This window comes from Erithacus rubecula (assembly GCF_903797595.1).
Source record: "Erithacus rubecula genome assembly, chromosome: 21".
Lineage (NCBI taxonomy): Eukaryota > Metazoa > Chordata > Aves > Passeriformes > Muscicapidae > Erithacus > Erithacus rubecula.
This window is the reverse complement of record NC_136673.1, coordinates 6,206,017-6,350,195: the sequence shown is the minus strand read 5'-3', so window position 1 is coordinate 6,350,195 and position 144,179 is coordinate 6,206,017. Positions and strand designations below refer to the sequence as shown.

Genomic DNA, 144,179 nt, shown 5'->3' with positions numbered 1-144,179 from the left:
TTCACATTCCAAGTAATTTTGCTTTTACAAGAAAAAAAAATCACCCCGAGCTCTTGAGAAACACCTGCCACAATAACAAGAAAAGGGAAAAAAACCCACCAACACCCAAACGAGTTGTGATTCTCACATCCCTGCTAGGATGTTCCAAATATAACCACCAAACACAGTTCTTAAGCCTGTATTTATTACTACACAAATCTAGTTTAAAAACAGCTCTACAGGGGTTTGTGCTCAGCTGTAGCACAAGAGCAGAGTGAAAAGGACAATTGTGCCAGCAGAACTGTAGGGCTGCACTGACCTCCAGTGGAATTGGCAGAAATATTCCTGTGGCAGAGGCTTTTTCACAGCCCTCTGAAGCCAAAACTTGCCTTGTTTCGAGCTTTATAGAGGCACCAAATTCATATAAGGATCAGGGAATTTATTACAGATTACTGTATACTTAGGATTAATATATTAAAATACTGTAAGGGGATTTGTTTGGAATAACGTTTCCAGTCTAAGTCTAGCCTCATCAAATTTAAACTTAAATATGCAGGTATTAAATAGAGCTTTCCAAAATCAATCAGCCTGAGGGGTTTTTTAATTGATTGAGGAGGAATTTTAACTCCCCTTTTCCATTGCAGGAAATTGTTAAAGACGGTTCATTTCAGTTTTCCCATCCGAAAACCCTTTTTCCTTTTGATTTGGTCACCTAATCACAGAACTCTAATTACAGCAGCTCTGTGACATTTCCTCTCAGCAGTTAGGGGGAGTTTTCCAAGGTCAGACAAAGGTGGTGGAACAGCAGAGTGGCACTTCTCAATCTGGGGATGATTGATCACCCCATCAGCTATTAGAGAGACACGGTGTGCTTTCATGTCCTGATCAAAGGAGAGCATCCTGTGCCCGGGATATTCTCCAGAGAATTCATTGAACAGTCCAAGGTCAGCTGAAGGAAAATGTGGCATCTTTTCCTCTGGCAATCTCCAGCCCTGCTGCTCCACCTGGGCTGCTTGAGGAGCTGCACATCCTCAGAATGGAAAGGCTGACACTGACACAAGCAGCTCAGAGAAACAACAGCTCGCTGCAAAACACAACCTGTGCTGAAAACAGTCCCTGGAACAGCCAGAGGGCCCTTCCAAGTTGTTCACGAATTTTCTCTGAAGAGCAATTAGAGAGCTATTGTTCAAAGTGTGCTCAACAAGGAGGCAATGAAGACCTCAAAGAGAAGAGGCAGAGGCTCTTGGCTTGATAGAGGCACTCCAGAAACAGGCAGGGGGGAGCCAGGCAGGCAAGGGGACCTGGAGAGAGCAGGAAAGCAGAGAAACTGAGACCGTGCTCTGGGGATATTTTTGGGGGGGAGGATTAAAATATTTCCACCAGAAACGCAGTGAAACAAAATGTTTTGGCTTTGCATTATTTTTTATTTATTTATTTATTCGTTATTTATTATTTATATTTATTATTTATTGTTTACTTAACCAGTTCCCAATCTTCTTTCTAACCACCCTTCAAACACAGGCCAAATTTTAAATTCCAATTGCAGTCAGACATATAGAAGGGTTGGATTTCCTAAAGAGCCTCCCAGGTCCTTCGTGGTGTTTGCTCTGCACCCACCTCCATCCCCCCTGTGGGACAAGAAGCAGCAGGTCCAAGAGGAAGAAAGGTGAGTGTCCCTCAGCACCTCACACCCCTCCATGCCAGCAAGGCTCTGTTTTTACTCAGAATGCCTCACTTAGCACTGGCTCCCCCTGAACAGAAGCATTTTTTTAAAATCCCACTCATTTTGCATGCCCTGCTTAAGCCATAACAGGTCTGCAGCAAACACTTTGTGTTCCTTTCTCCATTATCTGAGCTCTTGGTTCCTGCTCTGCCACTGATACTCCAACCCTTGGGATGTTCCCAGGCATCCCCACCCAGGGAAATCTCCTTGCTGGAGTGCCAGAGCAGGGGTGTGTTTGCTTGGGTTATATTTCAGAAGTGTATTTTCTGATATTTTACAGCAGAAGGAGCAGATGCAAACATGCCTCAGGAAAACTGGTGGCACAGAAAATTCCAGCCCAAGGTTGGGCAAAATTATAACCAAGTGCCAGCAGTGTTTTTCTAATGAGAGGTGTCAGGTGATTTCAATAACTACAAGTGCCATTCCTCTGTATAATTGACTGTGAATAAGAATTAAGATATATGCCAAATTATTTAAATGCCTAGTGACTTTGCTTTTATGAAATACTCTGATCCACCTCCAGCAGAGCCTTCAAGGGATTTTTTTATCCCCCTCACAAGCAATAAAATATTTCAGCTGAGATTTCTCTACATTAGTGCTATCACAGAGCAGGAGAGTAACACCCAGCAGGAGGAGGGACACTGTGCATGTAACACCCTGTGTGCTCACTGGGATTTTTTGTTCAGCAGGCAGGATTTGTTGTTGCTGTAGAATGAGTCCAGCTGTGACTGATGAAATGCTGCCCACATGGCCAGAGCAGCCTGAAACACCTTCTCTCCTTCTGGGTACAGACCCAGCTGCACTGGAAGGTCCCATGGCTCCCTGAAGTCCCACTGAACCCTGTGAGAGGGAGATGCTCCTCAGTAAAAAATATGAAAAAATATCAGATAGTGAAGCAAAGAAATAGGACCTTGAAAAAAATAAAGATTATAAAAACCAAAAGGTGAAGAAAAATAACTAATTTGCCTTCTAAGGATGGTTCTCTGTGCAGTTCTAGGGATGTAGGTGCTGCCTCTCCCACCTGGGGCACATGAACTCACCAGAGATCCCCTCTCAGGTATCACCCACATCCCACTCCCTTCTCAGAAGGGAAAACATTCCTGCTCTTAATCCACTGCACTCTCCTTGCACCCTTATTGTAATGCAGCTAGTGCAGGGGGTTTATATAATCTATCATATCTTAATTAAAAGGTCAGCAGCTTTCCCTTGGACTTTGTTCATTTTGGTTTAGTAGCACCCAACTAAAGCAATTGGACATTACTGAAAAAACATGTCTTGGTGGCACTGAACCAAGACTCCTGACAAATAAGTTGGCAGAGAACTTCACAAGTGTGACCATTCATCACACTCTGCAATAGTTATTTGTTTCAAAATGTCAGAATTTTCCACAGATCAGAGGTTCCCTTTCTGTCTCCATTGCAAAGTCCCTCAGCTGAGACCCCCCTACCCTGAGCCTTGTAGGAATGCACAGATCAGCAGGACATGTCAAGTGCTACTGAAAGCATAAACAAAGTAATGGAAATTATCCTTAGAAAGCAGAAAAGTATGGATGTAATGTTATAAAATTGTTTGCTGAGTGTTGAACAACGAGGTGAGCCCTCCAGCCCAAGTATAAAACTCCTCAATTATACAAACGCCACAATTATATAAATTCCCACTTGTGCACTGCACACAAGTACAGTGCTGTGATTCCTCCTACCACATGGCATTACTCCTTAGTTTGTTATGGAAAACTATTTTTGGGGTGTAGATTTGGTCCATCAATTAGTAGTTGTAAAAACATGGGAGAAGAGTAAATTAGAAAAAATATTTTCTCCCTTGAGAAAGTGACGTGATTTTTTTTTTTTTAATTACATATTTCATCATGGGATTTATTATTTTAAAACCCTAATTGTTTGTTTCCAAGGCCACACTTATCAATGCCACACTGGGGAGTAGAAATGTTCTCCACCAGTTCATGGTCCTCAAATCTTTTTTGGGCTCTTTTAAGGAGTCTGTTGTTGAGGTTTCTGTGTCAATGTGGAGCTGAGGGATGCTGTTCCTACAGCTGGTGATGTGGTCAGACTGGACTATCAGGACAATCCTTTGCCACCCTATGGAGCAGTTCTGGGAGCTGGCAGAAGTGTCCACAGCTGCAATCTAGGCAACAAATTTCACTTGCAGTCACATCAGAAGTGGAATTCTAAGGGTTAGATCACCCCATCAGAGAGCTAAAACAATATCCTGCCATGTGTTCCCCACCAAGAGCAATCAGCACAGTCTGAGTTTTGTGGCTGGTTCTAACAAACTGCAGAGCCAGGCAGGAACTTAAGATAACAAATGAACTGGAGCAAATCTCAGCAACAGCTCCTGAACAACTCGTGGACGGGGAGGGAAGGAAATTAATCAGATAAATTATTTGCTCAGCTCGGGTAGAAAATGTCAAACACTTCAAAACTAAGCTTTTGGCAGCAGGATTGCTGCTCCTGGATCTATTTAAGATTTCTGCCTTCTGCATTTGCCAGCAGGGCTGGGGAGTGAGTGTGGTTCAGGGGCAGATGTGCCATGCTGGACAAGTAGGCACAGCCCCTGTGAGGGTGCAAACCCCTGGAAAGCAAAATGAGGGAAAACACTTCCCAGAGCTCAGAGCTCAGCCTGAGCTCAGTATTTCTGTCTGAACTGATTTTTCTCCAAAAGGCTTTGACTGCTGATTTTCTAAGGGGTGTTTCAATGAGATTTATCTGCTTTATGGAAATATTAACTCTGTATTTGGAAATTCTGCACAAAATTAATTTATCTGGCTGGAAGTTGGAGTATTTTTATTCTGGAGGATTGGTGCAGAGCTGAGGGAAGGGAATTGCTCTGCTGGTTTCTGCTCCCTCTCCCTGTGATCACAGGGTTCCCCAGCCAAACCTTGGCTTCTCCCCTGGCACCTGACAGACCCTGGCTGTGCCCCCACCCCTGTGGGACTGGGTGTCCATTCAGCAGCTTTTTCTGTTGGTGATTTCTATTTTCCTCCAGAGCCAAACCACACTTGCTATAAATCAAGGCAACAATTCTTTCACCTGGAATGATCTGATTTCAGCCAAAAAAAACCCCAGAAAACACAAAATTCCACAACAAGAAAAAAACCCTTACTGTATTGACATGGATGCTACTAAAAAAAAAAAAAATAGAAAAGGAGGAACAACATTTATTAGGATTTTATAGCTGCACTCCTTGCCTCATTTGAAACCTAATTTCCAGGTGTAAAATGTTCCCTCTTGCAGAGGATCAGAGTGAGGTTCTGCAGCAGTCAAATCTCATCCTCCCTTGTGTCCAGGGTGTGCAAAGCACAGGGCTCTTTATCCAGGGCCTTGCAATCAAAAATGTTAAAGAAATATGCAACAAATTGTAAGTTTGGCAGGACCCTGGTGTGTCTCCCCAGCTTGTGTCACTGGAAGTTTCAGCTTTCAACTGAACCATTCAGTTTAGAACACTGGTCTGAAGGAGACATATGAGCCTATAAGGCTTTTATCCCCAAAGTAAAACCAGTATTTGCTGACAATTTCTCCCAAGCCAGCAGCTGTGTAGGGGAGTGAGGAAACACTTTATCTTACTTCAGCAAACTGCACACTGTCAGGTTCCAGAGCAACCTGGATCTTTTCTCAGAGCTGCTCTGCACGGTGTTTCAGGGCTGTTAGAGCTGAGCTTTGCTGGACCAGAGCTTGATCCCCACCCACAGCAGGCCCCAGACTGGCCCAGCTGGGAAGGATGGATGCTGCACACCCCAGGTGAGAACACCAGGTTAGCAGTGCCAGGTCTGCACATCCCACAGCCCCAGAGGTGCTGGGAGCTGTCTCTGGCCCGGGTGGAAGTGTTCAGTGCTTATTGTGCTCCTAACAAAGTCTGTTATCAGCAGCTTTGGAGTTTGTTGCCATCTCAGACTAATCACAGTAATGAAGGCATTGAGCAGAGCCCTTCTCAGGTGGCATTTACCATTGTTTGCTGCAGATAACATAAAGCTTTCTGATTACAGTCGGCTTTTATCACTTCGGAGCAAATCTACTCCACTGAAATGTGCTAATAAAACCCACGGAAGCAACAAACTGGAAAGAAGTGTTACAGCAATAAAGGAACACGAGGGAAAATGTACAGCTTTTGCCACTGTTATCATTTTCAATTTATTAAGATCTAACCATTTTTGTAATATGGTGCTATTGCTGGGGGTTAATTTAATCTTCTCTAATACCAGGCTCCAGTCAGTTTTCAGTGTCAATTTAGATGTAATGCATATTTCTGCATTGCAATCAGAGAAACCCTCTCCGTGGCCCCATGACCATATGGTTTCAGCAATCCAAGAGGAAATGTCCAGCACTTTACACATTCATTTATGAGATTAGCTCCAGCCTTTAAACACACAAATCCCAGACAGGATCTTGGGGCTGTGGCTCTGAGGACAGAGTGACTGCCACAGGGAAGCACTGAGAGCCATCCTCCTGTGCTGCCCTTGGAAAATCACCCCCAGTTCTGCTGCCTCTCACTGCAGGGCCCAGAGTCAGGGCAGAGAGATGCTGGGTTAAATCCTGAGGTCTTCATTCAGCCTTTGCTGAAGGTAGCAGTTGGTTTGCACGTGTAAAACCCAGCAAAGATTTTATGTTGTCACTGGCTAAAGAGAGCAGCCAGGACAGCAACCTACATAAAGTATAGAGAGGGAAAAGCTGAATCCAAATATTTGTCCCAGTGCAGAAGACAGACAATCTATATCCTCCACATCTGCACACAGGATATGTGGAGACTTTGCATCTGTAACAATCCAAAACAAATAGTACCAAACTTTGTGTCAGAGACATCCAAAACAAATAGTACCAAACTTTGTGTCAGAGACATTGACCTGGCCAAGATTTCAATCTTTGCCTTCAAGCTCCCTCTTGCAAATGAAGTACTCCAAACCTGTCCCATACCCACCTCCCTGGTACCTGGCTCCTTCTGCCCTGCTCTCCCATCATCTGAGATTTTGTTTTTTCTGAAACATCCAGCCTGCTCCTTCTCTTTTATGTGCTCCTGTGCAGTTAGAGCATTCATCTGCAGCAGGAGTGCAAAACCAAGTTACTTGAACACACTTCCCTTCTTTGGAGCCTTGTGAGTTTCTGGATTGCACTGGACATTGTTCAGCCTCTGTGATCAGAGACTGCACATTACTGCACCCATTTCCATCTGCATGTCCATCTTGGAGGACACATTTCCTGATTCATGGGAGCCTCCTGGCTGTTCTCCCAGCCTTCCCTTTGATCCCTCTGTGGGCATGCTTTTAAGAAGGGAGAGGAAATGGGGATTCAAGAGGAGACAACAGATCTCACATCTCTGGTGTGCTCAGCCTGACATACCTTGCTCCCTCTGTCCTAACAGAGCAGATGGAGACTTTGAATCTTCAAAAGATCCAGTGATTTAGCAAGGTCACTCAATAGTGAAAGGGCAGAGATTGAATCCAAGCCTAAAACACTCACGTTCCTCTCCTGTGCCTCTGGTCTCTAATGAGAGCCCCAAGTGGAGCTGGGGATGTCAGAGGCACAAAATGGAAAGGCAGAGGTGTCTGCATCATTCTGTCAAACCCCTGCACAGAGATCACTCACAGTTCAGGCACCTCTAAGAGAGGCCATGCAAGATCCAGCAGGCAATTAATGAGCTCTCCAAGGCAGTGGGTAAATTAGGTGCCAGCAGAGACTCCCAGCTTCCTGCAGGGCTTGGGGTGAGTGAGAGGGGTGGGTGCAGAACTGGAACACAGCAGGGAGGGACAGAAGGTGTGCCACTCCCTGCTCAGCCCCAGAGCTCCTGGCACCAGCATCTCCACAGTGCTGTGCAATCCCAGCAAAGCTGCAGGATGCTGTTTGTGGGGCTGCTGTGATAACAGGGGGTGCTGCCCTGAGTTACAGTGAATAAAGAGAGGAAAACACGGGTTAGCTCTGAATCTCAGTGACTGGGGCTGGGGGGGAGCAGGGAGTGGCAGAGATGCTCTACCTGCCAGGTGTGTCTTGTTCAGGGCAGGCTGAAGGGCATTGCTTCCTGCTGAATCGAGATTTCCTCTTGAACTCACTCCAGCATCTCTCCTGCACTTGCCTCAAGGCAGATCTCAGGGTCGTTCTTAACACAACATCTTCATCCTCCCTGTCAGTGCTCAGGGCTGCAGGTGAGACTGGGAGGGGTGGGCAGAGCTGCCCAGGGGGCTGAAAATGATGGAGGGAGCCCCAGCACAGAGACCTGCAGGCAGACAGCCAGAGATGGAGCTTATAAACTCAGGTTTGCTCTCCAGAGCCCAGGTGGGCACAGAGAGCAGAGCAGGCAGGGCATGTGTGTCCCCTCCCTTCAATTCCCCAGCTCAGCCTTGTGAGCAGCTAATGAGATTAATGCAAATGGGTACAGTGAGTTCTACAACATATAGATGCCCTTCACACAATGACGGACACCTTCTGCTACCGTTTATTTTTCCAGCAATCATCAGTAGCACTAATAATAATTAAATCTCAGAGGCTGTAATGAATAATACATAGCAGCATTCTGGTGGCAAAACAAAAAACACCTTTAAAGATTTTCTCCTAAGCTAACATCAGTGCTTGTTTCTTGCAGTGATTTACTTTTTGTGATGTATTAAGCACCTTTAAATCTGCAGTATTGAAACATAGATAGTACTGAGTGACAAAATAAACCCCAGAAACAAAGAAAGGCAGGTGCCACTAAGCTGAGCATTTTTATTTGTGTGTAAGTGGCAGAGATGAGCAGTCACAGAGGAAGCTGGAGCCAAGAATGTAAGGGGCTGAGGAGACACTGAGCACAGCCAGGTTTCAATCCTGCTGTGTGACCTTGGGCACATCGATTAGGGAAGAAATCCATCTCTTCCCCAAGTCAGGCATTGAGTTGGGGCTATCAGTGAGGCTTTCCAAGCCAAGGAGAGGGCAGGGCTGGGGAGATCTGTGCCTCCCAGGAGGGGTTCAGGGGCTTTGGGTGGCCACAGTGACTTGGGCTGCTGTTACCTGTGCAGGTATCTCAAGGCATCAGGCAGGTCCCAGCCACAGCCCTGCCACTCAAAGCCATTTGTCAAGAGAGCATCACCCACTTAAAAAAGAGCAAATCCATGTTCCCTCCAAGGGCTGTGTTTGCAGAGCTGCAGGGGGAAAATGACCCTGTCAAATGTCTCTGTTTGCTCCAGGGTGTGACAACCTGGTCACTCAGAGAGCTCCAAAGAGCCATCCCTTACAAAATGGGCTTGTAATGCAGTGGTCACTCAAGGAGTACCTGAAGAGAGACAGAGATGGTTCCAAAGAGCCCTGACAGCTCAGACACGACTTCACTGCCTGTTCAAACCCCAGATCCGAGTTCTTTCTGGGCTTAGGCAGCCAGGATGCTTTGTGGAAGGTCAACCAAAAGAAAACCTCCATGTGAACCTGGTCTGGAGAGCAGAGAAGGGGCTGATTTTCCTCCCTGATACCAGATCAGACAGTAGAACCGCCAACTAAAGGAGCAACTGGTTTAATCAGTTTAATCAGATATCACAGGGATAAGCACAAGATAAACAGCCCCACACCACAGCTACAAGCATGGCATGAATAACACAATACCCCAGCAAGGAGCTCAACAGCAACAAGCCAAGAGCAGAGCAGAGAGCTCAGTATGAATAATCCAATGCCATGGTGATTATCTTAGCACGGGCACGGCGATACCACAGCAATTAGCCCGGCGTAAATAACCCCAAATCCCAGCAACCAGCATGGCATGAAAAACTGCATCCAGCACCAACAGCAACAGAGCAAAGGCACAAAGGAGGCAAGGGAACAGCATGGATGTGAGTTTATTGCTGCAAGGTTTATACAGCAGTACCTGCTTTGGAGCACTCTCTGTGTACAGCACAGGGAGCACCTGCAGCCCCACAAAATCAGGGTGATGGGCTGGTTCTGGAGGGAGCAAATCCAGAGCAGGAAATCAGGGGTGTTTGGGGTGTTTTATAGCAGGTGGGGTGAACCAGGCCTGAGGCATTCTCCAAAACACTCTCTTCTGTGCTTCTCTGATTCTGCTCCCAACATCAGTGCAGTGGCAGGACAAGGCTTCAGACTGAGAGTGGGTTTAGATTAGATATTTAGATTAGATATTTAGATTAGATATTTAGATTAGATATTTGGAAATATTTTTTCCCTGTGGCAAGGCTCTGGCACAGGGTGCCCAGAGCAGCTGTGGCTGCCCCTGGATCCCTGGCAGTGCCCAAGGCCAGGCTGGATGGGGTTTAGAGTAACCTGGACAGTGGAATGTGTTCCTGCCATGGCAGGGATGGGATGAAGAAAATCTTTAACGTCCCTCCCAACCTGAACCATTCTGGGATTCCATGAGGAGCAGCCCCATGGGCAGCAGCTCCTGCAGGGGTGCAGGTGATGGGGCTGGAGCTCAGGAATTCCTCCTGGGGGTCCCTCTGGCCATAAATCTTCCTGGCAAATCCTCCTGCAGGGATGGATCTGGCAGTGTTACCACCCTGACTCCACTTAACACGGGGATGCTGAATTTATATGTGAGTCACAAATACATCTTTTTATGCACTCTTAAAAACCAGAAGCATAATTACCAAGGTCAATATATAATGTTTATTTCCTTTATAATAGACATTATAATTTCACTTTAGGGAAAAGCAACTGTATGCATAAAAATAATGACAAATATTAAAGTCACCAAAATAATGGAACCAGATCACTCTACTAATCCTAAATTTAAATGCATTAACGATCTCTGTAACATTAAAGGTCTGATAAGCCAAATTAGGTTTCTTGTAAGCATAATTAATCTTCTTTTTCAATGAAGATATTACAAGGGAGTTAATTTGAATCCCAAAGGCATTTCTAAAATTGAATTATATAGATAAAGCAAATATTTGACCTTTTACTGATAATTGCTATAAAAAATCAACATGCAAATGAAGCTTATGAAAACCTCTCCTGAAAATGGTATTATTGGGGTAATAATATTCTCTATAAGCAAAATGCCAATCATTTAATTCCTTAAAAGAGAGGTAACCCCTACCTTAACCTATAGTTTGGAAGTATTAAATTACAATAGTGAGGTCTGTGTTTATTAACAAATAATTGAATGGCATCAAACATAAATGATTATGTCAAATGCAGGGATTATCTGGTTTTATTCATTGGTCATTAAATTTAAAAGACTGCTGGGGTTGGCTCACCTTCTCTTCTGAAATGACTTTTTAGTGTCATTAACTGATGGTGATATTTATTGATTTAAATTGCCCTCTGACTGGAAGGGACTTTTTCATGGCACTGAATCAGGATATTTCTGAAGAAAATTTCAGCGTGGAAACAGCACTCACTCCTCCATCACAAACTGCAAAACTCTCACACATCTGGAGGCTCACTGGATGAGTTTAGGGCTCAGTCTTTTCTGAACCCTCTGGCTGGGGGGATTTGCAGGACTGAACCTCAGGTCATCACACAAGTAACAAGGGCACCCAGAAAAGCCTTTTCTGTCAAGGTTTTGGATAAAACTGACCAGGACATCCTTTCCTTTGTCTGCACAACACCAGCAGCCAGGGGTTGGTCTGTGCTTGTGGTCACAGCTCCCTGCATGGGCTCTACAGTCCAACAGGGTAAATCTGGCTGAAGTTAAAACTCAGTGTCACCAGAAATCCAGCAAGTTTACTGTTACCCAAGCTTTTGGCACATGGATAGGCCAAGAGGTAAAGGAAAATCCTTCTCATGCTTTGAACTGCTCCATCCAGCCCAAATTTGAGGCCCAATATGGCACTAGAACTGAACTAAAGCTCATTTTGTAACCATTCTGCTGCTGTTCTCCTACTCATTCAAGGATTTTGATCTCCAGAGGGTCAACCAAGAATCTGAATGCCCATCTCCAAACTTCTGGAGCTGCTCAAATTCAGAACTGAGTTGTCCAGCACAGCTTTGGTCTCAGTACAAGGTGTAGAACTCCCTGCTGACACAGCCAGCACCCAGCAGGGTCCCTTGGGCTGGCTCTCTGCCATGCTGGGAAGCATTTCAGAGCCTGGCAGCCAACAGGATCTTTGGAAATATCTGCCCAGAAATGCACAATAACCTGATTTTGTCCTGGTTTGGTTTTGATCTCAATAGCACTGACAGAAGATGTTCTCCAGTAGCAATTTGATTCTGCCCAAGGTCAGCAGGATCCTGCAGAGGAGCATCACTCCTGTATTGAGAGACTTCCCAGACAACATTAACCAGTCTATTCTATCTCAAGCCCCTGGTCTTTAGATATAATTGCTTTATTAAATGTCACAAATGTTCATTTGACTTAGATGGTGTCTGTCTCTCTCTCTCTCCAAAAGGGAGAATCTTAATTTAGGCACTGAAAATGGCCCATTTGCTGTGGAATTCAAAGCAAATACCCCATCTCTGACTCTAAACTCAGTCTCTTCTGTTGGAATGTTTGCAGTAAGGGACATTTAAATGGCCTGAAACAAAGTCATTTTCTTTGTCATTATTACACTGAAGTTTTCTATCTCTCTGATTAGATTAGAATTGAATCTGGTTGAAAGAAATTGAATTTGTACATTTCCCTAATCATACCATCTTCAAACACTGAACTTTCTAGTAGCAATTAGTCTGCCCTGCTCGGAAGGAGCCTTCAGAGATGTCCCTATTGATGGGAACAGGGAATGAAAAGCTGTTGATGAAAGTGATGATCGATTGATAAACTGCCACCTGCATAAACACTCTCGTGCTCTTTTCAGGTGATTGCATTTCTGGCATCTCCAGAGCTTCTCCAAAGCTGGGGGCTACTGAAAAATTGTTCTGTTGTGTGTTTGTGGAAAATTCACACCCTTCATGCTGGTGATCATGGTCACTTGTGGAATTGCTGACAGGGTATCCCTGACTTGCACTTGGGTGAGTTTTGGTGTTTTCATCTGGCAGTAGGAAGCTGGTTTATTGTGCTGGGGTTTGTAAATCCCCTCTGAGAGAAGCTGGGTGTTCCTGTGCCCAGTGTGCCCATAGAAACTCCATCCAGGGCTCTCTTGGGCACTCCTATCTAAGCACTGAAACACATTTGTCATTACACTTCATTTTCTGGCCATAGAACCCTCCTTCCATCTGTTCCTGTTCACAAACTAAAAAAAAAACCAACTATTTTGTACCCCTGTGTGTGCCAATTGGCTGTCTTTTCTCAGTAGGAACCATTCCTAATTTCAGATTAGACAGCCCAGCTGAAGGTGGCAAAGGGCAGCTCGGTGACATCTCCTCCAAAAGGGGCATGGTAAAAATGTGTGTGCACATGTGGGTGTGTCAGCAGCCACAGGATCAAAATAAAGGTCAGAAAATGGTGCAAGGGCTGAGTGGCAGCTCTCAGCCTTCACCCCTGGCACTGTGTGTGCCCCCTGTCTGGTGAGAGCCTGGAGGGACAGGGGAGGGCTGTGCAGAGCACAGGGAAAAGCACAGGACTGCCACAGACCAGGGGTTATCAATGAGAAGTCAATCACGAGCATTCCAGGCACAGGAGATGGTTCCTGACAGCCACCCAGAGCTGGAGGCTGGCTGGAGTGATGTTAAATTCAGCTGGTGCTGACACAGATGCATTTACCCCTCTGTGAGCAGAGGATCCCCTCGCTGGGGCTGGGCTTGTCTTCAAGCCAGGAGTGGAGATGTGAAGACAGTTTTAGTGACTGCTCAGATGGAATGGGGTTTTATATTGAGAAGGGTTGTTTCAAGGAAACATCTATCAAAAGGGAAAACAAAATTTCAGCAAGCAGAGGCACTGTTAGATCAGCACCCGAGAGATGAAGTGCAGGATTGCTGTTTGTGGAAGACTGGAAATAAAATAGGAGAGCTCCAACTTTGAAACATTTGGCTTCATTACTCTTCATTACTCCTCAAACAATCAGAGCTGCCTCAAGTCATCTTCACACAGGGTTTTTTTTCCCCTCTGTTTTGAACATTATTCCACAGGGACACACTCTGAACTAGCTCACATTCATGCTGCCTTTTAAACTGACATATTGTAGGAAAGCTTCTGCAGCCCCCAGAAACCAGACACGGCCCTGTCTGGATGTTTGTCAGTGTGTAGTAACAGCAGTAGCATTTAAAAAAAAATAAATAGCTGCTCCAAATAAAATGAGCAGCTGGTGTTCATCTGTAATCAACAGAGAGAGGCAGAGGTGTTCCAAGGGGGTGACTCACCAGGAGATGTGTCTGAGATAAGGCTGCTCAATGGACTTGTCCTCATCTCAGGGGCTGTAGAGGGGCATGGATGAGTAACATAGTGGTGGATGGCAGTAGTCAGATAAAATTAATCCATTCAAAGTGGCTAATCCCTTCCAGATGGCTTGGGGGGATGAATAGAATTCCACAAAATTGGAGTCTGAGCAAGGAATCAGTGAGCAGCCTTTAGCTTAGAGCTCCTGGAGGCACAGGGACTTTCGGAGCAGAGGGAGGTGGCCTCTGCAGAGCTCAGGGGACAGGACACATCTCTGTCCCCCCAGCACAGGCTGGCACAGCTCAGGTCTCAGCAAACACAGGCAGGGCCAGGAAATCCAGTGGCAAAGCTGCTGGTGCCATTTGTTGTTGCATTTGGGCTACAGCAGAGCATCCAAAGGATGTGGCAAAAATCTTTTGGTGTAAGGGAGATGCAAAGAGAGCTTTTATTTAAAAAACCACTACACTTGTATAGGGTAGCTCATGGTAGCAAGCACAGACATGATCTAATTGGTGCAAGGGAGGTGACACCCCTACAAGAGAGGTGACACCCTACAGGAGAGGTGACAGCCCTGGTCACATCTCTCACCCACCCTGCAGGTGCATAATCATTGCTATGATTCTTTTCTCTTATATTTTTCTTGAGCAGCATCAGAAATCCAAGGCTGCCTCCCTGGTTCCCAGCAGTATCCAAGGACAATTTGTAGCTCCTGGCCCTCATCTCATGGATTCTGCAGTTTCTGCTCTGCCTGGTGCAGGACCCAAGGTTTTGCAGGCACCCAGGGGAAATTCTGCTCTGCTTTCTTCGTGGTGGCCTTTTCCATGTGATCCCTCTTGGAGGGAAGTGGAGGGTGGCTGTCCCTCATCACAGGCACAGAGGCAGGTCCCAAATGATGTCCCACTCAAGACAACATTAGTGACACTCATTTTTAGCATCAGACAGTGCCTTTGCAGAGGCTCCAGCTCAGAAGCTAATGAATGGTTGCTCAAGGAAGCTATTTTTGCCAGCTGTTGGCAGTAGTTATTTTGCTTTTAATTGTGTATTCACATGCCTGAGTCTGATAACAGAGGCTGCTGTGGAAAAATGCAGTTTCATGAATAATAAATGGTCCCTTGGAAAAAAACCTCCACTCTGTTTCAGATACCAGGAACCTCCTGATCCACTGTTGTCAGCTCTGCAAAGTCTGGTATTCACCAACACATTCAGCATCCTCCTGAATAATGATAATTCATCTGTGTTCACTTCACTAAACTATCATATTTTATGGAAGGAGTTAATTAAATGGTGATTTGCACTTCCGCTGAACATTAAACATTTAATGCAGATGCTCCAGTCATTGCCTGAGCTTTAAAGTGGGAAATGCCTTCAAAACTTCATATTTCCTTAAGAGGTTTAATGATGCTAGATCAGGCTATTTGCATACATACATATCCAGGCATATTTTATACCAGCATTTATTGCAAACAAACCCAGCTTTCTTCTTGCCATGTTCTCAAGAATGCAGGGCGGGACACACAGATTGCAACTGAAGGGTCCTCTCTGCATGATTTGCCCCTGCCACCATCAAATTAATGGGCTCATTAATGAGAGATTTTCTAGGAAGGTATTAGAAAGAAACAGTTATCTACAGCGGGTTGTCTCTCCTATAATTTAGAATAAATTAATTGGTAATAAATTAAGAATGCTAAAAATTAATTCTTGTACAGCAGGAGGGGGGCTTATATGCATTGCCTTCAGCTGAAGTGTCACAGTAAATCCTCTGTAAGTAAATCATTATTGGGATGGGGGAGGAAAGGAAATTAATATTAATGTGCATTGGAGGGGATGACACAGAGGTGAAATGTAAGGCAGCCTTGGGTGTGCAAGGAGGGTTTTGGCTTCCTGAAATATGAACCCTTGCAGGAGGCAGGGACAGAAAACCAGGACCTGCTGGGTGTGCTGCACCCTCTGCTCTGGGGGTCCTGGTGGATCTCCCTGCTCTGCCCCAGGATGTCACACCTGGCCTGGCATCACTGCTCCACCCTGGGATGGTGGGCAGGTGGTGCAGGAATGAGCCCCCACTTTAACAAAACTTGGTCTTTTTTTCCTTATTACCCTCAAAATGAAACGAAATTGGAATTGTTTCTTGTTTGGGATGCAATGCGTGAAAGTGAAACTTTTTTATTTTAAGTCACGTATTTTCAACTGAGGCATTTCAACGCATCTTCAAAAGCAAAGGAGATTTATTCCCTCTACTTCCAGCAGCAATTTGAGAAGGAAAAGGCAAACTTTCTCTTTAGGTTTTTCCATTAATGGCACTGCATCTCCCAAATGCCAAATTGCTTGGGTCTTTCCCTCCCCCCAAATTCACACAACTTCAGTTTGAAATATAAGAAGCTCTGATTTTTCATTCTACCCCAGGGTATTCAGATCTAAACTTCTTTCAGCCCTTACACAGTCATCTCCCTCAAAAAAAAAAGAAAAAAAAGCCATTTTTGCTGCCTATTCCAAATGCTCTTAGAGTATTTAGAGTACCAGTTATGCTTTAATGTACATTAGTTTTAGATATCCTTGCCCTTTTCCAACTAAGCCTGTGCCTGGAATTTTTTTAGGCTATGAAAAATTATTCACAGATATGTCAAGCATTAAGTTAGTAAATTAATATAGGTTTGAATTCAATTTGTTTTAGCAAACTACTGTTATAAAGAGCCCAGTGTAGCGTGAATTATTATCCAGATTTATGCTCAGCATCTGACAAAATGATAAGCTACTTTTTCAAGTATCCACTAATTCTAAATAAAGGCAGAACCATGCCATTCCCACATGGCAGATCCCAGCTCCAGCTTCCCATTTCATCACATTTCTAACTTGGTGCAGCTTGGTAGGTCCCAGTTCCAGGTGCTTCAGCAGGGGACAGAGCTCTGAGACAGTGATAAGGCTCTGACACTTCATCCCACCCGAGGAGCAGGCAGCTGGCACAGGCAGAACAAGGTACCTGAACAGTGATGGCTGAGCCCCATGTCCTCCCCCAAATTATGGAAAAGCTGTTTTGCTCTCCTGCTAATCATGGCAGCTTAGGGGGTAGAAGATGATCCTCATGGCTGGCAGCTTCCATCCCTGGTTGGGAACACAAGGAGCATAGCAGAGGATTCCCAACACAGGGAATTCCATGCACAGGAGCAGCTCTGATCCCCAGGAAGGAGCAGGCAGCTGCACCACACAACCCCCTGTCCTAGGTTACAATGTGCAGATGTGCCCAAAAGTGTGTATTCTGTCCCCATCTGCTGAAACCAGGTGGGGCAGTGATCCTTATCTCTCTGGAGATATCATCTGCTAATGGGCCATCTTTAAACCAGCTGGGGCAATCATCTTTATCTTCCCACAGCCCATCCTCCCTCCAGGAGATATCTCCTGCTAATGGGCCATTGTTTAAGACTGGGTGTGGGAGTGATTCTTATCACTGTGGGAGATACCTCCTGTTAATGGGCCATTGTTTAAGACTGGGTGTGGCAGTGCCCCTGATCTACTGGCACACATTCTCTGCTAATGGGCCATCTTTAAACCAGCTGGGCAATCATCTTTATCTTCCCACAGCCCATCTTCCCTCCAGGAGATATCTCCTGTTCATGGCCATTGAGTCCCAGTGCATGACTGATAAAATTCCATTATCCCACTGGAAGATGCTCCAGCCAGGGGAAGAGCCAAGCCTTTCCTACTCAGATAAAAACTGAGATTTGGAGCACCAAGGCAGTCCTTACCCACTGGTTTCCAGAGGACAAGAGCTACCAGACCTTTCTACAGGATCACTGTTCAATAAAACCACTTCTTCTAGACTGCTACCACCACCCTAACTACCAGGGTGTCAGGTTGTATTCTGACTCTGTCAGTGGTTTTTCTTTGTTCTATTGCATGTGTTTTATTTTCTTCTTTTTTTCCTATTAAATTGTATTTCTGCCTTGGAGTCTCTCACTGGCTTTGCTCTCAAAACCATCACACCCACACACCATTCCCACCAGAAATTGCTGCTCTGGTGGGCCCAACCTCTAATTAAACACTGCCCAGGCTGAGCTCCTGCCTCCCCCTGGACAGGAGCCACCAGCAATGCAAGATTTACAAGGAGCAGATGAAATCGAGCCCTACAATAGTTCATTATAATTAACAAAGCTGGAATTGCACTGGGCTTTGAGCTCTATATCAATGCTAAATATCTCATTACCAGTGTAAAATATTTATGTCTCATGGTCTTTATCAGAAATGCAGGCTCACAGCTAGTGTGTCCTGGGCCAGAAGATGGATTCCAAGGAGACAATGAACAGTTTGGAATAAAAGGCTGGCAGCCCCACAGGATAAAATTCCTTACTGCACATGACCCCAGTGATGGAGGGAGAGTTGGATGCAGAGCAAATGCACAGCCTGGGGCTGCAGAATTATGGTCTGTATCAAATGCTCTCCCTTTTCCCCTGTGTGTCTCCTCAGGGCCAGAACAATCCTGGCTATCATGGCTTGTGCTTCAACCTCATCAAGGGCTGGCAGGTGCTCCTGGGTGCTGGGATCTGCTGCTGCTCACTTGCCCATGGATCTGGAGAGTTCCCTGCAGCCCACCCTGCTCCACCTCCAGAGGGATTTGGGGATTTCCAGAGCTTGAGAGTGGAAGATAAGTCTTATGGACTTTTTCATGGGGTCTGCATTGTCCAGGAGCTTTGGTGAGTTCTCCTGGAGTCTCCTCTTCCCACTGGGGAGAATGCAGTTCTGCCAGCACAGCCTTCCTCTGGTCCCCCCTGCTCCCCTGGGTGCTCATCCCCAGCCAGGGCAAGGCTCCAGAGCCACCACAGACACATGGAAATGAGACAGAAAAGTGATTTTTTTGTTATTCCTGTTAATCTTTCCACTGGAGAACAAGAGTCAAGTCCTGGGTTAAAGCTGCAGCTCATTTTTCTGGCTCAGCAGTGCTTCACTGAGGACTTGAACAATTTGAAGGCGTGAATCCTGCTCTGGACCTTGGAAGAGCTACATCCCTGCCTGCCATGGGCTGGTTCTCTGTGCCTCAGTGACACCTGCAGGCTTGATTCCTTCCTCTTCTGCAAAGGGAGCAAAGGAATGTCCTGGTCCTGGTCCTGTTGGAGTGGGGCAGACAGACACAGCTCCCTCCACTGGGACCTCTGTGCTCCACTCTACAGGAATAAACAATTTTCCTCTCTAGTGCCTCTTGCTCCAGGTCTGTAAAGCTCCCAGGCTCAGCACAGAGCTCAGGCAGGAGCACAGGACAGGCAGAGCAGCAGCTGCCCCACCCTGCAGAGCATCAGAGCTGGGTTATTGCCACACTGCAGGTCACCCTGCACCTTCCCCAGGATGCTGCTGGGAGAGGGCAAGAGGATACAGGGCTGTCAGCACTTTCCATCCTGGAGTTCTGGTGTGATGGATCCACCCTGGCTGGAGCAGGGCAGGGGGATGGATTGCTTTGCTCACACCAGGTCTCACAAGGGAGAATGGTTCCACTTGGCCACATTCAGTTTCCCAAAGCTGCCAACATACTCCAAAAAATGGGGCAATTTTTAAAATTCCAATTAGGGGGTGAACAGGTTTTGACAGAGGGAAGCTGAGAGCACAGAGGCACATTTTGTACACTTAGGACATTTATTTGGGAGATTAGCACCTCATAGTAAACAGGTATTAACTAAAATCTGTCTGAATTATGCTTCTAATTACAATTTCATTTGTGGTGGTGTGGTATTTATTACAATAAACTTCCTGTGTATTTATTGTATTATGTATTGGAGTGAGGCTCAGGCTGCTGAATGTATGTGCTGAATGTGAGGGTTTATAAACACTGCAGTGATTACAAAGCCCTTTATGAAGGGTGAGTCCTTTTATTCAAACTTTGGAACCTTTCTCTGGCATTAAATGCAAGAAATATTCCAGGTGTCTGCCTTCATCCTGATCTTTAGAAGTTTTACTCCATCATCTTTTCTTATTATCCTTCTCTCTCATTTTTAGCTGTTGCCCAAAATGACAATTCTATTTTTTTGTCTCAATAATCTCTTTCCATTGGAGGTACAATAAGTATTTTGATTTCCCTGTGATTTTGCTGGATGACCTAAAGATATTTTTCTTCATTGCTATTTTTTGAGGTGGGCATTCCCCTCTATTTTCTCAGGTGCATCAATGCACAGCTCTGGGCTTGGTTTCTGCTTTTTCCAGTGATGGTAACCTCCAAAGTGACCTAAGGAGCAGCTGTGTGCTCTAAGGATCCCATTCCAGATTTCATACTGCAACACAATGAGTCTTTACACAAACACCCCAGAGCCAGGACAGCAATAAATTGTAGTCAGACCATTGTGCATTTGGTGCTTCTCATAAATGCATCAAGTTTGTCTCCAGAAAGCCATAATGAAGGGAAGCAGATTGAAGCCAGGAAGTGTCTCGTTAGCATGTGATGGAAATGTTAATCAGAGTCTTTAAGGAGGATGTAATTAATCCCCCACACGGTGCTGTGTGAGGTTCCTGGGGGCAATCAGGCAGCAAAGGGAAGAGCAGTTGCAGGGGGAGGTGGGGAAAAGGTTTTTAGCACCTTAAAATGGTTTTAGCACCATTAAATGGTTGTTGGGGTTGGCCTGGAGCAAGGACCTGACTGAAACCTGGTTCATGGAGCAAGTAAGCTGTGACACCATTTCTCTCTGCATCCAGGGACACTCAGGTAGCAAAGCTGCCCAGCAGGTGCTGATAAAACAGGAACTCAGCTGGGCATCTCCTAAAGGGGCTCTGCTGAGAGCTGCTCCTCCTCCTCCCTGCTGTGCCTACCTCTGCATGTTGGTTTGTGTGTGTTCTGCCCCACTCTCTGGGTCAGAGTCTCTGCTGCAGTTTGAGGAGCACAAGCCAAACCCCTGGTGCTGCACAAATAACAGTGGTGATTTTCTGTGGCACTGACTCCATGCTGAGCTCCCTTGGCTTCCACCCCAGAAATCCCCAGCTCCCTGTGCCACAGGCAGGGTGTTGCCTCTGCAGGGAGCTTCAGCTGGAAGTTGTCGTGTTTTCCTCCAAATGAGCTCAGTTTGTTTCCATTTCTAATGCAATCAAACTCCAGCTTCTGTGCTGAAAACACACTGTGCTCCCCACATCCCTCTGCATGGAGCCTCTTGTATTTTTCCAGTGCAAAGGTCTTTCCATCTGAATGGAAACTAAAGTTTGACTTTATTTCCTTGGACTTGAGAACTTTAGTTAGCTGGGCTGAATCCAAATTTCCTCCCTGTTACTGTGCTCTCCACACTGTGCCTGAGGCCTCGGTGCTATAACACAAAAATCACTCCTGGTCCCTGGGGATGTGCACTGATGATGATCCTCCAACATCTGGGACTTTCCCACCCCAACAGCTTTGCAAGCACAGAGAGACTTTATTTTACTGGCTAATTCTGCAGAAAATAATAAAACATGCAAACCAGGGAGACTGTAAACCAACCCCATTAAAGCTCATTATTGTCAATTTGTGCCTGGTACCTGCGGCTGTCGGAGGCTCTTGCCTGTGGTTAACCAGCAATTGTTGTTGTTTATGTGTTTATGAGCTTGAGCCCAGCATATGCTTAATGGCTCTTCTGCTCATCTCTGCCACTCTGGCTTTCCCCTCTGTTTTTGGAAGGCAGTGTGGCCACAGCAGTCACAAAGTGTCTCTGCCCAGCAAGGGCTGCTGACCTTCTGGCAAGAGGTGCCTTTGGTGGCAGGCTGTGAACTTTTGTCCTCCTCCCCAGCACTGCTTTTGGCTGGGGAACTGCAAGGAGCAATCAAATGGAAAAGAGAAGAGCTCTGACACCAAACCCTGGCTCAGAGGGGATCAAGGTCAGACCCATCAGAGGGGCTGATAGATCCAAACATGGGCTGGGCAACAGGAGGAAATATCCCAGCTGCAAGGTCACAGTTCTTCCCATGGGAGGAGACAAATTTGAGGGGTTTTCTAATATTTCAGCACCTGAAATTATCTGATTGATTTTGGTGTAGGGTTCAGTGTAGGAACCCGTCCTTCAGGGATGGTTTGGGAGGACTGCAGATCCCACATCCTTCAGAGTATTTCCTGAAACCCCTGCTCAGCTCTCAGCTGAGGTGTCTGAGCCCCATGCCTGGGGAGTTTATTTATTAAAGTCTCTGAGGAAAATGGCATTTTTATACCAGGAGCCCAGGAGGGAAGGACCTGAGCACACACCAGGCAGGTCTGGGCACTCAGGGTGTGATTTTGGACAGCTCTGGCATTGGGAATCCCAGCACAGGGGAACTCTCTGACCTTTAGTGAAGGATCAGTGGCCCTTCCCTGCTGTGCCCAGCCAAAACTGGGAGATCCCAAACCTCTGCTCCTCTGTGGTCAGTGCAATATCTGCTCTCTTCTTAACCAAAACCCATATTTCAAACTGAATTAGTGAGAAATACAAACTATTCAGTGCCTGCCTTTCTCTTATGGGGCTGGAGGAGTGTTACCTTTCCTGAGCTGGTGGAATAGATATATTCCATAACTCTTCAGGGAATTAATATTCATGTTATTAAGTTTAACATATTGCTCTCAGTTCCACATCTTTTTGGTTTAACAAGCAGTTGCAGACTCAAAATTATGAGCTTGGTTGCAAATGCTGCACTTCTCTTTGGGGTCTGGGGATGTGAGTTTTACCAATTAAAGTGGAAATATGTTTGAACTGTGTAGTGAAAAAATCAACAGCCAAATTTGCAGTGTGTAGGATTAAAAATGCTGTGGTGGGACCTCACCAGAGACCAGGGTAACCCTCAGCTCAAGAGGCTCTCTGGGAGAAATGTTTTTGCCCCTTTTGTATAATATTTGTCCTTGGGGAGGCTTGTGGTGGGGTCAGAGCATCATTCCTGGGCTGGGCTGCAGGCAGAACCCTTTCTCTGGGGTCAGTGCAATGGGACTCCAGTGGGTCTCTGCAGAGCATCAGCTACAAGTGGAAAAAAAATCCAAAATTTCCAGCATCTCTGGCCAATATCTGAACCAATCCTATTTTGGGGAGGTTGCTTGATTTTTTAAAATTTATTCTCTTCCTCTTCAGCTCTTTTCCAAGCAAGAATGTCTTAGGACAGATGTTCTGTATCTCTGGGAACCCCAAATTCCAGCTCCTCCCCCTATTACAGGATAGCTGAAGATTTCTGTCCAAGAGACTCCCAAAAATCTCCCTCCCTCCTTCCTGACCTTCCAACCCAACAGAAGCCTTCATCCCTCCCATCTGCATCTGCAGTGCAATCTGTGGCACCTGGGAATTCTCTTTACACCACAGAAGTGATGATTAGAAAAATCTCTCCCCACTGATCCTGGAACACATCCCTTCCTGCCAGTCCAACTCCTCCTTTGGAGGGTCATGTTGCCCAGTAAGATGGAAAAATATTCCTCCATCGTCTTCCTTCTCTGAGGTTATTTTCCAAGGTGTTTTTACCTTTTTCCAAGGTGTTTTTACCTTTTGCATCCTTTTGTCCCTGTGTATTTTTAGGAGTGCATTGCCAAGTAAAGCTAATAGGGAAACCAGGTTACTTGTTAGAATGGGCAGCAATAATCAATAATAGATGTTTTGGGTGAAGTTTAAAGGTTTTTAGTGAGCAATTTATGAGGAACCAGGTTCTGGAACACATTTGTTGGGATTTTTTTACTGTAATCCCAAACAGTGCCTGGCTTTTTTCAGATCTCTAGAAAGTTCTCAGATTTGAAAGAACACTTGAGAAGCTGTTTATTCTTTCAATTAAAAAAAAAATCAAGCTTTTTTCTGAAGCTCCCTGTATTCTCTGTAGTAATGGTGGTTTTTGTGTGGTGCTGAATTTCACAGCTAAAGCCCACATTGCCTTTCTAAAATGTTTTCCCATCTGTGGCTCTTGTGGCTCCCTCAGTGTCCAGGTGTCAGAGCTGCTGGGAGCTCTTCTCTGTCACTTCTGCTGACCTTGAAGGACTTTGATGCTGAAGCTGAACCCCTTCCATCTCCCCACCCATCTGTGTGCACTCCCATAAATAAAGAAATAATAAGCCTCCACACCATTAAATTCAGACAACTGATGCATTTCAAATGCAGAAAACAGAAGCAATGGAAAGTCTTGCTAATTTTTACACTAATTTACACCAGAGGGAATAAGAAGTCTCTTAAATCAGATGCTAATTTTGTTTACTTAACTTCCTAGTCAGCACAATGACCTTTCATCCACGAGCAGGAACAAATTAGTGCATAAGTTCTTTGTGGGAGACAGGAGAACTTGCCTCAACCTGATACTGAATAATACCCAATTAAATGTACTTCTAAACAGCTCTGCCTTCCCTCCTAGAAGGAAACTTCAGATAAAAGAACAAAATGATATGCCTTTTATTTGCCACTTTACAAAATCCCTCCACGTAATGCAAACAACCCTAACCCTAGTGTGCCTGATACAGGATTTGCAACGCTCTGGGTTTTTGGTAAGAGGATAAGAAGCTTATTACTGTTTATCAGGGGAGGATAAAAGATTCCCTGTTCCCCTTGCTAGGAGGGGAATGGATTTTTGTGTTTATCAACAATCGGGGAAATGTGGGTGGGAGGGAGGTATTTGGGTAACAAAGCTGTAAACACACAAAAAAAAACTCACAAAAAAAACTTTCTGGTAGATGAAAAGAATGGAAGTTCTTCCTGTTTGTCAATGGGATAAGAGACAGTGGGCACATTGGTGAGATAATGAGCTTACATTGCAGTGGAACTGCTTTCTGGTGTCAGTGCAGAGATGCAGAGCCCTCCTGGGGATTAGGAGGCAGCTGAGCATCCCCCTGGGGCTGGAGAAGGGAGCAGGGGGGCTGGAGGTGGCCATGGTGGGGAGGGACCAAACACCTGCAGTGGCTCGTGCTGGGGACAGGTGAGGGGCAGAGTCCAGGTTTGGGCACCTGGGTGAGGTGTGGGGCTGGCCAGGGGATGGTGCCTGGGATTCTGGGGCATGCAGGCTTGAAAGGTACCTGAGAGAGAGAGAGGCATCCCCAGCAGCACCTCTGCTGCATCCTCTGTGCAAACCTCCAGATCTGCTCTCCAGAAAAACCAAACTGTGCTCAGCCTGGGAGATGGTGAAGAGAAGCAGAGCCCCAGACCCACACTGTGCATTCCCAGGGATTCCTGTGCTCTCCTCTCCCTGAGGCAGCATCTCATGTCCCCAGCCCTGCTCTCACTGTCAGGTTGATGTAAATTTAATATCCTTGGGTTATAATGGCAGAAAGCAAACAGTGCCAGGCATTTGTCACAGCCAGTGTTGGATTCACTGGGCTGTGGGAGCAGCACCCTCAGGGCTTGTTAGGGAGAGAACTGAGTGAGCTGGGAGGAGGAAGAGGAGGAGAGCAGCCCCTTCCTCAGTGCATCCTGTGCTGAGCTGCCACAGAGGCTGGGTGGGCAAGAGGAGAGGTTAAAAGTTGAATCTATCAAAACTCTCAATCTGTGGCACAGACTGTGTTTAGAGCACGTTGTCTGACAGGTGGAGGTGTGTTTTATTCACACAAATAATGGGTGCAAAGGGCTCTGCTGCAGCTGGAGGGCACAGGGGTCAGCGTCACAATGCCCTGAGTGTCTCTGGCACCTTGCACAGCAGAGCCCAATTCCTCTCTCTGTTCTCCTGAAGCCTCCCTGGAGCCACAGCTGCTGTTCCACCCCCCCCTCCCTGCTGGAGCATCTCCGTGGGTGCCCTGGGGCTGTGCATGGAGCAGCAATGGGGTTCCTGAGATGCCAAGGTGTGACTGGAGCAGCTCTGACTTGCCCTGCACAGGGACTTCACTGTGAGCAGCTGCACCAGGGCAGCTCTGGCCTGTTAAACCTTAATTCAAGCCTTGTCAGGGGCATAATGGGAGCTTTTTTTACCTGTTAGTGCCACTGGAAAGGAGAAGAAATTATCCAGCACACAGACCTTGCTCCAGACATGTAGTGCTGTGCAGATGGGAGCGTCCCACCTGTCCCCAAAACTTTCTCATTTTCATGCTTTGTATCAATTTTACATCCTCACCAGTCTGTGCCAGAGTGCTGCCTCCAGATAAAACATCCCAGGCAATGTCAGAGACAGTATGTGGGAGAAAAGAGATCTTCTCCTGACTTTCCTTATTTAATCAGTAGTTTGGGGTTTATTTGGTTTATTTGGATTTTTGGGTTTTTTTGGTTTTTGTTTTTTTTTTTTTTTTTTTCTTTGAGCGATGACTTTCAAGGTAGCAATGGCTCTTTCTGAAAGAAAATAATAGACAGACTGCTATAATTTTTTCTAAGTCAGTTTTCACATGCTTGTTAGTTTTTGGCAGCTTCACAGTCTGTCACTTAAATTAATTTTTCAGAGGTAGCAACTAATTGTCTTTGTTTTCTGGGGCCCCTGGGGCTCAGAGCTGAGAGCTCTGCAACCCAGAGCAACTCCCCTCAACAAACTGTGCTCAGGCTGACTTGTGACTTAGGCCAAAAGAAAACTGCAGACACTTATCTTCTGCAGTTTATGTGAAATAAAACCAGGCTTGAAAGAGCTGTGGTGAGGGGGAGTGAGCATGCCCTTGGAGAAAATGCAGGGTCTGGTTTTGCTGTGTGCAGCTGTGAGGCTCCAGGTGCCCTGTCTGCCCCTCTGGGAGCTGCTCCCCTCTCAGGGAGGCTGGTTTGGAGCTGATCCTGCTCTGTTCCTGCCTCCTGGGCCATGCATGGAGAGCTCAGGAGCTGCTGTCAACCCCTGGGTCACCAGCATTCCTCCTGGGATAAACCTTCCCAGGCCAAGGAACAGCCCAGAGCAAAGGAATAAACCCACATGCATGGCTCTGTCCCTGCCTGGCTCAGCTGGGCTGGGGCTGCAGATGGGAAGCCAGCAGGATGCTCCTCACAGCAGAGACCAGCTCCTTCCAGACAAGGATTTGGTTTGGGCTTCCCTCCAGTTGGTACAGGCTGCACATTCCTGCATTGCTGATCCTCCCCCTGGCAAACCCTCCAGCAATCAGGGTCAGCTCCAGGCTTATCCCAGCAATCAGGTTCAGCTCCAGGCTTATCCCAGGTATCAGGGTCAGCTCCAGGCTTATCCCAGCAATCAGGCTTAGCTCCAGGCTTATCCCAGTTATCAGGGTCAGCTCCAGGCTTATCCCAGAAATCAGGGTCAGCTCCAGGCTTATCCCAGCAATCAGGGTCAGCTCCAGGCTCATCCCAGCAATCAGGGTCAGCTCCAGGCTTATCCCAGTTATCAGGGTCATTTCCAGGCTTATCCCAGCTCTGAGGGTCAGCTCCAGGCTTATCCCAGTTATCAGGGTCAGCTCCAGGCTCATCCCAGTTATCAGGGTCCAGTTCCAGGCTCATCCCAGGTATCAGGGTCCAGCTCCAGGCTTATCCCAGTTATCAGGGTCCAGTTCCAGGCTCATCCCAGGTATCAGGGTCAGCTCCAGGCTTATCCCAGGTATCAGGGTCCAGCTCCAGGCTTATCCCAGGTATCAGGGTCATTTCCAGGCTTATCCCAGTTATCAGGGTCATTTCCAGGCTTATCCCAGTTATCAGGGTCATTTCCAGGCTTATCCCAGGTATCAGGGTCCAGCTCCAGGCTCATCCCAGGTATCAGGGTCAGCTCCAGGCAGGTCTGTGTTGGGGCTCTCAGGTGGGGATGCTCAGCAGGAACACCCACAGGAGCTGATTCCCTTGTGGGTGCTGCCCTGGGGGTGGGGGGTTGTTGGGTTTTTAGGATTCTGGAAGAGGTTCCTTGGATTAAGGGGAAAAGGGGGACACACATCTGCTCTGAGATCAGCCCCTGCTGTTGCATGACAGAGTTTTCAAGGGAAATTCCCCAAATCTTTGGGGTTTTGTCCCCACACCAGGGCTGGTGGGTCTGCCAGGGTGGGGAAGGTGGGGAAGCTGCTGCCTGGAGTGAGACAGGGAGTGGGGACACATCCCATCATCTTTAATGGCAAACAGGAGCAATATTTAGTGCTTGGTTTGCTTTCCCCACCCAGCAGCCCTGGTTCAGCTGAGCCCTTGTTCCTGCAGCAGGAGCAGCTGTGGGTCAAACCTCCCTCCCAAAATAAACCCCATGGTCCCCCTGCCCTCCAGCACCAGGGGACTTCCCACAGCCCCTTTCCAGATGAATCTTTCCCTCTGGAGCTGAACTCCAGCACAGGAATGATTTGCTCTTACAGCCTGTTAATGAATTTCTGAAATAAGGAATTAATTACCGTCTGTCTAAATTAGAGTTGTCCTATCCTTTGAGATCCATCTTTTTGATTCTAATTAATTTTAAAAATTACTTTTAGAGTCTTCAGTAGAGATTCTAATTTATTTTACTCTAATATTATTTCTCTGATAAGCAAGTTAATTTTTAGATCAGAATCCGCCTAATCTCGAATTTGTCACACAAACTCTGCTCTCTAAGATACTGTTTACAGCTTTTTGGAGATGACAGATCTTGATGCACAAATCATTCTTTCTTCTTTTTTTCCTTTTTAACCACCTGAATGTGTGTGTTCAAAGGAGATTAATTGAAACCCTTCACTGTGCTGTGCTTAGGAAAGATCCTTAATATTTTAGAACCAAAACCAAATATTAGTTATAAAGCTTCTCTAATTGCCCTTTTTCATGGAGGAAAATGCATGTCTAATTTGCTTTTTTTAAAAGAACATTTGCTTTATGGGTATTTGCCTGAGTTTGACAGTTATTTAACTGGCTGTTTTTATTAACTCGTGTTCTCAGCACCAAGTGCAGTGGCAGCTGGGGAAAATTCAAATATCAATTTTATGTTCTTATCAAAGCTGCCATCCCACAGGCTGCAATAAACCCTGCAGCAAACTTCATTCTGGCTTTGTCCTCACAGAGATTTGTCCTTGTGCTGTGCTGGTGGCAGAGCTGACACAGACCCCACGGGGGATCCCTGAGGGTCAGAGATCAGGGATGGGCACAGGGAGAAAGGAAAGTCTGGATGTGCCCCATGGATGGATGAGGGCACCCAGCACCCCTGGGCACAGAAAGGAACCCCTGGAGCAAAGTGCTGAGGGATGCAGCAGTTCCTCCCTCACCAGCAGCACTTTTCTTTATTTTGGGGTTTTTTTTTCCTCTTTCCTATGCTGCTTCTTTTCCTCATTCCTGTGTTTGTGTTTTCTCTTTCCACCACAGTGTGTTCTCTCTATTCTGATGAAAGTTTAAAAACCTAGTAGCAAGGGACAGAGAAACTGAAGTCTTACAAAAACCCTGCAAGCAAAGCCCCAGAGAGTCCTGGAAGTTTTCCTGGAGGCCCCAAGGGAACTTGGATTGTCCCACTGTGTCTCATTTGTGGAGAAGGTCCCTGTGCTGAGTGTCCTGAGTTGGTCTCTGGGGTCCCCACACCCTTCCCTGGGGTCACTACTGGGAATTTTTTGGTCCTGGCCCAAACTGAGGGTCACCAGTGGACAGAGTCCCTTGGCTCTGTATCTGCTCCAGGTGTCCTGTGAGAACCCAACTCCCCACATTTGTATTCAAGCTGTGAAAGAACCTCCCCAGTCATTTTGGACAATTTCATATTATAGTTTGTTTGGGTTTTTAAGCTCCTTCTATTTGTATTTTTTAATTCCCACCTGTGTGGGGGCTATGGATCTTGGATACTAAGAATCCCAGATGCTTAGCAGATGGTTAGCTTGAAAAAATAATCAAAGAGGCAGCAAAATTGTGTTCATGAGCTCCTATTTATTTCAATCTGGTGTTTTGCCTCACAACAAGACTAATAAGCAATTACTCTTGCATCTCAAATGCTTATGCAGTGTAAATGCATCTGTCAACCAGATTCAACATCATCAATAAAGCTGCCAAAGCTGTTCATAATTCAATGATATATGCTTTGAGCATCTTTTTTGAATGTAATTTAAAGATTGCAGTCCTATGATTCTGACATTATTTCCTGTGTGTCTAAAATCCCTCCAGCTGGAAGGATCCATGCCTACATCCCATAATCACCTCTGCCTGTGTGGACACTGCAGGAGCCATTGGCTCCTGTGAGGGTTTCACTTTTTGGCAGGGCTCCCACAAGGGACTGAGGGAGCCTTCCTGGGATGTGGAGTATTCCTCTCCTTTCTCTCCTGGTGAAATTCACCCTGTGCAGAATTCCCTGGCTGTGCCACAGGGCTGAGGTGCTGTGCAGAAGGGGATTTGTTTGCTCTGCAGGGCCTGGGGAATATTCATTTTCAGTGGATCTTTTGCAGGCAAATGTTTTTTGGAAACAGGCTGATGTGATGTCTCTACCTGCATGGACACACATCTGAATGGCTTTTCTGGATTTCATCCCAGTTTGACAAAAGTGTCCTAAATAGGTTTTCATTAAATATGTTTTCATTAAATATGTTTTCATTAAATATATTTTCTTTAAATATATTTTCTTTAAATATATTCTCATTAAATATCTTTTCATTAATCACAGAGTAGTTTGGGGTGGAAGGACCTTAAAGCTCATCCCATTCCAGCCCCAGCCATGGCAGGGACACCTTCCCCCACCCCAGGCTGCTCCCAGCCCTGTCCAGCCTGGCCTGGGACCCTGCAGGATCCAGGGGCAGCTGCTCTGGAAAATCAGTGTATATGAACAGCTCACCTGCACTTGGGCAAGCTGCTCCCTCTAAAGCATTAGCTTTAAAATAATTTAAAATTCCAGCACAGAAGCTGCCAGTGTGGCTGGGGCTTAGGGTGGGGCAGGGTTTGCTGGAAAGTTCCTGGGCTGCTCCTGCAATTCTTCAGCAGGTAGGGATGGACCTGGCTCTGCTTTCCTCCTGTGCCTGCCCACTGAATCCCTGGGAATGGGATCCTGTGGCTGCCCAGCTCTGTCCCAGGGGTGCTGCTCTCCACTCTGAGCTCTCCAAGCGTGCTCTGTGCTCTCCAGCCTGGAGAGGAGCTGCTCATCAGCTGCAGGAAGGGGATGCTCACTGGAATTTGGCTCCCTCTTATCTCTGCTGCCAAATCCATGCAGACTCTCCTGGCCATGGGCTCATACAGCTGCTACAAGGAGGGATTAGCTGTTCCTTCCATCAGGATCACTTTTTGTGTGCCCAAGCCCTGAGTTCCCTGCACACACACAGAATGCTAATGGGCTCTGCCTCTGTTTTCCAGCCACCCACTGGGGTGAGTTTCTCTTGCTCTTGGTTTGCTTTGTGCCTTATGTCAGAGTTAATGGAATACAGATTTCTGAGCAAAGAGAGATCCTAGTCATTTTTTAAACTTTTTTTTTTTCCCCCTAAGTCTCTGCATGAATGAGAATCTGAGTCTATCAATGCAGGAAGCAACCCTGCACAGTTTAATTTCTCTGCTCTCTCAACTGTGTCAACTCCTGAAGGGACAAAGTAAAAAAAGAAAAAGGAAAAAAGAGTTAAAACAACACACCAGGAGTGGTAGTTCAAGGTTACAAAAAGGAAGAGTTTTAAAACTGGATCTTTGGAAAGGATAAATCTGCATTGCCAGCCCTGTGCAGCTTCCCCTTTCCTAGAGATTATGGAGTGAACAAATGTTAATCTTTTCCCACATCAACAGAAAACCATCCTGGCTGAGGTTTCAGCTATAGTGAACATATTTTGTCCTAATGTCAATTCATTCCTCATCCCTCAAGAACAAGCCAGATTTTCTCTGGCTGGGTGGGTTTTATTCTGGGTTTTGGGTTCCTCTTGCCCACATTCCCCAAATATTAAGTGCCCAGTGAGGAAAGCTGTCAGCTGGATCGTGTGCCCCCAGCACTGGGCTGGGTTTGGGGGGTGTTTTGGGGTGATTCCCTGTTTTGAAAGCAGTTCCCATCACTGCTGGAGATGAGTCCTCCTCCTTCTACCTGTCCTTGTGTTCAAATTTGTCCTTTGGAGCCTTCAGTTCAAATAGACTGAAAATCCAAATCTGCCAGAGCACCCTCTGCCTTATTCTGTGAAAACTTTTCAAAACACCAGCCCCAAACTCTGAGTCTTGATGTTTGCCATGGGGCTCAGGAGAAATTGCAGGATCACTTTGGATGCCATATTCTACAGATTGCATAATTTTACTTCATTTCATGCTTTCCCAGCTAAGAAAAAAATTTTTAAAACCATGAAACAAATGGAAAGGTGAGGATGGTTTCCCTATCCCAGCCAGCCCTGCTCAGCTGAGCTCTGACTGTTAAACTCAGCCTGAATTTGCAGCCTAAAAGTACAAGTACATTAGAGGGGAATCTCGGGTGTCAGGTGTTTGGGAAGTCTGTGCCTCTCAGGTACCCATGGGGAAAGAGAGAGGGAAAAGTGGCAGGGAAATTGGGATAAAAGGAGGCTGTGTCCTCCAAAAATCTGGGAGATCCCAGGGCAATGCCCCATGGCCTCTCCCTTTATTGGAATAAAGCAAAAAGGACTCCTCTGTCTCCTTTTTGGACATACACCTGTGGTGTTGGTGGATTAATTTCCCTGACAGTGGCACATCCCTGGCACCAGCAGGGGCACTGGGAGAGGAGGATTTGGGGCTCAGCCCAGCCCAGGGATGCTGTGGGGTGGCAAACCCAGCCCTGTGCTTTCCCAAACCCTTCTGTCTCCCCATGGAGCTCCTGGCTCTGGCAAAGTGCCATAATTCTTTATGCTGAGCCAAGAGGAGACTGTAAAGGGTGAGATGTGGCCTGCAGGCAGTTAAAATTTAAATTTTTCCACTTTTCTGAGCGCTAATACCATGATCACACTGTCTAAATAATGTCCATGCTCTGGCTGCTGTATTACCTGTCCTAAGCATGATTTACTGCTGTAATAAATTAGCCCCTAAGCCAAAGAATCAAAAATAATTGCCTTTATATCTTGGTCCCCGTTTTACCCTGTTCTTTTTCCCTTCCACCTGTCGTCTCTCTCCCTCTTACTCATTCTCTAACATTTTTTTTTCCCTTCTCAATTCCTTCTCAGGGGCCAATTTCTGATTCCTTTCCACTGCTGGTGCTCTTGGGATTAGCAGAAGTTTCCCCTGCAGATGTGTCCAGCCCTGGAGCAGCCTGTCCTGTGCTGGCTGTGCCCTGCCCAGGGCAGGTGACACAGGTGCCTCAGCAGAGGCTGATAAGGACATCACTGTCACAGCTGGATTTTAAATGGACTTTTAAATGAGCCACACTTGTGATTGCTCTGAAATACTCGATGGTTTCCAAGCATGAAATGCTGCAGGGCAGAGTGCTGGGGGGAGGGTGATGGGCTGGGAACCTTCTGCATCTTCTTTTTTTGTGTTTCTGCTTTGTCTTTAGGGTTTGACACACACCTGGCAGCCTGTACCCTCACTTGTCACCTGCTGTTGTCCCCAAATCATCTGCTGCCAGCCCAGGAATGCATCCAGCCCTGCCAGGGAGGGTAAAGGGGCAGTGGAGCTGTGTGGATTAGCAAGGACACATCTGCCAAAAATGATGGAAGCTTTGGTGAGTGGTGGCCTTTGGGGTTTGACCCAAAATGTTTGGCCTGTGTTCCAAAAGCTGGAGCAGCACAAGGCACATGGACAGGAGTGGCTGATGCAGGTTGTGTTGGTCTCCAGAGCAGGGGGTGTCCCTGTGTGTGTGTCTGTGAGGACAGCAGGGCCACAGAGCAGAGGTTCCCCACTGCTGCAGGGGGTGGTGATGCTGCCTTTGGGCTCACACACAACCCCAGAATGATTTGGGGTGGGAGGGATCATCCCATCCCACACCTTCCCCTCTCCCAGCCCCATCCAGCCTGGCCCTGCACTGCAGCACCATCACTGCTGATGGTCCCAGCAGAGCAACCTGACTGCCCTGAGCCAGAGCAGCTTGAAAAAGAGGAGGCTGTTCTCTCATTTTCCTTTAAATAAATGGGCATTTTCTGTTTTCTGGGTTTGGTTTTGGGTTTTTTTGGTGGGTTTTTTTGGTTTGTTGAGGGGTTTTTTTTTTGTTTCTTTTTGTTTTTTTGAGCTGTTAATGTTCATTTTGCGTGCGGGCACGATGCTGTTCCTGTTTCAGAATGCACACAGTGGAGTGCAAAAATCAAGATTGCATCTCATGCATAATGCATGGCCCAGCAACCCGCTCAACAAATTACCCAAGTAGATTCCTCCGACAGGGCTGGGGGGAAGGAGGGGAAAAATATATTTGTAACAAGTATCTTTCTAAAGAAATGACAAGATAAACACATAAAAAATAGGCATGCAGAGATTTTTTCTCCAGGGGGTCAATTCAGAAATTAAAGATAAGGATGATGTGGCTGCAGAGTGTGGAGCAGCAGGTTGGGGATGGGGCAGGGGCAGCTGCAGCTCCTGGAGAACAGGGGGGAGCCCAAAGCTGCCTGTGGAGGTATCTGAGGGCTTGATTTGGTGTTGGGAGCTTATTAGAGGAGAGACTTCCCGTGGAGAGAGGTAGGAAAAGGGATTATTTGGTTTATTTATCACTTTGACTGTGCTGGGTTTGCAGGGATGTGTTGCAGCTCTGTGCTGCTGTGTGACACTGGACTTTGTGCCACTTCCTGGAAACAGGTGCCATAAAAACACAGATTTGATGTGTGGGAGGTCACTTTAGGTGTGGAGGAGGAGGACAGTAAAGAATGGGTCAGCAAAGCCTTTCCTGTTTCTCTGGTGTCACCTTGGCTGCCCCCACTCTGCCCAGCAGGACAGGGATGAGTCTCTGCTCCCTGCAGGAGCTTCCTGCAGACAGGTGCCAAAGGAAGGGAGCAATTCCTGCCCTGCTAAGCCTGGATCACTCCCTGCAGGACAGGGAGCATCCCCTTTCCTCAGAGCCAGCACTGGGTGGAACCTGGGAGCTGAGCTGTGGCTCCAGGGACAAACTGTGGTGCAGGAAAATGGGATTTTAGGAGCAGACAGGGGGTGAGGGCTCCTTGGTCTCAGGCATGGAGGGGCTGAGGATGGGCACCCTTGGAGTCTGCTTCTCCTGAGGCCAAACCTGTTGAGAAGGAAGAAATCCAGAGGAGGGAATTCACCTGCAGGGATGCAGAGGCAGCCCCAAAACTTCAGCAAGCACTGAACTCACTCAGAATTTCACCCTGACAATAATGCCCACGGCTCCTGGAGCACTGTGATCTGTGCAGAGCACAGCTTGAGACACGGCTTGGTTGGGGAAATTTTTTCCCAGTTTCAGCAATAACTCAGGCTCCAAATCTCATCTCATTCATGTCAGTCACCCTAATGGGAAGGGAAGGGAAGGGAAGGGAAGGGAAGGGAAGGGAAGGGAAGGGAAGGGAAGGGAAGGGAAGGGAAGGGAAGGGAAGGGAAGGGAAGGGAAGGGAAGGGAAGGGAAGGGAAGGGAAGGGAAGGGAAGGGAAGGGAAGGGAAGGGAAGGGAAGGGAAGGGAAGGGAAGGGAAGGGAAGGGAAGGGAAGGGAAGGGAAGGGAAGGGAAGGGAAGGGAAGGGAAGGGAAGGGAAGGGTGAACACTGGGCTGGGGAGGCAAGGACAGGCTCAGGAAGGGAAGGGGGGTAAGGCAGCCATGTACAGAGCAGGTTTGTGCTACTCAAGCAGGTTTTCCCCAGTTGTTACAGCTGTGAGGATGCCCTGCTACCATTCTCAGTGTGCCACGGCTGTGCTGGGCTGTTCCCAACACCCAGAGGGCAAAATCCCTGTGCCAGCAGCAGGGCCCAGCACTGGAGGTGCAAACCCCCCTGCACCCAGCTGAGAGTGGCTCTCAGGGTTTAACACCAGCTTGGGCTGGGGTGCTTTGATTTCACCCACAGAACAGACCTGACTCCCTCCATGCCCAGTCCAGCCCTGCCTGTGCTGGGAAGGCTCTGGGCTCCAAGCAGCCACTTCCACAAGGGACCAGGGTCAGGTTGGGGCTCTTTGCACCTCAGGATTTTGGTACCAATAGAGCTTGTAAGTGTTGCCACTTCCTTTTTTATATTTTTCTTCCCACATTGTCATTTCTGTGGAATTTGGGAGTGATGACAGGATTTGCTTTTTGTTTAGTTCAGGAGTGTTGAAAATAAACCCAGAATGTCAAGAGGGCATGTTTGCTTCTGCTTGGCTCTTTGGGCCAGGCTGGAATGAGAAAAACCAACCCAAATTTCTCTATGATTCCATATGGAAGTGGGGAGCGCTCTGCCCTCTCCCAAATCTCCCTATGATCCCACAGCAGCCTGCAAAGCCTCCCAAAAACAGAGCAGACAGCTTTGGTGGAGATTAAAATACCACAAGATCTGCTGTGGTTTTGTTTTTAAAAACACCTGAATGCATTTGCATTGATTTATTTTCAATACAAGCAGCTTTGGGTATTATTCCTGTTTGTTCCTTTGGCAGAGGGTGGTCAGAGGTGGCACAGGCTGTGCTCTGCCCCCAGGACAATAAATATTGCATTTTCTCAGTGCTCCTGCACATCCTGCAGGGAGCCTAAAGAGCTGGGAAAACCCTTCCCTTTGGTTTTTTTAACATTTTTTCTCCCTTTTTTTTTTCTTTTTCCATTATCTCAACTGGACTTAGCATCCTCTCTGAGAAGAACTCAGCCTGCTCACTGCCTGTGAGCTGGGGAATGAGCAGGAGGTTCAAGGTCACAGGTAATGACAGCAGAATCCCCTCTCCCACCAGTGCTCCTCCCTGAACCTCTCTCTCAGCAATGTTCCCCTTCACCTTGCCCACAGAATGAGAGCACAGGCAGCAACTCACTAAGCAAATGAGCCCCTCCTATAATTCCATTTGCTTATGCTGCTTATTTTTTTCCTGCATAATTATTTTTAAAAGAAAATTTGATTTTGTTTAATGGGAACAAAGTTTAACACTTGGTAAGCTTTGTCTTCCACAGCCACCATCTGGTGAGCTTTTTTCCTGGATTTTTTTTTTTTCCTAATTATTTTTAAACCAGCCCAGTAAATTGTGTGTGGTTAAGAGGCACTTCTCATTAAGATGAAATACTTTGATCTTGTAAGATCACCTGTTTTAAAAAGGTAATGATATCCTTTTTTTTTTTTTTTTAACAATTTCAGTGGTGAGACCTGCCCAGGTGTGAACTGGGTGCAGCAATTAGAACCTGCCAGAAGAAAAAAAGGGGTCAGGAGGAGATCTCTGAGAGGGCACAACAGGGAGCATTAAGAAACAAGTGGGAAATCATCTCAGCAAAGGGAAACGTTTAACCTGGTTATTTATTTATTTTGAAGTGCAGATGGTGTGGGGGGAATAAAAGGCTGCAAGACCAGAGTCATGGGAATGCTATATATATCTGTACAGCTGTTTCCTTCAGGTGTGAGAACTCAGAGACACAGGATGATTAATTTTGAAAGTTGAAATGTATAGCAGATTCTGATTACATCTGAGTGTCTATAATTTAGCTACTTAGTAAAATTAACTTGACGTTTTTAGTGAGCTGTGAGGACAATAACGTGTGAAGAGACTGAGGAAGGAGTTTGCACACTCTTCCCTTACCTCCCCCCGATTTCCCCAGCTCGTGCAGTTTATTTTTAACTTTTCCCGTTTTTCCCGAATCCAGAGGAATGAGTCTGGCTCCCCCTGCAGGCTGAGCCTCTCCCGGGATGTGACACCGGGAATTTATCCCAGGAAAACTCAGGGACACCTCCCAGACACCGGGAATTTATCCCAGGAAAACTCAGGGACACCTCCCAGACACTGGGAATTCATCCCAGGAAAACTCAAGAGACATTTCCTAGACACCAAGAATTAATTCCAGAAATATTCAGGGACACCTCCCAGACACCAAGAATTAATTCCAGAAATATTCAGGGACACCTCCCAGACCCAGGGAATTCCAGGAAAACTCAGAGACAGTGCTCTGCAAGGCACAAAGCATCTCCCAGACACCAGGAATTCAATCCAGGAAAACTCAGGGATACCTCCCAGACACTGGGAATTCCTGGAAAACTCAGGGTCAGGGCTCTGCAGAACACCTCCCAGCACACAGCATCTCCAGGAAGGGCTGTGGGACCCCCTTAAACCCATTTTTGTGTTTCAGAGAAGGAAATGCAGCAGCAGGAGCCAGCAGGGACCATGGGCAGAGGCACCTAGAGGTGCAGGGATTTAGGGTGGCTTCCTCCAAAAAAACCCACCTGCACAGCGGCTGTGGGGAAGGAAGGAATGGGACAGACCAGCCCCAGGGATGAGGAGCAGATAATTTGGGATATTTCCCATGAGGAAGGGCTGGGAGCTGCTCAGCCTGGAGAAAAGAAGGTTCTGGGGTGATTTTCTTTTTAGAACCAGAGGGGAGCAAACAGAAAAGATGGAAAGAGATTATTTCCTGCATTAGGATCTCCCAGTCCCAGTGCTTGGATGCCAAGGGCAAATTTCCTTGTACATGGGGATATCATCAGCTTGAGGAGGAAAAAACATGTTTTGTGTGAGATCAGATCAATCAAGGAATGCTTGCACCACAAACTCTGCCTTTGTAACCAAGAATCACTTCAAATTATGGTCTTGTTAAAGTTAAACTGAACTGTTTTCCCAGTTCACTTTGTGTCACTCAGGAAATAAATGATCTGATGTGGCTGCTTTGGTCAGTAAAGCCTGAAGTTCTGAGGTTTCAAACAAAATAACACAAACACATTTGGGATGATTTTTCATTTTAATTGTCTGATTCCAAGTAACATTTTCAGACACAGCATCAATCTAAGTACCTAACACAAAGCCCAGCATCAGGCAGCTTCCAGAAAAACCTTCCAGAGATGGTTAAAATGCTTTAAAATATTTAACATTTTTCACATTGCTAAAATACAATGACAACTGGCAGAGTATTTTTTTTAACCTACTTTTTTTTAGCAGGAGAGAAACGATGGAAGGTGGATCACATTCTTGATTCTTTCAGACCTGTTTGACTACAACAACAAATAGTTTTATAACATGACAAGTACAAATATAAAATTTCAAATGTGCCAACTTTAAAAAAAAATCTGGATTTTTCCTCAGTACCTGCAGTACCTTGCTTCTGTAATAAATATTAAAAACCATCTTTACATTACAGAAAATGTTAAATAAGTTATTTACCAAAAGGTGTCTTTTTTTCTCTTTTTTTTTTTTTTTTTTTTGGTCAAAGGCTGATTCCATTAAAAGAGCTGAACAAACATTTTTTACATCAATAAATATTAAGGCAGCACAAAGCAAACAACACTTACAAAACCAGTCTCTGTTAGCAGAACTTTCTCCTTCAGAGAATCAGAGAATCCTTTTTTTGCTGGTGTAGGAAGGTGATTTTTGATTCTCAGCTGGTGGAACCTAGTTAGAAAAACTATAATTATTATTATGATTATATTTTACTTTAATTATTATTTTATTTATTATTAGCATTAGTCAGTACTTCAATGCCCACAATTTGTCCCTACCCCATCCTGCTGCTCAAGGATGTGCAAAGAGGATGTTCATCAGATCTTCAAATTAAAGTGATAAGACTTCAGTAAGCAGAGAGATTGTTTTATGTCATCACTTTCTAGCTCAGCAAGGGCTGAGAACAGCAGAGCAGCTGCAGAGGGAAATGTTGATGCTGATGGGGATGAGGGAGAAGGGAGGCAGGGAAAAGGCTGGAAGAAAATTTAAATGGTACAATTCTTCAGAGTGGAGGGGTGTGAGGACAAGAATGGGATTTCAGAGTCAAGGAATGCATTGCATCCCTCTGGGAGTGAAGTCTGAACCTTGTGGGAGAAATGAAATGTGAGCAGTGATTACTGAAACACCCCCAGTGTCTGAGCACCCTGCAGCAGCACAGAGCTGCTTCCAAAGCTGCCCCTGCTGGGTCTGGGTTAAAACCAGAAGCACCAGTGACTGACACAGCTGCAGCTTTTACCCAGGGTGGCTGTGTGAACTTGAGCTATCAGCCTGTGCTCTCCTGGAAATGAACTGCTGGAGGATGATGACAGACATGAATATTAATCTGGGGAAAGCATCAGGAAGGAGAGGGTTTAGGTGTTTATGTGGTCAGTCATAAAACTCTTAATTCAGCCATCAAACACAGCAGGCTATTTATCACACTAAACTGCTGTCACCCAGGCTTGATTAGGTAGCAAACCTAAAGAAAATCAGTCTAATTCTGCAAAATACTCCTGACACAGCACTGTGTATTTCTGACTAGCACAGACCAAGGAATTCAATACAAGCAAAAATCTTACTTACTTCCAGGTTTCCTCTAGCCTTCTTCAAGACATCATGTGTTAAAACCACTGGAAAGGAAGAGGAGATTAAAAAGAATACTGCAAATCTTTCTAAATGACCAAATATGAAACTGGCAGAGCAGGAGGATTCCCTCAGGACTGCAGGTCCAGAGCAGTGCCACCCCTGGAATGTCATTTCCTGCTGCTGGCTTGTGTTCCACCATCTGCTTTTCAAACCTAAACATCCTGGAAGTGTTTTTGGCTTTTCTGCCACGTGAAAAGGGTGAAGCTCAGCACTGCAGGTACCACCCCAGATCTGCACAGCCCCTGCCAGCCTCATCCCTCCACCCAAGGCATACAGGAAGATTTTCTGCTCATTTTAAGGGAGATGGTGCATGATCTAACTCCAGTTTGATCCTCTAGGTATCCTGCTGGAGCTGGGGAGGGAAATTAGGAAGGGGAGAGGAGGACAGAAAGCAAAAGGAGTCATTTCAAGGACAAAGCAACCTCTCTGTGCCATGGGGAAATAAAAAACCAGTGGCCTGCTCTGAAGGGTTCCAGGTTTTCTCCATTCATCCAGCCCTGTCTGTCTCTGTGGGCCAGCAGGAGAGCTGTGAATGGAGGAGGGGCTGTTTCCAAACACAAGTTGTATTTAGAAATGTCAGATTAAATATGTGAGTCTCTAATCTGTGTCAGCTCTGTAACTGCTGAAATGCACCACTCACAAGCACCAATTTGATATCCCAGACTCAAAAATAAACAATTTAGCCATAATAAAGATTTTTCATTACAACAATAAGAAGCCAACAACTCCAAGGGTAGAGCTGTCACGAGATAATTACACCCCTGGCAGATTACTGCAATTTGGCACTGCATTGTTCCATGCTCAGAGGTTCAGATGAGGTTTAGAAGCAATGAGCTCTCTCACCAGAGAGAGCACAGAGAAGACTCTGAGCCACAAGAATGTTCCAGTCTCTGCCTCTAAATATATTTAGGAATGTTCAGCTACATAACAGAGGGAACCTGAATATCCTCACTGGAGCAGGCAGGTAGCAGGATGTGTGCAGAATGAGGGCAGGCAAGGTCACCTGCTGCAGTGCTTTGCCTTCCTTGCTAGCAAAAGAACAAGGCAAGAAATCTCAAAACTGAGTGGAAGCAACCTGGTAAAATCCAGCAGCTTCAGGTGGTCCCCCAGTTTTGCTGCAGGCTTGGCCAGGAATTTGTGTACAGATGCAAATTAGAAACATTTCTGAAATTGCTCTTTTAGACAAAGGCAACTCGACATCCATAATTCCCATAATCAATGAAACTTGGAGGAAATCACATCCAGGTCTATTTGTGTGGCAGAGTGCTGTCTGCTCAGAGCTCTGCTGGTAAACTCATTTCACCTGGCAAAGTAGATTTTTCTAAATCAAAACTATGAAATTCAGCTGATGATGAGAATTTGGCAGCTGTGCCACTGCTGGCACAGCTGCTCTCTCCAAGCAGGGATTTGCATTACACAGATTTCACAAAATGCAGGTTTCAGTTTCTCAGCACCTCATTCAGAGGCTGAATGCCCTGGAAAAAAATGAGCAGATTTAGGGCAACAGGCACTGTTTGCTTTAGGGAAGTGTGGGTGGGTGGGGTGGCTCAGGGACATTCTGGCTATAAAGGTAAAATCTCTGTTGATTTATACCTGGCCTAGCTCTGAAATGACCCAGTGTGTCTGAGAGGACACTGGAAATGACAAACCAGAGCAGTGAATCTACCCCAGGATATCATTTGGAAAGACATAATACAATAGCTTTGATTTTTACATCTGAGCTTTTTGGCTCTACAACCTGAACAAAACATAATTTATGATTTAATACAAGTAATTTGTACACACATAATATAGCAATTTTCAAAGAAGTGACCCAACACCAGCCCATGAAGCAGCAAAAATCTGCAGGCAGAAGATATAAGGGCCTTGGATATAAAAATTACAGGCTATGGAGCAAAATAACATTTATCACTCTACATTGAATTTAACTGACTTGAGTAACATAGAGTATTATGGATATTTTTATAACTTTGTATGGTGTGGGACATTTTCCATTCTAGATTAATTACTGATAACACAAGTGCCACTCCAGCAAGGACTAATGAGCCATTCAGTCCCACCACTTTCAGAGGAGCTAAGAATGGATCTTTTGAATTTTTATTTTTTACAGAAGAAAATGAATTCCTCCTCTCACAGCACACATATTGCTGTAGCAGGAAGGTAGAGGAGAATTCCATTCACATCTCTTTTGGTGAGTGATTAAAGTCTAAAGCAGCAGAGATGGATTTCTTCAAACAGACACCTGGCTTTACACAGCTACAATACTCCCTGTGTCCCACTTGTTTTCATGTTTCCAGAGAATTTTCTAGACATGGGCCACTAAGGGTAAAATATAATTCCACAGCATGCCCTAATTTTTCTTTTCAAAAATTACTCATACAAGGTTTTTGTTTCCCTTATTCTGAGCTTGTTCTCCTGCACTTCTTAGTTTGTGCTGAGTGCTGACAGAGCTCCTTGCAGGACAGTACCTCAGAAAATGTAAAAGCTTAATTCCACATTTATTAACACTGAGGCAAAATCACAAATTTTGACAATGTGAAAAACAGTAACTTTGCCTCTGTCCAGAAGTTTGTAAAATAGAAACAAGAGGATCCCAAATGGAATAACCCAAACAGGAATTAGTGGCAGCTGCATGGATTGATTCATTATCAGTGGTTTGTGTAAAACCCTGAGCAGTTTCCCATGATATTCTTCACAGCCTTCTCTGCTTTGGGAAAATTCTACCCACTGGAGTGAGGCTCCATCAGTTCAGCACAGCCTGGGCCTGCTGGTCACAGCTGGAGCACATGAGGGAACACCAATTTTAAAGCCAACTACAGCAATAAACTCCCAATTAAGGCACACACTCACACTGGTCAATGATGACTCTCTCCATGTTTTCTTTCAGCTGGTTGGTGGAGTGCAGGCGTTTCACTGTGCTGTGCAGCTTCTTCTCCTGCTCTGACAGTTTCTTACGTAGCCTGAGTATTTCTGCTTTCATTCCTTCATCCTGAATTGAGAGAAGAAAGTAAGATGTTAAACTACTAGTTAAAGTACTTTCTACACTGGGAATTGCTCAATACTTTTTACAAGTACCCTCAAGCTTCCTTGGAGTGCCAACAACTCAAAGGAGGGAGAGATCTGAGTCCTGCCCTTCCTCCTTGACATCCCCATGACTGAGATTCTGTGATACAACTACAATTCTTAGCTGGAATTTCGTGCAAGTAATTGTCCTATTACACTGAACAGAGTTTATTAGACTGGTGCCTGTTTTTGTTCTAAACCAGAAAAGATAAGCAAGGCCAGTGCCAAGGGACCAGTGCCCTGTGTGGCAGGCTCAGCATTCCAGCATCCTCCCTGTGTTCTGTTAATGGCTGATGCTGCCTTTATCACAGGGCTAAAAGCCACTGGGACAGTTTAACTGCAACATCATTGGACAATATCATTATTAAGGTTCAGTTTTCACCACCAATCCCAACAAAGCTCTGGTCAGTGACTGATAAAACAGGACTGTGGGAAGCCCTGGCACATCTGCCAGTGTCACTGATTTGGGTCCTTGTGCAGATTTAAGCTTGGATCTTTTTTCCTTGTTGTGCCACTTGTTAAGTCATAAAACTCCTGAAATCTGCCCCCACTATTTATCTCTGCAGAAAAACTGATTACTCACAGCTCCTGCAGGGCTACACAGAAGGCACTGAATACTCAGAGTATTTCAGAATCCAAACTTCAAGAGAGAGAGAGATTCTTTCATATTCTGCATTTAAGACACCAGGAGCAATCTATTATCCTTAAGATCAGGGGGTGTTGGATAAGAAATTCCTGAAAAGATCCTGTTAGGCTCTAATTAGGAGCATTAATTAGCACATTAAGATCAGCCTTTCAGAAGTGACTGACCCAAACCAAGGCTCAGATCAGTGACAGGAAAGCAGGAGATGCATCCCCACACCCTGAAAGCCCTGTGTGGGTGAGGATGCTCAGTGCTGCAGTCCAGCCAGCAGGGAGCTGTCTGCATGGATTACACACAGGAGCATGAAAATGCAAGAACACACTCGTGCCAAGGCAACCCAGATCTGGAGCTGGAACAGAGGGAATGTATCAGACAGCAAAATTCACTCCCACTGCTTTTGTGATTTTGTATAGTTAAGGGTGCTAAAAAATATCACCAAAAGTGTTATGAAATTATATAGAAAATGTCTGTTTTCCCAAAGTTTGAGGTTTTTTTTTCAGAAACATTCTGCTTCCCTTAATAAACACATACAAAACCTCAGTGAAATCACTTTAGATTTATTTTAAAGCCAGGGTTTGAAACAGTTTCAATGCTGACTGGTGGTATTCTGACAGCAGAGATATTTCATTCCTCAGTTAGTTTACTTTCATTCATTTGCATAGTGTAATCCTTTTTAGTTAAAGTGTTATAAAACTTGTCTTGGGGTCTTGTCACACTTTTACAAAAGCTTCTTCTTTTACAGCTTTGGCATCAACAGCATGAAGGAAAATGTAGCTGAGATTACATCAAACTTGCTGATGTTTCTCTTTTTACCAATACACACATAATCAAATTGAATTTTGTTCAACAAACAGGGAGCCCAAATCCTTCCTTGTTGAGGTGGAGCATTTGCCACCTCCCTGGATTTCCTGACTCTCACATAACAGGATTAGATATTCCTTCTTTTTTACAAAATAAATTGGAAATGAACACCTGATGCAACATGATCAGGACATACTCAGCCTTACACTAAATCATGTATGCAGAGACTGCAGTCATGATTCTCCAAAGATTTTCCCAAATGACCCATCTCTGTAACTGCTGCATCTTCCTTCCCAAAAACCACCCCAAAGCCCAAGCAAGCCCAGAATCCCAGCAGTACCTGAATGCCCTGAGCAGTACCATGAGCAGCTTTCAGGGGAAGGGAAACTCTCCAGAGAAGCTTCAGGGAACGTGCAGCCTCTTCCAAAATCTGCTGCACTGTGTGAGTGCTGGTGGAAAAGCCATGCAGGGATGCCTGGTCTGGTACCTGCATCACAGGATTAGAGACATTTTATATTTTATATTTAAACCATTATGAAATTGTAATCTTAATTAATGGGTTTAATCCAGCTGGTGTGATTCCATATTTAAGATAATGTACACAGCCACTGTGTGCCATAAAAACTAATTTGTTAGTTAACAAAGGCTGCTGAATTATGGATTATTTTATGTATTATCTGAGAATTTCAGCGAGGGAGGGGATTTATCCTAATCAATAACCATGATTAACATTAGATTATATTTACTAGATTTGCTATGCCACATGGTAACAGTTGGCAACTCTCTTCTTTCTTCATTTGCATTTTGTGTCATGTTATTTGAAAGTCAATGATTACAGACATCAATTTAAGCAATATAGATGTTTCTTCCTTAGCAGACCCTTTAAACTGTTCCATTTAATGCTAAAATAACTATCAGGGTACACATAAAATGTTTTCCTTTGCTGACAGATGAGAAAACCAAATGGAAGAAATTGCATAAATGTGAAATAAAGGAGGGAAAGAATGTGAGGGGAGCAAATGAATTACCAAAGCAATGGTGCTAGAGAAAGGGGAAGGGTAATGAAAGAAAAGCATTTGCAGTTCCTGCCCCAAGCAGGATACAATCTGAATATTTATTTAGCATTGTTATCAAACCAGAATCCTCCTGTCACATAAAATATCCCATTTGCTAAGTAGTCTGAAACTTCAGTGATGTAAAGCTTGATAGGAAACTGCAAATTGTGAAACGTACTGCTTTTATCTTTACACTAACAAAACAAGTTAAAAACTTAGATTACTTTTTCAGTCATTATCAGTATGTTAACTAGGTCATTGGGAAATATATGATACTTCAGAGAGTCTTAAGTGTCATTCAGGCATCATTTGACTGTGTGAGCACACATGTGATACCACAAAAAGAATTTCAGAATTGTTGCAGACTGCACCTTCAGCAGCTTCACTAATTATAACTGCAAAAAATAAGTAGCATAAATTTATCCCTGCAGTTAAGACCTTCTGTTTTCTGAAGAGCAGCAAGCATGGTTTTTATAGCATTTATATTATCATAAAATCATAGGGGTGAAAAGGACCTTCATTAGACACTTAGTTTCCTTTCCCTCTCCAAGGCAGGAAAGCATTACATGGAATTTTATAAACATTGGTATAATCTATCCTGAAGATTGCCTCCAGTCAGTGTCTCTGAGCCCCTCCATGCCAGGGGTTCATTATTTTTACCACTGGCTGCTGTTTTCCATGCCTGATCCAGGCCCTTCCTGCTGGGATTTAAGTTTCTTAGTTCCTTATTAGACACTACAGACATGCACAGATTGTTCCTTCCCTTTAATTGAAGCTTGTAGGCAAATTTGTCTTTTCAAACCACCCCAAAATATGCCATCATTAACTGTGTCCAAAAATTAATATTATGTAAGAGAAAATTAGCAGAAGCAAACACTAACTAGTTCTCCTATTCTAGACAAAAAGGACTGAGGTTTTTCAAGACAAAATAAACCAATTTTTTGGTTAAACATCCTTAAGACTGCAGCAAGAGCTCCATGAGAGGCTAACACTGTCAGAGAATGAAGAAAGGATGACAATGAGTCCCACAAGACAGTATTTGATCATTAATGAAATATTCAAATTTCTGGAGTAGCTTATGATATTGTTAAATGTTCAACTGATAACCAGGAAGTGGAAAAATATAAAAAAATCTTCCCTGAAATATGAATGTAATATGAAACAAGCCTCATCAGCATACATCAATCTTTAATGTACAGTTATAACCTGGTGTTATTAAAAGGCTGAATTCAACTATGGAGAGAACTTTATCAGCTCTGTATCACATTTCTTTTAATTGTCTCATATTTCCTGGGTTTGTCTCAAGTGTTTATTATATGAAAATCTTCATTATATTTATTTTTAGGTTACTTTTATACACCCCTAGTTTAAACCTTCTTCACAGCATTTTAGTTTTTTTTCAGAGAACCTGGGGTTTTTTGATGCTGATTTGTTTTGCTTTTTTATCATTTCCAGCACAACAAACACCGATTTCCATAGCCAAACCAGCCAGCTTTACCTCATTTAAAGCCAAAACTGAAAGTGAGATTGCTTGGAGGCCTAGAATTAACTAACCCACCATCACACTGAGTCTATCCAGATGATGACTGTGCCAAGTTTGAGGCACCCTGAGTTATTCGCTCACATCTTTCCGCACCGTTGTGTACCTGTGGGTCAAACCCAGCCTGCTGTAGTGGATTTCAGAGCTCACCTTCACCCCAGGCTCCTGCAGCTGGGTGCCTGTGATGTCCCTGAGAGCAGCCTCCATGTGTGCCAGCAGCTGCTGCCCCTCTGAGATGTGTTTCCTCAGGGCATCGTAGTCCTCGATGAGCCCCAGCACGTGCCGGCCGCTCCTGTCCGCCCACATGCGATGGCCGGGCACCAGCCTGGGGGTGCAGGTCCTGCTGGAGCCTGAGGAGACACTGCCCACCTCATCCCCAGCCTCAGCACCTGGCACAGAGAAATCAAGTCATTTCTTTTTTATCCTCACACAAAAAAAAAATTAATTTGAGCTTGATTTCTGGTGGTGCGGGCGTACCTGGTTTCTCTGCTGAGATGCAGCGTCTGTTCTGTTGTTTCTGCAGCTCACAGATGTTTCTCCTGGCAGCAGGGCAGCTGCAGAGATTTTCTACATATAGAAAGGGAGAAGGAAAGCTGTGTTATTGGATGTTTACATGCATTAAAAATAAAACCCTCCCAGCTCTTCAGTCCTTTTTATTGCTGATGCTACACTTGGGCTCTGGAAGAAAGGAAAACCAGCTAATTTTTCTAGTATCATGCTAGAAATCTTCAGTATTTCACTACTTTTATACCTGAGCATCTATCCAAATTCTAGGTATCTCCAAAAATCAAGCCATAATTAAAAAATCTATAATGCATCCTGATGAAGATATTTTATTAACAGATATAAGCTTCCCATTAACTCCATGAGGAGTAGCACATTTTTCACAGCTGTACCAGACTGAAGTCTCTGTAACTCCTCCTTCAGGACTTCCAAATTCCCTAAGCACCTAGGAGAAAAGCACATCTCAAAAGCTCAGCTGCTGACATTCCAAGGAATCCTTCTGCTGTATTCAAAGCTGTTGCTGTGCAGAGCACTTCAAGGAGGAAGATTGTCCTGCCCTCTGTATCCCATGTACATCAATACTGCACAATAACCTAACCCTGGGTGTAAACATTACACTTCCCTTCCTTTGCTAAAACAGCATCACTTAACAGAGATTGAAATCAAGGTAAAATATTCCTCAAGGGCAAAGAGGGGACAACTGATTTATCCAGAGCCCATTTAGTGCACTTATTGATCATTCTTGAGTAATACACACTCAACCTTAGCAAACACTACAGAGCTCAGCAGTGAAAAAAGAACCCCCCAGGTAAGCAAAATTTACAGCAATTTATTGCAGGCATCCCCCCATCCCAGAGACCCTGCAAATGCTTTGTTTGGATGCAAAGGAAGCAGCAGCTGGAGGCTCTAGGACAGTGCAGTGTGCACCTCACACCCCAGCTCTAACAGCAGAGGGATTTGGGGAGAGCTGATGCTGTCTGAGGCTGTAAGAGCATCTTTAAAAAGGAGACACAGGTTCTGAAGTCCCCAGAAGCACACAAAGCACAGCACCTTCCAGTCCTGCACAGGGCTGAGAGCCTGCCTTCAACACACAGCTGATATTAACAGCTGACACTGGTCCCACTTCCTCTCTCTTCCCTTTGGAAAGCTGTTCTTCTAATTTTTCATGCAAAGACTTGTTGGTGTCTATGCTCCTCTCCAGCTGCACTCGCAGGCTCTGGATTTCAGCCAGCAGTTCATGTAAATCCAGTGGGTTATTCTGATCTTTCCTGAATTCTTCTGAGCCATCACATCTGGGATCTGAGAGAATTTCAAAAGGAACACTCAAACATCTCTAACAATTAAAATAATATTACCCACTAGAACACTCAGCAAGTAAGTTATAGCCAGTGTTATGTTCAATATTAAGAATTAACTACAAACAGCATTAAGATAATGGTTTGACAAAAAAAGCATGTCTTAATTGCTTCTACCCTTGAAAGATTTAAAGAGTTGAAAATTGTTTTTTACTTTGTCCATAAAAGCTACTCTGTCTCATGCCAACAGCTAAAAAATTAGATAAAAGGAGAATGAAGAGGATTTACAAAATGTGAAGTGCATTAATGCACAGTCTGGGGAAAGGAAAAGGAATGAGGAACATGAGATTGTGGAGGAGGGATGGAGTAGAACTGGGAGTTTAATTTTATACACTGAAGGAAAAAGAAAACAGTGATCACCTGGCAACCAGAGGAACAAATCTGAACCTGAGAAAAGCAAAGGCTGTGTTTGCTTTCTCACAGAAAAAGATCAGTACACAAACAACTCCATGCATTCCCTCCTGCTGAAATCCAACTGCTCAGGGAGTTCTGCAGGCAGTGGGAGAGCTCAGCTCATGAGGAGGGTGCTGCCCCTCTCTAATGACATCAGGAGCTCTGCAAGGAGAATTCCTTCCACCCCTGAGCCAACTCTGCCCTAAAGCCTCATGCCAAAAGGGCTCTTCTGCTGCAGCCAGCCAGGAAAATAGGGCAGCAGGGCATAACACTTGGAACAGCAGGGAGAAAAAATCAACTTTCTAAGAACTTCCAGTGGGAAATTTGCTAGATGTGGTAAGGGTTTTTCAGCAATGAACAGCATCCCACTCTTTAGCTCAGCACACCAACAGCTACGTGGTGGCACAGCTTCCTTCCAAGGGGGAGGAAGAACTGAGGTGAGCTCTAGTCCTTCACTGACAGCAAAGTGGACAGAAAATTATGTAACACCTAATGCAGAAAGCAGTACCAGCACTCTGCCAGCCCCAGGGAGAAGCCTCTTCCCCCTTCAGCCAAGAGAAAGCTCCAAGCTAGCTGGGCAAGCAGGACCTGGGAGAATCACCAGTAGATTTGTAGGACAATATCTAAGATCCCCAGGAAACTCATCCAGCCTGAGCCACTAAGTCTTCAGTTCTGGTTTTTAGCTTAGCTAAGCAGATAAAGGAAACCTGGGGGTGTCCAGTCAACACCTGGCACATCTCAGGCTCAGAGTGAGCCCACGTGGGCTGTCAGCTCTCCTTGCAGAGCAGACACAGGCAGAGGAACAGTGACCCAGCCCTCCTGGCCTCTGACAAGAGCATGTTCAGAGGGAAGAGGTGCAAGGGCAAAGGGTACAGAGACATTGTGCATTTATACCTGTCCCCTTCTTTCTTGCTTCTTCCAACTTCTCATAAACCTTGATCTCAGTTCGCAGTGACTGCAGCAACTTCTCACTCTCAGAGAGCTGGTGCTGCTTCACATTAACTTCTGTCTGCAACCTGTTAGGTCCCAATAAACAGCTGAGTTAAATTCTGATTTTTTTTTTCCAAAATCTAAAATCCATTCCTCTTTCCCTCCATAATTCTTCCCTTGCCTTTTTGAATATTTCCATGCCCCTCATTAATGTAAATGGCTGTGGCTGAACACATGCCTGTCACAGTGTCACCCTCATCTCTAAATGACAGTTTAAATGTGGACACAATCAATACCTGTTCAACTCATTGCGACTGCTGTAAATTTGACATGTCAGGTATCTGATTTCATCTTCCTTTTGGCACATTTGTTTTTGCAACTTTTCATTTTCTTTCTTGACGCATTCATGGTCCTCCTGAAGATGCTCGATGATTGCATTCTTCTTAGAAAGAGATTCTCTTAACTTTTCATTTTCCTTTTGTTTATCTGAAACAAGAAGAAACACAAGGTATCTGCAATGCCCACAAGACAGGCCATGATTTTTAACTAAATCAGCTTTTTCAGAAACTATCAAAAAGAAAAAACAGCTGCTACTCCATAATTGCTAATCCCAGCTTGAATGCTTATGGTTGAGCATGGAATTTGAGGGGTGCACAGGTTAAGTTAATTTAATGAGTGGACAGTGAATATTTATTGGTTTCTGCTCTGAGTTGCAGGCTACTCCTGTAAAGAACAGTTTACATTTTTACCTCTAGATCCTTTTGCTAGCATTGCATTCAGAACTTGATTTTGCTTCCTCAGGAAATGTATTTCAGAAGTCAGGGAATTATGCTGCTCTGAGCCATGGATAAAAATGTTTGCAGAACCTATAAATATATACATAAAAGATGATATATGAGTCATCTCTAGGTCATTAAAGATTAAACTTTCCAGACAAGAACAATTTAAAAAATTGCAGAAAAACATGCTATAAAAGCTATTTCTCCCCTATATATTTTGAAGGTTATCACTATAGGCTAAAAGGCAGCTCAGGTTAATGCTAAGTAATCCAAAGCCCTGTACAGCACAAGTGCCTCTCATTGCTGGGCAACCATTACTAAAATTGCAGAATTATCCCTGGCAGTCTTTACCTATCAGCTAAAATCCCAACAGGACAAAATGCAGGAGTATTTTGTGACTTAGCTATGATTTGAAAAGAAAACTGTAGGAGGGTTAACCATGAATTTTAGTCTTGCTCTGCTCATACTCCATTGAATTTAGTGAGAGAACAATGGGATTCTGCCAGCTAATCCACAGGGGTTAATGCAGGGAGGCCTGGAAATAGTCTGGTGATAGATCTGTTACCACACAGGCAAAAGCACAAGGCTGGAGTCACTGTCTTGGCCTCAGATTACAAGCTCTGAGATTGTAATGATCACAGGGATGAAGATTTATCCTTCTTAAATCTGTGTTTATAAAATTTAGACAACTGAGCCAGTCTTGATCACCCATCAGCAGCCATGGGGAGGAAGAGGCCCCTCCAGAGCTCAGCTCACCCTGTGTCTCCTCTCCTCCCATCTCTCAGGATGAGATCTCCTGTCCTCCAGCTCAATTTCCCTCCAGTGCCTCCACAAGCAGCTCTGGGTAACTGGCACAAATTAAAAGTCTGACTTTAGCAATAAGGCTGATGAATCCTGCTCTGAAGATCTGACTGCACAAGCCAAGTGAATCTAAGTGTTAAATCCTGCATGCAGCCAGTAAAACCCCAGCCAGGCAATCCTCAATGCACTGCAGTGGTGCTACTCATCCCCCAGTGATGTGCACTGTGCAGCACAGCCTGCAAAGTGCCACATCCCACTCTCAAGGTGCTGCCTCTGAAATGCAAGTCAAGTCATTGTTATTGCTCTTTGTAGCCTTCTCATAGTCAGTGAAACACTTCAGGACCCACTGGAATTAAAAGCATTTTTCAGCTGATTGGTTATCCCAGTATCTCCCACACTTTAAAGCCTGAGGTAAGTACATGAGTGTCAACTATTTGGTTAATAGAGAAATAACCAGCTGGCAAAAAAAATTAGCTGAATGTATGAGGAGGATGCCTTTCAGCTCTGGCAGTTCAATTCAATTTGATGTGCTGCACTTCCTCTGAGTAATCTCATTTTATTGTAATCCCAATTGAAGCTTTTACCCACTACCTAACTGGGATGTAGTGTGCCATGATATGAACCTCTTGTCACTGCTGAAAGACTCAAAGGCTCTGGAAGCCTGGCACTAATGGCATTTCACTATCTATATGTTAAAGAGTTGAGGCAGCTATGTGAACTCAAAAGGCTTTCTCCTTTCAGACTGTAACAAAGCAATCCAAGTTGAAGTGGCAAGGCTTGATGGTCTCATCTTGATTCTAATTTAATTTATTGCCCATCACCCAGCTTTATCCTATTTGAAAAGTTATGCTATCACAGTTCTACTGAAAGGCTTCAGAATATAACTATTGGTTATCTTACATAATAAGGGATAATGTAGAGTCAGTGGTAATAGGGCCACAATCCCACAATTTGACCCACTATTGAGACTGCTACTTCTGTGCAGAGCCCTGCTGACATCAATTACTCTCTCCACAGAGGCAAAGGTCCATCTAAGCAGAGGAAAGTGGAGCATCAGGGCCCACAATTGCAACACACTTGAGTTTTCATCCTGGTTTGTGCTGAAAAAGTGAGTGCTAAGGAAGTGCACCTTGAGGGTTTCAAAGGAAACACTGACTGGAAGAAAGGCACTATTGAAACTCACAGCAATGAAGAAGGAAATATTCACTCCCAGGGAAAGCAAAATAAAGGCATTCAAAAGCTGAAGAGAAGCCTGAGTAGAAACATCAGCTAGTTGTGGGTTAAAAAAAGCAAACAAACCCCCCTTTAATGTTAACTGCTGTTAAGAGCATTTGAAACGTAGAACACTCAAAATTAAACCTTTGATTTTATTTTGAAGCCTAATTTGAAATGATTGAAGCAATTATTTTAGTTCCACTTGTACTGCAAGCCTCAGCTCTACAGGAATGATGTAGTCATTACCAGCATTTGAGTCATTTATAGGATACTGGAAGCCCAGAGGCATTTAAATACTTAAAGAATCTAAATATTAAAAATAACATGGCAAGAACAGTGGGCAGATGTGTGTATATACATCCATACAATATTTATCAGACAAGAATAAATCTATGCAATAACTTTTGTTCTACAAACAATTCAATATCATGAATTTAGCAGGTTGCCATAAGCAATTATGTTACAACTGGGCCTTGTGTTTTAAAGGAAAACAAACTGAGGACATTCAGTTAAAAGCAAAAATGTTGAATGCAAGTCCCAGAATGGTTTGGGTTGGAAGGCACTTTAGGGTTCAATTAGCTCCAATCCCCTGCCATGGCAGGGACCCCTCCCACTGTCCCAGGTGCTCCAGCCCCAGTGTCCAGCCTGGCCTTGGGCACTGCCAGGGATCCAGGGGCAGCCACAGCTGCTCTGGGCACCCTGTGCCAGCCCTGCCCACCCTCACAGGGAACAATTCTTTCCTGATATCAAATCTAAACCTGCCCTTCTTCAGCTTAAGGCCATTCCCACATTCCCTTGGGAATCCTCTCACAGCTTCACTTAAGAATTTCTTTTTACACTGAAAGTCAAAGAGAGCTCATCTATCAGCAAAAAGCAGCATCACCAGCAAGAGAGCATGTGCATATCTGATAGCATGAAAGAGATCTTTGATACAGAGAGAAACAAGAACTGAAAGAACACAGTGACAAAAAGGAGCTGCTCTAACAGGTAGATGCTTTTTCCTTCACTTTTCCAAATTTCTCCTGCAAACAGTGGTAGATGTGCTAAGGCAACAAGAAGACAGATGGAAGGCATAAGACAGTTTATAAAGAAAATATACTTTCACTGCATTAATGGATGCCCTTGCCAGAATCTTTATGAAGCTGTAAAAGAGTTGGAAGTGTTTCAGTGTGGTTATTTCACAAGCACAGAATGCCTTTCCAGCAGTGTAAATACTTCAGGAATGAAATGGATGCTTTTTATCCACCTTTCCATCACTGTAAATTATCCCTGAAAGCAAACTGCCATGTGCAGGTTGCCTCCATTTAAACAACAACACAAATGGATCATGGGGATGATGTAAAACATAATGAATCTAATGTCAATACCAGTGGAACTGAGGAAAAGGAAAGTATGTCTGTATTTATTACCTGCTTCTAGTCTGAGTAATATTGCATATTAATCAATTTTCCTATGGGGGAAAAGGTGGGAAGGAGAGTGAAGCAAAGTGTAGAAAAATACAGGGATGGGGTGCTTCAAAAGGTGCTCCAAAAGCATCTTTAGTGAAAGCTGGCTACTTGTGAAAAGTTCTAAATCCACCTCAGAGCTTGGCTTAGAGAGGATGAATACCAACAGAGAACAGTGGCTCCAAACCTTTTCAGTGGCATTTGATCCCTCAGGCTCTCAGCAGGAAAGATGGATTCAGTTTCTCATTAAATGAATTCTTACCTTGATCTAGTTCCTTGTCTGTTACTTGTCTCTCAAGCTGCTTCCTCAGCCTCTCATTAGTTTTTATGGAGTATTCTAAACGTTGTCTCAGGATTCTAATTTCTTGCAGATGCTCCATTAATAACTCTAAATAAAGCAAGAGACCAGTTCTTATTTAGAGCAGATGACTGCATTCTTTTACACTAGGTACTCTTGCCAAATCTAATGAGTGTTAATCCCAAAAGATGACAGAGAGCTGTTAAAATGGCAGATATTAAATATCTGACTCCACAACACTCTTCAAACCATGCATTGTGACAACTCCTACTCTACATTTTAACTTAAACAATGGTCCAGAGTTTTAAGGCTCTTCCGATTTCTTCTTCCTACAGGAGTGGAACAGATAACAATTTCATCTACTAAAACATTCCCTGTACTGAGGAAAGAATCCCAAGATCTGCAATGCAGCTCCACGTTCCAGCTTCACACACCACCAGCACACATTTTTCCTTACAACAACAGGAAGCTCCCAGAGTAACTCTGAGAGAAATCTGACTTTGACTTACACAGTGCACTCCACCATACAGAAATCTGCTGTATCAAGTTTCATTACTGTACCTTTTTCTTCTTGCTTTACCTTTCTACAATTTTTCTTCCATTGGCTGCAAGTTTCATCCATACTCAGGAGCTGATCTGTTCTGCCTGTCACTGTGGGATGTGTCAGTTTATCCATGTCACACACTCCTGCTTTACTCTGCAATATTTCTCCCTGAACAGGATGTGCCAGCTCAGCTATTAAATTTTCATTGCTGCTGATAAAGTACTGCAAGTATCACTTGTGTTTAGTGGAACTATCCAGGTCAAACATGACACCACTTATTAATTATGCAGCACTTAACAATTCTCAAGGAAACACAACACTGGCTTCTATAAAACTGGGAAATATCTCCTTTTCCACATAATAATCTCTTGACAATTGTCTATTTCACTTATAACTTGTCTATTTTAAGAGTGTCTGGAGCAATGCAAAAGCTGGTAGCCTAAAACAACAAGGACACAAACCAGCACACTTTAAACTGCCTCAAACGGGGTAGATCAGATGGTTGCCATCTCTGTGCCTTATCACTGAAATTGCAATGATTATGTGAGGAACTGGAAAGCTGAGGCAGACAAACATTCTTCATTATTTCTTAATTAGTTCCCTTGTGTGTTACTTATCAGCTTTTCCCAATATCCAGCAAATCTTCCATGGGGAAAAACATTACCTGGAGGAAACTTGCTTGGCAGAAGTGGCAGTGTGCTGTGCTGGCCTTCCAGGTCATGCCTGTGCTCAGGTGAGCCAAGAGGAGACTTCTCTGACAAATCCAAGTCAGATGAGCTGAGAAGAGCAGATGGCACACGAGACTCATCCTGCAGATGCTGGTACATGGAGGCATTCTTCTCACTATTCCTTTTGTGCCAAACAAAATGGTTTAAATATAAAAGATATAAAAGTCATTTTATGGCTTTGGAAAGTGTGAACAGAGGGTGCCAAATTTACACCAATTCACAGGTAAATTTATGTGACAGGGCATGAAAAACCACTGCACATCAGAGGTTGTATCAAAACTGAAATTCAGAGCTCACTGAAGCCAGCAGGGAAAAATCCCTGGTCCTCCAGCCTACTTTGTATTTTCCAGCACCAGGCAGTCACCTTTGTGTTCAGGGGACCTCAAGCTGCCTTAACAGGATTCTGTAGCACAGAAGAATCCCAGGCTGGCAGAAACCCAAGAAAAACAGCACAACAACAGCTGCTCTCTTCACCTTCAGCATGGAGGTGCTGTGACAGTGAACTTCAGCAGTGCTGCACTTGAGTGACCCTGAGGCAGCCCCAAGGGCACAGGGACACAGGGAGGGACTGTCCCCCTGGCACCTGCACAGGATGATGTCTCAGAATGCACCACAGTGAGTGTGGACATGTTTCATTTTATTCATGAAAAGAACAATCCTGGTGGCACAATGTTTCTCTTTCAGTATCTCACCTGCTTGGTGAGAAGTGGGGAAAAAAGCCTTAGTCTGTTTTCAGTGAGTGTTTTATTAACAAAACAGGTATTAATAAGCAAAGCCCTGACAAACAGCTAAACATTCTAAAACACAGAATATCCTCATCAGCTTATGAAACAACCATCCTTTTGCTAAACATTCAGTTGCTCTCTTACCTTTGAGCTAATTCATACAGTATAGTGACTTCTGTCCCTATTGATTCCCCTGCAAAGCAGAAACAGCTGATTAGAAACATGTACTGAGAATTACATTTTTTCCCCACCAGCTTACTCTACTTAAATACAGAGTGGTAAATTAATGAGAAATTAGAGGAGTCAACAGATAATAACATATTTTGTATTAGTGTCAAATGCTGTAAATGACCAAAACTATTTATAACCCAACAACAAAGCAATAGCTTGCCCTGGAAGTTACAAAAAAAAAAATCATCAAGGACCACAGGTGCCAGATTTTATAGCCTTGGTGTTCTAATTAGCATACCAATTTGAAATAATTGTACTATATGGCAAAAGGATTACAGGCACATTTTGCTACTTCTTCACTAACATTTATATAAAAACAATTCCATTGCACTTGGATTTTTTGTGCTTGTTTTGGAGTCAGGCTAACCAGTCATCTTTAATGAAGGAGCACACACAGGATTTTGCCTGCAACATTCTCTGTGGAATTGTGTGTGAGCACAGGCACAATTCAGTGCAAGAGATCTGGACTCAGACACTAATTTAAATACAGAAATAAGAGCTTGGTGGTGTCACCTTGGCTCCCCATATTTTAACATTTTTGTGCAATTAAGCAAAAGTGGCAGGGAAGAGTTGCACAGCTGAAATTTCAGGGGAATGAACTGAAGGTCAGGATGGAAATGCAGAGACAGACAGCTGTTCATGCTCCTTCTTTACAGTCAATTCTGAGTACACTGGATGTTCTTTACAACCCTACAAACATCATTTTACTTTAATGTGTGATTCAATGCAGCACTATTGTGTTAGATATATTGAATTGTCTTGGTTGTCAGTGACTTTTCATAGTATATAGGATACCATCTGTTGGTTTAAAGGCATTTAATGTTTATTCACCACAGCCTTCTCATTTGCAATGCAAGGAATCTCTGTAGCCACTGAAATCGTTGAATACACTCAATCTTTTATTACCCTGCCATGACACAAGGCTGTAATACCTTTTTCTCATATACAGCTGCTTTATATGAGCAATCAAAACTGCAACATCCTGCCACAGGCTGCAATGAAAGGCAGCACACAGACCATGCTATGGGCCCCAAGTGGGGCTGAACAAAGGAGCTCCCAGAGCCAATTCCAGGAGGATGTGAGGGCCAGGTCCCCATCCCAGGCACCTCTAGTGTTCTGTGTCACTCCTGCAGCTGCCACCTGTGAAGGATTGCTGGCTGCCTGGGTCAGCAAGAGCAGTGCTTCTGATGCCAGGAAAAGGTCTTGCTTGCTGTTCTTCACAACAGCATCCCTTTCCCATCATTTTCCTGCTAACTTTCTTCAAACTACACACTGAGGAAATGTGCAGGTTATACTCTTCCATCAAGTACTAAATGTCAATTGTGATGCTCATTTTCCAGAACAGGGCTGTATTTTAGCTCTCTTTTGAAAGGCAGTGTACATTTCTCCACCAGCCAGAATAGCAGGCAGCAAGATGCAGATCCCTTAGGAAAATCATGGAATAAATGAATTGGAAAAAACATCTTAGATCATGGAGTTCAGCTGCTGCCCCAGCACTGCCAGGCCCAGCACTAACTCATGTCCTCATGCATCTTCAACAGTCAGCTGGGCTGAACCCTGAAGCTATGTGCAACAAAACTTTTATATAACTACTGTATTTTAGACAGTTAAAATATGCTTGTGTTGAGATGACCCCAAATAGCAGGTGTCAATAAAGCTACAAAAGGAAATTCTAGTCAAGGAGTAATGGCCATAAACTAAACCACAGGAAATTCCACCTCAACATGAGAACTTCCCATTGAGGGTGGAACAGGTGCCCAGGGAGGGTGTGGAGTCTCCCTCTCTGCAGACATTCCACACCCACCTGGACACATTCCTGTGGCACCTGCTCCAGGTGACCCTGTACTTGCAGGGACTTGGACTGGATGATCTCCAGAGGTCCCTTCCAATTCTGTGACTCTTTCTGATTCTTGTTGGATCATAAAAACTTTATCTTCCATGAGTGTCCTCCCCATCTGAAAGCAGCCACCAGCAAGGAAAGCTCCCTTTCACCAACAAGCAGATAAAACCCCTCCCACTCCAAGGGCATTAATCTAACAACAAGCACAATGTGCTGCTGCTCACCATAGAGAAATTTCATTTCCAGCTTCTCAAAGAGCAGCACACTTTGGTTCAGCTGCTCACGGAAACCTTCAGCAACATGATAATCCACATGGCTGGCCTGGAGCAGCTGCTCAAAGGCCTCCAGCAGGCTGGTGAGGTGCTGGTGGTAGGTGGCACAGCCACAGCGGATCTCCTTGATCTGCTGGCACTGGAAGGACAGCTCCCGAGCTTGGGAATGAACCAGGGAGTCATACCTGAAAAACAAAACCAGCTGCAGAGCTCACGGGCCATAAATAACATTTAAATATAAATAAAAAGGGAATTCAGCTTATATTCCTGAACTATTCTGTTATGTGGTTCAATTTGCTTTTATAATGCTTTTAACAGCCACAATGAGAGATGTATTGTCTCTGATTGTTGTTTGGTATTTAGAGATTATTCTCCTTCACTTAACTGCATCATTTGTAAAATGGGCCAAAACTAATGGGATGCTTGGAAAGAACATGGATGGCAGCAGAGATGCCAAATTAAACTAAATAAGAGTGAATACACATCTTTTTCTTGACTGGTTGGAGGTTTTTTTTTGTTTGTTTAGCAGTTTGTGGTTTTCCTAACTCCCTATGGAAGCAGACAACTGTCCCTTCTCTGAAATTTTATGTATTCCCTGCCAAAACCACAGTATTGGACTTTCTGAACTGAATAGTTTCACCCAGTCTGAAAATTCTCAATGCATGTGCATTGCAAGAAACAGTGACAACCACTGTGCTGTCCAAACTCCTGCACTGCACAAGCCAGGATATAAATTTCAACTCAGACCAACTGAATTTATTTCTTGAATTTAGGCTTACAAATGTAGGTATCCCCTTTGTACTGCCACTGTCTGTACCACAGGTAGAGTTCTTTCTCCAGAATCATCCATTAGCAGGAATAAAAAGGAAAGAAGATGTTCAAAGATGCAGGGAATCAAACAAAATCTATGGTGATGTGAGCTGTTCCAGCATTTTTACTGTCATTTGCATAGGAAGAGATGCACAACTGATTTTGGGGTCTGTCACTTGTGACTCATGACATTGTCCTAGACAGTGGCCATAAAAAACCTCACAGTGATCCACTGGGTCTCTTTCCTTAATTTACAGTTAGATCTTTCTTTGTAAAATGGATGAGGTATATTTTCAGGGGATGTAAATTTCTGTGACTCTGCAGCACCACTGTATTTTACAACAGTGAGACTCAGACACTCACAATAGTCCATTGCTGGTGGCTGTTCACTGTCTCCAAATATTTCTACTCCAGCATTTGGAAGAATGCACAAGGCTGAATGCCTTTCTTTGTCACAATTTCTGGAATTCCACAGGCCTCAGGACAATAACAATATTTAAAAGGGAGAAAAGGATGTTTAAAAAGGCTCATTCTTATGATCCCCCATTGCATGTCTGCAGTTTGTACATATGCAGCCAAAATGCTGCCCCAAGTCTCATACTAAATCCAAGACTGATACTTTTCAGCCTTCCATAAATTATTTTCCAGCTTATGAGCTTATGCTATAAAACTTCTTTCATTAATTTCTCTATTTATCTCCTCTCACATCCTTCACAGGACGTATTATAGCCCTTGACTGCAAAATAATGGAACATCCTGAGCATGAACATCCTGTGCTTACAGACCAAGCCTGGGCACTCACACAGAAGGGCCAGCACCAATCTGCCAGCCCACTGCCCACAGAAACACTTCTGTCTTAAATGGGGTGCTCCAGTTTCCTACACTTGGCACCTGAAAATGCCCTGAGTGATGCAGAGTGCTGGTGCTTTGATGTCAGAGGTGAGCCTGTCTCACCTGAGCTGGCTCAAGAGAAGATCTCTGACAGCAGAGAGAGGTGGGAAAGATGGATGTGTTTGAACAGATGTTAACACCAATTTATTAGTTTTGTACTTTAGGGTCCTTTAACAAAACATTTCAATTCCTTTATGTTAATGTTAGTGAAATTTAGCCTTTACTGTAACAACACTTGTAAATAAAATTATCCTCATCTCACCTCTCTAAGCTATTTGGTATTGCTGCTTACAAAGGGAGCCTCAAACAGCAGCAGTTTTACTCACTTGGAAGGTGATGCTGCTCCCAGGCTGTTATGAAGAGGATACATTTCATCAAGATGCACATTCACAACTTGCTCTTTGTCAAGTTCTGCCTCATTGGCCAACAGAAGCTCATTAAGATTTTGTGCTGCCCAAGTATCAGGTGCTTCCACAGACTCAGAATCCCCATTTTTGGTGTGGATCTCACAATCTAGCTGAGGGACACCAGAGGATGCCTGGACTCCTTCCAAGGCTGCATCTTGCACTTGTGAGCCAAACCCTTCCACAGGCAGGGCTGCATCACCCCCAGCTCCATTGGAAACACCACTGGACAAGAGCTGGTCAGAGCCCTGCAGCTGCAGCAGGAACATTTTGTACTTTTCAAGCTCAGACTGCATGTTCTTTACTCTCTGTTTCAATTCCTCTATATCCTCTGTGCCCTCACAGCCATTGAGTGCAGCTGTTCTTGCTCCACTGCCCTGCTGAGCAGGCTGGCACTTGGAGCCAGTGTCCTCATGTCCCATGGAATCAAACTCTTCATCCACCTCTTCTAATGAGCTCTGGATATTCCCATTGCTGATGTTATGATGATTTTGCATTTCTGAAAAACAGGAGGTTTGTGTGTGAGTATCAGTATTTCTCTGACATTGTTCTAACCAGCAATGCAATGAATTATTTCAATTCTATAAAAGCAGAATCAAAATGTAGGTAATTACAAGCTACACATTATTAGTTTGGGACTTTTGACCTCCTTCTATGATTTGCCATTCATTCAATTTGCACATCAAGTATTTCAAACCCCTTATTACCTTTCAAATAAACAATACTCAAAATACAATCAACTTTCTCCTACCAAATGCTTGAAAATTTCTTTTGCCAGATGCTCTCCTGAATAAGACACTGATCAAAAACAGACCTTTCCAGCCACAAAGATGATAACCCCAAGCATGAGGAGACTCTGACTTCACATGGCCCCTCCTAAAGCTTCTAATTAAATATTCTTCTTCTTCTCCCCACTCCAAAAATCTATACAAAACCAATTGGAGCATAAAGTCAGTGGAATTTTAAAAAGACTATCAACAATATAGATTTGAAAAGGAGGCTATAATAACTTCTTTTTAAAAGGTGTTCCAAACAAACTCCACTAAAGTGTTTGGTGTTAAAGGTTTTACTGGCACACATTTGATATGAACATCACATCCCTCAGGTGACTTTGCCATCCCTAAATAATGCAATCACCTCAGATTCAGCCCAATAAAAGCCATATATTCCTACAGCTAATCCTTGTTTATAGTTCTGTGCATGTTGAGGGCTGTATGTGTAAGTAGTCAGGAAAATGATTATTTTCTAGTTACCAGTAAATTAAATTTTCCCCTTCTATTAGTTCTGCAAAAGATCACTATGAATTAGAACTTCCCTTTGGGAGACAATTCATTGATCTTTCAGACAGGTTGCAATACTTTCAGATTGGTTTCCATGGAGAATTTGAATGTCCAGGTTCAAGCTGTAAATCAGTACAAAAACTCAGGGGGAGCAGCTCTGTATGAAAGTCTAAGACCAAGGAGAACAAAAATAAATATTACCTAACAGCTGGAATAAAATGAAGCTGTGATTCTGGGATATCAACACTGCCCAGAGAAGCTGTGACTGCCTCAGCCCTGGGATGTCCAAGGCCAGGTTGGGCTGGGAGCAGCCTGGGACAGTGGGATGGGATAATGGGATAATGGGATAATGGGATAATGGGATAATGGGATTGGGATGGGATGGGATTGGGATGGGATTTAAGTTCCCTTCCAACTCAAACCATTTTCTGATCTGAGATCAAGGCCAGAGGATGTTTGCTGCACTCTACTCATTCTGAGTGCCATTCCAGAGGCAGGAAGTGCTTCCCAGGAAGTGCCTGGGTGTGAACTCTGGAGGGCACAAGAAGGGAACACAACACTTCATTCATTAACTCCTGCTGCAGTAACACAGATGGCAAAAATCATCAACATCAAATGAATCCAAACTCTGAACCCCTGATTCCATGCATCACTCCAGATAACAAACAGAGAAAATAAAACCAGATACTAATGAAGAATATCTCAGATCAGAGCACTGGCTATGGTTTTTAGTGCACAAGTCCCTTTAATTAAAAAGCAGAACTAATGAGCTCCCTGTGCACCCCCAAAGGGTCCAGTGAGCAGGACCCTGCACACCAAAGGATGACAGAACTGACCACATCCTCTGCACTCTCCAGTGATACTCAGGTTACCCAAGCCCTCCCAAAAAAGACTAATGGATGATGCAGAAACATGGAACACACAGCACTAAGCCTATTTACATTTTCATTAAATGATTCCATTAGGTTTCAGCCTACTTGAATGCCTTCAAATAATTCAGATAAGCAAAATTCTATCTTTCAGTTGCTTCATTCCAATAGCTCAGAACTAGATGGAGAAACAGTAACAAACATTTAATTCAGAGAGGAGTTCAGAAGTGAGGACATTAGCAAGAGAGATCAGAGTCAGGCACACAACTCATTATTTTTACTGGAAACCAAACTCATAAATCCCTGTGGCCCTTCTAAAAGCACAACCCTGAAAGACCAACTTGGATTCCTGGAGCAATTAATCCACAGCAGCTAAGAAAACCAGATTTAAAATCCACAAATAACAGCAAGGGAGATGATTACCTGAAGCAATTTACAATTTTGTACAACTCAGAAGGAGCTGAAGTTTTTTAATTTCCTTTTTTTATTTTTAATTCTGTACCATATAAACACTCTACCTTGATAGTTTTGCTGATTTTCATCCTTTACATTTTCATTCTTGTCCCCTGTACCTGGATCAACATCTTGCAACTCCATCTGGGTCTCAGCATTATCCAGTTTGAGCAATGAGACAACTGGAGAACAGTGGGAAAAGGTAAAATAGAAATCAGTAAGAGACTTAAAAAAATTAAGTGAGGATAGTTTAAAAAACCAAACCAAAACCAACCAATCAAACCAGTAAATAAAATCAAAAAAGTTAAAAAAAAACCCCACCTCCCAAACACAAACCTGGTTCTCTGACAGTTTGGAACAGGAAAATTTTTATTGATAATATGAGTATATTTAAATAATTCCATTAATTATAAGAGTAGCAACTCAGAATTAATTGCAAAGGCCCCTACTAACAAATGAAGATCAACATTTGTAGGTCCCCTTTGTAATGGAACAGTAAATCAATCTCTAGTGCATTTTAAAATGTTAAGCTTAGAGAAAAGGCTTAGAAGTTTCTGCAATGTGAGCATTGATCACAAACCAATCTCCTGCAATCACCAGCAAGGCTCAGAACCATCAAATGTGCAGCACAACTGTTACTCAAGGGAAAAAAATCAGAGTGGAAAGAAAATCACAGGACTGCAGCTTCTGATTCCTTCCTGGACCAAATTCAGAGTCCCTGCCCTTCTCAGGACTCTCCATGGATTTTGCACCTTCTAGAATTAATTGCTCCAGTCCCATCACCCAAATATTTACAATAAATTGTAGAATATCTGTGCCTTACCACAACAATGTTATTTTTAACAACAGTCTCTGTAACCTCTGGGTCTGACAGTGGCTCACCCACCACTTGACTGAGTCTTATTTTTATATTTGCTCTCCCTTACCTATCCTTCACTCCCCTATTCAGTTTTTAATCTAACTTCTAAGTGCATTTTTACTTTCCTACCACCCCAAATTTTTACCTAATATCCACTGCTCTGTCTTACAATTTGTCATCCTTTGCTGATCCCAGTACTTTGTCAACAACTGAGTTTAAATTAACCCAGCCACAGTGGAACAGACACAGCTGGCTGGACTGATCAGTGGACTATTGGAAAAGTTTAATTATCCAGCATAAACAAAACCAGGATTTTTATACTCTCTTGTCTCCTTTACAGAGTTTTCATTAAATTTGGCATCTTATTAAGGAAATTTTTTATTTACCTAAACATTGATATATGTGAGCCCTCTGATCTGCCATTTATCACAAACTTTACAGGTGCACACAGCACTTTTGGTCCCACAAAAAGCTGGTTTGTATCTTAGTGGCAAACACAAAAAAGGTGTTTTTTATGTCTACACATATTTGTCTACTCAAGAAACTCACAAGATGAGGCAGTACTGGAGATCTATAAAGAAGACCTGCATTTACTTTCTGCAGCACCAGGAGTCACCAGATTTGCTCTTTATTTACCTGTCCCTGATGTGTCTCCCTGGGCAGGCTCCCCTGGAAGGTTTTCAGCTCCAGTCCCAAGCAGTAACTCTCCCTTAGGCTGTGCCTGAAATGGTTTGGTTTGTACTCCACAGGATCTCAGACCTGCACCAGGTGCCCTGGAATGATGCTGTGGCTCTGATTTCTGCAGCCAGGAGGGCAAAGGAACATTTCCCAGGGGTCTGCAGGATCTTACAAGCACAGGCAGACGTGACTTCATGGGCAAGGAGGGAGAGAGAGCCTGAAAAAGGAGTGGAAGAAAATGGGGAGTCAGTGACTCCTGTGTAACAGTCAAGCACAGGAAATATAAACAAACATTCCAGGAAAAAGAAAAATGCTCTTGTAAAATCAGGCAGCTGTCACGTTAGTTTTGAAAATAAAATTGCAATACCCTTGGCTACATGAGAAATAAACTTTAGAGAGGCAAAACATCCATTCCACTGGCAGAATTCTCTGAGAGTCCCAGCTGTTCATGCATCTCTAACCTTCCAGCTCCTGAAGCAGGACAGCAAATCCAGCAGAGCCTACCAAAGGCTTTTAACCACCAGGTGTATTAATTAGCTCTGGATTTGTGGATGCCTTAGAAAAGCAGTTTCTCACCCAAACTGACCTCTTCAACTGCTACTTCCCACTGTCATTTAGATCATAAATCTCTTCCAGCCCAGCAACTTCTTTCCTTAAAACCTTTTTTTCTTTTAAAGTTGAGGATCCTCCTCATTTTTCAACAACTCCTAAGCTTATTTTCCTTTCTTCCTTTAGCCTCCACCCAACATGCCCAACTTCTTCCACAGCTTTGAGAAAAACAGCACAACTTTGTATCAGCCACAGAGGATATTTACTCTGCCACACAGAAATCCTTTATGAACAAAACCAGTTTTTCACCCATCCACTCTATAAATGCCTTCTGAAGGATTCCCATTTCCAGCTGTAAAAATTTCCCTCACTGGAGCTGGGGGAAGCTACATTTCTTAAGTCACTACATTTTAGCCTCTCACCTTTGGAAGACTCTGCATAAAATAAATGTTCCTTGTTTAAACCACACAGCATAAACCAGGGCTGTCTCCAAACAGATAAAAGCATGCCATGTGTTGATGAGAGTTATGAAATTGTGTGTAATAATAACAAAAACCAATAATGGCATGTTCAGATAGATTTAGTTTATAATTCTGCTGTTCATTTGCTCCACCAGTGCTGTTAAGTCCCCTAATTTCTTTCACCACCCAGTGTATTCTGAAATACCTTTCCATATTTACTTCTCAGCAATTACAGTCTTTACACAATTTAAAATCATAAAAAGCAAGTTCCATTTTCCTAATGCCATCCTCAATTCCATCTGTACATATATGAGAACAGTATCCTTCACAGGCTGCAAAATAAATCCAGAACTTCCAGCAAACTAAACTGCTTTAATAACACTGAACCATTCCCAGCTGTCTCAGGGCTGTGGCACAGACACATTTGTCACCCAGATTACCCAAAGGCCACTTCAACTGGCTACATCAAATTATTTATAAAAGCCATTCCAAAGCTAAAGATACAGTGCATTAGTCCAAACAAGAAAGCTTTTAAAGCAACTGATTCAAGGGCTGAATTGAGGTTGCCACTGATTAAAGCAGAGAGGAATCTGGAAAATGGTGAATCAGAACAGCAAACTGAAACCTGGGGAAAAGAGAAACTTGAAAATAAATATAAAAAAAAAAAAAAAAAAAGCAAAAAGAAAATTGTAGAAAGAATCAGTAAATTATGGAATGGTTTGGGTTGAAGGGACATTAAAGCTCATCTGATTCCACCCCCTGCCATGGGCAGGGACACCTTCCACTATCCCAGCCCTGCCCAGCCTGGCCTTGGGCACTGCCAGGGATCCAGGGGCAGCCACAGCTGCTCTGGGCACCCTGTGCCAGCCCTGCCCACCCTCACAGGGAAGAAGAATTTTTTCTTAATATCTCAGTATCTTGGCCTCCTTCATCTTCAGGCCATTCCCCCTTGCCCTGTCACTCTGTGCCCAGAAAAAAGCCTTATCAACATCCCTTCATATATAAGCCCCTTCCTTCAGAAAAAACAACCCAAGAGGAACAGGCCAGAATAAAAATGAACTGCTCCTAATTGCTCTCTCTCAGAAATCTCTTGATCACTAAAGTTATGGCAAGCTCTCTTTGCAGAAGTGCTACAACATTCCCTGTTAGCAGTGCACAAAATCAAAAGCAATGCTCCCCTTTGTCTGCTCTGCTGGAGCCAAGATCTTCAAAGAGTGTTCAGCTTCACTCCTATCACTGCTGCTGAAACAATACACAGAACTCTTTAGCAGACACTGTTTCCCCACCTCTTTGTTTGGGATCCTGCAGACAGGAGGTTTCCAAACCCAGCTGGCCCCCAGAACACTCTGTGCACCCAAACACAGAAACTGTCCCCACCCCACAGGGTACCCCTGAACACACTGCCAGGAGGCAGGACACAATGATAGGATGCTCATAAAGGCCTAAAATTAAGATTTGAGTTTGTGGACGTTTCCTACTGACCCCTCCACAGCTTCCTCCCAGATGTGATGAAAATCTGGAATTTTCTAGAACACTTTTGCCATTTAGACTCCATCAGTTCTGAATGCTCTAGTTCTGCACATTATGAACAAGAAACACAGACTCACTTTTCCCAAAAGCTGTAATATTTACGAGTGTGTAGTCCCAGGGAGGATTGAAATTCAACTAATTAACGTTCTAAAGCATGCTGAAGTAGGAGATGAAAAGCTCTGAACATTAAGAACAATTATCTAAAATATTTGGCTTACATCTCTTTTCCTAATATTAAAAATCATACAAAAGCAAGATTTAATATTAGAAATGAAACAGATTTTTCCCTTTTATACAACTATTCCCTAAGTACAAAAAAGAGAATAAACTTACTTCATTTGTTCTAGTAAAAGAAAGTCTTTCATGCTGTTCACCCTTCTTACACACATTTTCTTGCTGATGTTCTGCTTCTGCATTTAATCTTGAATATTTTGACTTTTCTTCTGAGGCTCCTTTTTTGCCTTCATGTTTGAATCTCATGACATTACTCTCTAAAGTCATTGTTTGTGTAGCTGCATCTTTCAATTCCACTTTCAACAACTGAATCGCCTGATTAATCTGTGGCACTGCATCTGGATAAAGCTTCTCTTCCCCATCAAAAGTTGATTTCAATTCCACTCGCTGCTTTAAGAATTTAGTGACCTGCTTGAAATGTTTGAGTTCAGCTCTTAGCTGAATAATCATTTGCCTAAGATCTTTTTCATCCTTTTTCTCTATATCTTCACTTGAACATTCTTCCTCTGTCGTGTTCAGATGATCTAACAGTTCATTTACAATTTTCATTTGTTCTTGTCTGCTACACTCAGGAAAGAGGAGAGAAAAGACATGAATTTAGATTTTTATTTAAGCAAACAAAAATACCTTCCAAGAAACCCTTCTGCTGTGTTGTGACATATCTGAAACTCCCAGGAGGTTCTGTTTGACTCACTAATGAATTACTCACTAACAGACTTTTTGGAACCTTTTCACAACATGAATTATATCATAAATTGCCTCATCGTGGCTTTTCTCCTATTTAACACAGAAATATAAGAAATATGAATGGATTCTCAAAAAAGTTTACTCTCTGTCTAAAAAGTTGATTTAAAACCACACCAGACTCTAGACCATATAATCACAGATTAGCCCAAGCTGGAAGGAACCCACAAGAACCATCAAAATTCAACTCCTGGCCCAGATGTTGAGTTTTTGTGCAAATCTACTCCTCCATGTATTTCTAATGGATGAGGGGAGATGAAAAGTGAGAAATCAGCCAAACAGCCTGCAAAACCAGCTCATTACAGACCACCAAAGTGCCCCATGGATAACTAGCAGCCATAGACAGCAGTTTGGAAAGCAATGTTTTAAGAGAAACTGAAGCCAAACAAGAGGCATTTAAAACAAAAACAAGCTCTGAAATTCTACAGATAATTTCATGTGTCCAATAGAGAGCTGTTTGTGCCATTAAACATATAAACCAGAGTTTTAAACAACTGCATTTGTATAGTTTAGCATTTGAAATGGTAGAAGCTAACTAGGCTTTTTATGGCTTCTTCTGGCATCTAATGGCATTAGTGAGAATTCAGTTATGCAAAGCACAGGCTCATCACCCATCAGCCTGGACATTTATACTTGAACACAGGAAAAATTACACACTAGAGTGGTAAAGATGATGGTGCTAGAATTACTCATTAGCCAACTTTTAAGTAAAGATAACAAATAAACAATGTTTTCTCTTCATTTCTAAGGGAGTAGTATCTCCTCACTCACCACTAACTACTCGTGTGACAACTAAGACAATTTATGCCTGTTGGGAGAGTTTTAAATAGTAATGTGAAAATGCAGAATTGCCTGAGTAAAGCCAAGTGCAGCATGGTGAACACAGAAACCAGGGTTTGACTTGTGTAACTCTACTGAAGATTCTGCCCCCAGCACTGACAGGCACTGGAAAAGTCCCAGAGTTCTGTACACAGTCAGTCCAGAGACCAGGAAAGCAACTAGAGAAGGAACTACATAACAAGGAAAAGAACATGAGGATGATCTACAGGAAAGCTCCAACTCAGTTTTCAACAGGAGATTAAGTGGTGTAAGCATGGGGTAAATCAGCCAGGGTGTGTGGGTCTCCTAGACAGGCTTTTCTTGCTTGGCATTGCCCAGTTCCTATGGAAATGAGCATTTCAGCTGGGAATTAATCAAACCCCAGTGTAACACACACACACACACACTTGAATTCCACTGGTTCCAGTAGGGCTTGTATAGATAGTCCACAAGTTTCCTCCCACATGAAAAGTGACCCAAGAGCTTAGAACACAGCTGAGCCAGTCCTGCACTGGAATAAGCCATCAGTCAAGTGCAGGACATGGGCCCCAACTCCCCAGAGTGAGAGGCAGCAAAGCCCAGTCCACACAGTCCAGGTGAAATGGTGAAGGGCACTCAGTGTGCAGCAACATCCATTCAAAATTATCCCAGTAAAAGTCAGTGTAACTTCAATCTCTCCAGCCCTGGATCCTTTTACATGCTGTTTTTACAGCAGTAAAGTGCTGTCCCTTCCACCACACCACTTTTCACTGGCCTGTGCTCTCAGATATTTTGTTTTTTTCAAGAAAAATACCAGCTACTGTCAACTAAGCCCTTTGACACTGTTAGACCCCATCCTGGAAACAATCAGTCCCTGCAGTACAGCACTGAGGATCAGTAACTTTGTACAGTTTCTTTTTTGCAATGGGTTTTTTTGTAAGGATTTCTACTGATAGCATGTTTTCTAATTACTTAATTGCATGATAGACTAAAATGGCTCTGAAGGTGCCTTGCCAATCTCTCAGGTAAATTACACAGTGCCATTATCTAAATTCATTTTAGCAAAATTACCTTATTCTCTTCTCAAATAGAAATACTGTCAAAAGCAGTGCATATCCCTCATACTCACGTAGATGCCAGCACAGATGTTCCATTTTCTCTCAGAAGAGATGTGAGCAAGTTCTCTTCTGTTTCATCTTCACTCATTCCTGTTCTGCCCAAGTGTTTGTCAGTTGTATCATGCTCAAATTGAGGCTTAATTGGACTCCTATAATGTCTGTCTTTGCAGAAACTCTCTGAATAGCCTGATGGAGTTATCTGTTAAAAAATTGCAAACATTGTCTTATTACACAGGTATGTAATGTTCTATTAAATTCAGGGCTGTAATCTTTCTGTAATCAGGTTCTGTAATTCCTGATGCTCTTTATCTACATTAAGAAGCATCCACAGACATTTTGCTGACTATTTATTAATAGAAAAACTAATTAACATCTATTTCATATGATTAATTCATAGGGATCAGTTGTTTAGTAAGGAGTAGGAAGATTTCCCTGAAGGTCTTTATCTAACAAGAGCTATGAAACTTCTGGAATGTTGCCTGCAGACTGCAGCTAACAATTTTATTAGCTCAGCTTTGAATCATCTGTATTTAAAGTACAGATTCTGTCCTGGGATCTCCACATTCAAGCCCTGATGGCTGGGGCAGGACAAAACTTGGAAGCATTTGCAAGCTGCCAACTTTCTGTATAAAACATCATGGATGTGTCCAAGGGAATTTCTACCTGGGATCACTCAAACCCTAATTAAACAATCAAAATCTGCAGCAATCACATGAGAATTCAGTCTGGGCCCATCTGGGTACAATTCCCATCAGCAACAAGAGCCAAGAGTGTTCAGAAAACATCACTTACCTGTTTATCCACCTCACAAGGAAAATCCAAAGATACTTGAAGGCAAACCTGATAAACAGAGAAACACAGACTGTAGAAATTACAGATTTCATAGAGCAAAATATCATCCTTATTCAGCATTACAAAGCAATGTGCAATCTGAGTTATGTTATGATTCCATGATGCTTTATCTTACATTGATTAGATTGAGAGGACAGCACATTCCTGTTTCTGTGAAAATACAGTTTACAATTGACCAAGCTATCAAGCATTTCCACCCTAAAGAAGGATCTGCAGGATTTTTTCCTCAATCACAGCAGATGAATCTCACATATTTACACTCCAAGCCTGACTGCAATGGAGGCAGAAGATGAACATGTGTGGATGTAAAGAAACACAATTTCCAGGGCCTCTCTGTCATCCCTGTTCGGGGTGACTCTGAGTCCTGAAACAGAAAACAAGGTCCACAATGAAAGCAATCTTGAAAGCAAAACCAGCTGAGAAATGCAGGAAAAAGCTCCAGCAGATTTTCAGGACAGCAATTAGTTGAAAGCAAAATCAGACACCAAGAAAAGCACATTTTGTTTGCAAAAGACTTTATGTTCTATGGAAATGAAGGTGTTTTAAAGGCATGCAGAGAAGAGAGCACTGTACCAGAATGTTCCTACCTGACTGACCCTCTCACAAAACTGACTGTTCTGCACCTTCCTGTCATTGTCACCATCTTCAGGTTGCATCACAGGCTTCTCTGTTGTTTCAAGACACTACACAAAGTATGGAATGATGTGAAAATGTAGCACAAAAAAAATACTGTGATATGAAACGTGCATAAATAAGTCAGTGATATGTCTTAAAAGAAAAATAAAAAAGCCTGTAATACAAAGTAACAAACACTGAATTAGATTCCTTCAACAAGATCAAAGAAAATTAATATAAACCCCAGGAATGACTCATATCAAATAAAGTGAAACTTTATCTTATCTATTCCTTCATTTTTATTTAACCCTTCCTCCCCAGAATTTACAGAACATATAAAAACCATTTAACCTCTTGTGGCAAAGGAGCTCTGTATCCTGAGTCATGTCCCCATTCTGCCTATTTTATTTTCCAATTTCCAGAATTTATGTTTATTTGCTACACAATTTAGGCTCTTCTCCAGCATTCAAGAAATAGATGCTTTTAAAACTAAGCACATGTGGCTTGCTGTACTCCAGCAAGATTTACTGTGCCACTGAAGGTTACAACCTGCTGTGCCTCTGCCTAAATTTGCCCATTTGTAGCAAACAGTGCCAAATCATCTTTTACTCCCTGTTTGCCACAGAACCCAACCCAACTCTCATTGCCTGAGCAAAGAGGAGGGGAAGTGCTCAGCCACTTCAGGAGCAGCACCCAAACCCCTGAGAGCAGCAGCAGAATCCCCTTGGTTTGCTGGATGCTGTTGAGCACTTCCAGGGCTCCAGGGGCAGCCACAGCTTCTCTGGGCACCCTGTGCCAGAGCCTGCCCACCCTTTATTGGGATATTGGGAACAATTCCTTCCCAGTATCCCAATAAACCTGCACTCCTTCATCCTGAGCCATTCCCTGTGTCCTGTCCCTCCATCCCTGTCCCCAGTCCCTCTCCAGCTCTCCTGGAGCCCCTTCAGGCACTGGAAGGAGCTCTGAGCTCTCCCTGGATCCTTCTCCTCTCCAGCTCTCCAGCCTGGTTCCAGCCCTTGGAGCATCTCTGGCCTCCTCTGGAAACTCTGATTATGCCTAATTCATAGGTGGGATACAGCCCTGACACAGAGGATTCCAACCTGCATGGAACAGTTATTTCTGCTGCTTCAGGACACTGGGAATTGAATGTATGTGTGGGGTTTGATTTTGATTTTTTTAATTGAGTATGCATTAAATGTATGCATATATATTTATTAAAATATATATATATGTGAAATTCATTAGAAAACCCCTTTTATCTCTCAACCCCTTGCAGTAGAAGCAAGTCTAATGATTTTAGGTATGAATTTTAAAAGGCAGATGGTGCAGAGTATTAATATATTTGCCTTTTACAATTAGACTTCTATATGGAAAACTGACTTCCAAGTCATGTTTGAGTTAACTTGGCATTTTCACTCAGATTTTCTAGAACACAGAGCAAAGACAATTTGAAAGCTGGTGAAAATATTTTTTTGTTGTAATCATGGGATGCCAAAAGTCCAATTAGGTTAATTATTATTAAAAAAAAACAAACTATTTAGATTGAATCTTCCATGTGTAAGTTCAGGACAAACACTACATTTGTATATAAAAAATAAACTTATTTCCTCATGTAACTTATCCATGCAATGCAACTACCTTTTATGGGTCAGCACTATTTGGTATCTGCTTTTCCCAGGTTGTATTTGGTTTAATAAGTGAGGATTCATTAAGGAAATTACTACATAAGACCAACAGGTTATAAATACACTGTGACAATAAATCACTGCAGGCTGAGCCTGATCCTATGGTCCTGTGTCTGACAGGCTGGCATGTCCTGTACTCCAAGGAATATGACCTAAGGTGCAACAAAATATTAAATGAAAGTAAGTGTCTTGAGGCCAGAAAGATAAGTCTAGCAAAAATAAGTTGCCTGTTTTAAAGTATTTCTGTGGAGCCTGAAAACCAGGAGAATGTTCTTCCTAAATGAAGCACTGATGTGCTTGGTTTGCAAAGCTCCCCAGAGCCCTGGAGGCTGAAATCACTGAGGCTGCTCCTCTCTGAGGAGGCAGATGTTCAGAGGACAGCACAAAACAACCTTTTCCTGTCCCCTTCTCCCTCCCAGCACAAACAGGAGCAGAGGACAAGGGGTGTCAGACCCTGCAGAGGCACCAAGGTTTGATTTGTGCTCTGCTTTTGGGAAGGAAAACAGGATGGGAGCATTGTAAGAACTGGGAACTTCCCATGTATATCCAAATTCCTCTCATAAAACAGATATCAGTGTCATCCCAGCTCTACCTGCTAACAAATTCTAGCTCAAAAAACACACCAAATTAAAAAAAAAAGGGGTTTTGAGAGTGGTGGTTAATATGCAAAACACACTGTTATCACACCCATAACCTGATACCCAGGTTGTCATTTATTGCCACACCTGATAAAAAGCTAGCTTTGGAACTAAAAACTTGTAACTAAAGATCCTTTCATTTTTGAGCTCCATAATATTACAGTCATTCTGGAACTGATTAAAACCCATATTTAATTTTTCTATTTCTTTTCTCAGAATGCTGAGGTATATTTATATTTTTATTTATATTTAGCTTCACTCTTTGTCATTCTACATCTGATTCTGCAGCTTTTCCAGTGAGCAGCCCTGTATGTACCTGCCATGTGGAGAAAAGCAGGAGCACCCAGCATCCTGTCACAATAATCCTGGCACAGGACAGGAATTACTCTGGAATTCACTGTGGCATCCATGGGGATGCAGAGCCCTCTGCAGGATGATGAGACAAATTGCTAAAAATGTTAATTATGGAGAGTGCAGGCACCTGGACAGGGATCACCCACCAGCTCTTCTCCTAAACCTCCCAGTGACATTAAATTCACCATTTCAATAAAGCCATGGCACACCTAAAGGTCTGCTTCTAATTTAAAATATACTTCAATTAAAGACAGCATGACTATGTCTTAAAACTGAAGAAGCAAAAATATTTTGTGGCTGTCCAGTATACCTGCAGCACATCCAGGAAAAGACAGGAGCTTTTTTCCTGAGTCCTGCAGAAAAGTTCCACAGTCCCAGTGATTGAATATAACTGATTTAAACCATTTCTAATCTTGTTCTTTTGAGTTTAATTCAGAAATTCAAGACATAAAAGACCAGCACAACATCATTCCTTCTATATTTTTTCCTTCCTCTTCAATACATTCTGCACAACAATGGAACTGAAAGCAGAAGCCACAAAGGAGCACAAAGACAAGCACCACCAGCCACATTCCAAGGAACACTTTCCAAGCTGGAAGGGTCACCCAGAACCTCCTGAACAACCTTCCCCACTCACCCACGTGGGGACCCAGCACCCAAAATGCTCTGAGTGCAGATGTCCTGCCAAGGCCTCCCCTTCCCACAGCTGAGAACAGTCCCAGCTTTGGGGAAATGAATCAAACACCAGCAAGAATGATTTTCTTGCACCTCTCAGCAACTCACTACAGTGCTGGGTCCTTCCTTCTTCAAGTACTTCTCTATTCTATGTGAGGAAATAGCCACATTTTTAGGTGACCTGAAATTCTATTCTTTGGGTTTTGGCTACTGAACCCTTGTACTTTGAAGATGCATCAGAGAACTGAAAGAAACTCTTAAATAATTAGACACAGCCTGAGAATGACTGCAATAGCAAAGAGACTCTCAGGAATAACTAAAGTGCTTTTTAAGATATTGCTTTCTTTGTAAAATTAACTATTTCCCGCCCTTTCAATTGACAAAACAAAAAGATCACAAACCCAATTAATATTTAAATGAGTATGTTGCTTCCCTAAAATCAACTTGACACATAACTGAACACTTGCATTGAGCTGCTTCTCTGTCATGCTAACATGTTAAAGTTGTTTACATCATTAATTTCAAAAGTTATTATAAGGAATTAGCAACCTCAGCCCCAAGGGCTTTACATTCCTTCTGCACAGATGTAAACGACTCCATGAGGCAGATTAGATGTGAGTCAGACTCCCTACTTTAAAACAGAAAACCTACCTCTCTGTGATTTAATGTTTTCAGTGCTTCCTTCCCTTGAGAATCCTTGGTGCAACATCCAGACTCTCTTGCCTTAAGTTCTTGATTAATTGACTGCAGCTCTTTGACCATCAGGAGCAGATCACTGACCTAAATAACCAAAGGAAGAACAAGCAGCACTGGTAACATCCAAACCAGTTGGAAAACAAGTAACAGATAAATCTCTTGGTAAATGCAGAGTTGGAAGCCTGGGTTTGTGTATCTGCTGCTGTGTTTATCTGCCTAGGCATGGAAACACATTTCTGCATGGTAAATTAGTGCTCAGGGTACCTTCATTTGGAACACTGTAGTTCAGGTCAGTTATTAAGTTTAGGTTACAAGTTTCACAACTCAGTAGCAAGAACAAACCTTAGGGCACCTCACAGGAACAGCTGATTTTGAGAAGAAACATTTATTACAGCATTACTGGAAGTAGCAGCCTTCAGGAACAAGCTGAATCTCTCTCCAACCCCCTTTCAAGCCTCTCTCATTCTGAGCAGTTTCACTGACACACAATCTGATTGGGCAGCTGGGTTCAAAACTCCCATGGCCACAAAGCCATGAAGTGCATCAAGAAGGCAACATTTGGAGAAAAAAGAGAAATCTTTTTATCAGATCAGTTAATAGACTTGGAAAACCAGGTTAGCTTTCAGTCACACCCTTTTTCCAGTATAAATATCTTTTGCTTATAGGTATCCCTGAGCCTTCTGAAGGGAACATGCTCAGAGATAAAAGTGTTGAAACCCCAGAATGGCACTGGGACACAATCTGGAGCTTTTTTAGGGACACCTGTTCCAAGTAAGACAAACTTCCTTCCTTCAGACTACCCACCTCCAGAGCATGAGCACCTGCCTACAATTCAGCTGTCCCTGAGAAACAGAAAAACTTCACTTATGCTCACTCCCAACCAACCACATTCAAAATTATTCCTTGTCATAAACTGGTGCATGGATCAGATGTCACTGCACAGGATCAGCAGAGAGAGAAGAAGTTTCTGAACTCCAATACTGATTTATTGTTTGGTCTGCACATTTCATCTCACTGAATTTCAGTTCTCCTCACACAGAGAACTCACCTCAGGGTTATTTTATAACATGCCCTATTTACCAAAAGATTTGCAAGTCCTGGGATGGAATGTGCTGTACAGAATATAGACACCACCAGCTCCATGATTAATGAAGGTGCATGAAATACACACTGTGGGATGCTCAGTGTAAAACCTTTCTTTGGAGTAGATGATGTCTGAAACGTGGTACTGAGTCAAAACCTTTAGTCCAACACCACAAAACCCTGGCTGCAAATCACTCAGCTTTCAGCTGATTCAGAAGTCCATGCAGTGTAACAAAGTCTAAATAGTTCATAAAAGGTGAGTCACAAACCACAGAGATGGGAGCTTCAACTCCTTTCAGAAGGAGCCCACTGTACCTAAATAAATGTTTCTGTGAGAGACACAAAACTATAAACAATGCAGAATTAAGCCATTAGGAACAGTAAATAATAAAAAAGATCAATACCTTTTTTTTAAGCTCTTCCAGAGACAGATGGTCTATCTGAAGGCTTAAATGGTCTTGTTCTCCTAAACAGATACTCATATAAGATGTTTGATCTCCACAGAATGAGAGGGTTTCCTCTGCCAAAACAGCCAAGGACACACATTATTTCAGAAACTACATTTGCAGGAAAACACAGCACAGAATGCACAGGACTTTTCCAATAAGAACCTTCCAGTAAGTCTGTGGGAGGCCAGTTAGAATGCTTCATTCCCAAAATAAGCTTTCTGTTTAATTGAAAAAAAATTTGTCCTCGTATTTCTTTGTGCTTCTGTCACACAGACATGCTGCATTTTCTGTGGCTGTATTTTCTGTGGTTATCAGCATGAGTTGAGAATGTAATTCTGAATTATAATTTACATATTTAGCATTACAATTAGAAATAATTTTTAGGAAGGATAAGTTAGGCATGAACAGTTATTCTATTTTAACTATAGTTTTATGAGCATGAACTCAAGGCAAAAAGCCAGGTTAGACAAAGTTAATGAACTTATTTTGCTTTTGGGTCAAAAGAATGCAGTAATTGGATTGAACATAGTTACTTATTCACTGCCTCTATAACTGCAGGAATTATTTATGTTTCAATAAACACCTGTTTATTTACAATATAAATGACAGTCAATTCTATAAATAAATCTCATTAGACAGGGAGAAAGCATAACTAAATCAGGACAAAAAAGAGACATGCAAATCCTACTCCCAGTTCTGACACTGATCCCTTGGCTGCTGCAAGGACCCAAAAGTTACAAATCATTATTAATTTTTCAGCCTTTATTCCCACCAGTCTCACCCTCAACACAACAGCTCCTGAGAACCCTGGAGTATCCACAAGACCCTAAGGCCCACACTGGTTGTTGATTATCTCTGGGCTTTTGAGGCTGGAAACTCTGAAACAGCTGAAGTTTACCTTTTGTCACTTATCAGAGCTGTCAAGTGATGCTAAAATTGAAAATCTAAGTTGAAAGGGGAAGTGAACAGGCTTTACTGTTATTTATATATCCCCTATGGGATAAAACAGAAACATCTTGTACATATGCAGTAAACTATTTAATGATACCCACTTATATTATTCTTTTCTATATCTAAGAATATACTAAAAACACCTCCCAAGACATGCAGCAAAAAAGCCAGAAGCTAAGCTATATTTAAAAGCTCTACTTTTTCTGAATTACTCAGTAACAAAACTTCTGGGTATTTTTTCTTTTTCTGGAAATACTTCTGTTAGGAGGAGGTTACCAGTGCCTGAGCCCCAAGCTCTTTGGGAAATAATTATACATCATGGTCAGAAAGTGATCCCATGGCCACAGACTGATTCCAAGGCAGGAATCTGTGACTTTTGTGGAAAACACCAAATTCTGGGGGTACAAAGCTGCAGGCAGCATGAAATGATCCCTGCAGTAGAATTGCTATAGAGTTTTGAACATTTGCTGCATGGAAAGAGAGAAACTGCCCCTCTGTATGTGCCTTGATTGCTGCAAGGCATTCTGTTACAAATCCACCAAATCATCTGCAGTATAGAAAGTCAAAAAGAAATCTTTTCACACCTTTTTTACTCTCAAATATTTTTCTCCATGCCAGCAAACTGATTGTAATAAAACTTTTCTTTTGTGCAAGAGGAGGGTTGGGCTGGGCATGGATACAAACCTTTGTGGTTTTTCATGTCTTTAATCTGATCTTGTAAGATCTTCTGGAGATTCCTGTTACCTAAAACATCTTCTTCCAACTGTTTTCTCAACATGAAAATGTTGTTAAGTTCCACTTGCAAGCTATTTATACTGGGGAAAAAAAAGGGACAAATAAATCTCTGAGATTCAGCTCAAAACATTTTGGTGTGCACTGGTGTTTTCTCCACCCAGGCTTGCACCAAGAGCCCATTTCCCATTCCCCATGGCTGGGCTTCATCCCACACTTCCATCATTCTCATGCATAAGCACAAGCAAATCCCTGCACAGAAAGAGGAGATTACATGTTTACATACACAGCATTTTTCTGCTCTTTTGGGCTGTGCTGCCTAAGTCAGCTTCCCCATGACACAGCTCTTCTACCACCCTCTTTCTGAGCAGTTATTTTAAAAAAAAATCTAAATTACTAACTTCTAAAAAAAATGCCAGAAAAATATTATCACATAATGCTGATGGTTTTGTGTATTCCATTGTGTGGTGACCATGGAAACTTTGTTCCCTTGCCACAGAGCTACACCAGATAATCTAATGCTGCACTTCAGAAAAATACCAAAAAATCCTGTTTCATTGAAAACAAGACCCAGACACAACTAACTGCTTTATTTCTCCATTTATCTACAGTCTGTAAAAATACCTCTTGAGTTCTAAATTGTCCCAATTACCACAATGAGGCATAAATGTCCAAACTTTAAATTTGTAATTTGTTGAGGTGAATTAATTTTTTAAGCAACTTTTCTACTGAAACTCTTCAGCATCAGCTGCCCCTCAGGCTCAGAATGAGCTGCCCCCTGTTACATCTTCCCCACACCCTTCAGCTGCACCAACAAGGCAGTTCTGATCAATCTGTAAAAAGATTTAAGTGCTGAAAATAAACCAACCTGAAATTGTAATAAAATAAATTTGATTTAATAAAAAATAAATAAGAGGGTGTTACTGAACTCCTTGCATTATTTATTTTCCCATTTACTTCACTTAGTGTTTTAAGACAAATTAAGCTGCTGCAGAATTTCCAAGCCACTGCACTAAATGACAGTGAATTCAGGGATCTTTAAAAAAAATTAAATCCACCTGATGGGAGGAATACAAAGCACATCATACTTGCATGATAACAAGAGAGCACTGCAGATGCACATTAATTAAAAGCTACATATATGAAAAGCCTCTCAGTGTGTCTCCTGACAAGTGTGTTGTTGTCAGGGGTTCCTGCACAAGAAACTACTGCTTTAACCAATTCTTCCTCATACAAGAGCTTCTTTGAAGAGAGAGCTCTCTTAAAGCTCAGCAAAAAAGATTAAGAGTAAAACCAAACACATGACTAGAAGCAAGGTGAGTACATTTTCTCCTTTTCATCAGTTCAAGGTTTTATAAGAACAAGCACTGATTCCCCTCTTGGAGAGAGAAGGAATGTCTTGGTCCTGACATCCAGCGGTTCATTTTGAAAAATAAGCACCCAGGTTGCTTAAAATAAATAATGCCTAGAAGAAGATGTCAGCAAGAAAACAGATGTTTGCCCCAAATGCATGTCACTGCTGATGGCAGTCAAACCCAGCCTCCTCATCTGTGTGTCTGCAGGGCTTGTTTACCCATCCCCAGGAGTTTGGGATTCAGGTCCTGATGAAGTTTCCAGCCCCCAAAACTGGGAGATGGAGGAATAAGAGCAGCTCCAAGCCCTGGCTTATTGTGCAGCTCTGCTGCTGTGGCACACAGGCACTGACTGCTCCATGCACTCCAAAATTCCACATCAGGGAATAAGAACTAATGATCCTGATCCTACAGAGGCTCACTGCTAACACCCAGTGATTATTCCTGCAGTTCTGAGTGTCCTTATCTGAAAGACACCCTAAGAAAAGCCATTTTCACAACTTTGCTGTCACTGCTGTACAGAATGTACAGAATCTCCTTGGCCACAGGAGTCACTGTCAGGTCCATTCCTAATATGAAACCAGAAATCATCTCCATAATCTGACTGCTAGCATTATATTTCATTAGTGTTTTTTCCAGCATCTAAAGCAGGTCCTGAGCTGTAGCCAAGCACAAGTTGGCATTGCTGCTAAGTGCTTAACTCACACACAGATCTCATCTACTCTAGTGCTGCTTTTCTCTATGGTTTCCAAACTATAGTGGTCTATAAACCAATTGCAAAATATAAATATACAATCCCCCAAAGCTGGCAGGTATAAGCCATTGCTTTCAGGATCTGGCTTTCAAATGTTTTAAATCCTTCCTTAGGAAATTTGCAATTGTAACAGTATTTTTTTAATAAAATATTTAAATTTCATTTGTCTAAAGACTAAGAATTTTCTTTATTTTATCATAAAGTCTCCTCCTCAAATGCCAAGCAATAACAGGATACAGAGTAGGCTGCAGATTTCTAAATTGTTGTGTTCTTTGATTTTAAAAGGTTAAAAACCACTTGCTCCTGCCACCCTTTTCAATGCTTTACACTGAAAGTGTACTATGCAAACTTCAATTACTCTGTTTTGTTTAACCTTCTCCCAAATCTTGCATATTTATATTCTCCTCAAAATTCTCACAGTGTCACTTTTAAGATAAGCATTATCTGTATTTTAGGAGTAAACAATGGCAAATTGTCCAGTGCCCAAAAGTTCACTGCAATTTGGTTTTACTCCTATATACCAAAACATAACACCTAGGTCTGGAAAATTCAGCTTTTTACTTTGGTACCTAAATGGAAACAGGGCTCATTTGATATTCCAATCTAAAAATAACCATTTTCAGAAACACTGAAGTAATTTAGATAATAGAAACTCACTAACATAAATATTTCTCTTTAGAGGCTACCACAGAGAGCTGTAGTACAAACATCTGGCCAGAACAAACTAATCTCCAGTAAAGCTGCACATTTTTTTCACAACTTCTGACTTTTGCCTTTTGAGTTCAGATTATCCCCCAAAATTATTCCCCCAGAAGCACTTACCTATCTGACTCCTTGAAGGTCTTCACTAGTGTAGAATAAATATTCTGTTCTTTCCTTAAAGCAAGGAGCAGCTTCTCATATTCAGCTTCTTTATTTTCCTAAATTAAAAGAAGAACATACTGTGCTTACAAGGGAATTTTCATGTCTGGGACCATGTGTGTGCTTGTGTCCTGAAGCATTTGTGACAGAAGCTGAGATCCCATTTTTCTGAACAGGACCACCAATGCCCAATGCAGATCTCAGAACCATTCACTGTCCTTAAATCCAGCTGCTATGGAAGGAGCAAAGACTGTTTCACTGTGTACCTACCACCAGTGAAACACACACCTTTAGCCTCACAAGTTTCCCCCATCCCCAACAAAAGCATCTTCAATCCCAAAGTTCCAACAACCAGGAACAACCTGGCAGGCAGCTACTCCAGAGAGGGGAAGGGAGGGAAGGGAGAACAAACAAGCCAAGCACACATTTTAGAACAAGTGCTCTTTGTGTTCTGGATAAAATTGGCTTTTTTGGGATGAGGAGATCCAGCAAATTCTCTTCCATCTCTGAACAAGAAGGATTATATTGAATCCCAAATAAAGGATGAATATATCAGACACTCCATAAGTTAGTTTTCTGCACACTACAAGCTGCTGTTTCACTCACGTGAAGAAAAGAAAATGGTTTATCTGCAGTCTTGCTCACAGAAAGGATATTATTATTATTATTATTATTATTATAAGAAAACACAAGCTCTTACAGCACATTCTCAGTAAGGATCCACCAATTTCCCCAGACTTTTTTCACTCCAAAACAAGCAGAGAGTCACTTTTTCAGCAGGAAGCAAAAAATACAGTTATTTAATGGAGTACTTTCTTGCACTTATTATGTAAAAGTATCTAAGACATCAGCCATTTCCAAAGAGAAAAATAACTGAAATACTATAACAAATTTAGATGTATTAATATCAGGCACAAATTTTGCCTCTGTTAAAGAATTTTTGTTTCTCTCAGTTTTCTATTTTGACTAAAAACTGGAAGGAGGAACAAAAAAGGTGCCACAGCTAAGAGGGAATTTCAGCTAAGGGAACTCTTAAGAGATACTAAATCATTAGTGAACAGATCATTAACAAGAAAGAAACCTACACCCAGGAGTTTTAAGCAGCTGTTATTATTCCAACTGCAATTCCTAAGGAGGAAATGGCAACCAAAAAAAAATTCAGCTACAACAGAATCTCGTTAATTCACACTGAAGATGCAAAGACTGCTAATTTGAACAATTCAGTGTTCTGCAAAGTAAACAGCACAAAAGCAAGGACAAGCAGTGTTTACTTTTAATTATTTACACTCTTACTTCACAATATGCCAGCAAATATGTTAAATAATATTTTGCAAGTGTAATCAAGCTGTGATCAGATGACTCCAGTTAAGGTAACCTGCCTGGCAGCTCCTGCTGCAGCTTCACCACTGATGCTCCAGAGTCTTTGGAGAAGTGACCTTGCCTTTGGACAAGTGCTCCACATTCAGCTGCCATCTAAGAGATATTTCCAGGTTCTAGTGCAATTTAGACATCAAATACTATTCTGTATCAAAGTGCAAAATCCTGAGCTTCACATTGAATTTATTATCTGGATGAGAAGTGGAGGAGCTCCCAGCAAAGCTGCTGACTGAGCACAGAGAAACACAAAAACAGATGGAGGTGGGTGATCCAGGGGCTAGTAATAAAATAATCTCATGAAAAAAAACTGTTAAAAAGTACATTTTGCAACTTGAATTAAGGAGTCTTAGCAATGTGCTAGAATCTCATTCTTTCAAGAACAGTCATTAAACATGAAATACATGGGTTGTAATTTAAGTTGGAAGATTTTGATCACAAACACTGACCCATGACGTAGAAAGCAACAGGAAAAAAATAATCTTTGCACTTAATTTAATTGTTTCACAGTCTGTTAAAAGTTCTAGTGAACTCCTGCATATGTCTGATACAAACCTTGCAATTGTTACTGAAGACAGCACAGAACTTTATCCTAATTAAAGCTCTTTCTGCAGCCTGGCAGAGCAATGTCATTGTGCAGAGTTAGGGAGCACAAATGAGGGAAGGAATGGCTGCTGCATGAACAAAGCAGTGCCACACACAAACCCTGTTCCACTTCCCTGCTCCTTTTAGGATTCACATGTTGAGTTCTCCATTTGTATCAAAATCTCAGTAAGCCCCTGAAATCCTCCCAGCTCTTTCTGCTTAACAGGAGACACGAGCTGTTTCTTAATTCCAAATGTCACGGGCTATACACAAATTATTAAATTCTAAATTCAACTACCTAGGTAAAGGTTAGCAAAATCATGAGGAAGTGTTCCTGATTTTTTCAGAATCTTCCATGAATAATAAGGATGAGAAGATGCAGCATGAACATCCCTTTTTTTTTTGTACATTATTACTGTCATTTCTAAATAACGCGTAGGAGTGAATTATTTCAATCAACTCCCCGACGGTACACAAAACATAAGGCAGCTCTGGAACTTAAATAGACTGTAATGCTGTGGGAGTTAATGAAACATTAAACCTCTTGACACATGGTGTGAGGGAAAATGTGTTAGAGGAGATAGCTGCAAGACATCCAGGACCATATTGCAGTGAAAGATTTATATTCCCATGAAAGGAGGCAATCTAATACATTAAAGTCTATATTTGAGTCTGAAATACTATTGCTAAGCAGCAGTGGTGGAAAACATAACTTATTTTCATTAAAGGTTCCTTAGATTGTAAGCACTGAAAGTAAAAGGTTTATACCTCCACAATAAATAACTTATTGGCAATGTCACAAGAATATCTGGTTACCTCACTGAATGTTCTGGTGCTTCCAACAACCCCCAAGATCATTTCAAGATCTCTGAAGGTTAAAGGACAAATGACTGAGAGTAGGATATTAGCAATATCTCCTCACTGATCCAGCCATTCATCCATCACTAGGACTTGGTAATTTCTTCTAACTTCCAGATTCCTTGTCTGTAAAACACATTTAACTCTGAGACTTCAGAGATACCAGAGTCAGAAGTTGCCAGACTCCCCTAATTATCAATGCCCTCACTCACTCTCTCTAGACCATGACAGTGGCTCAAAAATCCAAACTCCATAACTAGAATTTGTAATGTAAAGGCAATTTATCTTTCCTAGCTTGGCCAAGGCACCCAACAGAGCTTTGGGTGTTGGTTGCTTTAAAATTCATCATTACATTAAAATAAAGTACAAAGATATGCTGAAAGGGAGAAAAGTTCTGTATGTCTCCAATCAATTTCTTCAACTTTAAAAGCTGAGGGAGGCTGAAGAGCCTGGTTTGTGTCTCCTCTGGTGGGGAGGATCCAGCTGTGGGTTTGTTGAGAGTGGGTGCAGCACAGCAAAGCCATCCAGGAGTGCCAGGCAGCCAATGAGAGCAGAGCTCTGGATAATCTGTGTCCAAAAACTGGTGATTAACATGCCAAAGTGGGTCCTTACAGGAGATAGGTGTGCAGAGGTGGTGCTGAGAGAGAGGACAATGGGCTGTGATTAGCTATTGTTCAGCCAGGAGTGCACAGCAGCAGAGAATGGGCTGTGATGAGAGGGTGGGGCTGGGTGATTGATTACCTGCACTGCCTGCCACTGCTCCTGGCCCTGCTTATCCACCTGAACCCAGGCAGGGGTACACAGGGAAGCCAGTGTTTGATTCCCATTAATTCCCTGTCATTTTCCATCCTAAATCCCTTTGTGACAGAAGTTACAAATCTCCCCCCATCCTTTCCCAGACCATTTCTCTGTCTGCACATTCACAGACAAACCCTCACAGCTACCCAGGCAAACAGGGCTGCAGCTCCTTTTCTCTGAGCTGGTCACACAACCAGGACTGCACCATTCTTGTCTCTCCCATTAATTTAATTAATTAATTACAGTGCCCATCACACTCATCATCTCGCCACCAGACTGCTCAGAACATGACCCAAAACCTGCACTAATGTTTCCTTTGCCGTGGGCTCCCTTTATTTTGAGCTTCCTGGAGAAAGTCTCATTAATGACTGACATATTATTAAAGAAATGAAAAACCTTTCCCCACCATTACTGTGTATCAGTCTAATTATTTTTACTTTGCCTGATGCTTTTAGAAATCTTGACACGCCAGGCTGCAAACAACACAAAAGGAGACAAGAAATGTACCGACAAAAAGTGCTTATTTGTTCAATAATCTGTACAGCATGATGCACTGATGGAGTCAGAGAGTGATTCAAAAATTTAACAGTACCTGGCTTCTTTTTGCTAAAACAGAATGGAAGGTAAAGAGAGAAGGAAGTTCTTCTAAAACTAAAATTTTGAATTTGGACCTCTCACTTCAGGTACAAGTCTTTTCAATTCATGGCATATATTGCTTATCCTTTTCTAACATATATATTTCTGTACAAGTTCTTCTTTGCTTTAAAGCAGTTTTTTCTTGCCCTGGATATATTTTTACTCCTACCTGTATTTATCCTCACATTCTCTTTATCTCCAGTGGTCACCAGCTCTGTGCACTCTTTTCCCTTATCTATCCAAAGTACACAAACTCTTCTCTGCACCTCTCTCCAGAAATGCAGATATCCTCCCACTCAGTGAATTATGTCTGCCCCAACCACCAAAAAACCTCTACCTCTTTATGGCAGGAAAAACATCTTACATGCTTTCTCAAAGTAGGGAATTCAGTGACTGATGCCATATAAATTCATCAGAGCACAACACATGGTGAATTACATCTATCAGTCCACAGCTTAGAATCAAAGTCAAAATTCTCTTCAGTGTGAAGTCAAGGTACTTATCTTCAAATGATCACTTATGCAAAACTTACCTCCAGCTCTCTGACTATCTTGATAATTGACTGTTGAGTCTGTGCAGCACATTTCTCCTTTACTAAGCCCTCATTTTTCAGTTCAAGTTCTTCATTAGCTCTTAGAAGGTTCTTGCACTTATTCTGGAGCTCCTGCAGTTCTGCATCCTTTTCTTTAACAGTTCCATTAAGCCTCTAATGAAAGAAAACAGGGAGTTTTACAAAATTTACTCTAATTTTAAACTGCAAAATACAAAACCTAACAAAATTCAGGAGAATATCCAAGGATGGCCTGGAACATGTTATTTCCACTCCTTGCAAAAAGAGTTCAATTTATGATATCAGAAGCAAAACCAAAAGATTCACAGAAGCTTTTCCCACCTATGCAACCTTTTCAGTATTAAAAAATGAAGTCAAGGTTTGCACCTTTGCCTCCAGGTACGGAGCAACCTCAACTCTGATTCTGCACTGCTGGCTGAATAACATCACTACATTTTTCACTCTGTGAAAGCTGAGCAGGGCCTGTTACCATTCAGGCAGGAACCATTTCATACAGGTCATTTGGGGCTCCCAGAAAAGAAGATAAAATATTTTACTATCCATACTATTCCTCAACTTCCACTTTCTGCACAATAAACTGAAAATCATGAGCACTTCAGAGCTTTTTACAACAGTGACAATATAAGTATTAGTAAAGCTTTCTTCCCCCTCTGTCCACACACTTCACAAAGCCCTAATAAGAAATCTTGGTGAATGCTACACACTCTGTAATTACAGGTCTGTTCTGCAAATACAGTATTATGAGAAGTGAAGGATTATCATCAAAATCAACAATAACTCAAAATACAAACGTGGCTCTGTGATAATTCCCCATACAAAATCAAATGATAACTTTCCATTTTTCATTTCAGAGCAAGTCTACCTACCTCAAGCAGCAGATCTTTGTGATTGACACTGTCTGTCAGCTGCCTTATAACAACTTCTTGGCTCTGCAGCTTCTGATTGCTTTCACTCAAAAGAATATTGTAATGGTGTTCAACTGCTTTTTCTTTCTCAGTCATTTCACCATGTAATTTCTCTAGTTGATTTCTAAGGTCCTACAAAAAAAATGAAACTGAATATGTAGCAAATCAACTTTAAAGCAAGTTTAAGACTAACAACCCACACTATCACTGAAGAACGTACTGAAGCTGCTTTCTCTTGGCATCAATGAATACAATTAAAGAAAGAACAACTTTCAGATGTCAGTATTTTCTTCCAAAAATCTAAGTTGTTGCTTAAATGCTTTTCATACAGAATGGCTGGACTCCAAGGCAGTTTGGAATATTATGCACATAGATGTTGTCAGAATGAGCATTCACTTCTGAGTCAATTTACTCCCTGGCTAGAAATAGGAGAAAATTGCTTACAGGTGATTCAGTTTGTCATTTGCCTTTTTCTCATCACACCATGAAAATTGTTGCACACTGGTTACTTTGGCATCCAACAAAAGGTCAGAAATGTTAAAACTTTTTTCTTTTGACAAGAACACAAACTTCAAATGGCCAATCAGGTCAACCTCACGATCAGAAGGGATGAACAGAACTTGATCTCAACTCTGACTCTGTTAATTGCTTCCTGCAGCTCCAATTTTAGCTGCATTACCTCCACATCTTAGCTTCCCACTAGAGAAATGTGTGCCCCTTGTTCTGCTCCTAAACCACAGGAACAATCTCTTTCAACAGCTTCCATGCAGCAGCAAGTCCCAAGGACTCTGAGATCTGTTGGGACACACGTGGAATGCTGCAAAGGAAGAGCAGCAGCTCCTGGGCTGCATCAACCACAGCCACAGCTCTCCTCTGCAGCCTACAGATCCTGTCCCAGCTGAAAATCCACCTCTGGAAACAGCTCTCTATGGGGTTTCAGAGTCTGACCACCTGACAAAACCTTGGGTTCCAAAAAGTAACATCAAACAATTCCTACTCCTTACATTCTGCTAAGAAACAGGACAATCACTACACCTATGGGAATATAGATTATCAGCATGGAATTTATAGGCAGCTCACAGTTAGAGTAGAAAATATTTAAGAGCACAGGGCAGCAGCAAAATTTCCAATGTGGCTTTTCTGTCCTTCCACCTTCTCTCCCACCACCATTGTTTTGTGCCACTTCTAAAATTTTTGCTGGTTTGTTGGGAAGTTTCAACACTGTCAGTTGAAGGAGGTAAAGCTTGCAAAGACACCAGCCTCATTTTAGAAACTTTTCCTCTGCCTCTACTGCACAGATTGTGTGGAAAAAAGAGAGGTAGAAACTTGTAATACAGGAGCTGTTGCCTAAAATTAAACAATTAAAACTTACAGGAGACTTTATACTATCTAAACTTCTGTTCAGACCCAAAGAACCAAGTAACACAGCCTACACCTTCAAATAAATGTTTTCTATTTATTCCCCAAAAGTGCCCATTTGTGAAGTAGCATGAGCCCTTTAAATAGTCTGCACATATGGTAGTCACCTATAAACTTTACTTTTACCTTCACTGGGATTTAAAACTTAATAGTTGTTTCTTATTCTAAGTCCAAAGAAATAGCACTAGTGACATTTTAATTGCAGTCTCTTTAAAAACTGTTTTATGTCCTTTTCTTGACTTAATTACCTTGCTTCATGCAGGTTCACATCAAATCCTTAACATCACTTTATTACTTCAGTGTTTTATTTCTGTTTATTTTGCACATTAAATGCAAAATGTCATTTACAAAGCCTTTTGGCTTACTTTCTTTATTTTAGTTTCGTGCCCAGGATTCAGCTAAGAAACACCTAACAGCTCCCAAAACCCCCTCAAATGTTATTCAAAGAATGATTACACCCTGACCTTCAGTTCTACTAACTATTTTGTTTCAGGAGCAGAACTACTTGCTTGACTGAGAAAACTGAAGAACAGCAGAATCAGGTCCAAGTTTTGTCTAGATACCCAAACTCTCCAATATGTTCCTGTTTTTCCCTAACTGCTGCCTATAAATACAAACTGCAGTGGGAAGTAGTGCAAGCTCTGATAATTGCAAAGGCTTTTGGCTCCAAGTTATGGAGTTCTTCAAGTGGGTCACATTCAGCCTATTCCCACACAGCACTGGAATTGGAAGCAGAGGATCAACAGCAGTGTTAGCACATTCCCTGTGCTGCAAAGGTCACTCCTTGGCTTTTTTTAATGTTATTTTTATACTATCAGATTACTGAGCAGCTTTAACTGACACACTACCTGTAATTAAACTTCTGAGGACTTTTTATCTGGCCTGTAACTCCAAGTGACCAACACTGTGACTCTTAATGAAAACCATAAGCAGCTTGAAGATGACAGACATGCAGAGTCAGAAAGATGTTGCTGCAACAACTGTACTCCACCTGCTACCTCATCTCAGCCCTCCAGAAACCAGGTTTCTGCCTCAAAAATGCTAAACTGTAATGGTCAAGTTTATGGAAAGAGCTGGACTGACAAGAGATGCAATTGTGGAAAAAGTAAAACAGCCTGTGAGAGATTTGCAATTTGTACATAATTTTGCCTCTACTATTTCTGCCCTCAGAACTCCCTAAATCCTTCCCAAGGCAAGCTAGAGGTGAGACTGAAAATTACCTTCTTTGCATGAGCTGGAATTCTGTAACACACCAAACTATCCATCACTGTAGCAGGTTGCTTGAACTCATTGACCACTCAAATTGTCTGGGAGAAAATCTATTGGTTTCTATACATTGACTTGCAAGGGTAATATAGTACCTACAGCTCTCAGAGCATAAACTTGGCAATTCTCTCTGCCAACCTTTTCCCCAAGAGATTTTTCTATGATTAATGATAGCTGAACTAAGAAAAATGAACGTGAAACACTGTAATATAGAAGACTGGAGCAGATGCCTCCCCCTCCTTGTCAGATGAAAACCAGTTTGGTGAATAATTAAGTTGTGAAGCTCCAAAACCTTCCTCTCAGGCTAAACTACAGGTAGGAAGACTAAATAATAAATTCTGCCTAATGAGTTATTCTGCATTTCCCCAAACAACTGATCAAATATGAATTATCTAGTAAATACACTTCAACTGTCTACATTTAGGCCTGGAGAGAGAATGGATATGAAAAGTGTGTAATCATGTAAATTTGAACAAACTTCTCCAGGAAGAAGCACTCTGTAACATCCCTGTTACAGGCACAGTAACATGATAGCCATGAACAACATCAAGGATGCTGTTTATTCCTCACCAATAGTGTGTAAAAATAAAAGTCCAAAGTTTCTTGTTCCAAAGAGCTTTAAGTGATGTTTAACAGCCTCTTGATAGTGATGCTTAATAACAGCTTTTGGAAAGCACAGAAGAGCTTTTAAAAGCTCTTTCAGAGACCTTTTAAAGTTGTCCACCCTAAGGCAGGACCATGGTTCAACATCTAAACTCATTAATCCAGGAAACTCCTAATATTGGACAAAGTCTGTGATCTGGATGATCAGCTCATGTGTAACAGTCTTATTTGATTTAGTTTCACTTTTTTCCCCTCCAGGACAGTAATGCCCAATTCATGTCCAGACAAACTGAGTTTACAGCAGGCCAAGAAATACATTTTAGGGAGGTTGTTTGTTGGAGTGTTTGGGGTTTTTTTTCATGAACACATGCAAAAATTAGCATTACCCCAATTACAGCATATGGAAAGTCACTGCAAATTTCCTGTGAATGAGTGAAGAGCTAGGGCAGCAGCTCATTACAGATATTGAGGGCATTTTCTACAGTTCATACACTTCTTCCCTAACTTTAACAAAATAGAAACACTGATAAATAGGCATCTTGGAGCATAAATAGAAGTGAGTTTTTAAGGCTGTGTCATAAAAAGTTTGCAGCAGATCACCGAGGCAGTTTCCTATTTGTCAAAGAGCAAAATCTCACAGCATATTGTTTAACTCCCACATATCTACTGCTTAATGGGCAACACTTCACAGGCAATGTGGTTCTATCCAATGCACTTGCAGCTCTGAAATTGAAGCAGCTGTTCTGCAAGGAGTAGGAAATAGGTTAGGGATATAATTTTTATAAGACTGCTCATCTTTTGGCAGGAATGCTTTTCCCCAAGGAGCTCATCATTTACATGAAAAACTTGGACATAATGGAGTCAAACAGGGCTCCTGTAATCCAACTAACTCCAAATCCCCTGGCAACTCCCTACCCAGTCCTATTCTTCCTGTCTTTCCTGTACACTTCTATTCTAGATGCCCTGAAAGATGAAAAAAAAAAAATCTGAATAGAGAAGACAGTTAAATATAAAATACTTCAAATCAATAAATGTTCTTTGTGGCTGTTTTACTGACAGCAGTGATCTGTTCTCGCTCTCCTTAACCTCAAGGCCCTGAAGAAATCTCAAAGCACACCAAAGATAGAGATTTTGTGATGGCAGCCAAACCACAGTTGACAATCAAACAAAAATGTGTTAAATTGGGACTAGGAGGGGGAGAGGAATTTAATTTATTTGCAGGTAAAGAGACCCCTCTGCTGGTTCTAAGGAATAGTGCAGCAGCAGCAATTTCCACGTCTCCCTGCTTTATTAAGGTCCTTATTTAATAATGGAACCTAAACATCTAGTGAATAAAGACAGGCTCATTAAATCTTTTATGTAATTTAATATAGCAGGAGACTAATCCCTAACTGAGGAGGATCAGACTCTGGATGCAAGCAGGACTCTGCTCATTATGCAAATGCTGCCCTTGTGGAAGCAATGGTGAGAAGACTTTAGGAAAATCCACATGGCAAAGCATTCAGGTGAGAAGTGTTTTGTGTCAAAGCCTCAGCAGAAGGTGCATCCTTTTTTCAAATGAAGAAAAGGAGAAACCTCATCATTTCACTTTGTTGCATCAGCTGTGAGTGCTGGGAGCAGGAGAGCTTATCTGAATGCCCACAGCAAGGTAAAAACCCTCAAGAGAATATGAAGCAGCAGAATTAATGAACAGTACCTCATCTTTTATGTTAAACTGTGATCAATTAATCCTGTGCTTTGGGTCTTTCACAAGCAGAAGTTATTTAATATACAGCCATTACAGTGACCCTGCTAGGAGAGCAGAGAACAGGCTGAGGTTTGGCTCCAGGTCACAGTTAGAAGAATGTTTAATTAGTGAAATTTAAGATAATCTACAGACATGCAACAAGAAAAATATGGCAGAAATGTAAACATACATCATCATGCCTGTTCAGATTCTCCCATCAGAAAAACTGGAATCAACAGTAACCATTTTCCATTTTTAAAGGCTAATGGGTTTTTTTCTACGAGTATATCAAAATTATACTTAAAATATTATTCTGTGCAGATTATGTGCCAGAATTTACCTCAATCTTCATACACAGCATTAGGCAGTGTCAGGCATTTCTTTCCAAAAGTTATTTAAATTCCAAACCTAATTTTGTTAGAAAAGGACCTGCTAAAGCACTGATTTCTAGACTACAGGAAATAAAGCAAAAACACGATATTAACATTAATGGTTTTGTCACTTCTGCTTTTCTGCAGCTGTGCCTCATCCAGCTCCTTCTCCATTTTCTCTCTTTCCAAATTGAGATCACTCAGCTCTTGACCAGTGACTTTAATTATCCTCTGCAGCCTGCGGTTCTCAGCGTCCTTGGAGAGGTTCTCTGAGCGCAGCTCTGCCAGCAGGGTCTCCTTCTCCATCAGCAGAGCCTGGTAATCTGCAGCTCCCTGAAACACAAAGCAGCATTCAGGCTCCACAAGGGGGGGTTTGTGGAGCCTGGGAGTCTTTATTCCCATTGCATCCCACAAATCTGCTCCTCTTCCCAGTGTTTGAGAACTGGGCACAAAGAAACGGTGAAGGGACAAAACAAGGAAAGTGTAACACTAGAAATCTCCTCTAGTGATGTAACAAAACTTCCCCTGGCATCCAGTGCAGGCTAAGGAAGTGTGAGGTCACAAAGAAAGAGAGAAAGACTGATCTGCAAAGGAATCAGTGCAAACAAGGTCATGGCAGTGTCATTGATTCACAAAGTTTTAATTACATCAAACTCTACTTCTGGAGTAGAGACCAGTTTCAACCTGGGCTGGGGCAGTAAGTTACTGAGTATTTTATAGAATCACAGAATTAAGGTTGGAAAAGGCCTTTAAGACAGAGTCCAGCTGCCAGCCCAGCACCAGCACCCTGTTCATCACCAACCCAGATCCTCAAGTGCCACATTTTGGGAACACACCCTTCCTTGGCACAGCCCACTGTGTGTTCTCAGCACACACTGCTACAAGTGGCCTGGAGCCAGAGCAGAGGTGACAGGAGCAGCACCAAGGGCTCTGCACACCAGCTACTCACAGAGAACTGCCTCTACTCAGGGCTGGAGCTAAGGAGCAGAGTACTGAGGAGGAGGAGGATTTGCTCTGCAATGGGGACTCTGTGGACAGGAGGGAGCAGTCACACACTTTGGAGCTTTTAAAAAAATCAGAGTCTCAGAAATCATTAAGTCCCTTTTCTCCTTCACACACACACACACACTAAAAGCATTAATGAATCACATTTTCACAAATAGCATTCCACTATTTTATAAATAGTGGCTTCACATTTATTATTTAAATAAATCCAAGCAGGTGTCTCACACCCAGCTCAACTCTGCTAATAGGAAGCCTGTGCTGGCACCATACTTTTGGGGGAAAAAGAGCTCAAGATAACCCCAGCTCCCTGGAAATTTGTGTCTTTATTTCTAACTTATTCTGATATTACATTTTTCTCAACATTCTCAGTTGGTTTAGATACAAAAAAAACCAAAAAAAAAAACCAAAAAAAAAAAACCACCCAAAAAACATGGTAAGTTATGTGACATTTTAACATTCTATTGTTCAAATAATTTGATTTGGGAATTTTTTCAACATAAGAAAAATAAATAAGGTTAACACAACATTTTAAATTAATTTCCATTCCTCTGCTTTTGAAGGTAGCAAACACTGCCTGCTGTGTGGAACTACAGGGAAGGCAGGAGGAGGAATGAGGGAAATCCCCACAAATTGCTTGTTCTTACCTTGAATTTTTGGACATGTGCCTTGTGAGTTGCCTCTCTTGCCTTAGCCAACGAAGCATTTAACTCTTCAATTTCAGAGCCCAGCTCCTCATTCTTTAAATAAAGTAAAATGAATACTGTGTACAAGAGTTATTTCCAAAGGGATGGCAACACAGTAATTTCTACCCCATCTCATTAAACATTCATCCAATTACACAAAACACTTTCAAGAACACCAAATGCATCATAGTCAATCTTATAAAAAGAAATTCTTACTCTAATACACTCTCTAGACTGCCTATCACTCAAGTGAAGTATTTCCCACTCTTCCACACAAGCTGAATCCCAGCTGATGCTGACCTCTCTCATTTCAGCTGCCTTTGACAGCTCCACTTACTCAACAACATAAAACACCCCTCCTATCTCCTAAGTGGTGCTCAGAGCTGATAAAAATCAGTATGCAACTGAGAACATTTTTCTTTCAAGTTCTTAAGGGAGAAAGATACTTAAGTGAGACTTTCTCCTCTCTCCTCCAGTCCAAGAGCTCAAACTGCAGACAAGCAGAACTGCTCAGAGAGGTGACAGCAGTGACAGGGACCCACTCAAAGCCTCCTCATGCCTACAGTGAGATCAGAGGCTGCCACACACAACAACCCTCCCGTGGTACTTCAACAATCCAGCAAATCACAATCACCCTTACCTCCTTCTCCTTTGCTTTTATGGCAACAGTTAGTCCTTGGATTGTTTTATCCCTTTTCAAACCATTCTTCTTTTCAACAGCAAGCTCATTTTCTCTCTCTAGCAGCTCTTCTTGGAGTGACTAAATTAGATTATGTGAAAGTTGCATTAACTTCCCACTAAGAGATACTGTAACTGCACATTAATAAGTACATTCCCTCAGTTCTTGGAGCTTTATTACTCAGATTACCAACACAAAATACAGTCCCCAAAATGAGAGGCAGCATCTTAAAGATGTGCCTGGAATATTGTATAAGGAGGTAGGCTACAAGCATCAGCTTCAATATTTCATGAGTGTGTCTGTCAGCTTGGCTGAAAATTGCCTCAAAAACAGGAGGGGTCTTCCTGTCATCCCATATAAAAGAGAATTTAACAGAGGAGCTGCTCTCCTTCCCTTGGAGCCAGGCCTCCTGTACCTATAAAAGATAACAGAGGGAGCCCAACACACACTGAAAGGGGTCAAGGAAACAGGAGCAAAACTAGAACTTACCTGAATTTTTTTTTCAAAGGAATTTCTCTCATTTTTAAGCTCTATTCTAAGAGCCTGTAAGAACAAAACAGTTGTTATGGTCACTGTAACTCATTCTCAACACAAATACTCTCATTAAGCATTAAACTGAAGCAAAATGAGCTTAAAGACCCTGGGCATGAAATAAGCCAGTCCAAATTAAGAAGAAAAAAAAAAAGAAAAGAGAACAAAAACCCTCAAAAAATGAGACAGAACAACTTCACTTGCTGAGTTGCTAGAGGTGCATTTTTGTGACATTTATCTTTGTCAGCTTTTATCAAGAGAGATTTTAATTAGCTCTTTCCCCTGGGGAGGTTACAGAATTATTTGTTTTAAAAAAGTAATCAGATATAAAACCAGAGTTGTGCAAATTCACCTGATTTTCTTCTCCAATACTGCACCCAAATGATCATATGCACTCTGTCCCCCTCCTGTAAATTCATTAAAGATGATGCTGTTTTCACCTTGACACACAAATACCCCTGTGAAACCAGGGGGGTTTTTCCTGGCACAGACTGATTTAATTGCAAGACCACCCAGAACTGAAAACTTTTACTACCTCTAATCAATCCCATCATAAAAGATTCATGACACAGACAAAAGAAGTCTGTATGTACTGAGCTGAGCAATATTAAGTTCCAAAACAAAGGGGAAGAAAAATTCTCAGATGCCTGACAGCCTCCATAATTAACTTTCTTAATTCTGCCAGTTTTAATTTTGTCTTTGAAAAAACAATAGGGAAAAAAAAAAATAGACAACAAGCTTCAGGATCTGTTTCTACCTTCCAGCTTTCAGGATCTCTGTCTTCCTATTTAGGAGCCAAGTGAAATAAAAGACTGATTCTTGTACCTTTTGTAAGCTAAAGGGGAAACTCACACTTTATTTCATGAGATGCTTTTATAACTCCCTTAGCACAGCTGGTTTTTTTTCAGACCATAACAGCAGAGACACTTCCCAAGAATGAATTCTCAAGTCACATTCTTAACTTTTATAGCAGTTATGTCATCCAGTGAGGGATCTATTACCATCTAGGATTTCTCTAATATATACTTCTGTAAAGCAATTGCACTGTCTCTGTTCCAAAGACATCAAGTCAGTGGGAAGCACAACCTCTCACTGAGGGAATGGATAAATAAGGAATAATATTGCCCACTAAGCCACAGCATAACCCATGAATGGTAAGGAACTGGAAAATGGAGGAGGAAATAATATTTTAAAAAATTGGATGATGTCACTTACATAGTGTCATGCACAAAACCTTGAAAATCCTACCCCCCCATGAGATTTATAACATATAATTCATCAGGCACTTTCCTCACCTCTAGCTCACTATCCTTTTCAAGCCTCAAAGCAATGGTAAGTTCTCTGATTTTTTCTGCTGGCAAGTTCCCATCAGAAGATCCACTCTGAGACTTTTCCTTTTCAAGGTGTTGAATTAGAGCTTCTTTACTTTTCAGGGACAGATTCAGTTGCTCTATAAGTCTAAAATTACAAGATTTTAAGTATTAATCTTGCACCATCTATCACCAATTCTCCAGCCATTGCAGTAAATCTTGCAGACAACTCTCCTAAGTGAAGACTCAAGACAATACTTGTGGAACTTAAGGAAGGACTTTCATAACCCTGGAAAACTTCAAAAAGTGCTGTAAATTTAATAAGAAAACAGGGTTGAGCTATCTGCAAAGTGCTCATTCTTATTTTCCTCCAATACCATTTCAAATATCAACAGTTAAGTTTCAATATTTTACTTACATTGTCTTTTACAGCACACACAAAAAGCTTATTAATCTATTTCCTTTCTTAACCCACACACCACATTCTTATGTGCCTTCAGCAAGTGTCTCTCAAGTACTCAGTTTCATCTAAATTTGTATCTAAGTGGTTCTCATTTCACATAAATAAAAATTAAAAAAAAAAAAATACAAGTCAGGTCAGTGCTGCTGTCTTTTGTCAATACACATTTTCACACTTCCAGTATTCCAAGAACAATAAAAATGTTTCCTGACAGACCTGAGTGTTACAATGAAAACTTTGCAGAATAGGATGCCACTCCTGACTCCTCATACTTTGTAACCTGGATTGTAGAAGTATTTCTAGCAGTGTTTCTCTTCCCATTCAATTTCCCAGCCTGACCCATGATCTTATGTTTCACAGATCCTGACCCTGTTAGGCTTTCAGAGAATTTTTAATGACTTTACTCCACAAAGCACTTGCTTGCAGTGCTGCCCTTCAATCCATGGATGGCCAGCAACTCTCCTGTACCCAAGGGTAGGACCAAACTCATCAAACCCAAACCTGTGCTGACTCTTCACACTTTAATAATAAAGAATTCCAGCAGGTAGAAACATTGCTGGCAACAGTTCTGACCTGTCTTTCTCAGCCTCTGTAACCTTGTCCACATCCTTGGCAGGGGCATTCATAATTGAAGCAAGTTTCTGCTCAGCAGCAATTCTCAGGGCTTTCTCCTTCTCTGTCATTGCAAGGGCTTTTTCCACCTCTTCTTGGGCAGCTTTAAGATTCTGAAAATTAAAACACACAATCCTGATGCCTCTAAGAACTAAATGCTCATGAATTTTTTTCACATACATGAAATTTCTTCTACCCAACATATGTCAGGATGTTAAATTTGGGAACTTTTACCAAGTATTTCAAGCTCTTTGTAAATGCTTCTGAACTCTGTGTCTGCATTTTCAAGATTAATCCACTTTCTGTGGTACAGAAAAAAGGGAAATTTGTTTCAAAGAAATCAAAAAAACTCTAACTGATAGCAGAACTGGAAACAAAAGTGTCCCTATGTTATGGTTTAGATTTAGCAATTATAACATGGTTTTGTCCCACTGTCCTCTCACTATCATAATAAATAGCTATATTTAAATTAAAGAGGTTAAAGAAGAGCTTTTTAGTTCAATAAAATTAATATTCCCAAGCTCACTGTAGCTAATTGGAACTCTTTCCAACATCATTTATAATATTATGCAGGAATTGATAAAGTATGAACCACACATTTTTCTCTTGAACAGCAAAAGAAGTGGAGATAACAGCCAGAGATTTCAGTCAACTTCCTCTGGGTGACCCAACTCAGAGATGGAGAGCCCCAAAAAAAAAAAAAAAAAAAAAAAAGACACACAAAACAACTTTGCATATACCAAATCACATTTGATTCAGATTTCATTTTTACATTGCAAGTTTCCCTGCTGTGCTCACCCAATTTAGTTTCCTATGAAATAAAAGTCTCCTTGTAGCCTAATAAGCCATTCCCCCCTGCCCTCAAATCTAAACTAAAAAGCATCTCTATGGGGGAGGGAGAGGAAAATCTCCTTCACCACTGAACTTGCCCACTCAACCCCTCTCTGAAAAGCTGTTTTGCCAACATTCACCTGTCAATCAAGCACTCTGAAGGAAATTAATCTTTGTTAGCACTCCCTGGATCTATATAATTACATGCTGCTGTGTAAACCTGTGACTAAAACCACACTGCAGTGTTAGAATTCATAAGAAGAATAAAATTAATGTGAGAGGCCAACACTATCTTTGGGCTACAGAAAATACATGATCTCCATGAGATCAAAAAATCTGCTCTTCAACCTATCAGACCTGGAAAACACCAGCCTGACTGCCTGATTTGGGACAGAGGAAGCAATTTAAGAACTTCTCAACCAGTTCAACAGCACAAAGAATGCTTTCAGTAATCCCAGTTCCACTAAAATGAATAAGAGGTCATGCAAATCCCCCTTTCCTCCTGCCTGAAGGAACTCACTTTAAATGGACTTCAGTCATCCTTGTGGGTCCCTTCCCTTTACACTACAATTCCCCTGCAAAGTAACCAGAACTCAACAATAAACACAGGAATAAACTGCCTCAAGCACAGACAGTGAGGAAAGAAAAAAGACACTATGAAAATACAAGCTGAGCACAGTATCAAATCTCAGGTACAAAGACAGCAGTGATTCCTTATCATTCCATCAGCTGTGGCCACTCACCTCTTCCAGAAGGTTTATTCTGCCAGTCAGCTTTGCCTCCATCTCTTGCATCTTCTTCTGAGCCTCCTTCCCACGCTGCACTTCAGCATCACCACCCTGGGCCAAGCTTTCAACTGCCTTACTGAAAAACAGGAACACAGACACAAATCCCAGTGCATGGCAATGTGGAAAACATGTCAGGTGCCATGGCTGGTGGAATATGCTCAAACATCTTCCACCTTCCCTGTACCTGCTTATCATTTTAAGGTTAAACACAAGCATTTACAGGCTATGCAGCAATTTGGGTCTGTGAGTTCCACATACAAGCCTTGGCACAGTGGATAAAGAAGCATTTTAGATGTATGAAAAAAGTGAAATATTTATTTTATATTTGTAAAACTTCCAAATACACTATAAAGCCTCCAGCACACCTGTGTTTTCTACAGGAAGCAGCAATGGAATAAACTGAACACATGGAGCTGCTGAGATCATTTGCCTTTTCAGTATTTGTTAAAACCTTATGAGAAAAGAACAGGCAGTGTCTCCTTACTCAACACCAGATGTTGTTCATGACTGCCACCTAAATTTTCCTTTCTAGCATGACCTTGTGCAAGGTTTCCTTCAAAGCACAGCAATACCCTTTGAGCAACCTGGAGAGATCAAACAAAATTCATCTGGTCCTCAGGAAAACAAAGAAAATTCCATTGCAATTGAGGCCCAGGGGCAATCAACAGCTGCCAGCCTGGATTAGTTGTGAACCAGACATTTCTAAATAAGTGCCCTTTAGATCCTCCAATTCCTAAAGCATCAGGAAAAAAACACATAGAAAGAAATCCTAAATAATGCAAGAAATAAACTGGTGCTTACTATGCCTTGATGAGCAGCTTCTCTCTCTCCTGCAGTTCACGCTTCAGACTTTCTATCTCAACTTTCAGCTCAATGTTCTGTGACAAAAGAAGGAAAATGTCTGGAAAGAACTGGAAGATCACCCATCCCAAAAGTTATTGGCAGTGTGTAGATTACTTTTTTGCTTGGACCAGCAAATACAAAGCATCACTGGGATAAGAAGAGATATTTAACTGCTAAAAGACATATTTTGCAAGGTTCAAGCCTTCCAGAAATATCAATAGCATTAAGGACCATTGCACTCAAGCAATACAAAACCCCTGCACACACATTTAACTGCTCTAACAGGGACCAGTTTGGGAATTTCTAGAGTTTCCAGGTATATTTTTTTCTTTAAGCTATATTTTATTTTCTTTTCAAAACCTGATTTTATCAACTACAGAAGTTTTTAGTAATTTTAGAATTACTTTGTTATAGCCTGAGGAAAGCTCTCATGATGTAATTGCACAAAGAACTCCTTGGCCAGGAAGGTGACAAACACCATTTCAACACATCAGCAATTACAAAAAAATCACCAGTGGAGAAGATCAGGCAGCAATATTCAGCTGCAGCTGTCACCCACCCAAACATCAATTTATGATCTTAACTACTGCAACATAAATCAAGAGAGACTCAAGTTTCCATCCCATTATGGAAAAGACACCTGAGCAAAGCACCTCTTTAGGTCACTTTAATGTAGTTATTACTGAAAAGGATAAGGTCAGAATAAAATAATCACATCAAAACTTCCAATAACAAGAAAAGACTTAAAAGTCAAGTGAAACAGGCAATGTCCCACAAGACAAACTCTTCAAAAAGAGACACAGTTACAGGAAATTATTCTAAATGCCTACAATTTTGTAGATTTCTTCAGTGGGACCATCAAACTTCTGCTGCATTCGCTCCTCCAGAAAATAAATACGAAGTTTCAGGTTGAAGTTTTCTTTTTTCAGATCAGTGATTTGCTGTGAAAGAAGCAAGATAATGAGAAAAAGGAATAAAAAATAAAAAAATACCAGAATTCCACCCACTTGACAAAGTTAAACTCATACATACATGTGGGTGACACACACACATGTCCAGCTGTAAATGTGTTAATTAAATATATAAGACACAACCTTGTGCCCTTTGAAATATTTCATAAAGTATCAAAACACTGACTTGACACAGTAAGAACTGAGGAGAGATTTTTTTTAATCCAACAACACTAAGTAATTCTTCTAAATGATAGAACTTGAACAAAATACAATGTTGAAACAGAAATATTTCCTCAGCAAAAGCCTGGGAAGGCAGCTTCATTATAGGAGCCAGGTAACTTCATTCATTGCAGGAAAAGCTGCAAGCACACAATGAGCCCAGTTGAACACCAATAAAACCTTTATCCCATCCCATAATTCATAGTGCAATTCTTTGGGGAAAAATTGCTTATCACTTTTAACCTTCCTTGTAGAAGCAGTAACTTAGTTGATGGTTTCATTAAAGAAAGGAGTCTCCCTCTAAATTTTTTTAAGAGACTAAACATAAAACATTCATTCAAATAAGACTCATGTCTCCTGCCAGATGCTTTCAGCAAATGGAAATCTAATATGTTACAGAGCTACTAATAAAATATTTATGTAGGCTTTTTCAGAACACTGTAGTGCTATTTGTAAAAATTATTAGCAATACAATTTCCAAAATATTTGGCTTGTGAAACCCAAAATTACTTTCTGTAACTGCACTTAGAAACTGCATCTGCAAACAATTCTTCAGTTTAATAATCCCTGCCCAGCAAGCTGCCTTGTCATTATTCACAGAAGTGAAAATCATCTGAGCAACTGAAAATCCTGCATAAACTTTGTGGCTCATTCCCACACCCTGAAGCAACCTGCAAATCACTCCCAGCACTTCCTGCTCATTCAGAAAAAGTCCAAGTAACAAAAACACTCTGAAGTGGTACCAGCTGAACTTCTAATTAGTATCCATACATTCAATATATTTCTGAGTCAAAAGGAAAAAATAATTTCAAAAGAATTCAGCATTTTACAACTCTTGTTACATGTATTTCAGTGGCAGCAGAGATGAACCAAAGTGCTTAAGGGCAATATTTTCAAAAGGCAAATGAAACAGACTGTGCAATCTTAAACCAAGGAGTGAAACAAATGTCATCTCTGATGTTCAGTTTCTTGGATGAAAGTTAAAGCAGGCAGACAATTTAAGAGTTATTGCTTAATGAAAGAAAACATGTAAAATCTGAGAAAGTTCACACTGCCAAAAGATTTTAATAGCAACCCTCTGAACTTACACATTTGAAGACTTAGTCTTAAATCCTTCCTGTATTTTGGTTTCTGCATTTAAACAAAAGAAATGAAAACCAAGACAATGATATCCATACAGCAGAGAATATTCCACAGCACAAACAGCATGGCAGCAAATCCTAGCTCAGATTAGCTCCTTTCCAAGTCTGCATGGAGCCAGTTTTGTTCAAAAGGGATCTGTCAGCAGTGGCTGTGGTTTCACAGCACAACAGTTTTCCACTATGAAGGCTGTTTTAGATTTACAGCAAAACTCTAAGGTTTGGAGAGACAAGAAATAAACCCACAAATATTATTATTCAGCACCCTTACTTGATACCCATCACCCTTTCTGTTCAGGAACACCTCATTATCCATAACAAGGCTCTTCTTAGAGATGCTTTTCATTGTGCCCATGTAATCGTGTTTTCTATAAAAGAATGGTTTTTACCCCTATATTGCAACAAAGTGGGACACCATAAATAATGCAAAAATCTGCACTTCCAACATTATCCAGCTCAGCACCTACTCCAGGTATAAACATTAAAGGACCTTTCCTACATGGATCCACCTCTGTGCCCACTTAAGGGTCATGATTGCCATCCTGCTCTCTCTGAGCTATGAGGCCAGAGCCCATTCTTTTCATTGCATCCTATAGTCTGTATGAATAACAGTTATAGAAAAAGGTTTAATGGTGTTTAATATATATTCTTCTTCCTTCATGTCAACAGATCTTTGAGCTTCATTACACTGCTGGCATCCATAAAAGTTCTCATCCCAAGGGAAGTGTTACAGCTCAGTTTAATGTGGATGCCAGACCTGTAGGGAGGCCCCTGCTCTGCATCACACAGTACAAACTGCAACAAATTTTTCCTCCCTTCTTCAACTTCTTTTTGTGTGCCCAGGACCCCTGCAGATAGTAAACCACTAGCAAAATGTATATTCTGGACTGAGGTCTTTGACACTGGTCTGTGCTTAAAATCTTTTACTGTGAGGTGTGCCAATGTCTCTTTATCCCAGCCAACACACAGAAAGGAGAGAAAGGAAAACAGATACAAACTGCAAAAAAAATCCTTCACCAAAGGCTTTCCAAAACAACCTTTAAATTCTGAGCAAAGAGCAGAGCTTTCTCCTCAGGGGGTATATAAGGCAAAAAGAAACTGAAAGAGTTTGTAAGAAACATTCATTTCAAACACAGCATTGCCACAAAAGGTAACAGCAGCCCTGGACTGAAACTGCAGACTTGGCACAGCCCAAAGGCAGCAGCCACAGCCTTTATCTACAGCAATCATCTCAGAGATTTCAGATGTTGCCTTCTGGTCTACAGACTCTGCACACAACAACAAACATTTTAAAAGTTTTTCACTCTAGTCCTTAATGGGGAAGTTGCCCTGCAACACACCCCAATCAAATCATAATTCAGCAGACAGAAACAACTGCCTTATTCAATTTAAAATAATACAGTTAACATATTTTTAAAATCTAATGTTTTCCTTTATATTCTATTAAGTGCCAAAATACTTTTATCTACAGAGTTGTCACAATGACACTAGACTTCTCAACACAAGCACTCCAAGCACACTCATACTATACAGTAAAAAAGCATTATACTGCAGTCAATGAATTAAAAAGCCAAATCCCACACTAGCCTAAATGAAAATAAACTTGATGCTTCCCTGAAATAAATCAACAGCAGATGTGCAAACCAAGTTCTGATGTTTCTGGTGCACTGCAGGAACTCTTGAGCAGAGGGTGCCAATTTTGTAGTCGGCTGCTCTGAACAACAAATTCCTGCCTTGGTTTTTGAAAGCAACACCTAAGAAACGGAGGCTCAAAGCATGGACAGGGACATTCACCTGGTCACACCTCCAAAGGATGCGTGTCAATGACACAAACTAAGAGCCAGCACTTCAGCCAGCACGCTGGAAATATGTTGGCAATAAATCTGTCACCAAGTTCTGCTTACATTTTCATAGTCCTTCATGGTCCGAGCTCGAGTTGGTGAGACTGTGTCTTCTGCCACATCTGGTACCACTAGACAGAGCAAACAAGTTCAGACAGCAAACAAGTTCAGACAGCAGAATCTAAGCACGGTTTCAATTTGGCAAAAGTCTACACTAATCTAAACATAACAAAATATTTTGGGAAGTGAGAGAGGCACTGCTAGGCCCCCTGTTTACATGTTAGCATCTACATTCCTCTCGGATCACAGTAAGTGATCCCAAACTCCCGAACTCCATCGCCCATTTAAATTACGATGTACACTGGAATCAGGCTATGCTGTCAAGAGTAAATCCTCAGAGCAGCAACTGGTGACGCACAGCGTGCAACTCCCCTAACCCCGAGCAGAATGCGAGCAGGCAGCGCTGGATGTCCCGAGTATTTTAAAATAAAAGCGCTGATCACCTTATGTAAGGCTGAGAGCCCTAATGACCACAGGCAGCGAGCACTCTGCAGTCACGGCAGCAGCAGCTGGCTCTCCGCGGTCTTAAAAACTCCTAAACCTCCTTAAAAAGCGCATCACTTAAAAGCCCTTATTTTTGCATTTATGTCGCAAGTTTGAGGTTTTTTTCCGCGGGTTTGGAGAGCGGCGCGAGGCACCGAACCGGGCAGGGATGTGCGGGGGATGCAGCCGTACCTTGTCCGGCGGGCGGGCCGGGCCGGGGGTCCCCGCGGGAGGTGTCCGGCAGCTGGAGCTCGCTGACGCTGGGGAAGGAGGAGGAGGAGAGCGCTGAGGGCACAGCACCCGGGGCTCGTCCACGGGCCCGGCCCCGCACACGCACCCGCGCTGCCTGAGCGCATCCCCGGCCCGCAGCTGCCCCGTACCTGCCCTCCAACGCCAGCGGCAGCGTCGGGTCCTCCCCCGGCAGCGAATCCATGGATCGGCCGCGCGGCTCCCGCCGCTCCCGCCGCCTTTGTGCGCGGATTTGGCGGCTTCCCTGGAATTCAAACGCCCGCAACCGCTTCCGCCATCTTTGCGTGGGGCGGGCTGAAGCCGCTGAAGCCGCCGCGAAGCGCGCAGGGGGCGGGCACAGTGCAAAGTGAATGGGAGCCGCCCTGTTTGATGAGGGCAGCGGGCCGAGATGGCCGAGCAGCGCCATGTTGACTGAGGGCAGAGCGGGGCGGGTGCCGGCCGGGCAGCGCCATGTTGGCTGAGGGCAGAGCGGGGCGGGTGCCGGCCGGGCAGCGCCATGTTGGCTGAGGGCAGAGCGGGGCCGGTACCGGCCGGCGCCATCTCGACTGAGGGAAGCAGTGCGACGCTGACCGCCTGAGGGGACGCGGTGATCCCCGCCGCTCCCCGGGCCCTGCTCCACACCTATGCCCTTTTGGAAGAGGCTTTTGAAGGCCCCGGCTCCTGCCGAGCCTGGCAGAGCCGCTGGAGGTGATGTTCCCCGTGTGCCCCGCCGAGCAGAGCCGTCATTGGGCTCGGCAGAAGAAATAAACGCGTTAGTTTCACATTCTGGTCACTGCTCGTAACGGGCAGGGCTGAAGGCAGCTGGTGTCACCTCCGCGCAGGCGGGTTTTGAATGAATCCGGGATGTTTTTGAATGAATCCGGGAGGGTTTTTTTGTAGAGCAAAGCTGTAAGCGTGTCGGCTCTTCCGCTTTTTGTGGGACAAAATGCAACAGCATTGGACATTTCAAATGGTCCACAGCGGGAAAAGCTGAAGCGGGTTAAATGCTGCTGTTGTGGCCCCTCAGGTGGAGCTGCACACCGTGCTGTGCGTCCTTGCCTTCCTTTAATTCATTTAGAGCCCGAGAGCAGCATTGAAATACCTCCTTGCAATACTGACATCATCACAGTCACTGAATTATTTAGGCTGGAAAACACCTCTGAGATACAAAATCCAACCTTTGACCCATGTCCAGTCGTTCCTTGGGCACCTCCAAGGACAGTGACTCTGTCACCTCCAGGACAGCCAATTCCTAATGTCTAATCACCCATTTTGTGAAGAAATTTCTCCTGGTGTCCACCCTGACCCCCACTGGTGCAGCTTGAGGCTGTTCCCTGTTCCTTTCCTTGTTTCCTGGGAGCAGAGCCCAAGCCCCACTGTCCCTCCTGTCAGGAGCTGTGCAGAGCTGTAACACAAGGAAGCTCCATCCCAGCAGGACACTCACTTGGGAGTGACCCTGGGCATTAGATTTGGTTTCCTCTTTTGGATTTGGTTTCCCCTTTGGTACCAACTCAGGTCAGGTTTCACACACTTTGCTCTAGGCTGTCTCGAGGTGACTCTTACCTGGTCAAGAATTAGGCCACGGATAAGGGCTGACCACAGGCCATGAATTCTCAATTATTCCCAGTTCTGTGAATTTATTATTCCCTGGTGGCCTGTGAACTCCATTTCCTCCATGTACCTGCTCCAGCTCTCTGTTTAGATTGACACTCACCTGTCAAATGCCCCAGACTGGTTGGAGCAGCTCAGGATGTGTGTGGTTGTGGTGGGCTTCCCATCCCTGCTTAATTCTTTCAGCTTTATGGTACAAATGCACGATGGAGCTGCAGCAGAGCCCCACATTGCCAGGAAGTGACAGGCACTATTTAGCACAACTAAGCCCTTAAGCCCATCTCCTGTCCAACTGGACATGTCTCATGCTTTGCATTTGGGGTCTGATGACCCCAAGGGATGTTCAGTTCCTGCAACTCCCCCATGAGAGACCTCAAGAGACACTGGTCACCTTATGTGACTGAAATCCTTTTGCCAAGCTGAAATTAAGTTCAGAAAATCAGGTCTGCCATATGGCACCAGGTTTTGATCAGCCAGGCTGAAATGTGAGTTTTCCTCAATTACAGAGCAGATCTTCATAAAATGAATAAGCCCACTCACTTGCAAGGATAATACCAATTTGCTCTTGTTTGAGGTCTCAGCGAGGTGTTACATATTTGATGTAGGTCTTTAAATCAGCATCCATCAGCCACAAGTGCAGAGTAAATCACTCTGCACACACAGCACATGAGTCTGCAGAGTCACAGCCTGTGTCCAACACAGTTTCCTTTCAAAAGGAAATCAGCAGGGCCCTCCTTGTCAAGTTTATTACTTCCTGAAGTGGCTGTCTGATGGACACAGGGATATAGAGGATACATCCCTGCCTGTCTGCCCTGGAAGTGTTCAGGGCCACGCTGGCTTGGAGCAGCCTGGTCTAGTGAAAAATCCCTGCCCGTGGTAGGATGTGAAACGAGATGGTCTTTCAGGTGCTTTCCAACCCAAACCATTCTGTGTCCTATGATTCTATGTATGCACACAGCCAGGGTGGAGAATTTCCCTGGGAAATTTTACTGCACTGCCCCATGTTTTACAAGCTGCAGTAGCACCAGGAAGCTGCAAGGGGCAGAAAGGACTGGGAAATGTGTTGTTCAGAAGCAGTTAACAACCCACCATTGGATAATCTGCTTAATGTTGTTTAACCTTAAATTCATTAGTGGCACGTTTGGGGAGATTACACTAAACCCTCAGGCCAGGAAGCCGTGTTGGAACTTTCCTTCTTCTCCAGGCAGCCTGAGATCCCTCCCACCTCAGGCAAAGAATCCTAAAGAGACTCTGGGAGAGGATTTGTGGTGAATGCAGTGGTAGGGCTGAGCAGGATGGGGCCAGCTGCTCGCTGGGCTGGGGGCAGATGTCACCATCAGCTGAACACGGGTCCCCCCCACCCTCCTCTTCTCTCCCTGCTCTGGGGACCTGCTTCACACTCAGCTCTGCCTCCTCCTCACACAGTTCACAGCAAGGTTCTTCATCTGTTAAGTCATGCACAATCCAACTGCTCTGCTAATGCAAATCAGGTCTCAATAAACTGCTTGAATTTCACCAGTGTGTCCCTCACACAGCTCTGGCTCAGCCAAACATCTGAATGAACACTTAAAACCACGTGTTCACTCACTGTATGAAACCTTACCTCTCCAAGTTCTTTGCTTAATTAGGGCTGAAAAGTCAGACACAGCTTTCACCAAAAAACAGCCTTTAGCAATTGTGTTTGCAAAACAAAAATCAATTTCCTAACTCTGCCAAGTGAGAAGGAAATGCAAGTTTCCCACAGACCTCTCTGCAATCACTCCCAGAACTGATGCTACAGATGTGGATTTCAGCATATCTATAACAAAAATGGTCTTTGAAAGACATCTGTGGTCATGAAGAAAAACCTGATACAATATCCACATCCCATTTCCAGCTTTGCTCTGAGGGTTCCATTGTTAGTGATTCACATCTCTAACAAAATGTGTCCATGTGAATGATACAGAAAACAGTGGGAAAACAGCCAGTGCCTGTGGAGCTCCCAATCATAGCTGAGGGCTGGGATGGTTCAGAGCACACACAAGAGATCAGAGGGCTCATTTTTTAGCTGGATTTTCCGACACAGAATGTCAACCGTGCTTATGAATATCTATGATAGAAAACATTTTTGTGCCTTGGTTCTCATCTTACATACAGGGGCATAATGAAGGAATAATTCTCTTGGAACAAATGTTATTACTGGAATGAGATTGGATTCAATCCTTTCTGTCACTGGGAAGACTCTTGCTGAAATTCAATGAACAGAAACACAAATGCAAATATCCAAGTGGCATAGATACAAACTATATACATTTATTTTTATTCATTTTAAATAACATTCTTCTGTATAAATTCTGACATATATTCAAATCATACACTTTTTTTTTTTTTCTTTTTAGAAATGCATTTGTAAGCATGGCATATGCTTGGGAGACACCGTATTTGGATGCAGAGTGAGACTGATGGGTTTCAGATGGGAGCAAGAACAACTTCAACTTTTAAGGCCCACATTTTTCTTATTTTAATCCATTCCTCTGACACATAAAGAGCAGAGTCCTGTGGGAGCTCACTCTAAAACTTCACTTAAAAGAGAAAACTATTTTTATATCCTTTATTTAAAGGAGACTGTGCAAACTTTCTGCCACATTTACATTGCCTGTGACATTGCAGAGGATGATGCTGTGCAGCAGTGGTTAACTGGCCCAGGATACCTGAAGGATGCTGGGTATGTCCCCTCCTCTCTCTGAAATGCTTGCTAAGTTTGCTCAGCCTGGTCCAAGGGAATTATCATTCCAGTGGCTGACATCTCCTGACAGCTCCCCAGGGCTAGTGCTCCTCGTAGCTATTTCCAGCTACAGTGGTCCACGAGATCTGAGATCATCTCTCCTCATTAGCCCAACCACTATTCTGCATATCTGTTGCATTCTGCTCTCGAGTGCTCCCTGAGCTGAGAGCCCTGCAGGCTGCCCCAGCCCAGCTCTGTGCCTTCCCTGCTCATGCTGTCCCACTGCCTTCACTGCCCAGCTGCAGCTGTGCCCTCACACTGCCCAGGATCGTGCCTGCAGCTGCTTTCCACATCCCCCAGCCCTGTCACACCTCCTCTCTGCTCTGCAGTGCTGTCCCATGCCAGCAGTGCCCTGCTCTGTGACAGCCCAGCACTGGCTGGGCAGCATTCCCAGGCACCAGTGCTGCAGGTGCCCATCAGGAGCACCACGTGTACCTTGTACCTGGATTGCCACCTCAGCCCCACAGGTCACCAAGATGCCCTGCCCTGGCCTCAAAACAGCCCTGAGACTCCACTTCTGCTTTAGCTGCCCTTCCCCCAACCTCAGGACAAACCTCAGCTCCTGGGAAGCCTCTGACAAGCAATGGCACACACCGTGGTGCTGTACCCTGGCACAAGTGTCTGAGCTCTGCTACCCCTCCACATACAACCCAACCCAATGGGACTGGAGACACAACCAGCTCAGCTGCTTCCTCCCCTCCTGTGGTGCCAGGGAACTGATAAGAGCACAGACAAGCTGATCTCACAGCACCAAAGTCAAACATCAAGCTGTTTATTCTTTCCCTGCTGAGGCATTGATCTCCTTTTATTGCTGTTGCTCCTGTGTGCCAAGGCCTGGGTGGCAGGAGGTGGCTGCTGTGTCCCTGTTGAGTCATTCTGCCATTTGATAGGCACAGTGCCAGTGCCACATCCCCACTGTGTTCCCTGTTCAGGAACATCCTGTGCCATCCAAATCTGGGCAGCCAGGTGCCCCCTGCCCAACCAAGCTTCCCATCACGTGTTCCAGGCTGTCTCCATCCCTTCATCCAGCTGTGCAATCCAGACAGCAGCTGTCCCACCTGCAGGGCACCCTCTCTCCTCTTCCCAAGCACACAGCCTCTGCATTTCTCTGGAGGTCAGAAGCAGCCCAGGTACCAACACCCCTGTGCTGTGGCAGGCAGGGACGAGGAGGGCTCAGCACCTGAGCCCACGCTCTGCTTGAGCAGATGGTCCCTATTTCTACAGTGAATTTTCTACAAAATCCAAGCCTGTTACTGTTACAAAGCAGCCCACAGTCACAGCAAAATTTAAGGAAGAGGTGTTTCGTGGCAGAGATGAAAAAATCTGCTAAATTATTTTAGAAACATTAAAGTGAACAACAGTCCTTCAATTTGCTTGCATCAGCCCCAGAAGCCAACACTTCCTAAATTACCCTCCTCTACCCCATGAAGTGACCAAGTGCAAGTGTATCCCTAGATTAGCACCTCTGAATAATTACAACTTCTAGGAAATTTTCTGTTTTGTCACCACCCTGCTCTTTAAAAGTCTGGTGAGTAACTCAAGGATTAGCAATATCCAGATTTTCTCCTCCAGTCCTCCCCCGTTTTATAACTAAAAGTAACATTGCTCTGAATGACATGAGCCAGTTTTATCACCTGAAGTATGGGACCTCACCCAGGCCCACCACAGGCAATGGGAGCTTTTCCATCAGCTTTTTTCCATCAGTTTGGGTCTATATGCAATTCCACATTCTGCCCTCACCATTTCCCTTGGTCATCCTCAACGATTTTCATTCTGACTTGCCATGCCTCATCTTTAAATCAGACAGCAAGTTTTTGAGGCAGAAATGGCATCTTTGAGCATGTGTTTGAATCACCTACATCCCCCACTCTCCCAAGTTTCCAAAGATAAGAGAAACCTCCTCACAACACCAAAAACCAAATAAATAACTGATCTGTTCTCTCTACCATTTCTCATCTGGCGAAATATTCACTTTTTCCTGGCTCAGAGGATGCACCCACCAGCTCCTGTATCACCTTTGCCCCACCACACACAGCACACACATCTGCAGCTCTGAGGCTGGGCAAGAGTGAAGGGAAATAATTGTTTCTTGCCCTGTTTCTTGCAGTAGTTTGATTTCCAGGGGTGTGACAGGTGGCACAGGGAGCACAGCCCTGGGGCAGGTACCAACCCAGGAGCTCCCTGGTGTGACCCCTGTGCAGTGCTGCCTGTCAGTTGTTCTCTCTGCTAACAGCCCACCAGCCTCCCACCAAAACCAGGGGATCTGTAAGACCTGCTCCCTGTAGGGTTTTCTGGACAGCTGATTCCCCACCACCACCCTGCACTATAAATTCTGCAAATATCTGTTCCCTTTTACCTTCTGAGCCTCGAAGCGCAGATCGGGTCCTGCGAGCTCTTCATCCCAAAGCTGTTTCCACCCAAACCCAGCAGCCCTTTGCTTCTGGCCCTCAGGAGGTCAGGGGGCTGAGCTCAGCCCTCCAGCACGTCCCCCTGCTGCATCAGCTCAGCAGGGATGGCAGTGGGATCCCTCCATACCACGAGCACCCACTTGGGAGAACCTCAGCCACTGAGCCCAGGCTCTCAGTGTGTTTGTGACAGTGTATTTGCATTTTGTATAGACACTTAAAAGCAAGGAATACATTAGTGAATCCAATTTTTGGACACCTACTCAGCCCTAGTCATGGCAACACTGGTATTCACTCTCTATTTGAAGGAATGGCAAAATTTGACAGACACAAGTAGGGAACACTCACATTTTCTCTAAAAAAGAAGTTATTCAATGACAGTGGAATAAAAGCTTTAAGCAGTTGGTGTTTGCCAGAGGCCCAGCTCCAACAATATTGCCATCTCATTTACAGTATTTTAAACAATCCTCATGTGTTTTTCTTTTTTAAACAACACCACTAACCGCTGTACAATTAAAACCTATAGGGTAAAACATGACCTGGGGGTGGGGGAGGTTGGGGAGGGGTTTTTATGGTTTTGTTGTAGGGGATTTTTTTGGTTGGTCAGTTGGTTGCTTGTCTTTTTTACAAATAATTACAAATACAATTCCAAGAAGTTATATTACATTTTATATACAGAACACACAATTTCTATCAGGGTAGGGTATTAAGCCTGGCTTTTATTTTTACATGGCAACCCTGAGATGTCTTGTCGTCTTCCCTTGCACAGAAACTATACAAGTTCATTAACTCCTTCTAGAAAAAAATGGATTGCTATGTCTTAATAGCATCATCACCCTGTATAAATACTCAGAAAGGGAAAAGCTTAGTCTCTTCCCTAACTCAAATGTTCTTTAGATTTTTTTCCCATTTCCTTGCTTAGTGGGAACATAATGGTAACTTTTTTAAGTGTGCAACTCACTCCTCCTACTTGCCTTTTGGTAGTATAGTGAACAATTACTTCCCTTTTTTTTTGTTCTCCTTTTCAAATAAGTTCCTGTCAGGAACAAAGATGATGCCTTTGCAAAGATCTGTTTCCTGAAATTCCACTGTTAATTCATGAGCTACTTCTCAAACTAAAGGATGAAGACACAAGTGTTGGGTTGGCTGGAAACCAAGTAGCTTCTGACTCCTCATGGGGTTCTGCTCTCTCCACCCCACCACCTCTTCATAAAAACGTGTTTCAATTCATCAAAATCCAGTTTAAAACAACAGTGAATTCTATGGATCTTTATGGAGAACAGGACACTGAATGCATTTCACCACACTACCTGAAATTCAGATGTGCTACACTGTCTTCTGTTCCCCTGCAAGCTACAGCACACCTGGCACCAGAGTATCTGAAGAGCAAATTCCTCTGCGCGGAGCCTTGGCACGGATCCTGACACCCCTTCCACGAGCCCTGGAACTTTTTGAGAAGCAAACTTTGGAACAGCTGGATGACTTCTAAGCTTTATAATTATGCATGGGAGTTGTCAGCGTGAGCTGTCCATTGGGAGCCACCTCATTGCCATCATCCTCCAGCAGCCCCGACACGTCAGCGTTGGGAATGCTGTCGTGGTAGCTGCTGAAACTGATGTTGTCCTCCTTGAGCTCAATGGTCCAAAAGGGAGCATTCAGTTTTCTGTTCTGATACTCACGGTACATGTAGACAGCACCCACAAAGCCCATTAGCAGGACCACAACAATGATGATCACTGTCAAAATGATGATGTTAAACTGAGTCCACGAAACGTCTGCGAAAGCAGAGGTGCTGTTGTCAGAGGAGCTTATAGGAAATATTGTCTGCAGAGTTGTGGGTGACAAAGTACTGTTTAGCACTGCAGTGGGAAAGGATGTGGCCTTGGTGGTATTTGGAGCAGAAGTTGTAAACTCTGTTGGTTCTGGGCGAAGAGTGGCTTCTACAAAACAGAAAAAGATCAATAAAAGAAATCTGCTGAGCTGAAAATCAAACACAAACATAAAAGATTTGACATTTATATCACAGTTATTATGGCAATTAAGACTAAACTGGTATTTTCTCTAAGCAGTTTAGAAAATGTCTGTCCAGGGCTCTGTTTGGGGTTTTTTAATGTAATTCTGTGTGCAAAGTGCCCATGTACTGCAGGACTCCTCTGAAGAGTCTGGTGCTGAGGGACAGTGCAGCAGTCAGGATTCAGGGCTCAATACAGCAGCTCATGATGACAGCAAGTCCCAGTGCAGCTCTGTTCAGACCAGGAAAATGGGGCTTAACCAAGCTCAGCAAGTTTACACTCTGAACCAACGTGTCCCTTGGTGTCTGTGTGGGCTGCACACTCTGACACAGCACTCTAGGAGCTTACACCCTTCACAGCCAGTGCACCAGATGTAGGATTTTGTACACAGTATTATTATTTCTGCCCTACTCATACAAACAAGAAGATCAAAACTGAAAAAATGAACCACAAGAACTCAGCCATCCCAGCATTTTGCAGTGGGTTCAGTGTTTATACCACTTTAGGTGAAAGGCCAAAATAACCTCAGTTCTGCTTTCAAATGAAGTCATACACAAGCCACACAGAAACCCCCAGTCTGCACAGCCAGAAGCAGAAGGTCACCAAATCACAACAAAAGAAGACTGTGGATGTTCTTCAGAAGCTTTTGAACACAGCAGAGGCCAGTTGGGATCCTGGTTTGGTTTCAGCTGCTGGCACAGGTGCACACAGGAAGGATCAGAACATGGCAAATACCAGACTGTGCTCTGCATTTTCCTTGGCACTAAATAACCAAGAACCTGCCTTGCTTCAGCAGCCATGGGATAACTCCCTTCTCAGTTCAGGAGTCACGTTAACCTTGAGATCTCAGAAGTGGGATGGAATTCATTACACCTGCATCAAACCTATTGAGCTACAGGCCCAAGTCAGCATCATAAATCTGTAGTATCAAGCTCACAAATGTAGCTAATAAAGCATTTCCTCACATGAATAACCTGATCTATTTTAGATTCTCAAGTCCAGGCAACAGGAACACTCCACAAGCTGAAGCCTCAATCAGCAGAATGTTCTCTGCACCTATTGCTCCACAGGACTCTCTGCATCCTCTTTCCCACTCTCTTCCTGCCAACAGAAAAGCAACTTCATTTTAAATCCACATACAGCTGCAGCAATTAGAGCTGATGGTGCCATGCTGTATGGATCCAGCTTCCAGCTCTCCTGAACATCTACTAATTATGATTGAGGAGGAGAGTCACTTCCGAAGGACTAATTTTGCACTAAGTTACATCTCCAATGGCAACAGGAGCTGGAAATATTCAGCACATGCCCTGCCACGGGCCCTCAGGGGAACTCCCACAAGTTAACTTTGGGCTGTCACATTCCCAGTTCAGTCAGCTGAGAAAGAAATTCCTCTGCAAGGGGCATCACACACCTAAACTGAGGTTCCTGCCCAGAGTCCCCTCCCTGCAGCAGCTCCTCTGTTCTCTACAGCTCCTGCCTTCACTTGATGAGGACACTCAGGATGCTGAGTGCCAGAAGGCATTTCCCTATGGCACGACAGACAAAATTTTGCAATAGGAAGCAACATGACGGGAGCAAAAGGTTCCTGGAAAACTTTTGGCTTTGGGAAAAGGGCATGAGGAATTCAGTCATCCTTTCCAAATTCCTTCTCCAACACTCAATCCCTGGCAAACCCTGTCAGTAGCTATAAGTAGGAAAGAAACAGAACCGAGACAATGGCTGATTCACCAGCAAGGAAGCAGCATTTTGTGGGCTGTGTTTGTGAGTCAGCACCAGCTGGGGCTGGCACACAGGCCTGGGGTGAAGGCATTTCCTGAAGGTGCTGGTGCAGCGCTGCCGGGCCGGGACACGGCGCTGCTGCTCCCTCCAGCCCTGCCAGCCTGCCAGATGTGCCAGGGCAGCTCCTGCACAGCAGCAGCTGCTCACTCCACGGGCTGCTCTGGCAGCAGCCTCAGATGCAGCTGCTCTGCAGAGCTGCTCTGCCTCCTGCACGGGAGGAGCTCTGGCAGCAGGCACACAGCCACACTGCACCAGCACCGAGTCCCTGCTGTGCCTCCCCAGGCAGCAGGAGCAGCACCTGCTCAGGGGCTGGAAACACTCCCTTTGGTCCTCTGAATATCCTCTCTAGCTGCCCTGAAAGCACCAGAATCCTGGTCAGGCTTCAGACTCGAGCTTTGCCCAGGCTGTACAGAACCTGCTGTCTCATTTCTCTTGCAGTCACTGAAACAGAGCCTGGGTGATGATTCACTCCAGAAGCCACTCAAATGCACTGGTGATTCATGAAAATCTTAAACTAAAAGAAGTTAATGCTCAGTAACCTCAGCATGTCAGTTTTTAGGCAATTTTTGTTTAAGGAACTGGAAAGAAGCTGGACATCTTTTTAATTGCTTAATAAAGAAGGGAAAACGTAAGTGTCAGGGAGAGAGGAAAGCTCGAGGAGCATGTCCCAGCCCCCTTGAAAGGAACTGGCTATAACAATGCCATTAAAACAAAACTGAATGGTGAAAACTGCAAGTACCCAAGCAAAGCCATTCATAAGGGTTTTAATGGAGCAAGGTCATGTGGACCCTTGCACAAAGCCAGAGCTGTGCAGGGGGAGGTAATGGATGAACTGATGTAAAAGTGCCATTTCCAGCCCTGTTACAGCTAATGAGCATCCAACTTTGTTGCACTGATCATCTCCCTGAGCAGGGAAGGACTGTGATTACACACCCAAAGAGCAGCACAGGAATGAAAACCACATTAGCTCCTCATGGGAGATCTGAATTGAATCTCTGTCCAGGACAAGGACAAATTTGTGCCCAAATACTTCCCTGAACTCTGGGTTCTTTCATCTAATACATCACACTGGTAATGTTTCCATGCATAAAAACCAACCTCCAGATAAACACTGAAGGAGCAACTTCAGAACCCTATCCTCTCATTCTGTATTAAATACACTACAAATAGATTGGGTTTTTTCCAGCTTGCTCACTAGCAGTGCCTGGCATCAGGGTGGTCACAGAGCTAACTCTAAAGCACCCTTCAAGGGCAGCAGGCACCGAGTGCGTGCAGGAATCTCTGCCCAGGGAGTGGTGGAGTCACCATCCCTGGACATGTTTAAAAAAACACTGGATGTGGCACCCAGTGCCATGGTTTAGTTGATGAGGAGGTGTTAAGGCCAGAGGTGATCTCAAAGGTCTTTCCCAAAGTTCATTCTGTGATTCTGTTACAAAGATCAGGTTTTCTTCTCTGCACCAGAGCCCAGATGAATCTCACCCAATGTGAACAATTAACAGCATTCCCTCTCCCCCCTTTGGGCAGCTGCACAGCGAGCCTTGACAGTGACTCCAGCAGCATATTTTACCTTTCCTGGTGCAGTTGGTGCCCTGGGAGTCCCTGCTGTAGCCCTGCTGGCAGAGCTCACAGTGGAAGCCCGTGGTGTGGTACAGACAGCCGATGCACTCCCCGCTGTCCGGCCGGCACACGCTGGGGGACAGCGCCGGGTCCACGTTCCCGTTGCACTTACACCTCACACAGATGCTGTCTGAGTTGTAGTAGCCCTTGTCACACTGGTTGCAGTTGAGGCCAGTGTACCCTGGTTTGCACTTGTCACACCTCGGGATGCTCTCGCCGGGCTCTGGAGAACACAGAAAGCAAAGCAGGGATGTGTGACAGCCCTTGCAGACACCGTGCTGGGGGGTTTGTGCTGGGGGTTTGTTCCATGGGATCTCACCACAAGGCAACCTGACAAAAATCAGCAGCCACCAAGTATTGAGCAGTCTCAAATTTTGAGCTGCAAACACAACTTCTGAACTGCAGCACTTTCTCTGTCAGTAGAAGGAAAACAGCTTTGGGGAGTTCTGTACCAACCTCACAGAGCAAACTCGGCACGTTGCTAAGGAAATAGATAATTATTCCTGAACATTTCCATCTCAAACAGGCAATTTCAGAGAACAGCTGGAACTGTATCAGGGATGCTTGCAATCCAAAAGAACTTTTAGGCCTATAGAAAGCCAGAAGCAGCTTGCTTGCAAAACTGATTAGGGAAATATCAAAAACAGTCTTACATATGACTATTACAGCTATGACTGCTCTCAGTTGCATTGAGGAAATCTCTGCATGGAGTCCCATGGAGATGTTCAGAGGCAGACTCTGAAGTATGGAGGGCTACATGGCACTGCTGAGCATCTCCTGCCCCCCTCCTGGCTGCCACAAGCTCAGCAGCTCCTCTGCAAAACTCTGCAGGTTCTTCAGAGCAGACTGCAGCAACACACTGGGAGCTGGTACTAGACTTTAAGATCCCTTCCAAGCCAAACCATTTTGTGATTCTGATCCCTCCCCTGCACAGCTGCTCTCACAAGAGGCACTGCTCACACAAGCATCAGAGACCCATCGCAGCAGGTGCTGCTTCCAATGCCCACAAACAGGAGCTCCACAGGCTGGAAAACACCTTGCTGGGCTGACCCACTCTGAGGGGTGATTCAACTGAGGAGAGCAACCTTGATGATGAGGAGTTAGACCAAAACAAAAGGCTCACGTATGTGGCAGGTGCCCGTGGATGCCACAGTGGAGCAGGGGCAGTGCTGGCAGCCAAGGGTGCTCTGGTAGAACCCCTCCTTGCAGAGCTCACAGTGCTCCCCCTCAGTGTTCTCCTGGCAGTCCAGGCAGGTGCCTGCAGAACAGAGAGGAGAACAAGCAAACATTCAGCAGCAGGAACTGGAGCAGAACATTTGGAGCAAGAATCCACGTGGAACACACTCAATTATCAGAGCTCACAGGTGGTTTTGGATGCCCTCTGGCCAAAACATGATCCTGGCCTCTTATGACCTTCTGATGCTCATCCCCTCGCTCTCCATGTACACAGATAATATGAAAAAGCAGGTGGCCCCAGCAGAGAGGCCCCACAGCTCACCACTGAAAGGTCACTGCAGGTAAACAGGAGTTATCAGTGTGAAAATTGTCCTCAAGGGAAGCAGTTTCAGTTTGCATTTGTACCAGTGAGATGGAACACTGATGCTTCAAGTCCCCCACTCTCATGAGGGGTCCCTCAGGTTTATACCTTTGTTTTTTTGTGTGCAGCCTCTTCCTGCACACCAGAGCTGGTGGTCAGGGGTGAGGACATGCCTCTGTCCTGCTTTGGGGGCAGGCAGCTCCATCCCAGTGTGGCTCCAGCTCCTCCACCCCAGGACAAGGCAGCAGCAGCCACTGACCTTCCCAGAGAACCAGAGGAGAAGTGGGGGCTCACATGAGCCACCTGCCCTTCCTGGGGAAGCCCCTGAATCAGAAACTCGATGTGCCGTGTCCTAATGGCCTCCAAATTGCATTCTGACACTACTCTGACCAGGAAGAAAAATCTCCTTAGTTACAAAAGCACAGCCTCTATAAAAAGCCCATCCATCACCAGGAACATGCTGTAATTCAGCTGGCTCCTTGGTGAGGTGGCAGGGAGCTGAGGGAAGATTTGATTAAATCCCATGGACCAGAGTCTGCAAAGGCAAGAGCCCCTTCTATAAACTGGGGTGGCCCAGAGCAGTGAGAGCACAGACAGATCCTCTGAGCTGATCCAGCAGAGCTGCTGGGGATGGGAAAGTCTCATATCAACATCAACCACAGGAAAAAATCCTGACTGAGGTTTATGCTGACTGTTATAAAGACCACAGCAGATTTTGTTATTAATATCAGAACAGTCTGGCTCCCTCAAGCCCGACACAGCTGCTGCTCCTCAGTTCCCACAGTGATGAGTCCCCAGCCAAGCATCCCCAGGCAGCCTGGCATGTCCTGGCAGCCAACCCTGAGGCAAGGGCAGGAACAAACCCGGGAAGTGGCTGATTCACCCACCCAGCAGGGCCCTGCCAGCCCTCCTTGCTCAGCCTCACCTCCCACACACTGTTTGCCATTCCCTCAGCAGCCTGTCAGGCACGAGCCAGTGGTTTTTGTGGGAGAGATGTCAGGTTCAGAGGGAGAAATTATCTGCTATGCTTGGTTTCTCCAACTGCAAACCTGGATCAGCTGTTTCAGTGGTCTTGGGTGGGGATGTTCATCTGCTTGGTCACAGCAAGGCTGCCTGGACCCTGCTGCCCAGGCACTAACAGGGCCATAAATCTGGAATCACACCTGGGTTGCCTTGGTCATTCCAGGACCAATGTCCTTCCCATCAGCAGAAATCACTCACATCCATCTGCAGCAGCCCTGTGAATGCTGAGTTTCCCTGAGCCAGCACCTTGCTCAGCCAGGCAGAGCACGCACAGGCATGCAATCAGGTATTGCTGTGAAGAGCCTTAATAATTAATAGCACTTCTCATCCTGATAATGCCCTCAGGAAGGATCAGACCTCACAGGAGCCCAGCTGGGAAGCAGCAGCCCACCCCAGTGCACAGACACACCACGGGCTACAAGGGTCGTGCCAGAGGAAATGCTGTCGGCTGGGGAGCTCCTGCTGCCCAAGTTATTTATTTATGCCCAGTAATTTGAAATATTCCTCCTGGACAGAGCCATGCCAAGCAGGAGCTGGCTGCAGAGCCAGCAGAGGGAGCCCAAAGTATAGCATTAATAGGAAAAAACTTTGAAAATTGGACAAAGGCTACAGAGAATTGATGTAAAGCTGGGGAGGTCACACAGAGTGCAGTCTCCAGAGCAGGCATCTGATCTAATTTTTAATCAGTTTCATTCTCTGTTCTGGTTTTGTTTGGTTCCCTCAGCTACCACAGCAAATAGAGTTGAGGAAAATTTTGAAAGAAAATTAAAATTTAAAAAAAATTTGTCAAATCAACAATAGGTCATCAAGCAAAATGAAAGGTTTTTATTGCAATGCTGTGGGCAGCACTGGACAATCCCAACAGAAAGAGAAGCCCCATCCCAGGAACAAGGTCTGGGCTTGGTTTTCTTTGATAAATCAAGAGTAGGAGGAACACTGAGGGAAAAAAAAAGCAAAGCAGATTATCCTCCTCCTTCACAAAACCCACACACCCAGCTCCAAATCAGTAAGACAGCTGATGTGCACACAGCTTCAGTGACAGCCTTGTATCCTTCCATACTGGTAGGACACAGCACACAGAGCTCAGTATTGGAGTGAATGCAGCAATTCATCCTCAAGGGAACACAGGAATTCACCCTGAGGGAGCACAGAGCCAGTGCCCACGGACCAGGGCATTCCTCTGCTGCACACACAAGCACAAGTCACCCAGAAATACCTGATTTCATGAGCTCTGCCTCTCTGCCAGCAAATTCTGCAGCATTACTTTTAATTATTACCCCTTTCTAAGCTCCTGGATAAATATTACAGAACTGCCTTTCAGTCTGGCAGTTTTGAGGAGAATTTGGAATTTGAAGTGAGTGCTGTGGCTGCAGTGGGGGCTGTGCAGGCAGTCCCACAACAGTGCCCCTCCAGGATCTCTCCTTCCAGTTGGGATTGCAAAGCAATTGGGCTCCCCTGCCCTTCCACAAGCTGTTCAAGCACAGGTGCCTCGACATTTGCACTCCACCAACATCTGCCTGAGTGAGAGGGAGTCAAAGCAATAATCAAGGAAAATGAACAAGAGTGATTTTTAAAAGGTGGGCAGTATTAATTGGATGCTGGCAGTTTTTAGCAGCTCTAAGCCTGTTATCTGTGGCAGCAAGCCCCCTTACGTCAGTGCCAGCACAGTGAATGTTTCCAGGTAAACAGCAGTTAAACAAAAGGTCTTTAAAAGCCCATGTTGTGTGTTTCTTTAAGTGCAGAGAACAATAGAGCCCCAGTTTCTGATACAGGCTGCTGAAATAAGGCTCTGCACTGCAGCCTGGGCTAAAGCACACAGCCTTCACTGCCTTCCTTCAAAGGAGACCAACCCCAAGCTTGCATTTCCATTTCAGCTTTAAGGTAACAGATTTTGGGTACACAAGGCAGAAAGATGCAGCTGAAGGGGATAAGAGCAGAGTGTGCTGAACCAGAACAGAAAAGCCAGAGACAGAGGGGGCAGGTGAAGCCTGCACCCCCCTGGCCACAAGAGGAGTCCTCACCTGTGGAGCTGTGGCAGCTCTGGGAGTGGTTGTTGCACTGGCAGGGCTCACACGTGCTCTCATTGAACCTGTAGTAGCCCTCACTGCACCGCTCACACTTCAGGCCTGTGACACCAACTTTGCACTGGCACTTCCCAGAGCTGCAGAGGGAAAAACAAACAGTGAGATCTGGCTCTGCTGGGAGGCATCACAGGTACAAACCTGCAGGCAGGTTTCCCTTTCTTCCTTTCTGCTGGAAGCAGGACATGAAACCCAAGGGCAACCATTGCCAAAAAGTGACGGGGAGTTCAAGAAAGGACGAGTGTCTGCCAAGCCAGTTGCCCTGACAGCAATTTCCAGCTGGGCACCAGAAATCATTGCTCATTCTAGAAAGCCTTGGCCCAGAGCCATCCCCTTGCCTCAGCCCCAGCAGATGCTCCCCCAGCCCCTCTGGAGTCCCTGCTCCAGCGAGCACCTGCAGCAGCCCTGTGTCCTGCAGGACACTGGCACACCCTGAACAATCCCACAGCACCCACGGGATCATCCTCTCCCCTCCAGTGCTGAGCAGCACCTCCCAGATTTTCCTGTGAGCAGACAATTCCCTGCTCACCACCTGCTCTCCTGGCTCCCCTGGGAGCTGGGGCAGCAGCTCATGTGTCCTGCCTGGCTCCAGCCAGGGCAGTGTCAGCCACCTGCACTCCCTCCTTTCTCCTCCATGATCCCATTTATCCCTTCCATGGATACTTGGGCAAGGCCCCTCTCTCCAGCTGGATTCTACCCAGTAAAGCCAGGGAGGGACAGGAGAGGGCTCTCCCTTCCCCAGCAGAGGCTTGCACTGCAGCTGACCCAGACAGGAGCAGTTTACTCGGGCACAGTGACTGCAGGGAGGGTGGAGCACTGCACTGTGAACACAGAGGGCATTGCTGGTGGCTGCCATGAGCAAACAAATACCAGGAGCTATAAAAAGCAAAGGTTACCCTCATTCCTTTGGCTTTCTGTGCTACTCTCTCCACACAGAGGCTTCCAAGGCTTTGCTTTCATTTCAGATTTATACACAGGCAGCATTTAGCTCAGCTCTCAGAGGAATCACAGGAATGGAGAAATGCTCCTTCCCATCCAGCCCTGGGCACGGCCACTGCTGGGGGTGGCTCATGCCACCTGCACATTGGAATGGCCAAGCCAAGGAACAGAGAGCACCCAGTGCCTCTGCACATTCCCTGCAGAAACCCCCAGCCCTGCCTGCTGCAGGGAACCAGGACAGCAATCCAGACAAACAGCACTTGCTCCCCTCCAGGTGATGGATTTATCTGCAGTTTATTTATTGCAGAGGAGGTGACACCACCCACAGACAGTCCTTACATGCTGCATCACCCTCTGAGCTCTCCTGTATAACCCCCACCCTGTTCAAACACCTTTTAAACACCTTTGAAATGCCTTTTAAAGTCAGCATTTCAGTGCCTGCACAAAGCTCAGCCATTGTTCCCCCTCTCCTCCTGGGAAGAGTGAGCAAGGCACGATTTGCTCCTAAAAGCCTCCAGGAAAATCTGCTGATTAAAACTAATAGGGGTTTGATGCACTGTTGATGTGTTGTTTTTAACTAAAATACAGTAGATTGCAACATTTTGGGCAAGACATTGCTTCTGTTAGAAATTAGCATCATTCAGTGTTTCTGGCTTTTGTTTGTTTGTTTGCCAAAGGAAGAGGAACTACTCACCAAAACATGGTCCTCAGCCCAAGGGGCCACACAACTAAATAGTTGCAGAAACTGAAATCTCAAGCATATTTAATGGCCTGATTACAAGGAGAAGAAAGAAATGTGATGTTTCCTTGCTCTCCAGGCCATTATCTGGAAGTGCAGCAGGCAGATGCAGAATTCAAAGGCGTGCTGGTAAGCAGCTCAGTGTGTTTGGCTGGTAAGCAGCTCAGTATGTTTGACTTTTAAAGAGCTTTTCACAAGACCCAACATTAATCCAAACGTTGTCACAGTGTTTAAAATAAGTGCAAACAAAAAGCAGCTTTTTGTTATTTGCTCCTGACTGCTACTGCTATTCCTGTAAGAGGGCAGGGACAGGCAGGGAGAAGTATGTGCTGTGGGGGGGGGGAAATCTGATGTTTAGCCTGAAAACACATCTTTTGGGGATGCACCATATGAGCAGGGTTTTGTAGGATCAGGCACTTGAGCTGCATCATCCTCACCCTCCCTGGATTCCTCCTGGAGTTCAGAGAGCTCTGTTTGACTCCTCCTGTCCCTGATCCAGCATTTTCTCAATGACACCCTCTTCCTCCTCCCTGCTTCCACCCAGACTTCTATTTCATTTCTTTCAAAGAGGTTTATTTCCCCAATGACCCTGCCAGAGCTCAATTCAGTATTTTGGGGCACAGTCCCTTGATTTTACTTGTTAGCTTAGAAATAACAGGAAAGAAAGGTTTAAAAAAAAAAAAAAAAAAAAAAAAAAAAAAAAAAAAAAAAGACTGTTTGGAAAGTTCGGTTTGAATGCCTCTTGAGCAGACCTTTTCTCAACATGTTACACATGGCACTGAGCCAAGTCCTGCATGTGCAAGAATTAAATCACTCAGCAAATATAAAGCTTTGCCTGTGGTCATTGCTTCCACAGAATAAAGCCCCCTTACAACACTCCTTTTTATAGCTCCAGCCCAGCAAAGTCTGTCAGACACTTTTTAAAGCAAAGGTCAATTATATAAATGCATTGAAACCACAGAAAAAAAAAAAATCCTGTTAACAGACCAATTGTGCCCATAAAAATCCAGAAATTTGAAAGAAAAGACCCACAGTTTCATACTTGCACAGTGAGAACTGAACTGGATTTTGAGTATCAGCCAGGAATTTCGTTTTGGGGGGAAGGGGGGGAATGAGGGGGATGGGAAGAGGGAAACGATTTGATGCACCAACATCAATTACTCAACTCCACTTGAGATGATGATTAACCCCTCTGAAGCCAGCCAATGTTCAGCTATCATAAAGAATTGATACAAATACATGTTGGGATAAAACCAGACTTCCAGTAACCAAAGTCTCCTGCCAGCATTGGTCTCCACCAGATTTTTATGGATATACTCCCCCTGGAGACCGTGTAGGTGGTGTGTATCACCATCACATCATCCATCAACTTTACAGATGTTTCCTACTGATTAAAACCATCCCCAGCACAGAGGCAGTGGCAGAAGGAGCAGGCAGTGATTGCTGGTCAGGGCACAGCCACATCCAAGGCTTGGATGCAGCATGGAATGATCTGACCCTCTGGGGACCAGGGCCACACGCCAGGTTTGGGACTCCCAAGGCAGGAGCTCATTCACCCTCATCCCTCAGGCTCTGTGTTCTGCCCAGGGGAGCCTGGGGCTGGATTAGGACACAGCCACCCCAGGCAGCAGCATTCCCACAGACATGGGGCAGGGCAGTGTCAATAAGAGCAAAATATTGGAGCAGGGGACAGCCTACACCCCAAAATATGTCTGCAAAAACCAGCCTGGTTTCATTTCCAGTCCCCACAGCTCCCTTCCACTCCTCTCAAGGGGAAAGAGCCACAGGATCCTGGCACTTGCCCAGTGATTTGTGCCACTGGTGGCAACCAAATGTTCCCTGAGGTGGGGTTTGGCACAGGACTGCAGCTGTACAGGCACTGAATTCAAGGGCACACACCAGAGCCACCCAGCCCTCCCTGGACACTGGGAAAGAGCACTGCAGACAGTTTTGACCCCACTCAAAGTGTGTCAGGGCACAGAGAACAAGGAGCACCCCTGGAGGCACAGAGATCCTGCAGATGATTTTCTGCCAGGTTTGGTGATGGGGAAGGACAGGGTGAGGGGATGGGCTGGGAGCTTGGGCAGTGCCCTCACTCTGCACTGCTCAGCACAAGGGAAAAAAGCATGAAAGGATCTGAGATCTGAGACAAACCACAGAGTGCAGCCACACCTGCAAGGGGTCTCCACTCCTCCTCCACAGAAACATCTTGATTTTAGCAAGGACATGACAGGCACAAGATGGATGGGAGGATGAAGGACTGTGGCCTCAGGGGCTGTTGGGAGACAAGCTGTGCACAGTTAATGGTTTAACAGAGAACTCTCAGCAAGCTCCAATCATTCCTTTTTTTTTTTTTTTTTTCCCCAAGGAGGAAGAAGGGAGAAATTAATTTTGAATATATTCCCAGACACCAGAAAAGCCTGGATCCCCCAGTCAGAGCCCAGGGACTCCCTGGCCATATCAGACCCAGCCAAAACAGCACAGCACCAAGCTCTTGTGCCTTTATTTTCAAAACACATGAGATTGGGATGATTTTGGGGCAGTCAGAGAAGGAGGGAGTTTCCATGGGTCTCAAAGGGCATGTCCTGCAGATGAGCCATGTAAAACCTACAACAGGAGTTTTGCCAATCCATTTATTGTCTTCACCTTGAAGCACAGAGCCCACACCCTGCAGAGCTCAGCATCTCCCCAGAGCAGTCCCAGGAGAGCTGGGCAGGGGCAGCCCTAAGAGGAGAGTGGGGGTTACACCTGCCCTTCCCTGGGCATCTCCAGGTGGCATCTCCAGCTTCACCTGCACCCCTGGGAACCCCCAGTGACAGCAAAGCCCATCAGTCACCCAGCAGGGCCCAGGGTGTCCCTGAACAGACACAGTTAACAATTACCAGCAGTGACAGGGCTCTGTGTGAATGAGGGGAAGCACACTGAACTACAAGCATTCCTAAAACAAACCCATGAAAAGGCTTTGTCACACTTTGATGGGATAAGACAAAAGGATTCTGCACATGATTAGGAGGATTCAGAAGAGATGTCTCCAAAAATGGTGTGTTCCTCCAGCCAGCAGGGCTCCTTTAGTGCTGACTTTCTGTGATGTCTGACAGCAGCCAGGGGATAAATCTCTCTTACACCTTCCTGGGCCACGTGGGAATGTTCATATTTGAAAGCTAAATGCTCCAAGACACTTTGGTGGGAAAGCAGCACTGTTAACACTCAGAATCACAGAATCCTTTAGGTGGAAAAGGACTCCACTGAGTCCAGCCTTTGATCACCAGCAGAGCACTGAGTGCCATGCCCAGTTCACTGAGCACCTTCAGGGATGGGGACTCCACCAGCTCCCTGGGCAGCCCCTTCCAATGCCTCACAACCCTTAACATGAAAAAATTCTTCCTGATGTCCAACCCATCCTGAGGATACCAATAACCCTCACAACCCACGTGCTGACTTTTCTGTCAGTCAGATATTGGAATATCAGCACGTGGGGAAGGGGAGAGCAGGAAAAAGCCCCACACTGGGTTCCTCCTCCCCACTCCCTGAACCCAAAGCTGCTGGCTGAGGTGACTCTGTGGGAGGGTCAGTGGGGCCAGGGCCAAGCCCTGCCTGCTCTGAGCCCCTTTGTGGAGGGCACAAGAAGCAGAGCTTTATGGGGGCCAACACTGGCCCATTGTGTGCCACATTCCTCATTCCAGCAGCTGTTTTGTAGGGCAGCCCTTGATGGAGCAGGGACACTTCACAGCTCTGAAAGGCCACTCTGTAAATGTCAAAGGGCCAGCTTGTCTGGCCACCACCGCCTCCACAGCCCCAGCTCCCCCACGAGGGAAAGCTGGGAATATCCAGCCAGGGCTGTGGAAAACCAGGAATCCCAACCAGGGCTGTGGAAAACCAGGAATCTACAACCAGGACTATGGAAAGCCAGGAATCCCAACCAGGGCTGTGGAAACTCAGGAATCTTCAGCTGGGGCTGTGGAAAGCCAGGAATCTCCAGCCTGTGCTTCTCCTGCAGGTGCCCTTGAAGGCAGGGGAGGGAGGCAATGGAAGGTCCACACTGAGGTTGGATGGATCCTGCACAGTTCCATCAGCAATTCACTCATGGCAAAATCTCCAGCTCACCTGGTGGGTCCTGGTTTCCCAGAGTAACCCCTGGGGAGCATGTGAAGGGATGGGACACAGAAACTCAATGCAGAGAAGGACATGTTCAGTGGGGATGCCAGGGAGATGGGGCTGCTCTGCATGAACACATCTATGCTGCCCAAAGTGTCCCTCCATCCCCCAGAGCGCTGCTGGTGCCCCTGCTCAGACAGCAGCCTCAGGGCACAAGCAGGGCTGAGGTACACACTGGCCACCACCCCCAACCAGAATTTAGCCACAAAGGCTTAAACAGATAAGCCCATAATTCTTTTTGAGGGCAGTCAGTGCTTGCCAGAGCAGCAAAGTTTGCAGTGGACAGCATGGGAACGGCAAAGCCTGCTGGAAAATCCACAAAATAACAGGATTTCTGAGAAGGCATAATTACCATAGGGGAGATGATAACAATCCACCTTCCCCTGCTGCTGTGTCCAGGCACTCATTCATTTCCCATTCCTGCCTGCAGCTGAATAAAAATGGGTTCAGCTACCTTTACCTTCTTGTGGGGGAAGAGAGGAGGAGAGCTAATCACTGTAAAGGATGTGAGAGGCTGGAATAGGGGAGAGATTTAGATAATTAAAGCATGCAGAAAAATAGGCTTTAACAGGGTATTCTTCTGCTTTTCTGACGTCCACATGTAATAATTTCCGCTACAAAACAAGATCTGTTCTCTGCAGAGTGATGCTGACAAGGCATTACTGGGAGATAATGAGCCACCAGTTGTGCTCATCCGATCTATAAAAGGGAGAACAATCTTTTTAAAGAGAAAAAGGTTTTGGGGGGTTTTGGGGGGTTTTTAAAGCACAAGTTCTTGAGGATTTCATCTCCCAAAGTCTCCAAAGGGGAGCAGTGCCTGATGTGGTTTACTGCACTGCTAAAATACAGCAGAATGGAAATCCCACGCAAAGGGAGAGACATTTCAGAAGTGTGGTGGCACCCTGCAGACAGAAAATGAAGATTTTATCTATGCAAAACAAGAGCTCCATCACTTCCTCCTCCAGGGTCTGGGATGGCCAGCAGCCCTGCAAACTGGTGAAGCTCCAAAAAAACCTTGAATTTCAATGGACCTGCATAAAAACCCCACCAAATCCTGCCTCACAGGGGGTTCAAGGTATGCCCAGAGTCTCTCTACATCTTCCCACACCCCACTGCTCCACAATCCCAGCGTGTGGCTCTCCCAAGCTCTCCCAGAACCCCCAGCCCTTATTCAAAGGCCTCAACAAAGCCAAGCTCTGTCAGTGCTGTGACCTCACCCTCAGCAGCCAGGCTCCTGCAAATCCCCACGAGCTGGGGTCACAGATCAGCCTCTCCACACAGAATCCCCCACAAAGGCAGCACACAGGCATGGCACTGCCCTCCCTGCTGGCCTCACATCCCTGCCCCAGAGGACAGCCACGCTCCCAGGGACACTCTGCCTTCATTCCTTTTAACATGAACACAAAGCCTGAGGTCCCCTTGAGGGGCAAAGCATCTCTGAATTAACACTTGGCCATTTATATGTGTGCATTATCTTTTTCCCCTGGAGATGAGCGACAGGAGCTCTCTCTCACATGACTTATGCCAAGCCTGCAGCACAAGCCATGCAGGAATCAGGATCACAGGGCTGTCTGCAGCCAGCAATAAGGAAAGGCTGCTGGATCAGCAAAGAAGCAGAGCACTGCACCCTTGGCCAGGGGGTTTCAGCCCACAGCAAGCAAAGGATTCCAGACACCACCTTCAAGCTGTCTGCTGGAGCTTCTGCTTCCCACTGCCCTTCTGCTTGTGGGGAAACTGAGGCACAGGCAGAGGGAGCACCTTAAATTGATCCACAGAGCCCAGTTTAACTGGCATCTGTTTGCACTAGGGACAATGGCAGCACATGTGTATGATTAGTTTAGAGCTTTTTAAGGGAACTGGAAAAGCCTAATCCAGTTTAGATGGTTAACCTGGGTTTAGGTAAACCATGTACCAAAGCTGTGTCAGGGAAGGTTTAGGCTGGATACCAGGAAAAGGTCCCTCCAGAGGGTGTTGAGCACTGGAAAAGGGTCCCAAGGGAGTGGGCACAGCCCCAAGGCTGCCAGAGCTCCATGTTTGGAATGTTTGGACAATGCTCTCAGGCACAGGGTGGGATTGTCAGGGTGTCTGTGCAGGGTCAAGAGCTGGACCAGATGACCCTGGTGGGTCCCTTCCAGCTCAGAATATTCTGTGATTCTGTGATCCTTAAAACCTACAGCAGCCACAACTCTCCTCTTGTTCACTAGCACAGGTACTGGTGCATCACTTTTCTTCCCTAGAACCAGGACAAGCTTAAACAACAAAAACCTCCCAGGAAAACAGGGAATTGAGGGCTGAACTCTTGTGGCAGGCAGCAGTAGCATCTCAGAGCAGCATCTCTGCTGCACAGCTCCACTCCTCCATTCCCATCCTGAGCCCACAGCAGCACCCACACAGGGACAGCTGCTTGTGGGCTCAACATGCTGCCCCCACAGCTTGGGGAAAGGAAAAGCTACAAGAGCTGGGCTAGGAAAACTTGGGATAAACACCTCACAGGAGGTAAATCCAGGCCAGCCCTCCTGCAGATGGGTCACACTGGGCTGCCCTGAGCCAGTGTCTGCAGTCCCACGTGGGGCTGGGCAGCTCTGCCAGCAAGGTAAAAATAAACAAACCAGAACTGCAGAGTCATCTGCCATCCCCTGCTCCCCAGGAGGGGCTGCTGCCTCATCCAGGCTGGCCTCGTGCTGCCTGCAGTCCTGCTCATTCCAAGCCTCAGCCAGAGGACAGCTTCACATGGAGAGTCACCTCAGAGTGTGTTTAAGGAGCTGTGCCTGCAGAGCTCCTCACATCAGGGCTTGAGGGCTGCACAACTAAAGGCTCCTCAAACCAAACCTCCTTCCCTCACCCTGTTCATCCCAGGCTGCCGTGCTGCTCACGCTGGGGACTCAGCTGGGGACACAGGTGGCACTTGGGGCAAAGCTGCCCAGGGTGCCAGAAACCCCTGAGGAGCCCCAGAGCTGCCACTGCTGCCCTGGCTACTGGGATGGAGAGCAGTGACCCCAGCCCAGCCCTGCTGCCTCTGCCCTGGCTCCCTGCCCAGCCCAGGGGAGCAAGAGATGAGAGTTCAGGCACAGGACCCTGCTCACATGAAGGGAAAAAGGAAAAATGATCACACAGGGGGACAAGGCTGGGAGATGTGGGCTGGCCAGCCTGGCATGGTGACCTTCTCCAGCAGCACTGATCACCTCCACTCCTCCAGGCTGGGAGGTTCTGCTCTCCTCAGAGCACACACAGCACAGCCTTCACCTCCAGGGGCCCAAAAATGCTGAGAGGTGCAGCTGGTGGGGGCAGCAGCACTGTGGGCTGAGGCAACTACCAGCACCTTGCCACTTGTCACTGTCCCCAGAGCCATGCAGCAGGCACAGAGCCCTTCCAGATCAGCCTGCACCCACATGAGTCACCATCCTCATTCCCCACCACTCTGACCTTGACCATGGCCCTTGAAACTTCAGCTTCTTTCTCCACCCTTCCTCTATGGACTGTGAACACTTCCAGGCCACAGCTATCTTTAGCACAGCATCCAACTCAAAGAAATGTGCTTTTTTCTGAGGTTTCTAGGCGTTAACCACAGCAGGGACAATTCACTCCCCCTCTCCAAGATGTGTCATCCAGCCCCACAGCAAGCTCCAGCTTGAGCCACACACAGCTTCTCATCTAACAAAAAAACCTACCCAAACCAGAGCACAGAAATCCTCTGCCATCCCACAGGGGGATCTGTGTGGATCTTGCTAGACAATCAAATTTAAACCAGCACCAAAACAGACCTTTGATTAGCAGACATGGAGCCCATTCATAGCGACAGCATGTCAGGTCAATGTTCACTCCCAAAATCAACTCTGTGCCTCAGGAAAGGGATTTTTTTTAATTTTTGTTTGATGGTCTGCATTTGAGGTCTAGTTAACAAATAGGGGACTTGGGTTGCCATCTGGCCAGCCCGAGAGCATGCTGAGAAATAATACCAATAATCATCATATGGTGGTGCTTTAAAAGGCACTTTTACAAGAGACTGGGTGAGCTGACTGAAACCTAAGAGGCATCTTTGTGTGCCCTGAGGGCTCAGCCTTTGGGCACTCTGCCCCTCCAATCAGCCACCCTTTAAAAGGGTCAGAGTCCAGAATCTCTGCTGCTGTTTCACCACTGGAACAGCCATGGCTTCCCTTTGAAGCCTCACACAGGAATTCACTTGTGCAAGTCGAGCTGGGCTGGTGCTTTATTAAATAAATAAATAGTACAACTTACAGGATTTTTTTTCCATGTCAACAAAACAGTAGCTGGTTGCTGGTGTTGGGCAATGCCTGCATGTCTCATCCCAAGCAGGGATTGCCCCAGGGACACGTCCTGCTCCTCCAGGGACTCCTCAGCACCAAATCCCTCCCTGCACTCACACGCACATCTCCCTGCAGTGCACAGGAGGCTGTGCCACCCAGCAGGACAGATCCCAGGCAGGGATGCACCCCACCCCTGCTGCCAGCCCCAGGCAGGGGCTGTGCCCAGCCTGGTGCCCTCTGGAGCACAGCAGGGGCAAGGGGAGCATCTGCCCTGCTGGGCTGTGTGTCCCTCTCCATTTTCCCACACACATCACACTGCACACCCATCTCCAGCCCTTTTGATGCCCCCAGCCCTGTAACACAGACAACTGACCTAATTTCCCTCTGTTTGCAGCATCCCCCCTCCCCAAACCTCCCTCCACATCTTGCCCTGTGCTGTCTCTTCTAAATGGCTGAGAATGAGCATCTCCCACTAAAGGCTGTGAAATGGGGCTGAGGAGAGGCTGGGGAGCTCCCTGCTGTTCCTGGCTCCATGCAGATGGCTCCAACTCCACCTCATTCTCCTTCACAACTCAGAGCATCTCACCTGAAGCTCCCAAGGGCGTTCCTTGGCTCACCCCATGCACTGAGACATGGGGAGACACCAGACATATCCATGCTTCACCCACTGCCCAGGAACTTGGAGCTGGGGCAAGAATCCACCCTTCCAGTTAACCCAGTTGTTCCAGCAGCACTTTCCCTCCTCTCCCAGTTCCCAAAGATAAGATTTGCCCCATCTGCCTTTCTGCCCAGTTTGCATTTCCAGTAGATCTGACCAAAATCACACTTTCAATTCTGTGGCAAACCCTGATGCTTCCAGGCACATCTTCCCACACCTACAACAGCCATTAAAAAAAAAAAAATGGAAAAAACTTCATGCTTTCCACCCCCAAGAATCACCTCTTTTAGTAAGAAGGTCACTCTCTTCAGCTGGAGTGCTACTTTTAAGTTCTGAATTGTCAGAGCTTATGCAAGCAGAAAAATGCAGCATAGAACCAAAAAGAAAGGACATCAACAGAGGGTTTGGGCGTTTGGGAAAAGATAATTTATAAAATAATTACAGGCAGCATGTCCCTGCAGAGCATTTTGACTCTGACTCAGCCCCTGCCCTGGCAGGGAGCTGCAGGTGTTCAGCACACACTGAGCCCAGATCCAGCCCAAGAAGACAAAAAGGCAGCAGGAGCCTGGGAAGGCTGCAAGTTGCAGCAGGGTGGTTGCTGAGGTCTCCTCCAAGGAGAGGATTTGAGATTTGCCATCCCCATGAGCACAGGCTGGAGACCCAGGGGTCAGGCTGCTGCTCAGCCTGATCCTGCAGGAACTGGGATCTCCCAGCCCAGCCACTGATCTCTAATGGCTGACAGATCACTGCTTGGGAAATAATTGCATGCCAGCTTCTACAAGGCAAGATGTGAGGGTGGGTGAGGTGAAATGAAGAGGAATACATTCATTATACAAGAGCTCCAAGCATCAGCTCTGGTGGCTGCAAACACCAGGCAAGGCAGGAGCTGACTGCAGCTTCCACCCCAGTGCTCAGCAAGGGCACAGCACAAAGCTTTGCCTGCCTCTGGCATAAACCTCTCCCTTTGGAAAATAACCCTCTGCAAAGCCCCTGCTCCACCCCAGCCTGCACTCCCCTCCCAGCTCAGGGGTGCCCAACAGGGACTAACAGATGCACAAGGCATCAGGAGATGCTTCCATGCCACTCATAAGTCAAGTCACCTCCCTTGGGGACCACCAGGGCTTTGCCACGGCCATGGATATTTTTACAATTCAGCTCTTGAAAGAGGAAGAATCATCTTCATGCATTTTTACAACACCAGCTTCCCTCCTGCTTGTCCAGCACAGACGCCAAGACCCGCTCTTGCCCAAACCCCAAATCCCAGCAAATGCCAGCTCTGCACGGCCCATTGCAGCATTACTCACTGGTCACACTGGTCACTGGTGGCTCCTGCAGGGCTGCAGTCACAGGGCAGGCACTGCTGGCCCCCCAGGCTGGGGAAGAAGCCAGGCAGGCACAGGCACTGCCCCGACGCCAGGCTGCAGCCAGAGCTGCCCACGGAGCTGCAGTTGCACAGGTCTCCTGCAAGGGAAGAGAAACAGAGCAATCACAGAGCTGCTGGAAGGTTTGGGGTGGGAGGGGAGCCCATCTCAGCCCAACCTCCCTGCCATGGGTGCTCCAAGCCCCATCCAAGCTTTGGACACTTCCAGGAATGGGGCAACTACATACAGCTTTTCTGGGCACCCTGTGTGAGTGCCAGGCTTTAAAGTTTTGAGAGGATGGAGGAAAAAAACCACATTGGGAGCACCCTGGAGTTTGAAACACGACAGTTCATGCTTGAAATCTCTCCAAAGAAGAGCTACAAGATTATGGGCATAACTACCTAAAATACATCTATATGTAACTGTATACAATGTCTCTAGGTATATATGTAGCTATATACAATATATGTAGCTGTATACAATGTCTCTAGGTATATATGTAGTTATATACAATATATGTAGCTGTATACAATGTCTCTAGGTATATATGTAGTTATATACAATATATGTAGCTGTATACAATGTTTTTACATATATACACACACCTATCCACCCTCATGGTTGTCTGACTCCTGGATCTGATAAGCAATAACTGTGTAATATTAGGATAAAATCAGCAACAGGTTGCAAAATCATTAATTCTCAGAGCCTTCATTCCACACCACTGGAACAGCCCTGATTTAGCACAGAACATACACTGACATGACAAACTGGCAGCAGCATTCCCACTCCTGAAGAAGGAATACAGAATTTCCTGCAAATCTGCTCTCAGGGGAGCACCAGGTGCATGGAAATTACTTTAAAAGCTGTGGTAGAACTGGAGGCAGGACAGAGACCTCTGCCACCTAAAAAAGACCTGTGGAGAGAGGAGATGGCTCTGGGGACCCAAGCATGGTCTTTGGGGACACTACATTTCCAGGGGTGCTGGAAAGCATGCACTGAACAGCTGCTTTTTTAAGAGAGAAGCAAATCTTTTGATAAAGTGATGAATTCCCAGTCCCCCCACACATTATTTCTCATAGTACTTTAAAGCCCCAAACGAGAACAACTTCTCCCTGGCAATTTGTTTCTGCCAAGAACTTTATCTCTGTTCTTTCATTGCAAAATATTTAGTGCCTTAATAATTTAAAGTCTTTTTCTGCCAAGACTGAATTATAAACAAGGATTATTTGCAGAAATAGTGCATAAAGCATCAGGGGCTTTACACAACTGCTGGTGTTTGTTCTTGCCTGAGAAGAGTCAGTATTTGGGGCGCTTTAGGGAGAGGGGAGAGGCCAAGCCCCATCCCAAGAAAACGTGACTTAAAGCTCTTTCCCTTGTCATCTGTGTTCTTCTAACAAACAAAGAAATGTGAGTTATTTAGCTTTATTACTCCACCATAAAATTCCTACAGGATCCATGTTGTCCCTACACACCTGTCAAATTGCACCTAAATTTTCTTCAATCCAAACTATCAAATAGGACAAACACCTCAAGATCTGCAATTATCCACTTCAGCAGCCACTTCACACAACAAACTGAATTCCCAGCTCAATTATCCAAGCAGAACCATATTGATTTGGGCACTTGGGCGTCTCCCTGCCACCAGAACAGAAACCACGAAACCTTGTTGAGCAAAAGCACTTTGGAGCTTTTCAAACATGCATCAAAACAGATTTCTCTTTCAGAATTCAAGATGTGGTGCCATTAGACCTGTCAGGCCTGATTAAGGAAAGAAAATGAGCATTGTGTCTGTTCTAAGGGCATGGGAGGCACTGACAGTGCAGGGCAGGGATGAGGTGCCCATGTGGAGACCACCCTTGTGCTCCAGGAGCATCAAAGGCACCAGCTGAGACCATGGATGGAGAGGCTGGAGTGGGGCAGTGCCTGAGGATGGTCCCCATGGAGCTCTGCCCCACCACCCATGCTCCAGCAGCACTTTGAACTTGAATCTGACTTTATAGCACCCACTGCTTTCCATCCAACCCTCCAGCCCATCAAAATTGCCCCAATTCAGGTCAGGCTGTGCCTCAGCTGCCAAATTCAACAGCAACATAGACACCACTGCAATGCCAGCTCCCCAGGAGAGTGAGAAATGCTCAAATAATCCAAAACAACACTGTCAAAAGCACTTTTTGCCCAGGAGGGTGGTGGAGCCTGGTTCTCTAGTGATGAGGACAGGAGCTGAGCCTGTGTGCTGCAGAATCACCCCAAGTGTGTGCTAAGGCACAGCACAACAGATCCAGAAGCTGTCTCCCAAAATGAGATTCCTTGAAGACCCTACCTCCCCCAACCACCAGAGATCTTTTGGAGGGATGGTGGTCCCAGGTAGGTGAAGAGCCCCCCTATGGACCCCACCCAGCCCAAATGCACCAGCCTGGCTCACAGGTGGATGTGGCCCCAACACCCTGGGGCTGTGTGGGCTGGCAGTGCAGGATGCTCAGACAGCAGCACTGAAATCTGAGCTCCATTGTCTGGCACAGCATCCAGGTCAAGGGCTCACACAAGGATGCACCAGCTGTGAAAAGCTGAGGGCTGACACAAAGGACACTTTGTTGTCCCCATGGCTGGGTGGCAGAAGGTGTGAACAGTCCCAGCCAGAGCAGGAGCTGAGAACAAACACCTGCCCTGGACTCGGAGCACAGCACAGGATGAGCACTACAGAAGAGAATCAGGGAACTCTGGCCTGGCTTCTGGCCAGAGCCTGCATTTTACAAGCCTTTATTCAGTTCTTTGAGCCATGTTCTGCTTTTGAAGACAACCTTCAAGAGCACCTCACTGAGAGCTGCTGTGGAGGCAAAGGAAGGAGGAGGGTGGATGGCCCAGGGCTGTGCCAGCCCAGACTGCACAGTCATGGCTGGAGGCTGTGTCCAGGCTGGGACAGCACCACCAGCAAGGCAGCCAAGGGCACAGAGCTCTCAGGGATGAGGCACTGCTGCAAGCTCTGGCTCCTCTCCCTTTGCTATCCAGACTCACCCCTGCTCTGCCTCAGTTTCCCCATCTCAGGGTGTTCCCTGCCCCCCAGGGACTCCAAGCCCTGCTGGTCTCTGCCTGTTTAAACCATCAAGGTTCCCCTTCCTTCCCCACAAAGCACTATACAGCTGTAAGCACAAGGTTATCACAGATAAAACCCACTGCCTTTCTCATGAAGGGACTCACAGGCTTGCATTAATTAACAGCCTAATGATGTTTTGAGATCCAAGAACAGAGGCACCATAAAAATGTGTGTCACTGCCATGTTACCCTTCAAACAAAAAAACCAAACACCTCTCCATTCAGGAGCAATATTCCACCTTCACTGGTTGCTGCTTAGAGGAAGGTGGAGGGGAAGGAAAGGTTCCTCCTTTGGGAAGCCAGGGGCATGCTGCTGTGTGGGGACATTTAATATTCAATTTCAGTTAGTCACAACCTAAAATTGATTATTTTTTAGTATGAAAAAGGTGCATAGGTTACCAATAAACTGGAAAATAGCTGTTTTATATTGTATTGGATCCACATCACAGCTGTAAATAGCACTGACACAACCTCCAGGTCTGGGGGTGCCCTGTGACCCCTCACTGTGGCCACCTCAGCCTCCATGCCAGCTCCCCCTAATAAAGATCTCAGCCTCCAAATCCCATCCCAATGCAAATCCCAACTCTGCAAATCCCAGCAACATCCCAACCTGTGCCAGATCCATCAAGACCCCACATCCCTTCATCTCCCACCTCTTCCTAGTACTTAAACAGGGCTTGTTCTGATGTAAAAAATCCTCAAATTGTTTTTTTCACATCCTTTCAGCTTTGCAGTGTTTTAAGTCTTCACACATATTATAAGCGTGATTCCTCCTCCTTTCCAGGCCACTTAATGAATGAATAATTTAGAAAACAGGTGAAATATTTACAAAGGGTAAAGAAGCCAACACTGTGAAAGGCACGAAGGTCTCTGTGGAACCACATTAACTGGGGACATCCTGAACCAGTGCAAGTCCTGAATGAACTCACCTGCTCCCTGGGAGCCAGCCTGGAAAAACCAAGATGCACATTTTGGGTTGTAAGAAAAAAACCCAATGCAGCTGTGAGAGCAAGCATGGAGGCCCACAGATGCTATTTATTGTCCTGCTGCAAAAGCATCCCCAAGGAGACAGGCATCTTCTGTTCTCTGGACTAGATGAAGGGGAAAAAACCAAAACATTTCTAACCTGGAAGTACTGTTGGGTTTTTGGGAGCCAGAGGTGCAGGCACAGTGTGGCACCTACAGCTCTGCAGCCCAGTAAGAACCTCACCTCCCAAATACTCCTGGATTTAAAGCACTGTACAGCATCCCATCCCTGGAAAGGCTTTGTTTTCATATTAATCTAGCAATTTTCCCTCTTCCCCAGGCTTCATTCCCAAATTCAAGCCCTACCTTCTCTCCCATTTCCCCTTCTCAATCCCTGTCCAGGCACCACTCCTGACAAGACAGGAATAAAGGGATCAGGCAGCAGGTTTAAAAATCTATTCAAGGTCATTTCCTTTCCCCTTGTAATTAAATTGTGGAACTCATTGTCAGGGGATGTTCTGGCTGCCAGAAATACCTATGGCTTCAAAGCAGGACTGGAAAAGCTCACAGAGGACAGGTCCAGTGGTGTCTGTTAAACACAGGGATCTGGAGAAAGCATCCTGATGGGAAAGGCCCTGAAACTCTGTCCAGAAAAGTCAGGATCATGCCCTGTCCTCTTGGCATCTTCTTCTGGCCTTTCTTGGGTGGATGAAGCTTTGCTCTGAGCCAGCCTGGCAGTTCTGTTTTCTCCTAGTTTGCACTGCCCAGGGATGGTGGCAGCTCCAGTTCCTCCCCCAAACACACAAATCCCCCTTAAAGACTTAGGCACTGCTCTTTCCACTGGGAATTTCTCATTACAGCACAGCTGTGCAGCACCACTGCTCTGCCTTTGCCCTTGCCTCTCTGCAGGCTCTTTCCCTTCCCCCTGAGAAGACATTTATCCCCTCAGTACAATCCAGTGATGTGCCAAACCTCCCCCAGCAATGGGCTGAGGGTCAGGACAGGGCTGTTCCAGCTGTCAGAAGAGAAGGTTCCATCCTACCCAGCCCTTGTAAAACAATTTCCTGAGCTCCAGCCCATCTCTCCCACATCTCTGATGCACCATGTCAGTGTGGTCCAGTCTAGTCCTGGACTGGAATTCGGGTTCAGCTCCATCACTCCTCACTCAGGTGTAACTCTACTGATGCTCTGAGTGCAGGAGTTGTTATCCCAGTGCAAGGATGCTTTGGCCTCCAACCTTCCCCCACAGCTGCAGCAGATCTGAGAGGGCACAGCTCATTCCCAGGGGAGCATCTGCCATGGGCCAAGAGCTCCTGCAAGAACAGGCCAGAGAGGAGCTGATGCACTGCAGCTTCCCCAGGAGAGGAGTTCTGCCAAGTCCCAGGACTCATTCCCACCCAGGCAGCACTCAGCACAAAATAAGAGTCAAATCTTGCATCATGAAGGTGCATTAAAGTGCTCAGACCTGTAATTTACCCTCACTTGAGGCTGCAATGCAAAGCCAAAGTGCTAGGAAGAGTATCTCTGCTTACCTCCAAAAAATTTATACCCATATAGGAGTGTCTTCTGTTATTTTGCATTCACTTTATTACTGAGTGCACCACATTCTGGGCACTCACAGCCTCCATCAGGCTCTAGGCTCTGCAAAGTCAGGTGCTGATGGTAAAGAGAATTTCCTTCACATTAATGCTGTTAAGAGTGTTACAGAGTTACTTGTGTTGTTCCAAAAAGCTTTTACAGGTCAAAAGGGGGGAAAAGACAATGCATACACATCACTTGTAATGTCATTACAAGATTAAACACATCTGTTGAGGAATATTGTATCAGATTAAGTCTCTCACTTATCACTTGGAAAGAAGCACAAAACCAAGATCCCAATTGCTGGGGTCACCAGCAGCTGCACAAGCACTTTTTATCAGCCTGAAGCAGACAGATTTGGGGCTTCAGCCAAACTCCAGCTCAGCCTCAAGTGTGTCAGCTCCCTGCCTTTCCAAAGGGATGGAGCATCCCTGCCCTGCTCACAGCCCTCCTGCCTCCCCAGCCAGGAGCAAAGCAGGACCCTCCCCAAAGAAAAGGCTGCTCACTCCCTGGGACTGCTCATTTCTATTCCTTCCCTGCACCTGTAGTGGAACCTGCAGGCCTGTGGTTTATGAGGAGTTTCTGAAAGCTCCTCCACACAGAGCAATTTTGTTGCTTTCCCTCCTTTTTGATGCTAAACAAGTCAGCAACTTGTGCAGAGAGCTTTGAACCTGCTCCTTCCCCAGCAAACCTGCATCAAAAGTCAGACTCACAGGTGCAGAGCTGTCTTGGGAGACTAAAGGATAAATCCCTGTAAACATCAGGGGGAAAAGAATGAAAAATATGGATTCTTATTAACTCAGTACTCCTCCTGCACTGGGAGATCCCCAGCTCACAGCTCTGCTGGAGCACAACACCTGAGGAACTCCCACGGATGGGACAAGGAGCTGTCAGGAGAAGCAGGAGGGGTCCTGGAGTCATTAAAATCCAGGTTATAAGGCAGAAAAGCTGTGCAGGGGGGATTACACAGCTGCAGCTGAGGAATTATTCATTCCTATATAACAATAAGTTTCCACAGGCAGACAAACCCTCCGGGGTCTCTTACGAAGCAGGCTGTGCACAAAGAGGAATGTGGCCCTAAAATGTTTATGATTTAAGAAGCTACAGTAACTTCAAATAGACCAAATACATACTTGAGGGTTAAAACCTCCACATTAAAAAAAAAAAAAAGAAAAATATGAATCCAAGCCTTTTAATTAAAAATAGTTTTGTTGGTCTTCTACTTTAGTTGATTAGATTATCCCACTAATATTTCCACAAATGTCTGCAACCATATAAATATTCTATGCTTCTGTTTGAAAATCTCTGTATGTTTTACCACCCAATGTGTGACACAGCCAGCCCAACTCGGGTTTAGAGATAAACAGGGTGAAAACTGAGTTTGGCAATCAGCTCCCCAGCAGCACACAGAGCCCTGGCACTGGTACCCTCCTGACAGATACTTGTGTGGCACCTCTCAGGAAACTGAATTGTTTTGTCAGCAAAATGCTTTCACTGGAAGATCAAGACACTTCACACGGGATGGGGCTGGGAATTCATGAGCAGATTCCAATTTTAGTCTCCATCGACCATGGCCTAGCAGAGAAAGGGATTATGAAGAGCTGCATGAATAATAATATGAACTATAATCATCTGCTGAAGGCTCTGCGTGCTCCTATTCCTGCAAAAAGTAATTAAACTCACAAACTTTGCTCAGTGCTTCAGGGAGCTGCAACTAATGAATGAACACGTTAATTTATGGGAGATTTAAGGCTCTTCAGAGAAAACCCTGAGCAGGAACCATCCTGACAACTGTTTGTGTTTGGGCTGTAAAGTTGTGTTGTGTGAATAACCAGCAAGGAAGCAGAGATGAGCAGGGGGATGAGCTCAGGTAACACCCCTTGATCACATCCTGCCCTTCCCAGTGGGGCTCCCAGTGACTCCTCTGGGCAAGAACAGGGTCAAACCTTTTGTTCAACAGCAGGGTTTGCTGCTCGTGCTCATTGCAGAGCAGCAAAACTTCCAGTTCCTGCTGCTCCTGGCGATCCCAGGCAGGAGCAGGTGCAGCAGCACAGCCCTGCCTTCCCCTCCTGGCCACCCCAGGGTGCAGCAGAGCAGGGACTTTGTCCAGCCTGCAAGGAGCTGATCTGCCCAGCCTCAGGAGCTGCCTCCTGCCTGCACATTTGCCTGGCACTATTGAGTTACTTCGAACCAAAATCCATTGCTGCAAGGCATGCAGCCTTCCAGAGCCTTCTCCCCTGCAGATACAACAGATTCTCCTCTCCTGAGCCACTGCAATTAACTCCTCGTGCTCCCAGGGCCAGATTCAGCTTTGGCAGGAATGGATGTGGCCTCCAACCTCCCCCTTCCAGAGCCAGCTTGGTGCTGAGCAGCCTCTGAATACCCAACCTGAGAGCTCCATGGGGGCAGCTGAGCAGGGCTTGTCATCCCCAGCCATGGCTCACACTGCCTGGGAGGACAAAAGGGAATGGACAAGTCCAGAAAAGCCATTTTCTGCTTAGACAGGAATCACAGAGTAGGTGGTAACACATCTGCTTCAATGCCATCAACTGCTGAGAGCTGCTGGAGGGAGGGAGCTGCTGAGGATGGGGACAGCCACCCTCCCTCCCTTCATGCAGGTACATCAGGCACAAGTGCAGGGCTTGGATCTCTTTGGGAGGTTTCCCAGGGAGCTGGCACACACTAATGGCCAACCTCACTGCAAAGTGCAGCACTTTTTTTGTTGCAATCAATAACCCAATTTCTTTACACCAGGTGTAGCCACGGTGTAACCAGGTCCTTCACTGGTGTTGCAGCTTCACCTCACTGGGCTTGGGCAGAGATAACAAAGCTCAGCCCAACCTGGGATGAATGTGAAGCTATCCTTCCTTTCTCCCTCATTTACATCACTCTTACACAAGAGGGAAGACAAAAACAAAAGCAAGGAGATGCCAAAAGCTACAGTGCAGTCAACCCATAATTCAGTTTTAAATGCCTGGAAGTGCATCCTCCCCCAGCAGAGGAGGGCTCTGCATCTCCTGGGAGCAGCAGCCACAGCCCAGCCCTGCTCTGGGGCACACACAGCCTCTGGGGATGGGCTTCACCTTCAGGGCAGCACAAGCATCAGGAAAGGCTTCTCTCCAAGAATGCAGGAATGATTTTTAAACTGCTCTAATCATTCCCCAGGCCCAGAGATGCACTCAGAGGGAGACTCTGGGCACCCACAAGAAGCAGAAGACAGACCAAGGAGAGGCTCACACTGCTGTGAGATGAAATGCTCTCCACACAGGAAAGAGGCTCATCGTTCATGGCTCAGCACACAGGCAGCAAGAAGCATTTTTTACAACTTTTTTTACCTTTTTTTAATGAGAAAGAAAAGGAAGACTTGCTTTGGAGAGTTTCAGGCTATTTTATTTCTAAGCCTGTGGTGAAAATCTGGAATGA

General features: G+C 44.4%; 1 protein-coding gene across 1 annotated transcript; it reads right to left on the bottom strand.

Moving 5' to 3' along the window:
- Positions 1-38,239: 38,239 nt before the first annotated feature.
- On the bottom strand, positions 38,240-106,615 carry CDK5RAP2 (CDK5 regulatory subunit associated protein 2). The gene is made up of 39 exons (XM_079324323.1): positions 106,326-106,615; positions 106,138-106,205; positions 105,466-105,533; positions 102,081-102,191; positions 101,209-101,285; positions 100,363-100,483; positions 98,750-98,901; positions 97,702-97,864; positions 96,365-96,418; positions 95,837-95,956; positions 95,158-95,250; positions 93,623-93,841; positions 88,085-88,255; positions 87,180-87,353; positions 82,358-82,455; positions 79,382-79,512; positions 77,702-77,817; positions 76,170-76,298; positions 72,139-72,234; positions 71,492-71,539; positions 70,711-70,898; positions 68,139-68,601; positions 65,224-65,482; positions 63,794-63,910; positions 61,049-61,625; positions 58,974-59,206; positions 56,823-56,871; positions 55,890-56,074; positions 54,646-54,771; positions 50,893-51,009; positions 50,440-50,629; positions 50,108-50,229; positions 48,516-48,764; positions 47,439-47,528; positions 47,112-47,350; positions 44,707-44,853; positions 42,710-42,848; positions 39,797-39,843; positions 38,240-38,905 (listed from the first exon to the last, which is right to left on the bottom strand). Exons 1-39 carry the CDS (start codon positions 106,598-106,600, stop codon positions 38,846-38,848), a joined length of 6,081 nt encoding a protein of 2,026 aa, XP_079180449.1. The 5' UTR covers positions 106,601-106,615; the 3' UTR covers positions 38,240-38,845.
- Between the last annotated feature and the right edge of the window lie 37,564 nt (positions 106,616-144,179).

What these genes read in the sequence shown, in the direction of transcription:
- CDK5RAP2 (XM_079324323.1), bottom strand. Translation starts at nt 106,600, where the DNA reads ATGGCGCTGCTCGGCCATCTCGGCCCGCTGCCCTCATCAAACAGGGCG. An exon ending in GAATAAACCTTCTGGAAGAG is followed by an intron (nt 98,902 to 100,362) that starts GTGAGTGGCCAC and finishes TTTAATTTTCAG; the next exon opens with AATCTTAAAGCTGCCCAAGA. An exon ending in AGACAAGGAACTAGATCAAG is followed by an intron (nt 51,010 to 54,645) that starts GTAAGAATTCAT and finishes ATATATTTATAG; the next exon opens with GTTCTGCAAACATTTTTATC.